Source organism: Sardina pilchardus, chromosome 8 (genome assembly GCF_963854185.1).
Source record: "Sardina pilchardus chromosome 8, fSarPil1.1, whole genome shotgun sequence".
In the NCBI taxonomy this organism is placed as follows: Eukaryota; Metazoa; Chordata; class Actinopteri; order Clupeiformes; family Clupeidae; genus Sardina; species Sardina pilchardus.
The window spans coordinates 16020805-16164983 of record NC_085001.1 but is presented as its reverse complement, the minus strand read 5'-3'; the positions used below and the strand labels follow the sequence as shown (position 1 = coordinate 16164983).

The window sequence follows — 144179 nt, the reverse complement described above, 5'->3', positions numbered from 1 at the left end:
AAATGGAACAGAACTCCTTCTCAGATGATCTTGGCTACAGGTGATCTTATTTAAGTTTTGGACAAACCAATAGTGGGACTACTAACACTAACCCCAGCCTTAATCCAAACCCTATGACAAACCCAACTCCCATTCTCCCCTATAATGTTCCCATCATATTTACCTCCGCCAAGGAGGTTATGTTTTCATTGGGGCTTGTTTGTTTGTCTGTCTGTCTCTGTCTGTCTGTCTGTCTGTCTGTTTGTATGTTTGTTTGTTTGTCCACAAGATAACTCAAAAAGTTATGGATCGATTTCGATGAGATTCTCAGGGAAGGTCTGAAATGACCCAGAAAGAAACGATTACATTTTGGGAGTGATCCGTATCGCCATCTGGATCCAGGAGGCAGTTATGTTTTCACTTGGATGAGGCTTGCGAGTGCTTTTCTAGTTTCAATTATGTAAAACATAAAGTATAATTTATGCATGCTCATGATTTAATTGTATTTAAAATGGGGGTGAATACTGAATGGATCTCAAGATGATGTAAAAATTACTCTAAAGCTTTTTCACAGAATTATGGTCGCTCATTTAGCTAAACTGCTCTCCGCTTCAGTTAAGCAAGTCAAGCTCCTCTTGCCTGATGATTCAGCTACTTAATTACATATGGATGATCTATAAATTACATACAGATAATCGGATAATAAACAAATAATTTGTTGAAACTCTGTTAACGACCGTTTATTGTTAGGGGTTGTGTTTGCTGAAGGAGATGTTCGATTGAACGACCGAACTTGAATTTCAACAAAACCTCTATGAAGTCTCTGTGAGTGGACCAATGAGGTGGACAATCCAAATCCAAGTGTTGCCATGTTTTCCCTATCAGGCCATCACATGCACTTATTCTCTGTGTATGACCCCAATGAACTACATATGTTTGCCTCCACCTTGATCTGAGGCGCACAGCCCATACAATTCCTCCGAGATCAATAATAGAATTGTCAATGACCAATACCAACTATTACTTGAGATCAAGCTAGCAGGCATCGGTCAGATAAATAAATAAAGCATAATGCAGGAATGAGAATTAAAATGCCATCGCTTTGTTGTAAGATGAAAGACACAAAATGAAAGAGAGGCTTTGGCAACCTATTGGGTTATGGCAACCTTAATCGCATCACTAAAGACTTGGCTCCTCTCTGCAAATTTGATCCCGGGCAATAACCGTCGATTAAGAGCTCAGCTCGGTGGGCAAGACCGAAATTCAAAAGTCCTCGGCGACTGTGTGGATGTACTGGGATTGGATTAGAGCGTGTGCAAGTACGGGGAACACCGCTGGGGCTGCATACTGATTGGGGGCCAGAGCTGGGCGCCGAGCAATTCAACATCACAGCCTCCCTTCCTGGATTAAAGTGGATTAAGCCACAAGGCTGTGAAGGTAAGGCTGGACACGGCCAAGCTGATGGAGTGCAAATGCAGTTTGTAGACGGTTTTTGCTCCAATACAATATTTGAAATACTGGAGCATTGGTAAGAACATTGTGTTTTTGTTTCAGTGTATTTCATTGGGGTGTTGATTTTGCTGTCCACAATATTTGGTGTTAACTATAGAAGAACTAATGCCTTTCAATGTCTACTTGAAGTCAAAAGCAAAGTATTCACTTAAAAGCTATCTCCATTCATTCATTCATTCATTCATTCATTCGTTCATTCATTCATTCTGTTTGTTGCTTGTTTCAGTTTGTTAAATAATTCCCCTCAGAAAATTACTTGGACGATTTACAGCGTTACTTGAACATGACAAGTATTCTACCTTGGGTGGCATGGGGGGGGGGGATTAAATCAGCCACTAATTCTCCTCGTTTCACTCTAAGTGGTTCCCCGTGCCTGTGAGGAGGAATGGGAATGCTTCTGTGGAGAGGAACCGGAGAGCAGAGGGTCGAGCCCCCAAAAGAACTCCGCTGGGCAAAAGCCCTCAGGTTCTCCCTGCAAACGTCCCTCAGGTTTCCACCCAGGAACACACAGGGAACCCTAATGGCCACGGCCATCTCTGATTTCTCCTGACAAATTGTCTTATCAGACTGCGGCCGATTGGGCGAATAAAAACATGACCCTTACCTAGATTCCCCCACATTGACACAGACATCTTGGGTACACCGATGAGGAGATAAGGGGGGATCACTGCGGCCGCTGGAGTGGCTAACAAGGACCATTAGAGTTTCTTTCATGCATGGTGCTTGATGCTGAGGAATGGGAGGGGTGGATGGAGTGGGGATAGAGGTATGGAGGGGGTGGGGGTGAGGGTTGCTGTGGTAGTGGGGGGGGGGGGGCAGAATGGAGAGTTGGGGGTCGGTGGGTTTGCACAGGGCCCAGTAGTCTCTCAGATCGGCATCATTGTCCAACATTAAGAGCCATAGCCATTGTGCTGTGGGCAGGGGTGGGTGGAGGGGGAAGGGGGGGAGGTGGGGGGGGAGGTGGAGGAGGGGGAGGAGGACGGTGACCGGGGAGATAAGTGACTCCTCCCTCCCCGATTCACGCTCTGCTACTCCTGAAGGAGCCAAGGACAGGGCCGGGGACACAGTGGGGGCTTTGTGGCAGGTTAGCTGCAGGGACGGCAGGGCAGAGGGAGGAGTGCGAAAAAAGAAATAGGCAGCGGAGTGGGGGTGGAGGTGGGGGGAGAGAAAGCACAGCACAGCGAGCGGATGGATGGATGGACAGAGTGGAAGGGGGGGTGCAGAGAGAGAGAGAGAGAGAGAGAGACCTTTGAGTTGAGGTGGACATGCAATGTCAGGACAGAGGCAGAATAGTCCTGGGTCACATTCCTAAATTGAGTGCACAGTCATGGGAGAAAAAGAGAGGGAGGGAGGAGATAGAGAGAAAAAGAGAGGAAGGAGGGAGAGCAAGAGAGAGGGAGAGAGAAAGGAGGGTGGGAGAGAGGAGAGGAGGAGAGCGAGCATAAAGAAAGGGAGAGTGAGAAGGTCAGCCTCAGAGACTTCATGTCTACGGGGGGTGTTGACTCCGAGGCTTCAGTTACACAAGAGCAGTCCTGTCATGTCCATCAAGCCTGGACGAGTCTGAGAGCAGTGTGCAGAATGGAGGGGAAAGCGTCTGAGGAACTTCCTGTCTGTGGTCCGACAACAGGAGTCCCATGCACAACAATCGCCGCGCCAACCCTCGCGTGATGCCACCACACAAGTTCACACCGAACACTGGGAAATGCTCCCACCTACCAGACCTTTTGTCACAATGTTATGATACGAAGATATGGGTGAGGTCTGCCTGAAATAGTGTGCTTTTTTTTTTCTTTTTTTTTTTTTTTTTTTTAAGAAAGTCTTTCAGAAATGTGTCATTCAACGAGTTGTTTTCATGTGACAGTAATTGGTGATTAGAGCAATTTAGGAGTCACGAAGGTGAATAGGGTTAAGTTTATGATTCTTTTAGTTGCATTGTGCCACAGTGCGGTGGTGACATGAGTCGTAGGCATCAAAGGCTTGACATGGGACAAACATTCAAAGGATTGCTGCGTTAAAAGGCAGCCTTTAACGTTCTCAGTTGACACACTTGGGTCTCTTATGACAGATACTTCAATTTCTCAGTGACAAGGACATAAAGAGACACTGTGACACGAGTGGACTTGTTGCAGCAGTTATGTCAAAAAAAGACGTGACGAGACCGGACGGCTGTTTTCAGCCTAGTTCTAGTTTTACTTGACTCTTTGTATTCTGAAGAGAGAATGCTGAAGTTAACAAGCCATCAGCACACATAATGTGTGTTTGTGTTTCCCCAAGGTTTAAATAAACAGCTGATGATGATGAATTACGAGCTAAATCTAAAAAAAAGCAACATTTCTTATTTGGTCATCATCAAATTGTGTTTCATTTGTTCTATTGCAAACTGGGCTTAATTTTCCATCTCTAGCATAATTTCCATTCAAAGCTGAAGCTGCACAGGCCATGGATTTTTAGTTCGCAATTATGGCAAAATAAATCACTTCCCTTGTCAAACAATGACACAGTCTAAAGAGCTCTTAATAGTCTCCTAGTTAATCATTATGGGAATCTATTAGTGCAAATGGACGACAAGATTTATGAAGCAACACAAGAGGAACTACTCATAACTCATAACGAACACTTCACCCAGACAAGTCTCGCAAGTCTAAAATTGGTACTTGATGAATTCAGAGGGATGGTGGAAATAAAATACATAATTCACTGATTCAGAACCTTGCACATCCATATCCAAGAGCCTATACATATAACTTTAGCATAATTCCCTCTGTACTGTCTTGGATGTGTTTACATAGCGTTACTTTTGTTGTTATTCCAACAGGTTTAGTGTATAAGTCTCCAACTGACTGACTGGCGGAATGTCGACTGCGGGGAAACCATGGCAACCGCCCCAGCCTCGCTGTGGCGATGGGCTCCTTACTTCCCTGCCGGGCCCACGCTGGGCGGGGTCATGTCAGACATCGGCCCCCATAGCGTCGCTCCATCTCCTGCCTCTCCTCCTCCAGAGCTGTCACCACCCCCCTGCTGGCTTGTCCCAACACAGACTCAACCCCACCAGTCCCCGGCCGCAGGGGGCCTGCTCCCGCCATTATGCTTCCCAGCCTCGGGCCATCTCAGCGACTCTGCCATCCATAAACGCCCAGGGGAAAGAGAGAGGGAGAAAGAGAGAGGGAGAGAGAGAGAGAGAGAGAGAGAGAGAGAGAGGGAGGGAGGGAAAAGAGGGGAGCCGGTGAGAGTCCATCTCTCATCCGCCTCGTCCCTGTCGGAGAGGCCCTAACCCCGCAGCCCCCGCGTGCGTCTGTCTGTCGGTCCGTCTCGGCTGCCGCTTTCTCTAGCTCACTGTGTGGGACGATTAAAAAGAGGGCACCCTGTGAGCCCAATGACTTCCTCTCCTTGCGCTCTCTTTGTGGCCGTGATGGAAAGGGGACGTGTCGGTAATTTGTTTCTGACAAAGAAGGCTTAGCTGTTTTTATTTTTCTGTAGATATTTTCAAGCGAGGTCACTCACAGAGACAACACCTCTAGGTTTTCGAAGTTTATGAATCGGACATTTTGTCTCAACCAACGTTAAACCACTGAGCTGCACCGAAGTGTCATCTGTATTGGTCACACCACCTCAAGGCAATGGACTCTTTTCGGCTCAATAAAGGAGCACTGGCCAGTATTTAAGCATAAATGCTTCTTTAGTGTGAGGGAAAATGCACTTGCACCAAATACCTTGGAGAGCAGGGAACTGCAAGTTGGCAATAAATTATAATTGAGGGACACTTTGAGTAGGGGCTTTTAAGTAAATAAGTCAAATTAATTGTCAGGAAATCAATACAACTCAGCTAACTTTTGTATTGACGTCCCCTTTCTTATTAAGCTCCAAGCCATTTCCAAGCAATCTCACAGTCCCGTCACAAGATTTTCCAGCATAACTGAATGCATGGGCAGTGGCGTCATGCCCATTGAAGTAAAGGGGGCACGTGCCCCCTCTGTTTTTTCGTCCCTGATATTTTTTTTAATCATAACTTTCCGATTATGCTCCATAATAATCCATTCAAGAGCCTTTAATGACTCAAATATATTCTTCTGGATGTGTAATAAAACTATAAAGACCGGCCATCAGCCCTTTTCCTAAAATTGGTGTCTGTAGCATAGGCCTACATAGGCTATGTTCCCGTAGAAACGCACACGCACGTTGAGTGCGCATTGTTGTGTTTATGTTGAACTGTGACAGTTAACGTTAGGCTACAATTTGAACAGTTGAACTGCAGTTTGGACAGCTACAGTCAATGGTGTTGAAGTGGCAAGTAGGCTGGCTATGCAATAAATCAACATTACATTCGGATGATATTAAAAAGTAACGGAATTATTTGTGGACCTGGAAATGTTGGTGATGATCACAAAGTTCACCAAACGCTCCAAAATCGCGTTTCCAGGGAATATGGGATATTTATAGCAATATAGCACCCAATATTTGTCAAATAATTGACAAAATTATTGCAACGTCGCTGATTGTGCCCCCTAAGAATTTTGGCTTGCATGACGCCTCTGTGCATGGGCGACAAATTCTAAGAGTGCATCTTCGTGACAGGATGGTAATTGAACCCCAACCAGTGGTCCAGTTTACTCCATGTGAGACAATTGTAGGCAACTGTTTTTAAACAACAAGCTCTGCTTTCAGTCAGTGTAGCCATATATTATGATCTGGTGTTAGTTCAAGGATAGGTTGACAAGGCTCATGTAACAAACAGCCCCACCCAAACTAATTGAGCTCTCTGAATTGCCCTGGTCTCACATAAACAGTGGGTAATTAGTGATTATATGACACCCAATAGCATTTCCAAACTGATACTTTATAGCGGCGATAATGACCAGAGATGGGGCCTGGTAACCACCATGAAGGCATTACACGGGTGATAACAGCAGCATAATTACCCGTGGCTGGAGCCTTAAACAACATCTACCAGCACGGCGCTATTAAACCGCGGTGCTCCGATAGGCCTGCGGCAATATGACAACTCATATTAGAGTGAACCTCGTGCGGCTGCCTCTCACCTCCGTGTCCCCCTGGGAATTCCCACAGGACGTGGGGAGCGCACGGCCTGACAACAAAGACGAGACAGAGGCAGGAGCTTCACATTCTCTTCCCACACTGGCTCTACCCTGGAGATGGTCGGATCCCAACCCCCCCCCCCCCCCCCCCCTCCCCCCAACCCCCAACCCCAACACACACCCCTGCTGCCGCCATTACCACCAGTGCCCTCACCACCCCCACGCCCACCTCCTCCTCCTCCATACCTTCCTCATTGTGGTGGGATTTAATTAAAGTCCCCGCCACCTCCACCACCCTGGGCCTCGGCTCGCCAGGGTACGGCTCCTCGCTGGGGCGCAGGGAGACGGTGTGTCATCCACAGCAGACCCTCCCCCTTACACACACACACAACACACACAAACACACACACACACACACACACACACACACACACACACACACAACACACACACACACACACACACACACACACACACACCACGCTGGGAACAAGCAGAGAGTGATGTACTCATGATGGCCACTGTTGTGCCGACCTGTCGACGTCTCTTCAACACACACAAAAACTCTCGTCCTTACATTAGACACTCATTACGGACTCCTCAACCCCCCGACACATCAGATATGGAGATTTATTTGACAGATATGCAGATTTATTTTACCATGCACTACAACCCTGCAGAACAAACTTCTTTACCAAATATATATGAAGGATATCAAATAGTCCTAAATGCAATTGTAAAATATTCTTATGATGAAAATAACGTCTCTTGGATTGTATCTCTGTCCTCAGGCAAAAATGTAACAAACGTTTTAAACTGAGTAAATACATAACATAATTCAGGAGGAAATCTACCAAATCAAAATTATCATTCAATCTATCTAGATGATGGCATCTAAATGAGACAATGGCAATTAATTTTGTCATGCTCTTGCCTGCTGAAAGGGTGAGATAGGGAGGGGCTAATGTGCATTTATGGAATGGGGGTGGGTCAAATCCCAGACGTGTTGCCACGGTGATAAGGTACTCCCTGCCGCCGTCGGGTCTCGCACATGTGGGGAGTCATGGCGACTGGATTGTGACAGACACAGTGACAAGTCCGCCGAGATATCTGGTCAACCTTGAGCCGCGATTCTCGAAACTTTCCTGTGCTCGGCACTGTCGACTAAAGAACCGTGTTCTCCTCAGAGACCTAACGCAGAAAGGGCTCATCCTGGCTTCTATGGCAGCCTTTTACTCAAACCTCAAAGCAAAGGTTCTTAACATTTTCACCCGTCTTGTCCATGTCCTGAAGATATACCCTAGACACACAATCACACTAGCTCACACTAGACTCAACTCCACTCTCCAGTTTATGAGGCTTCTTGGCTGACTGCATAGTATTTCAAGTTAACAACAACAACAAAAAAAAAGCCAGTGGGCTCACTTTGGGAAGAACATAAATGTCAGATCGCCCTAATTTACAGGAGCATCTACTACCGCACAGGGCGCTCAGCAATCAATTTATATATGGAGTAAAACTGCAGGAAAACTTGAGCAGGAGCCTTGGCGTGGCATCCCGCAGCCTGGGGGTCAGGACTCTGATCAAGCTCAATGTCAGTGCGGCCCATTGTCCCCCAGACCCCCCTCACCCCCACCCCGCCACGGCACTAGTGTAACTTATAGAGGTCGCCATAGTGATGGCCACTGGGAGACAGAGTGGCGACACAGAGAGAGCGAGCGAGACGGCTGACACGAGCCGAGACTGTACATTACTGTATCTGAGTCCACCTCTGCGCCTCGTCACCCACTGCGATGAGGGACACAGACATTTATATGTCTGGAGCGGAGGGGGGAGGGGTGGCACACAATTGGTGCATGGTATACTTCACTACAAGACTTCAGAAGAAGGAGTGAGTTAGAGATTTGAGCAGTAGAGATTTGGTTGGAGATGTATACAACACCAATGTCAAAACCCCAAAGTGATTATTGTCTACCTTTGGCATCCTCTTGTGATATAAAACATGTCAAGATAATTATTATATAATGTTATGTGCAATGAAGAAACTGCAATCAAAGCTTCTACGCTAATCAAACCTGTTGAGGCAATATTCCTTATGAATATTAGCTATTGATTAAATTTAATTTGTTAATAATTCACTAAACAGTCCCCACTTTGACACACACTCTCTCCCTCTCCCTCTCTCTCTCTCACACACGTAAGGGTGATTCGTCAATAAAATACACATTGCTTCTTTTCAAGAGCAAACCATCCAAATATTACAATATGAAATGTGTGAAATGATATGTCTGTTTTGATCTGTGACTGCAGTTGAATAGGGAGTCTGCTGGAGAATCTGGAACAATAAACAGGGAGGACGGTTCTGAATTTGTGCAATGAATCCTATCTATTTGGAAAATCGTCTCTTTCGGGGAAGTCTACTACAGAAACACCGCCCCCTGCAGGACGCTACACTTGGAGTAGGCTGGCTCAACTAACTGCTGGCTTTGTGGCCCAAGCCTGTCACCTTGTGGCTACTCTAGTCTAATAAGTGTCTCTGGTCTAATGCTACAGTTTACTGTAGCCTATGTCACAGGTGATCTCATCAATTAGCTGCTCTATCTGTCTAGAGTTGTGCTAATTAGAGTCAGCTGCATGGTTTCAAGTGAGTGGTTGGCACATGTCATGTGGTAGGACTTCTACTTTCTGAAAATTGACTTTTGCACCTCTGAATTGTGATAATGTAACTGTAGTCTATAATTGACAAACACGTCATGTTTTTAAAAGCCTACCTTACTTACACTGAGAGACTTTGACAAGATTTGGGAAATATTCTTGAAAGACTTTTGAGTAAAACTTTAATGAGGGGCGTTAAGACTGCAATCTTTCAGGAATCTTTCCCAAATCTTGTCAATGTCTGTCAGTGTTAGCCTACCTTACACTGACAAGATTTGGGAAAGATTCTTGAAAGAGTGTAGTCTTTTGAGTAAAGTCTGAATGAGGGGCATTAGTTAAAAGACGCCTGACAAATGAATCGCAGACAAACTAGCTGTAGGCTAGGCCTGTAATTAAGTGTAGCTCTATGCCACACAGTTCTGTTTTGGCTGAATTAATGTTAACGTTTAAATATAACATCATTAGCCTGTTGACATCGGGCTGCCATCCAGCGTTTAGTTGTCTCCGTATGCATTTGATCTTAATTGATTTAATTTAGGACTATGGATGTAGTTGGCCAAAGTTACCTTAGAAGAATCGTTTCTTGTTTCATTTTGGCATGCTGTTCTAGCAGATGTGGGAAGAAAATCACAATGGAAACTTGAAGTTGAATTCATATGACTTTTCATTAGCCCACTTACCAGCCTCCTACTGACCATCGGTATGTTCACGCCCCGTTTTCATCTAGCGTGTAGCCTGCATTTCTATTGGTTTGTAAATCTGAGGATGCTGCACCGACAGGACGCTCTCATCATGTGGCGGGAAAGACCGTCAACCTTACTTGCTGCTCTGGTGACCTGCGCTCTCTCTGTAGTGTACTGTTATGAAATTGTGATGTTTGTCGGTATTTGATCAACACGCATCGCATCGCTATATAGGCTACCCTGGCTAAATGTACTGAAAGCAAGCTGATTTCGCTTGCGTGGTATTGCGCGCAACATTTGTGATTCCTTTTACGCTTCAGATTGAAACAAAGTGGCATTTCTCAAGGGAACAAAAGGAGCTAGCTAGCTAACGTTAGCCGGCTTGATATAGCTGAACAACCGGCTAGTTGACCCAGCTGCACAAGAATGAGTTTATTTAACTTGGACAGGTTCCGTTTCCAACGGGATGAAGGAACAAATTCTTCCCCGAAGTTAAAGAAATCAGGGGTATCAAGTGACTCGGCGAGCCCCAGTTCGGATAAAGAGAACAAACCAAGTAAGAATACCTGCACTGCTATTACCTAACCAAGAGCATTAACGTTAGCACTGCACTGAACTGTGGAAGCTACTCTCTTTTCCAGCTGAAATTGTATAGGCTGCTGTTTGTATTAGCTTGCTAGTAGTATCTGTTCTAAGTTAGCTTGCTATGAGAAGTGGATTTGTCTGTTCTCAATTTGTCTAAAATGTCTATCGTTTACTTGCATACATTGACAAGTTGACCAGTTATTATCATACCGCTCCTTGGGTTGTGCGTAGCCATAGCTTTGAAGGTGTTGTGTGTAAGCGTAGATAGCTGCCTCGGCCTCAGCTAACATTACTGCTACTTTGTAGCCAGCTAACTTCATCAGGAGTGTGTAACAGTGTGTGACGTTAATTGCTCCGTGAAGTGACACATGCTGTGGAGTCAGTGTTATGTGCTGTGAATGACTGTTTACGATCAGAAACATGAACATAGATAGCTATTCTGTCAGTAGCTTTCAGTGTGCTCAATCACTTACATTTTAGGGACTGCTAACAGATAGCTTCTTGTAGCTGGCCAAACATGATGTTAAAGATTGTTCGTTTCCTCAAGACCATTAAACGGGTGATATAATATGAAGTCTCAAAGCCTCGAGTAGTGTGCCATATTAAGTGCGTCTTCTGTAACCTCTCTGCCTTCATTCTGTCATGCAGAAACAACCAAACAAGATCACAAACCTGCCTCTAAGAAACTACTGAAGAATAAAGTCGAAGGTGGCGATTCTGATGAGGACATTTTCCAGAATGGACTGTAAGGCAGCAATTTTCTGTGCAGTCTTGATATTATGTTTGTTTACAGCTGCCATCCTGTAACTGTAAATGCATGGAAGAAGAAGCAGAGTGTTGAGTGATGTGCACTTCAAAGGCTCTCTTCCAATGTGATCAATGTTGATGCTTATTGACAGATTACATCAGGGAAAAACAAAGCCTTACAAGCAAGAAATGACAGAGCATTCTGATGACGACAGTGACGAAGACAAAGTCAGTGATGAGGACCAGAATATCGAGACACTGCAAGAGATGTTTCCTCAGAGGCACCGGACTCAGCTGCGAGAGGTAGTTCACTTGTTGGCCTTTATGTTTAAAACTGTACATAAACTCTTGAGGAACATCACGTTTCCCCCTGCACCCGTTTAACACCTGTCTAACACCTGTCTTTGCTCTCTCACAGTTAATTAGATGCACAGGCACTTTAGACGGAGCAGTGGCACTTTGTCTGATGCAGTATGGAGACAGAGGTATGGTGTCAGTCAAAGGGTTCTTATTGCTTCCTGAAAGTTAAACTTAATGTGTTAAACTTAATGCATTACACCTCGTTGTATAATGTTTATTCTTTGTGACCAGCTGCACCAAGGCAAAGAAAGAGGGATGTCCTCAGTGAGGATGATGATGATGATGATGATGAGAAGAAGGATGAGGAGCATTTGTCAAACCCGGCAAAGAAGAGGCGTGCTGAAGTGGTAAGACACTGCAACTGGATCATCAGAAGCTCTGTATTAGTGTATTTAGCTTCTGGTAGCTCAGTATTTAACTCCTGGTGAACACAGTTGACTGAATGCGTGCCATGTGTTTTATTATTTTACCTGAATCAATTGATTGGGCTGTATGCTTTTCTAAACATGTGGAAAAGTTATTGGAACTACAGGAATGAATGAAGAATGAGTATGCAATATTTAGCCCCAGACAGGGCTGTACGCTGCGAGCAGGTCGTCGCAAATGCGCGTAAATAAATATTAGTGCGAGTTGAACATTTTGTATTGTCGCACACGTGCGAATACTGATTTCATCCCTTTCATTCGCATTTTGCTCCTAAAATGAATCAACACCAAGTGGATCAAAGTGTAGTACAATTTTCGCGCATCTGTATACACATTTCAGAGTTCACAGCTCTGGAGTTGACAACTCTTGCACCTGGCCGGACACTGGCTTTCAGCATCAATCTCGCGCTCTCAAACACACGCAAGAAATCACTCCAAATCCATTCTTCTTTTTCTTAAATCTGTTCCATATCAGTTGGTGACTATATGTAGCGATTACCGGTGAAACGGTGAACTATGATACACATGTTGACTATATTACCGTGTTCATTTAAAATATTATTATTATCACGGTCGGTTGATAAACACGGTGTGGAAACCGTAGGCTATGTAAATTCCTCCCAACTTCACCCGAGCCTGCATTTGACATAGGCCTGGTAGACTTGAAGCAAAAATGGTATCCTACTGATTCTGTCGTCTAAATTATGGATTTAACCACGATTCGGTGCTACCTGCTTCAAAAAGGCGGAACATTTTCATCGCAAATGCGCTGTATCATATAGCCACTCTGCGTCTTTGTAGGCTACGTTCACATTAGATCCATTCCACTAAAGTTATCAGGAGAATACCGTAACGTTTTTTTTTTAGCACTGGTTGTCACTCATTGGATATAACAGATAGCCTATACCAAACTCCAAGACAAGTCATGGTAAGTTAAGTAAGAGTAGGTTAAGCACCCAGCAACATGACCAAGGAAAAAGTGAACGGAACAACTCACAATGCCATGCCACGGTAGGCTACCTAAATCATAGAAGTTAACATTACTGGACACTCATCTTTTCTATTACACCCGAAATATTTGTCTTTACCTTTATTCGTTTTTTTAACATTCATGTTATTTAATGAAAACATGTATCCTTGAACTATGCGTGACTAGTATTTTCCTAAAACCGAATGAAATCTAATTATGTTCAGTACGGTAGGCTACTTAAAGTGACAGACATTCAATTAGACCTACACCACCACTGTAATATCATTAAAGACAAGTGTAATCAATATGAAGTATTCAAGATATTGCAAATGCTATAAATGGTTAGCAAAATGTATACAAATTCGGAAATCAAAATATGAAATAGAAACAAGACAAGCCATTTTCTGTGTGTGTGGAGGGTTTGAGCAGAGACTAGGATTGCCACTGCTGTGAATGATCTGTATCCTGCTTAAGGTTTTCAAGGAAATTTCTTAGTGCTCCTAAATTTTTCTCTGTGCTCCTAAATTTTTTCATTTAGGAGCACCTGTGCTCCTAATGAAAAAGCTAAGCGTACAGCCCTGGCCCCAGATACCTTTTCAAATCATGGACTGCTATAGCTAGGCAAAATATAGGTTGTCCCAGTTTGCACACAGTAGTGCATTTTCTTTCCAGTTGCATTTGGTCATTCATTGCATCATTACCTCTGCCAAGGAGGTTATGTTTCCATCGGGGTTTGTTGGTTTGTCTGTCTGTCTGTCTGTCTGTCTGTCTGTCTGTCTGTCTGTTTGTTTGTCTGTCTGTCTGTCTGTTTATTCGCAAGATGACTCAAAAAGTTACTGATGGATTTCGATGAAATGTTCAGGGAAGGTCTAAAATGACCCGAGGAAGAAACGATTAACAATTTTGGGACTGATCTGTATCACCGTCTGTATGCAGGCGGCGGTTATGTGTTCGCTTGGCGGAGGTTTTGCGCTCTCGGAGTGCTTTTCTAGTTCCTTTTGAGTCAGTTTAACGTTCTCTCCTCATGCAGCCTGAGGATTCCCAAGAATCGGATGAGTCGGAATCGGAGGACGTTGATTCAGAGGATGAGTCCTTTGAGCCAAACCGGGCGAAGCAGGAGCGTCTGGTGGAGAGGTTGTGGAAGAAGCTCCCAGACCTGGACAAGGAGGTAAGACCTAGAGACCCAATATATTCAGTACCCATGTCATCAATATCATGAGCAAACTTATGTCCCTCTCGAAATGGTCAATGGTTCAGTTGGCTTTGCTTTCACGCCTTTGTCAGCACTGGTACTGCATGATAACAGATAACAATCCAGTTGAGCTGAAGTTCATGGGAGAATGTTGTGCGGCTTAACTATGCTGAAGGCAATTTCCGAATGGTGGGAGGTAAATGATGTCTGTTGCTTTGCAGGTGCTCAGGGATGTTTTGGAGGAGCATGACTGGCACTATGACGATGCTCTGGGAGCACTGCGCATGTTCGCTGATTCAGGTGAGGGAACTTACCTGCCTCTGCCTTATAGACAGATAGAGCTGTCTTATAGATAGATAGATACTTTATTGATCCCCATGGGGAAATTCAAGTTCCCAGCAGCTTAAGACACCACACACAACATACACTACAATGTAAACAGGGTGATAAAAAAGCAAATCAACCAATGAACATGACTAAAAAGAACAGTAGAATATACTAAAGATATATAGGGCCAGGAACAGGTCTGATTTAACCTCATGCTGTTACTGGGCAGTGCTGAATGTCTGTGGGCTTGCGCTTGTGCTCTGCCATGGCTATAGCACCCCTTTTTTTCAAATGTATAAATACATTTGACTGGAGTGACCAAATTGTCTTCAGTCTATTGAGAAGTTAACGTTCTGCTTTGTCCAAAGTTTAAATAAGCCATGTCACTGTTGCCATGGAAACTCTAACCAAAGAGAATCGTTGTCCTCATATTTTGTTTTGGTCTGGGTCACTAATGAGTCCTGGATTCCATTTTAGACAAGCTGTCTGCATGGCCACTGATATCACACAAAAATAATTGCGGTCTCAGTGTTCACAGATGGTTGTTTATGTCTTTCATGTCAATAGAACACTCCAACTCTTCCAAAAAGAAATCAAGCCAACCAAAGGCCAAGAAAAGCAGCAGTGAACTGAAAAACTCTCGCCCCAGCAGCACATCCTCCCTCACTGGTTGGGTGTGGAAAGTCCCCAGTGCCTCGGTGGCCTCCAAGGCCAAACAGGGCGAGAGCAGCAACACCAAAAACAGCAAGCCTGTGGAGAAGAAGAAGGAGGAGAAGAAGATCTCCTCGGCACGGAGGAAAGTAGAAGATTCCGAGGACGAGGAGGAGGAAGAGGACAAGCGTGCGCTCAGCAGCGGGGGCGAGGAGGACGGCGACCTCACGGACGACGAATACCGCTCGGACGACGAGGTGCCGGTCGACTCGGCGCAGCAGCAGCCGATCCTGACGTTCTTCGAGGAGGCGGCGCAGCACGAGCTCATGCTCATCTCCGGCTGCTCGGCCAAGAGGGCCAATAAGATCATCTCGCTCAGGCCCTTCAACAACTGGAAAAAACTGGTGGGTTCAGTGTGAGAATGTCAACTTCAAGCCACGTGATACAATTACATTAAGATTGAATAAGAATGTGAACTTCAGCCAACCTGATATCAACATTAAGACTGCTGGTTTTAATGTGCCCTTTTTGAGGACTTTTCCTATTGTGAGGACCTTTCCCTTTTGTCCGTTTGTCTTGTTTGGTCTGTTGGAGGGTGATCTCATGCAAATGTGCAAATTCCTCCCCATCCGCTGTGTTGACCTATAGCCTATATCAAAGCGGTTGATTATGTATATATATATATATTTATGTATATATATATATATATATATATATATATATATATGTACATAATTTATGTTATATAATAATATAGATATATTTGGGATGTGTGCCACATGTAGTCACATGCTGCTTTTGATGCACAGCTCAGCTCAGCTCATTATGTTGTCCTGTAACTTAAAGTGTGTGCTTAGTCAGTTTGCCTCTCTCTCACATCTCTCAGATATTCATCCAACATTCAGTTAAAGAGGGAGAATATCATAGAGGTCCATACATGGGCGTGTGATGTGTTTTTGGTTGTGTTATTATAGAGGGCTTTCTGAGGAATATGGGCCGCCATGGACATTGTTTTGAAATATTTTCATTTGGGTAGCGTTTTGAGTCTTTGCGGGATGCTCTGCTGGGTGGCTTTGATAAGGGAAGGGGAAAAAGCCTTCTGCCTTTGTTCTCGGATTTCAATGTGCTGCCAAACAGATTGCGCTGTGATGCTGGCTTCCCCCGACAGAAAGCTTCTTCATCTGCTCTCTGCGTTTGGAGTGATCTACATCTTTTGCCCTGCCCCCACCTGACAGTCCCTAAAGGATTTACCTGAAGAGGGAGAGAAAAGGTGTGTTAGGCGGAGTGCCGCTGGTCAGAGAGCCGTCAGGCAGCTGTCGGGAGAGAGACGGGGAGCTGTTTGCGTTTCCCTCGTACCTCTCTAGGCAAACAGCCATTTCTTTTTCTGCTCCTCTACAGCAGGGCGGCACAGGTGTGCCATTGTGGGGCGTCGGCATGATCTGACTGCTGCTGTCGCCTTCTCATCAGTATGGTGTACTTCACCTGTGTGCGTGTGTGTGCACCCACATATGGCTGTGCTTGTGTGTATGTGTGCAGCTGTATGTGTATTTGTCACAAAGCAAACCCCAAGGCCTAACTTTGGAGCAAGAGGAATGCCGCTCATTGCAACAAGCAGGGCTCTTCTCTACGTCTCGCATTTCTAAAGGAGCTTGTGTAAATTGGACAGATTTCAACCTTTTTGACGTGTATTTGCCACAGGGGTGGAATTACATGAAGAGAGAAGAATAAGATGGTGATTATATGATTTTTAGCCTGCGTTTATCACTATTATCTCTCTGACACCATCTTGATGTGTTGGTGAGATGAAATGCCTTTATTGTGGGCCAATATTTATTCACACAATTTAGTGCAGTGTAGATTGAGGATGAGAAAATGGAAGACGTCAGGTTCTTCTATCTGAAGTGTGCCATTCCACTGATGGGTGGGGACGAAGAGTAAGATGCTCATGCTAACAGTGTGGCTTCACTGAGGGGGCATGTTAAGAGGTGGGTGTGTGGCGGTGTCTGTGAGAGATTGATAAAGATTTGTGTGTAACAGAACGCAAGGGCTCATTTGATTGTGCTGGGTGTAGGTTTGTGTTGCGTTTTAATTAAGTTAAGTTCAGTCAAATGTGTTTTTGCCAGGCCTTTACTTTTGTTGAAACACACTGGTCTGTAGGCGTGAACTAGACTAACTAATAGTGGTATCAATTTGCTCTCAAAGCTGAAAGTCAGCAGGTTGCAAGGTTGTGAAGGGTTTGAGAGGGCTTTTTGTCAGGTTTTGCTCAAAGAGGAAGCCTTTGATAAGGTCATGCAATAGGTCTGTATGCGGAAATCCCAGGCAGCCTATTTTAGTTTGGATGTGTCAATATATTTCTTATCTTAATGTATGTTTTTATATCCCTGAGTTTCCCATGAGTGTGTGTGTGTGTGTGTGTGTGTGTGTGTGTGTGTGCATATCGGAGTGCATCTGTGTCCGCTCTTAATGAGGCCCTGTGTGTGCATGTGTGTTGCTTTCATTAGGTGTTCTCGCTTTTAATGTCTTGTTATAGTCTGCCACTTGAGCTTTGCCTTGGTGTGTGCTGTTTGTTAACTGTGTGTGTGTGCGTGTGTGTGTGTCCGTCCTCCAGGAGGCCGCGTTTGACCGGGACAACGGCCTGTCCGCGGATCTGCTGGTGGGCTGCCGCGTGGTGCTGAAGGAGAGGCAGGTGGTGCAGCAGCTCATGGGCAAGTGCGAGGGCATCGCCCGCAAGATGCTCAATGACGTGACCGCCCTCATCGAGCGGGGCACCGGCTCCACCAAGCAGCCCGCCATCCTGAACAGCAGGTGAGGCCCCGCAGCCCCCCCTCTCCTTCACGCCACCTGAGCACAGAAGGGCTGGGGGCTTAGGGCTAGAGAGAGAGAGAGATGGGGGGGGGGGAAGGAGAGGCAAGTAGAGAGAGAGAGAGAGAAATATAGGTGGGTATGAGAGAGAGAGAGAAGGTGGGTGAGGGAGGGAGGGAGAGAAGGTGGGAGAGAGGGAGAGAGAGAGATGGTATGAGAGAGAGAAATAGAGAGGTGGGTATGAGCGAGAGAGAAGGTGGGTGGGTGAGGAAGGGAGAGAGAGAGAGAGAGGGAGAGAGCGCTGATCTGCTTCAACAGGCAGGGAAACCAAAGAGCATGTGGTGGCCTTTTTAAATGAGACTTTGAGGAATTGGAAAAATGGGGGACCTTGGCAGGCCTGGAGAAGAATGATAAGTTGATCCTGAAAAGTACAGATTCCCAGCACATATACTGGAAAAATACAGGGTATTGACAATACTATAGATGTCGCTATCAATGATCAAAACCTTCAATAAACAATGCATCTACTCAAACATATACTGTACAAATGTGTATGCCTAAATGACTATTTGGTAATACACTCTAATCATTGTATTTTAAACCAGTTCATAACAAATGGCCTTTACAAAGTGACATGTACAGTATGTGAAAAGGTGGAAGAGGCTCCATTCTTAGCCCCTACCTTTACAGTACTTCTGGGAGTCCGTTTTGTTATCTGATTGTGCTGTTCCTGCTTTTTTGTCCTTTTTTATGTGTGTGGCTGTTCCATTGGGTCCCATCAGTTTGAGGTTGCAGTCCTACCAGCTCATCGGAGTGAAGTGGCTCACGTTACTGCAGGAACACAAGCTGAGTGGCATCCTTGCCGATGAGATGGTGAGTGGCAAAGAAAAGATATTCATTTCATTCATTCATCCCTCCAATCAATTTCAGCGGGTGTCATGACACAAACATTGTATCCATGATGGTACAGTAGTCCTTGAACCTTACTGTACATAAAGTGGTTGATATAACAGGCTTATCTCTCTCACACGCTCTCTCTCTCTCTCTCTCTCTCTCTCTCTCTCTCTCTCTCTCTCTCTCTCTCTCTCTCTCTCTCTCTCTCTCTCTCTAGGGCCTAGGGAAGACTGTCCAGGCTATAGCTCTGCTGGCCCACCTCTACCAGAAGGGCATAACGGGCCCCCATCTCATCACCGTGCCCTCCTCCACGCTAGGTACGCCACCTCACGCCCACAGCCCGAGAACAAGGGAGCACTTTGACATTTACCTTTTATTAAATTGGCAGACGCGTGCGCGTGTCCAGACTGACTGACTGACTGTCGCATAAATGTAAAATTTGTGCGCGGTAAAAGGCTTCACAGCAGCTGCCGGGGCTCTTGTATGAATAACTTACACGAGAGCGATCTGGCAGCGCTTCAGGTAGCGCACTCTCAGTACGTGAGGTCAGAGCAGCATGAGGAGTTGTTATTACTCTGGATATTGAGTTGCTGGGAGGCTAGGCTACTGCTAAGGGCTTATATAAGTGCAGCTATTTGGGACAGCTTGAGCATCCCTCAGCATTCCTCAGCACGCCCCCCCTCCATATGCACAATAGGCAAAGGACCTGACCGCATTCTTTACAATAGTAATCATATGTTTGTGACAAATAAACATCCTTGTATCCTTGTATCCTTGATGCTGATGTTGATGTTAATGTTGACGAGGATGTTTCTATCAGATAACTGGCTCCGTGAGCTGAAAGTATGGTGCCCTACTCTGAAGGTGGTGGCCTATTGTGGTGAGTTCAGTACACTGTTTTGAGCACAATTTTTAAAAAATAAAATCTCACAACTAAGTTTTTGGCAGTGTGTTGTCCTCTGCAGTAAGGTCACATCATTTTGTGTGTGTGTGTGTTTGTTTCAGGCCCTGTGGAGGACCGCAAATACCTGCGCCGTAACATTCTCGACAAGCAGGTGGACTTCAATGTCATTGTATGCACGTGAGTAATAATCACCCTTCGGGCTTTCTATAGCTCCCCCACTGCGCACACACACACACACACACACTCACAATCATACACACACACGTTGCACCTGCCTCCCACCTTCCATTGCTCTATTTCTGCTCTCTCTTTCTCTCTCCTCTCTCTCTCCTCCCCTCTCCTCTTTTTCCTTCTCTCCTTCACCATTGCTTTTGCTGTTGCATCCACTCCTCCATCCCATTTGCTGAAGTGCCACAGTGCCCTCCGGTGACCAGAAACAGAACTGCAGGCTCGTTGTTGCCCTGCCCACCCTCAGTGGGGCTCCCTAGTCCCAATGGCAGCTTGTGCACCTGGAAAGTGCTTGACAAATGCGCTGCTTAATCATCTCCTAATGATAATTGATTGCTGTATGCTGTCAATCACCGAGTAATCAGAGCCTGGCATCTGTCACTGTTCATCATTCCCATACGTGATTGGCCCATGGGACGATATCCCACTGAATAGCTGTTCCTCTGGCATCCAAGCTCTGCTGTTGTTCCCTTGACTACAACAAATACAGTTTGAACACATATATGAACATTTGGAGTATTTTTCATAGCCTTGTTCATATTCTTACACACATTTGCATTGCACTAGGTTTTCTGTGTGTGTATGCGTGCGTGCGTGCATGCGTGTTCCCATGTGTGCACACATGTCTGATGGTACATGTGCTCCTGCACTCTCACTCAGGTATCGCTCAACACTGGGGGCCGACTTTGACCGCAGCCTGTTCCGCAAGCTGAGGCTGAAGTACGCCATCTTTGATGAGGGTCACATGCTGAAGAACATGAGCTCTCAACGCTACCGCTATCTCATGTCCATCAATGTGAGTGCTGCGATGATGATGATGGTGGTGGTGGTGGTGGTGATGGTGATGATGATAATAAGGATTATAATAAAAGCAAGTTGAAAATCTGATCCCATGTCTGTGCCACCATAGCCACACACAGCTGTGGACCTTCCAGAAATGAACAGGGCTGCTGGATGTCTCAATTTACACACAGTACACTTTGTTAGCAAGATAACTCCAAAACGAATGGATGGATTTCAATGAAAATTTCAGGGAAGGTCTGAAATGACCCGAGGAAGAAATGTCTAAGTCTCCTGTGCTTTTCCCCTCCTTTCCAGGCCGAGCACAGGCTGCTGCTGACGGGCACCCCAGTGCAGAACAACCTGCTGGAGCTCATGTCTCTGCTCAACTTCATCATGCCCTCCATGTTCTCCAGCAGCACCAACCAGATCGCCAGGATGTTCTCCACTGTGAGTGTGTGCTGTAGATGGAGATGTTCTCCACTGTGAGGGTGTGCTGTAGATGGAGATGCAGATGTTCTCCACTGTGAGTGTGTGCTGTAGGTGGAGATGCAGATGTTTTCCACCGTGCGGGTGTGCTGTAGATGGAGATGCAGATGTTTTCCACCGTGAGGGTGTGCTATGGGGGGGAGGGGGGAGGAGATGTTCTCCACTGTGAGTGTGTGCTGTAGGGAGAGGTGGAGATGTTCTTCACTGTGAGGGTGTGCTGTAGGTGGAGGTGGAGATGTTCTCCACCGTGAGGGTGTGCTATGGGGGGGAGGGGGGAGGAGATGTTCTCCACTGTGAGTGTGTGCTGTAGATGGAGATGGAGATGTTCTCCACTGTGAGTGTGTGCTATGGGGGGGAGGTGGAGATGTTCTCCACTGTGAGTGTGTTCTGTAGGTGGAGGTGGAGATTGAGATGTTCTCCACTGTGAGGATGCACTGTAGGAAGAGATGGAGATAGAATGTTCTGGAGATGTGGGTGAAAAACGGTGTCTCAGAATTGAGGACAAAGAGCAAGTCTGGCCCTACTCAAGGAGCAGTTGGACCGGAAACTGAAGTGGAGATGTCTCTGTCAGGAAAAAGTCTCAGACTTACAGTAATTGCCATATTCCATGTATTGGAAAACAGGCCTCTGGGGAGCTCGATTTACCGAGAAAGCAGTAAGTAGTAAACCTTTTGAAGGAAGAGGCCATTGATGTTTGTTCTGCTAAGAAAATTAATTCATACTGTAATTTCCCAACCATTAGCTGCAGAATTTCTTCAGCTAGCCTATGAGGTTAATAGAATACACAGGGGCAGTTAATATGGTATTAATATAGCTTTGTTTTTTTTAAAAGAAACTTGCACTAATACACAGGAAATTACTGTAGTGCTCTTCTATTAGGGGTTATACCACTCTCTGGAGTAGTCATTAAATCATGTACCTGGGATAACCCCCAGGTCACTACTTTTTGTCTGTCTGTCCTTTTGACCCTCTTTGTGTCTTTATTTCTCTCTTTCTCCCATTCTTCCTCTTCCCCCTTGTCGCTCAGTGCAAGTAATAACCTGGAGAGCAAAGCTCAAACAAACTGAGCCTTCCCAGAATCATGTTTGCTAATTTCCTGTCTGGGCATTCCATTCACACACACTACCTTTATCTGTTTGGTTTTTTTCCTATTATTATTTGATCATAGTTATTGTTATTTCGTTTCTGTTTTTTTTTTAGCATTCCTTTTGATTTCTTTTTTCTGCCTCACTCAGAAATCAGACGTGGTGAGCAGCTTCCATAAGGACAGGATCGATCAGGCCAAACGCATAATGAAGCCTTTCATCCTGAGGAGGGTCAAAACCGAGGTGAGTAGTGACCCCTCCGGCAGCACTGACATGTCAATCATGCCACTGCAGGAAACCACTAGCCTGACGAGCCAGACCCACATCAAGATATAGGGTCTGGGAACTCGCGGTATACAGGGCTCAATCAGAGGGGTGGGATAAACAGTTGTCTTTCAAATTCCATCTCCGCAATAGGATAATGCTAAATGAATCATCTTCTTGTTTTCAAGTAGCAGGCTGCGTAACCTTCCCTCTCCACGCAATAGGATAATGCTAAACGAATCATCTTCTTGTTTTCAAATAGCAGGATGCATTACCGTCGCAACTTCTGGTCGTATGTCAGTCACCATTATGTTAAGCCCGCCCACCGACTTTATACACACTGTGATTGGATCGCTTGATTTTCAAGCTCTCAGCTCCTAAGCTCTATGGATCGTGCCTAGACTGCTCCGCCAGCCAAATTACATTTGCTGCCGCTAGGGGCGTCTAGATTTCTAGGCTTGGAAACCACAGTATCACTATGCTGCAACAGCTACAGTGGGTAGGGTTGAGAATGCACCTTCTCCCGCGGGACTCCCGAAGAGATCCCGCAGGCCGTCAAGCCGATTTTTTTCGAGGCTAAGGCAATGTACCCAAACAACCACCAGGTGGCAGAAAGTTTCATCCCGCATTTCAAAATGATGAAGACCGCATGTCCGTCAATAGTCGACTCCTTAATCTCATTTAATCATTACAATGAAGTTGATGACTGGCGAAATTATTCAAACGACGTTTCAATGAACCATTGTTGAAATGAATGAAAATGGTTATAGAAAATCGCCTACAGCCTAACGCCGACACAGCTGATTCTTTGATTGATTCTAAGCTGTTTTGATGTAGGGGATGGGTAAACTGGCGCGCTACAAACATGTTACCAATCAAATGTAATATTAGTAGGACTAGCCTACTTAGACACTTTAGTCATAGGCAACGTTGCCATGTTAATTTGGGCTAGAAGTGCTTGCTTGTGGTGGCGCTCCTGTCCGCTGCTTCTCCCGAATTGTGTGGCAAATTTGTCAGCAATCAGCTTAAATGTCAAATCATATTTATTTCTCTTTGTCGCCATGGTATTGGGGAAAACGCGGAGAAACGAGACGGTCAGTCCTCGTATTTCTTCTTCGCGTTTCGTTATAAGAAATATATAGGTAATAGTTAGTCCTCTTCCGTATTGAACAGATAGGCTACGGGACGCTCTTTGTTCCGTATTTTAAGGAACTACTCAATGCACACACACTACAATGAAAAACACACAAAGAAATCGTTAAACATAGGCTATAGCCTACAACCAAATGACACTTTAATGCAGCGTTTCTCAAACTATGGGCCGCGAAACGTGGAGACTGCTGCTGGTCCGCGAGACATGGAGTGAAATTAGGTCCGGTGATCTGATAATTTGCTGCGCAATTGACCAAGCAACCGCGGACCGACAGAAAAAGAAAGCAAACGTTGCTGCTATCGGGAGGAAATGCTTGCTAATTTTATGTGTTTAAACATAGAGCCATACAATTAGGTGTGTCTGTTATTATGATAATTTTCGAGCATAACTGCTTGTCCATAGCTCAGTGACAGGTGTTAATAGCCTTGCCATAAGCACTGCTGTGGAATGCAGGTGCTTCTTTTATTATGCGGTTAGAGCATAAGCGCTTACTCATATAGACCAGGGGTCTTCAACCTTTTTCAGCCCAAGGACCCCTTGGCTGTGAGAGAGACTGAGCACGGACCCCCACACCTGGCACACCTCAAATCATGCCTAGGCCTATCATTTGAACAGTCAGTCATTAGTGCCTACATGCATGCACGTACGCGCACGCACACACACGAACGCACACATTCTAAACATAAGTTATTATTAACAGGGGGGTAACTGCTTTATACAACTCGTTTCTGATAATTCTTTGCATAGTGTTGCATAAACTCGCCCTATAATAGAATGAATGTCACAAGGGTCAACTAAGGTGGATATGTAAGGGATAATCAACGACGCACCGTGCGTTTCTAGGAAAATAATGCACGTTTTAAGTGTTAATAAGGTCCCGACGCCGCAGGCATTATTGCAGTGCATTATTTTCCTATAAACGCACGGCGCGGAGTTGATTATCCCGTTTATACCACTGCTACTATCATTTTCGTTTATATTGCCGCTGTCTTAGATACAACGTTGCTGTGTTTACCGTTACATTCACATTGGCGAATTAATATTCAAGTGTGAGAAGCTCCGCTTTAACCCTCTCTGGTGGTATAAATTCAGCTAAATTCAGGCAAAGCTTCATTTGCTCAACCTGATACAGACAGAGAGCCTCTGCATCTCGTGTAAATATAACTTGTCTTACACAAGGAAACACAAACACACAAGATTATCGTTATCGTTTCATTTTGATGGTAGGCTATGACATCGCGGAGAACGTTGGATTAATGAATTCACGCAGAACGCCTTGACCCCCGGTTGAAGACCCATGATATAGACTATAACTCAGGGACAGGTGCAAAACCACCAACTGGGATGGATCGAAGGGCAAGCAAGCACTGCCACACAACGTGAAGGCCTTTGTGTTGTCAACACTAAACAGAAAGTTTCCTACGATGGGGAGAAGTGGCCGCAAGGACTGCATCGATAAGATCAACGAATGCCTTCGCAAGCCCCGAAACCCCGGTGATACATTTTCTTTCCTTTAATTCAATAAAAAAATGTTTATCTGAAGAACTTTTCCGAGGTTGTCTTGTCTACCAAATCCTAAACTTAAATAGCGTAAACATTTTATCTTATGAAAAAACTCTTAGGGGGAACAGTTAGGCAGCCCTTCCTCCATATCGTAGTAGGCCTATAGGCAATTTATTAGAGGGGTCAAAAAAACTCATAAAGTAGGCTAGCCTGCTACTTTTTCCAGACTAAATGTGTCACTTTAGTGATTGGCTCTTTCAAATGCAAATGAGGTGGATGGGCTTTTGAATGGGCCTGCTGCAGGTTAGAGGACAAATCCTAAGAATTTGTTGTTTTTACAAAGTGCCATTATCATTGGCATATTCTCTTAAAACAATACATAAGTTTAGAGCGAACGTTTCAACTATGTTTGCCATGGTAGACAAAAACACTCAAATAAAACAATAGCCTAAAAAATAACTGTAGTGCGTAATGGACACGGCTCTATATCCTAAATAATTTTCGAGGTTCGCCATTTGGTAAAAAGCCAGGTCTATATATATATAGAGAGAGAGAGAGAGAAAGAGAGAGAGCGAGAGATTCATGCATTCTGCATTACCGTGACCCTATACCTTGGATGTTTTTTTTTCTCATTGGAATACAGCAGGACAGGATGCCTTTTATCTATCAAACGCAAAAGCTGACATTGTTGGAAGGACTAGGCTACTCAACAAACTTGTTTTTCGTTTCTGGGAGATCTCGTTATCGTTTTGGATTGTCGGATTTTTATACTTATTGTATATATAGGATGAACAAAGTCCATGGATTTGCTATATTAAATCCAGTAGCCTAATATAGGCTATGTGCCACGTCCGATTTCGCAAGTGGTGTAGTAGGCCTAGGCTACATTTAAAAATCGACAGCCGTATGTGAGATCCATTTCATGAAGAGCAATTGTCTTGTGCGATCATGCCCCCTCCCCCACACTCGTTTAACCAGTTCACTACATTATAGCCTACCTATATGTGGCACTGAGGACGACTGCCTCTCCCTCTTCTCTCTCGACAGACACCTGAGCCCGACACTATGTCAATGTAAAAATGTGCGTGAGTGTGCGCTGAACCACGAATTCACATAGGCTATTAACTTTTCTTTTCAGCAGACATCGCAAACATAAAAAAAATCGCAAAACAGAAAATCTTTCATTTTTTAATAAAACGACAACTTTTCTCTTGAGTTCCGGAGAGGTTCTTCGAGTGGGTTTCGAACCCCGATCGCTGGCGTACCTTAACCATGCTCCAACCAGTTGCGCCACAGCTCGATTCTTGACATCATTATGCTTTATTCGCGCCATGGACTTGAAACGCCGATCAAAAGTTCTGACATGTTAAACTGACGTTAGTTATTAATTCACCACATGATAAAATGCTGTCATATAGCTTGATGCCCAGCAGCCTATGGTAGTCTATGCCTATCTCTGAATCAACATGAACATGCATACGATACATACGTTGCTAGAGGCCTCCTAGTCGATGGTTACAATGAATCACCCTCACTGCCCTATCGCATATCTGACCATCCATTGTTACAATGTTACAAAATGCGCGATCTTCTCCATGCATGTAGCCTACGGTTATAAGTAAAGTGACAAGCATAGGCATGTATTAAAGAGATTTCTGTTAAATACATTTTATTTTCAGTCGTCAAAAGTGGTGAGGACAAAATCTGTGATAACAAGTGCTGGGTACATGTAGGCTACCCAGCGTCGCCGGTTAAAATGAACATGCCTCCGTTTTAAAATAGCCTATACACGGAAATGCGGTCTTGTAGGCTGACCGTAATGAATTCATGAATTAATCTAAGGTTGCCTTTCGAATATTTCAGGTTGAATTGAAGGCTATTTCCTTCTGATAGGCCTATAGGCGATTTTCTAAAACCATTTTCTTTCATTTCAACAATGGTTTATTGAAACGTCGTTTGATTAATTTCGCCAGTCATCACTTTCATTTTAATGATTAAATGAGACGGATATGCGGAGCATTTCTCTCCCCCTCCATTGACCAAAACGTTGCTCTGGCATCTCTGCTGGACTGACTGAGTTATAGGCTACGTCGAGTGAGAGAGCTGTGAGGTAGGCTGTAAACATTCGAAAACTCTGCAACTGCAATCTAACATGCCGAGCGTCATGTCTCTTTTCTCCGCTTGTCACCAGCGCGGTGTCCTCGGGTTTTTCCATGAGCCGAACCTTCATATTATTAGGGCGGTCTATGTTGCCCCCTTGCGGTTGCAGTTTTCCCGATGCTTCGGGAGTCCTGATGTGCGGGAAAGAAAGGAGCATTCTCAACCCGTACCATCTGTATGGTGCTGATGGACAAACTGAACTATTAGCATTTCTTTTAGCGTACTACATGCTTTAAAACAATAACGTTTCAAACCGAAGTCATCGAATAGGAACCAGCATGATCCATAGTGGTACACAATAAGATTAATGGTTGGGAAGTTTTTGGTAATGTAATTTTCTTACATGGTTTCTTAACATTATTAGGACATTCAGTGGTCTAGTACGACATGCACTGTGGAAGCATTGTGAATATCGGAGCTGATTTCAAGTGCCGGTCTGAAGGAGGCGTAAGGCAGGGATCACACTGGAAATAATGAAGTGACAGCGTTAAAGGGTAGCACAACGCTCTGGCCATAATAATTCAGAGGACGTTCTATCTCATTCCTGAGTTACACAAAGGGTCTGATAGAATGTGACGTTGTTTGACACCAGCAGAAGGCTAGCAAGACAATCTGCCACTGGTCAGTGTGATCCTCCCCACCTAACTCACACTCTTGCCCAGCCCTCTCCCTCGGCACGGAATCGCTCCCAGTGAGCGGAACAAAGAGGGGAAAAATCAACGTGCAATGCAGCATACGCTCTCACTCGCTCACTTTCCTCGTCTTCCTCAGGTACTGAAAGAGCTGCCCCCAAAGGTGGAGCAGGTGGAGAGGTGCCCCATGTCCGCCAAGCAGAAGGACCTCTACACCGCCATGTTCAACAAGCTCAAACGCACCGTCCCTGGAGAACGTAGGTCCCCTGTCTGGTCCAGCAGTCACTGAGTTCCATAGGGCAGCATTCCCCAGATGCGTGTGTGTGTGTGTGTGTGTGTGTGTGTGTGTGTGTGTGTGTGTGTGTGTGTGTGTGTGTGTGTGTGTGTGTTCTCTTAACCGTGTGATGACCCGGTGTTTATGTGTTTGTCTTCTCCCCAGGGAGAGAGCTGTGTAACGTGATGATGCAGCTGCGCAAGATGGCCAACCACCCGCTGCTGCACCGCCAGTACTACACCGCCGAGAAGCTGGCCGTCATGAGCCGCGCCATGCTCAAGGTCAGCGCGCCACCGGCCAATCCGAGTGTGACATGAGATTTTGATTCGCTCGTCCAGTTCTATCTGGTCAGAGAGCGCCGTCTGTACAGTGATTTCCTATGTATTAGCCGCATTGTGTATTCATGGGTTTCATCAAGTCCCTTTCCACAGGTGGGTTAATCAAGCACCATGCAGTACCCATTCATAATCAAAGTGTTTGATTTTATACACCTGTGAAAAGGGACCTGATGAAACCCATGAATAGGCAGCAGCGTGTTTTATGCAAGATGAAAGACACTAAACTATATTAGTTCCATATTAACTGCCCCCATGTATTAGCCTCATAGCTGAGGATATTTTGGTAAATCAATGTATAAGCCACGGCTAACAGTTGGAAAATTACGGTAAACTGAAATGCTTAACGGATACAGACCGTGCTGCTATGACCAAATGGAACTGAATGTGCAGTTGAAGAATGATGGTGTAAAAGTCTTTGTGTTAGAATCCAATGGGCCACATGCGAACATCCCGGGTCCAAAAAGTAAAAGTGTTTGATGCAATCGTATAGTAAACCAGCTCACTTAATTAGCAGCCAGGTATATCAGATAATTAGTGATATCACCTGTGTGAAGTGCACAGGTAGAAAGAATTTATGGCCTTTACTTTCTGGAACCGGCATGTCCGCCTCTGCACATACTGATGTTTCCTCGTGCACCCCAATACCCTGTAGGCTGCAGTACTCTGTTTGGCACGGCACTATTTCATTCTCTAATCTCATCACAAGTCACACCCTGCTGTGGCATGCCACAGACTACACAGAGTGGGGTGAGATGGGGGGGGGGGGGGGGGTAGACGAACTCCCTCACACGTGGGTGGAAGCTGTTAGTGTTGCAAATTTGCTTCCTCGTGTTGTTCAGTCAAAAGATGAACGTCCTCTGTCATTCAGGAGCCAACGCACTTTGATGCCGACCCAGTCCTGATTCAGGAGGACATGGAGGTGATGTCGGACTTTGAGCTGCACAACCTTTGTCTCCAGTACCCATCCATCCACAGCCACAAGCTCAAGACCGACGTGCTGCTAGACTCGGGGAAATTCGATCGGCTCACACAGCTACTGGCGTCCCTCAAAGAAAAGGTACCACGAGCGCATACACCCCACTGACCCACAGTTGTTCTTTCCCTATCTATCTAGTGCACATACACACACACACACACACATGATTATGCTGTTACGCCACATGTTTGGTTGAATTTTCTATTCTGTTGTGGCCTTTTTACAACATTAATTAACTTTAGACATTTGCACACCTACTGTATGAAGTGAATTCCACTTCTGTGTCAATTCGCCAAAGTTGGTATGAAGTTTAAATGGACTGTCACGTTACGACACAGAGTTACAGATTAGCTAGCTGATAAGAGTTCAGAGGAGAGCAATATTGCAACAGCAATTTGTCAGAGATAGTTTTGCTGCCAAAATTCAGTCTGCCCACACAACTACTGACCTCCCTCAAAGAGACGTTACCATTAGTGTGCACAACCCACTCAACTGTTATCTCTCTCTGACATGGACACTATTGCGTTGTTAATGTCTATAGCAGTATTTGTATGTCTGAATCCAAATTTGTGTTGAATATCTCCCCCCTCCCCCTCCTTCTCAAGCATTTGTTTTCTATTCTCTGGACCTTTTCGTTTTTGGCCCTCATTTTCCGCATCCTCTTTTGTGCGTTTAAAACTGGACATCTTTGTCCACAGGGAGACAGGGTGGTGCTCTTCAGCCAGTTCGTCATGGTGCTGGACATCGTAGAACTTCTGCTGAAGCACCTGGACCATCGTTACATCCGACTGGATGGTTCCACACCCCTTGGAGAGAGGTAAAGGGTGCTGAGTTAATCATTAATACACACACACACACACACACACACACACACACACACACACACACACACACACACACACACACACACAGTCAGCAATCCTGAAAATTCACCTTTGGTTGTCCTACTCCAGGATTGGGCTCATCGATAACTTCAACAACGACCCTGAAATCATCGTGTTCCTGCTGTCCACCCGTGCTGGGGGACAGGGCATCAACCTCGCCACCGCCAACGTGGTCATCATCCACGACATCGACTGCAACCCCTACAACGACAAGCAGGCAGAAGACCGCTGCCATCGCATGGGCCAGACCAGGTACCGTAGATGTGTGAGGCCCAGCCAATCAGGGCCAGAGACAGAATAGCTCCGCCTCTGGCAGCCACGAGGCTGTGCACTTATGCCAAACCTTTGGTCCTCTGCCAGTTTCAGAGTGGTTTGTGGTATGAAGTCGTCATCAGTTAAAGTGAGGGGTGAACTGAGGGTGTGTTTTTAATTTTCTGGTCCTCTTGTGACCCACAGGCCTGTGACGGTCATTAAGCTGGTCAGCAAAGATTCCATTGAAGATACCATGCAGCGAGTCGGCCAGGATAAATTGAAACTTGAAGAGTGCATGACCTCTTCGGACATGGGTGAGCACAGTTTGAGGATTGCATATTTTTCCACACTGTTCCAAGCCAGGATAATGGTGGAAGCTGTATAGTCGTGTAAAATAGCAAAGATTGAACCCAGAATGAATTACCACGTATGTTTTGTAAGTCATCGAGTCTGGTGCGTGTGTAACTTTATTTTCAGTTGACTGAACTCTGACCCTTTCTCTCCTATAGGGGAGGAGAGCTCCATGCCTGAAGACATGGCTTTGCTTTTGAAGGTCTCCATGGGCCTTTGAAAGCAGTGATGGTACTGTAACGTCTCCAGGGCTGTTCTTTTTGTTTGTTTGTTCGCTTTTTTTTCCTTTTGATTTTTTTTTTTACTGTTTTTAGCTGTTGTCAGTATTTGTCTTGTACATCTCTATGAAATAAATATAACTTAAACTCATTGGCAAGTTACAGTATTCCTTATTACTTTGTGTACTACATATTCCTGTCCCACATCAGAACCATTTCTTCCTAATGGGGCATGTGTATGAATATTGAGCAATCACTTTTGGCTTCATGATCATCTTCATGATGTTTTCATGTAATATTCTACCCATCTCTGGTTGTTTCTATGGAGACGCTTTTCCTTTCAGTCGTTAAAGTACCAAAATACTGTCAGACAGTCACTCAGTGCAGGTTTTTCACTAGCATGCATTATGCTCACCAAATGACTCATAACGTAGCGCTCCATGCCACACTACGGTAAATGCCTGTAATGCTGAGGGAGACTGACTCACATTAAACTGATTAATGCAGATGGGGACAACTAAAGTTCACATGATTAACCCCATCACCGAAATTGTGACAACATAATACTCTTGCCCATTATAAGATGCTGAATAGACCTGTTCAGTGTAAAACACATATACCAACATGTATTCCCCTAAGGCAGAAAATCAGGCAGGTCTTTCACTGATGCATCTGACCTCCTCACTTGGTGGACTTGTGATTGTGTACTGTGATTTGTAATCAACCCATTAAACGACACAGCCAGGGTTGGTATCTGATTTGCACTGTAGATTCAGGCCTTTAACGCAGGAGCTGATTTTCTGGGATCGTGTGTGAGGTATGGAGTATGCAGCTCTCTGCAAACTAGTTTTGCTTACATAAGCATCTCTCAAAATAGTCACAGTGGTAGTTACTGAGTTATATTCCCCCACACTCTTCTTCCAGGCACATGACTGGGACTGTTCATGGTGGCAGAGTTTTTTTTTCTGTCTTAACCCATAATGTTTGCCTTCGGTGATCGCAAATAAGAAACTGAATAGTGGTGACTTTTGAAAAAGTACAGAATCATTTATTTGAACATCTTATTTAAAATTTAAGACCCAGGAAATTAAACCAACCCAAACATTTACTTGTTCTGTACAAATATCACAAAAATTCTGCTGCAGAAACATGGTGCTTTTGTGTGAGTCCATATATCACAAACCCCCCCCCCCCCCCCAAAAAAAACGTACCATTTTAAAATACTATGAAAAACAAAATGAGAAATTGTTCTACACTGTGGCCTAGTCACAGTTACAGCAGTTACTAAGACTTCATAAAGTCACTGACAGTTGGCTGAGAGGTTATTTGGGAGAATACCTCTCACACCTGTAACCTGTCAGGTGAGCATCGCAGAGGACGGCATAAGAGAAGTATAGCACCCCTTTGTTCAGCTTGCAGCCCGTCGTGTGTACCCCTCGTTCGGGAATCAGGACACAGCGCCCGGGCATGTCATTGTACAGCACATCGCTGTCCCACACCTCCACAATCAGCTGGTGGCCCACCTCGATGGAGCCGAAGTTGTAGGTGACGTTCCAGGACGGGTTGTTATTATCCATCACGACATCGGTCTCGCGATACTTGTCGTTGTACCAGATCTTGACGAAAGCGTCCGTCTTGGTGAACGTGTCGGCCTTTAGCCCAGCCGCTCTCTGGATCTCCACCAGGAGTTTGCCCCTGGCGGCCCTCAAGGGGCAGCAGTTGTGGTCCAGATTTTCGGAGGGGGAGCACTGGCCATTATTCTTCTGGTCCGCGGGAGCCATGTTCTCCTCTATGTACTCCGAAACGGCACTCTTGAGATTGCCCCTGATGTTGGCGTCTTCGATCAGGTGGTGCAAGGGGTAGATGGCGTAGGAGACCACGTCCGGGTTCTCCTGCAAACTGCTCATCCAGCTGCTGTAGGCCTGGCCGGGGCTCTCCTGGAACAGGACGTCCGGGAAGTACTTCTCCCCGCCCAGCACCTCGATCTTGTGGGTCATGAAGCCCTGGTAGAAGCCCATGCTCATGTTGTCCTTCAGGATGTCCACGCACTTGTTGGAGAGCGAGGCGTTGGCGGGGAGGAAGCCGAGCGCCAGCTTGAGCTCCACGTTCAGGCAGTTCTTGATCTCGGTCTCGGAGAAGCCCTTCAGCGTCGCCAGGCACGTCCGGAAGGCCGTGACCCTTCGCACGCGGCCCCCCAGGTGCACGTGGCGGATGTAGTGGGTGCCGTACGTGTCGATGGTCCTGCGGTACACGGCTTTGGTCTGGTCGTCGTACGTCTTCGGCAGCCGCTTAAGGTGCTTGCTGAACTCACTGCTGAGCTCTGGGTGATCAGTCACCCTGTAACTGCAAAAGAGGATGAAGAGGACTTATGAATGATAACCATAGATCAGTTCATTCCCCTAGACCAGATAAACATGGCTCTAATACAATGGTGTTATGTGTTGTTTTGATGCTATTTATCCTCGTAGCCCAAACACAGTGGGATGACTATTGAACAATACAACAGTTGTAAACTCTTTCTGGTCACAGCTTATCAGTGTTTTTCAGACACAGTGTGAGAGGGTGTGAGGTTCTTTTGGAGGCCTGCTATTGTGAACTGCAATCCCACTCAACCAGGACACTTACAGCCCTATGTTCAGAGTGAGATAAGAACCTCTTTGAATATGGTAAGTAATAAAAGCATTGTTACTATTACCTATGCCAGATAAGCTGAATATTTGAAAAAGAAATCTGGAATATTGTATGCTCTGTGATGTCTTGTGTTGTGATACCCTACATGTTTCATAATATTGTAGTAAGCTGCAGTTGTTTGTTTGTTTTGTTTTCTTTGTATGTGGTGTATTTTTATTTAATGTAGGCCTATGAATAGGAGTCTAATTCTAGATCTACAGGCACAAGTCAAGCCAAATACTCCACTCAGTACACAGCCTTTAGCTTCTGAGTTAAGGAGAGTGGAGCACACTAGTTGTTTTAGCACATCCAGCTGTTAGTTACTAGGCCCTTGTAAACTCACTCTATGTGTAGCATCTTACCTGTAGTATGTGCATGAGATTTCATGTAGCGCAAAGGTAGCTTTGTCCACGTTGTGCTGAGTTCTTGCGAACTTCGCGATGTCTGAACGGCTCCCTCCCAGAAGCACCTTGCCATATGTGTCTAGGTTCAGGTCAATGCCCCAGTTGTTGTTGATGAGCGCGGTGGAGCTCTTGACGAGAGAGTCGACCGTGTGATGGAGCGCGCTGGACAGCTGCTTGCTGCACCGGCTGAAGGGTCGCCAGTCCAGGACCATGGCGGGTAGCTTCTGCACCTGCCCACCCTGGAATCGGTTCTCACACAGCGTGCAGGTGCCATTGTCAGTCAAGTGCGTTTTAACGTTGATCAGATAGGCGCCTTTGCGACGCATTTTAACCACATCGAAGCCCTCTCCGGCAAGGTTGTAACCGGGCACAAACGGCACCTTCTCACACTCTGCTTTGGTACCGCTCCGGCAGGCAGCGGTGCTTCCAAGAAGTGAAAGAATTGGGAATATCACATACAACTTCAGTCCGGCCATTTTTCTTCCAAGCACGTGGCACAACTAAAACATGAGAAAGATGACAAAAAGAGATGATATTAGCTCATCAAATGGTACACTTGTCCCGTTTAGCAGTTTTGGAGTCTCCTTTCGTAGTTCCTTTCGTAGTTCCTTAGGCAAAATGTTCACATCATGTTGCCTAGGCTACCTATTCAGTTTTGGTTGTATAGGAAACGGCACTATGGGTCGTTTTTAGAACTAGGTCAGAGTATATTTAACCCAACATTTTGCTGGGGAAAAATGCAAACTAAAAACATAATAGGCCTACTAGAAAGCAAAAAAGTACACTTGTGGAATATCTTACCTTAGAACCAGCCGCTTCTGAGTTCCTCAGATTTCTAGTGTAGGACCAGTTTTGTGTCTCCCACAAAGCAACTGCCCCAAGGCCAAGCTTCCAAGTAGACAATTATAGCTTTTGATTGGTCCAACATTTATTTCTTTCCTTCTCGAAATGCCAAATTCTCTGTGTCTTGCTCATGAGTGCCTTGCCTTTCCGAAAAAGCTCCTCTTTGAGCTGCAGTGTCTCTGTTTGAGGCAGGGCAGGGAGTTTCCCTCTGCCCGGCCCCCTGTCCCTGCGGTCAGACTGTGTTCATCAGGCAAACTGTTTTGTTTTGATGAGAGCCAGAGTGGGACGGCTGCCTCAGCCCCAGCTGTGCAGTGGGGGAGGTTCTCACGAGACCACGAGTGTGTGTGTGTGTGTGTGTGTGTGTGTGTGTGTGTGTGTGTGCACGTGCGGCTGTGTATTTGACCGAATATGACTAAGCCGAGAGAGAGGAGAAAAAAAACATCATCATTGTCTATATCCTTAATCCCATCTGTTTGAAAATGAGTGGAGGATCATAGGCGGATTTGTGGAAGAGGGTTCAAACAGACAGTAGATATTGCATTTTCACGCTTTGAAAATGCATCTCATTCCTCAATATTTCAGTGCCAGTGTATTAGCGTTGGTCCAACACTAGTCACATATTTAAGTCAAAGTATTTTTACCCAAAGACAATGATTGCATTGATATTCTATTTTACAAATTGTTTGTGTAGTTACAGATACAAACCATGCTAAAACAGTTCCCTGGAAAAGTGCAGCCACTGCAGCTTAATATAAATATGCAGTAACCATAATGATGTTTTCCTCCCAGGTCATATAAGGCAATTTAAAATGAGCAACCCCACCTTCCCACCTTCCCACCACCCATCCCTGCCCCAAACTCAACCTCTGTTTAAATGGCATTACAGGAAGCACTTTGAATGTCTACAGCATTTGAAGATATGTTCATCATTCATATAACAACATTATGTTACATGCAAAATCTAATCATGACAAATGGGGGGCTTACAATATAGGTCAACCGTGTTATTTTTGAGTATACTGTGCAGCAATTCATGCAGCCTCAGTGGGAGGAGAGGACATCTGATTTGAGCATGCAAGCAGAACTATGGAAAAACAAAAACAGCTGAGATTTAGCACAGGAAGCACATGTCTGCAAACAAAACTACTCACAATCCCCTGGCACACGCTACCAGCTCTGTTAACAATGTGTGCGTCTCTAAATACCCTGATTGGCTGCTTCCGCTCTCTCTCTCTCTCTCTCTCCTTCTCCTCAGTCTCCTCTCCTTCTCCTCAGTCTCACTGAGAAGAACTCTGTGTCATCTTCCCCACCAACACTAATCTGACCATTGTTCACACTCTCTGCTCTCTGGTCATTAAGGCGTCCTTCATCGTTTGCTGATTTTCCTCACCAGCAGCACCATTCCTATACGAATAAGTATATATTATCTTTTGATCCGGTGAGTGAAATTCTGTCTCTGCATTTATCCCAATCATTAGAATCACAAGAATTAGTGAACACACACAGCGCACACTGATCTGGAGCAGTGAGTTGTCTGCTCAACAGCAGCATTCAGGGAGCAGTGAGGGGCACTTCAGCCATGGACTGGTCGGGGATTGAACCAACAACCCTCTGGTTACAAGATCGAAGCCCTAACCAGTAAGCCACATCAAGACGACCATCCCTCGTGGAATACACACACAATTTTGGTGGTGCTAGGGTACCTCCGAGTCCTCTGTCCCACAGACATTTTGAATACATGTTACATGTCCAGTCCACTTTTAGAATCAGCATATCAAATGTTGCTTTGATGAATGTACTAATTATTGGGGAACATGTATTGTAGTCTTTCATTTGTAGGCTTTGATTATGAGTTGGATATACTCTATTCACGTCACATTTTCATCTGTGATTAATTGTAAGATGCATCTTATGTGCTGTTAGGTCACTGTGGAGCCTGCAAAGTCCTGTTTTGGGAAACACTAACATCAGAAGTTGCAGCAGAGTTGGATCCCATAGCTGGCTGTGGTCATTTGCTGAGGAGCTGAGCTTTTGCAGCTGCTTTTTGCATCTATGATTTGTGCAGTAAGGGTCAGTGACCGAGCAGAAGTAGGTCGCTTGGGTGAGGCTGTGTGTGCACTGACTGTTGATGTCCAGCAGGGCTTCAGGGTTTTTTTCTCCCTACTGAAAAAACATATCTGAATACTCTGGTTATACCATAATGAGCCACTAGGTGGCATAATCTAGCAGTCAGAGAAACAAACTGGGAACATTGAGAAGGGTGCCTTGTGCTTTGTTTTCTGTTTTGAAAAGTTAGATTCTAAATAAAAACAGCATTTATTTGACTGTGACTGGGATCAGCAAGGATCCGCTTGGTCTTTCTCCTGCAACCCTGTCTGTAAGGGTCCTGAGTAGTTAGTATATCAGTCCGTGTGTCTGCAGAGGCGCTTTGACTGTCTGTCAAAGGCCCAAATTCTCCAGTAGCGCCCCTGCAGACACATAATGCAAGAAAGCATTGAGTGCCCAACTTTGTGACACTGCAAAAGGGGCAGATGAATGCTAATTGAGATCATGGGGCTTGGGACACCAGAAAAGCGGTGTGGCTGCTCTCTTGTAGATGGCCAAACGGTGGCTGACACGGTTGATGTGTGGGACCAGGTTGTCTCTGCAGGGCGGGAGTCGGGACAGATCCACCTTGGATCTTATGGTAAGCGTCTCATCAGCATGATGCTGCACACATTGGTAAGAATGGAGAGGTAAAGATACAATATTTTCACACATTTTTTTAGTTAGATTTTAAATAAAACAGCATTTGAATGGTGACCACCTGCATTTGTCTCTCTGTGTGTTGAAAAACTGTCATTGCCATGTGGGTCATTCCGTGTCAAATCAGACAAAATCCAGGAAAATGGTTGCAGCACCGACTCGGATTTTCTTCAAAGTTTGTCTACACAATGTTTAGATTCCATAACTAAAATCTGTAAAATATTTTTGTTCAATTCTATTGTTTTCATTGTCTTTTTGCCCTTGCGTTTTTACACTCTCTAAATGACCTTAACATGGCCTCCAAGATAAGGTACTCATATCTTAAAAAGTATCATTCCTAGCCTGACTAAACTTTATAGAATGGAAGACAAGCATGTTCTCAGTAAGATTCAATTGATTAAATGTTTGTACCACAGTCTCATTGGTTGTACAGAAGTCCCTAGTTTCTGAAAAAACATGCAAAAAAAGTGATATTGGTCTCAAAACTTTTTTATTGGGACACACCTGCCATCAATGAGTCTTTTCTATAGATATATAATCCTTAATTAATGTTGTCCCAAAATGTGAAGTCTCCCAATCAAATGAATTTGACAATAATAAGGATAAAACAAGGCATGTTTGTATTTTTGTGTCATTTTCATGCAGCTGAAAAGCTATGTGGGGTAGGTAGTAGGATCATGAAAATCTATGTGGAAATAGAAAAGTATATGGACATGCAGTGTGTAATTAAGCATTATCGCACGAGTGGGAGTGGTGTTGTTGGCCAATATCGCCACGGCTGTGGTTCGCCGCAGGCACGAAGCCGAAGGCTGATTTGACATGGAACTACACTCTCATCTGGCATAATAATCAAGGCAACTTGCAAACGTACCATAGGCGCAGTGATATCGTACGCAGCATCTGAAAATAGTCCCCATAGACAACAAGCAGTAGTAGTGCCAGTAGTTTGTAAATTGCCTTGATTATTACGCCAGATGAGAGTGTAGTTCCATGTCAAATCAGCCTAGAAAAACGGCAGGTTTCATTTTCAGTTGGTCTTATTGCACTTTCTAACTTGAGAGGAGACACGTTTTAAATGGGAAAATTACCAGAAATCTTAGTCACTTTTAAACATGAAGCTAGCAGGCGAGAAGCTAATGGTCTAATCCGATTCAATGATCTATGCTAGGCTGAAGCTAAAAGTTGTATCGCCAGACTCATAGAATGGATGGATGAACGGGAACAAGGTAAATATCGATTGTTTTGCTTGAGAGGAGGTGGAAAATGAGCGATTTCCAAAAAATGGCGGAATATCCCTTTAATGCACGTTTTTCCAAAATGGAGGGCCCTTTCGAGAGTCAAGAGACATTTAGTACAGACTTTAAATTGTTTACACATGCTTATTACGAGTTGATCTTCCACCCTAGAAAATGTGGGGAGGCTAGGGAACATATTTGTCAAGATATTAATGCCCAGACATGGCATGTGTTTTTCAAGCTGTAAAAATGAAAGAATTTCAAGGTCTAAAAAAGATGTGAAGACAGATGATTTCCACAGAAATATTTCACAGGCCTTGGTTTTAGGACCCATTGATGATATACACAAAGTTTGAACAAAATCTGAGACGGTGCAGCAACAATCTTATCTGATTTGACACGGAATGACCCATGTGTCTCATGCTTTGCAGCAGAGTTTGACATTTGATGCAAATTAAACACTTGAATAATCATTAACTCCATGTATCTGTAAATAATCAGGAACTGAGCAGGATGAGCAGGGTTTGACCCTGTGCCTTGTCCGATGTTGCTGTCCTATGACTATACTGTCAGCTAATTTTTTCCCACCAGAAAGTTTTAGGTACATTTCCGTATTGATTCTGGACTTTCCCACAAAGTAATGACCTTCCTTTTTCTTTAACTCAAAGACGTAGCGCACAGGTATGTGGCTAGAATGAGGAAATTAAGTGAAGTGATAAACCTCTATCACTTCCTTCATCAGAATGTTTATTCAGTCAATAGCTCAAGGCCAGCGCGATCCAAACACTCATCCATGGCTAACTGATATCCTCCAATCACAGCACACCAAACTCTCAACCTCTGGCCCCAGGTTACCGTCTTGTCTCGCTCCTGGGCCCCTCTCTCTTTGCTATCTACACCACCTCCTTGGGACAGATCATCAGTTGGCAAAGCTTCTCATACCACTGCTATGCAGACGACACACAGCTCTATCTGTCCTTTCCATCTGATGACCCCTTGGTCTCAACATGGATCTCAGATTGCCTCTAAGACATGTCAACATACAGTATTGTACTTGATATAATATTATTAAAATGATGTAGTCCTCTATCAAGCACATGTTTTAAACCCATTATAACACATTTTCTCATTTAAAATGTTTTAATAATGCCATTACACCTCCAAAAAGCTGCCAGTAGCGTATTGTAGATAATGATCAATAGTATTGCACTGTATTGCAATGGTCTTTCATTGATTTCACACACCTGTTCTAAAAAACAAGGCATAACTTGAAAGGTCTTGTCATAGTTGTCATGTTTGTAGTCCACAATGTCTCAAGGCTGTGAATGATCATTATGAGCTATATGGAGGAGGCAAGGGGACAGCAGAGATGTTTCATAATTACAGGAGTAACATCTCTTAAACACTGTCGTGTTTTCTACAGGGGCCCATCTTATGTTGTGCTACATGGCTTATTCTACTTCAAACCATATGCAGTGTTCTCATAGTTACATATCTAGGTTTCAGAATTCAGGACTATTTAGTTAACATGGTTGTGAGCAGTCATCACGGGGCAGGGTGCTTCCAACAGTCCTTGACGGACCAAAGCAGATCCAGTGCACAGGGTGAGTGAATGTAATCGCTGGCTTGCTGCAAAACAGCCATAGTAGGCTACTGACCAAATGCTAGGGACAGAGCTCATGGTGCTGGGGTGAGAGCCGTCCGGGGATCACGCATCCAGAACCATTTGTAAAGAGTGCCCCATGTTGTTTATTCTAGGCTTTTCATACTGGATGAGAAAAAATTACAAAATCTGCTCTGAGGAATGTGCAGTTTGGCGCTTAATCCAGTCGGTCTGGCTCATCATCGCGCCTGCTTCGTCCGTTATTCTAACCTGCTGCGGTATCAACACAAACCAACCATAATATCTGATCCTAGCAAGACACACAAATAGCAATAGCTTACTTCTTACTTACTCTACCAATTACAAGTTGCACACTGCTCACCATAAAACCGGATCTCATATCAACCGGAAATGCCATAATATCTTGACCCCAAATGCGGAAATAGTGCATGCACAGAGAATTAGCCCTTTTCACGTGATGTCATACGAAGCGTTGCTGGGTGTCCTCCGGCATGTCCAGCCGCCCAATACTACAGAAGAAGAAGAAGTATTCATGGGTTTCATCAGGTCCCTTTCCACAGGTGTATACAATCAAGCACCTTGATTATCAATGCAGACTGCATGGTGCTTGATTGTATACACCTGTGGAAAGGGACCTGATGAAACCCATGAATACTTCTTCTTCTTCTGTAGTATTGGGCGGCTGGACATGCCGGAGGACACCCAGCAACGATTCGTCTGACATCACCATGAAAAGGGCTAATAGACAGTAAAAGACCAAGTATTTACTAGGCTATAACCAAGCTCTTTCCCAGTTTTTCTCAGTCGCTTTGGTACATTTCTCGAATCATCCTTTGCAAAATATTAAAAGGAGTCCTAGAATTCAAAACCACATTCACCTTGTTCCTGTTGAATTTAGGTTGCGAGCAGTGTCCAAAGGACAACACCAAAGACTTTACCGCGTCCCCAGCCTGCTTTCGTATGCAAATTGGGAAATAGAAACAGCCGTGTTGAAATGCTCCAATCTGAACAGAGCTCGGATAACACGTAATAGGCGCCCATCCCCCTTGATACACCCCTCTCATTTGCATACCTTCGATTAATAATTCTTGTTAAACTGCTCTATGGAAGCATATGAGTTCCATAATTCAAATGAGAATGCATTCTGCAATATGCAATTCTAAAAGACATTACATTAGGCAATTGCTAATTCATTATGCAATTTAATATTACAATTTGCAATACTTTCTTTCAAACTGCATTTTAATATACAAAGTGACAATGCAATCATCAAATCAATTTGATTTATTTTGGTTAAAAATTTGAATAAACATGGATTGAATTGCATTCCATTTTGCCATGGTACTTTAGTCTCAAAATTCAAATGGCAATTCATTTTGCATTTCAATTTTCAATATTCAGTTTCATCTTTTAATTGTCAATTACTTTTGCAATGTAATGTTCAAAATTCAATGTAGAATTGAATTATTTTTTAATTTTTTAATTTATTTGATTTTTTTTTAAAAATGTTTTTTAAAAAAATATTGAAAACATTTTGAATATTTTTTGGCAAAAAGTTTTGCCCGGTTTGCAGAAATAGCGCCCCCGTTATTGCATAGCACTTTGTCACGCTCTTTGTGTCTCAAAATTCAAATGGCAATGGCAAACGCGATTCCAAAACACTTTGCAATCTGTCAGTCTCCCATCACCCATGGCGGGAACTACGTCACGTCCGTGTTTATCTCGCATTGGTCAGTCTTCTCTTTAAGGCGGGTCTTGGGCAGGGCGGCTGACGGCCTCCAGGTAGAGAAGATAACGTAAAAGAGAAATTGTCGCTGACACAGTAGCCTACTGTTGGAGGTGATGGGCAAGAACAGTCGCTCAGCTACTGAGGGAGGCAGGCGTGTGTGTGTGTGTGTGCGCGTGCGGAGACCTTGATCCGACCGTACGCCACCCCCTCCAGGAGCGTGTATCAGGGTGAAGCGTGTAAAATAGCACACAGGTAGCCAGGGGAGCTGATCGAGGGAGCTGGCAGCCCAGGGCCCTGGAGCTCATATCTGGGTGCAGCGTTTGCTCTCAGCCCGGAGGACTGCTCCAGATTAACGACCATAGACAGTAAGATAGGCTACTGACAGGGCTAACACAGGGCTACTAACAGGGCAGGGCTGTTAATGACAGGGCAACATCGTTTCATTCACACTCAGGCACTCCTGGTCTGACCACGACCGTCCAGCTGCAGCCTGCACTGTCAGAAAGGAAGCGTAGCCACGTCCTGAGATATCGATGGCTTTGCCCCAAACGAGGAACGTACATCGTTCTTTTCACAAATACACCATATTTGTAAGCAAATAAAGTGGTTTACTTAAGATTACTCAGCGTTTTATCAACGTTTGGTCAGAACCGGAAAGCAAGCGTAGTCACTTGCTGAGATATCGATGGCTTTGCCCCAAACGAGGAAGTAGTTTTTCACTGATCGTTGATAAGAATGTAGCACAAATTAGCAAGTGCATCTTTTAATAGGTGTCTACGTTTTATTTTTATAGCGTAGCACAAATGTATTACATTCGTCAATGTTGACGTTTTTCACTTATAGTTTTGGATGTTGAATGTTTGTACAAACAACAATCCAGTGGGATGATCACGTCTCACCGAGTCTCGCAACCGATTCCCTACCACCGCCGTCATGTCATCCGGCACAAGCTTCCTTGGTACACTGCTGTCATAAGGATTACGGTTCCCCATTGACTCCCATTGATTCTGACTGTCAGAATCAATGGGAGTCAATGGGGAACCGTAATACTTATGACAGCAGTGTACCAAGGAAGCTTGTGCCGGATGACATGACGGCGGGTTCCCTACCGGTGCAGCGAGAATATTTTCGCGGACCAAACGTTGATAAAACGCTGAGTAATCTTAAGTAAACCACTTTATTTGCTTACAAATATGGTGTATTTGTGAAAAGAACGATGCACGTTCCTCGTTTGGGGCAAAGCCATCGATATCTCAGGACGTGACTACGCTTCCTTTCTGACAGTGCAGGCTGCAGCTGGACGGTCGTGGTCAGACCAGGAGTGCCTGAGTGTGAATGAAACGATGTTGCCCTGTCATTAACAGCCCTGCCCTGTTAGTAGCCCTGTGTTAGCCCTGTCAGTAGCCTATCTTACTGTCTATGGTCGTTAATCTGGAGCAGTCCTCCGGGCTGAGAGGAGCAAACGCTGCACCCAGATATGAGCTCCAGGGCCCTGGGCTGCCAGCTCCCTCGATCAGCTCCCCTGGCTACCTGTGTGCTATTTTTCACGCTTCACCCTGATACACGCTCCTGGAGGGGGTGGCGTACGGTCGGATCAAGGTCTCCGCACGCGCACACACACACACACACGCCTGCCTCCCTCAGTAGCTGAGCGACTGTTCTTGCCCATCACCTCCAACAGTAGGCTACTGTGTCAGCGACAATTTCTCTTTTACGTTATCTTCTCTACCTGGAGGCCGTCAGCCGCCCTGCCCAAGACCCGCCTTAAAGAGAAGACTGACCAATGCGAGATAAACACGGACGTGACGTAGTTCCCGCCATGGGTGATGGGAGACTGACAGATTGCAAAGTGTTTTGGAATCGCGTTTGCCATTGCCATTTGAATTTTGAGACACAAAGAGCGTGACAAAGTGCTATGCAATAACGGGGGCGCTATTTCTGCAAGTCTATGCTGCAAACCGGGCAAAACTTTTTGCCAAAAAATATTCAAAATGTTTTCAATATTTTTTTAAAAAACATTTTAAAAAAAAAATCAAATAAATTAAAAAATTAAAAAATAATTCAATTCTACATTGAATTTTGAACATTACATTGCAAAAGTAATTGACAATTAAAAGATGAAACTGAATATTGAAAATTGAAATGCAAAATGAATTGCCATTTGAATTTTGAGACTAAAGTACCATGGCAAAATGGAATGCAATTCAATCCATGTTTATTCAAATTTTTAACCAAAATAAATCAAATTGATTTGATGATTGCATTGTCACTTTGTATATTAAAATGCAGTTTGAAAGAAAGTATTGCAAATTGTAATATTAAATTGCATAATGAATTAGCAATTGCCTAATGTAATGTCTTTTAGAATTGCATATTGCAGAATGCATTCTCATTTGAATTATGGAACTCATATGCTTCCATACTGCTCTTAAGATGCTAGTATCTAGATATGTGGTCTATGGCAGAGACGTTGTAATGCTAGCGTTATTACAGCTAACTTTGGAGAGTTAATACTAAGAAATGTACTGATAAAACTTACCAATCTAACACATTCATTCTGTTGGGGAATCTGCTGCACTTCATCTTCGTCAGAACCTTCTTCTGACTCGGTTTATACATGTACGGCTGTATTCCTTATTTAAATCCATTGTTGATAGCTTTATCAAAGACTTTGGCTTTATTTACCAGCAGTAAACGTAGTTTCACTTTGCTCTAGCTTCAGACCGGTGGATTGAGCCAATCAACTTTCAGGACATATCGGCCAATAGACCAATCAGCGCGCATCTCATTTGAATATTCATGAACTTGCTGAGTGGGCGGGAAAAACAAACTGTTTCATTGCAAGGCTTATTTATGACCTTGTATTAGGCGATCTAGCAGTGCTCCTGGGGCGTTTTCAGCCCCACAAATTTACATATGACATTATTTAGGCTCAAAGATCAATTTGTAATGGTCAAAAAATGCGTTCTATGACTCCTTTAAGTGCATTTTGTACAAATAGAAAAAAACATGGATTACCTGTAAAAGCCAGTTTCTTCCTCAAAGTCCTTAGTTCATCTCTCAAAACTAACTATCTATGTCAATGAACATGTCAGTGCATCAGAAGGACAAGTCCTTGTGTCATTGTGTACATATAAGACAGTCAAATGGCTTAGTCATGACAGTATACAGTGATGACCATTTTTGTAAATTGTTGGTTACACCTAAGTGTGTGTGGGATTGTGATTGCAAGAGACTGGAGGATTCACATTTATTACTGTTTTTTTTTACTGTAATTTGTTGACAGACCATGTCATTATGATACAGAAAGGAAAAAATAGCACGGCATTGTTCAAAGAAAAAAGTAGAAATATGATCATGACAATCTCCTTAGGGAAAACTGTACATGCAGTACTGTAGGAAATATAGTGCAATCTTCCTACACCTCCTGACGTTCCTGTCTTTTGGGCCACAAATTATCTTATTCATTGTTTAACCATTTTGCATGTAAAGACTTACAGTATGCCATGAACTAATGCCTAAATGTTGTGGGGGTGAGACTATTCAACAAAAAATTGTACACAATAATTTGCATGGATGTACCAAATCATTTGCAACTTGTTCAAAGAAATGAGAAACTGCTTGATGTGCACAAATGACACAATGATATTAAGACTGAACAGGTAGTTTTGAGAATTTCAGTTCTGATCTGAGAAATGTACCAAAGCAGCTGAAAAAAACTAATATCATAAATTAAAGATCCCCAATAGAATTTCCCTCAAGAAGTTCTTTTTTTCTAGATTGAAAGATCTGACTAATATGTTTATTGTCACATTTTCTGTCATTCCCATTCAAAAGTAATTTATGTTGTCCAAACCAAAAGACAGGTGACTTTTCATGAGCTGGACTAACCCCTTAAGGTAACTTTAATCAGTGTGTTACAGTTTTTCTCAGTCGGTCTTTGGTGCTTTTCTCAGATCATCAAATTCTCATAACTATTAGTTCAATTTCCACAACATTTAGTCATTTGTGCACATCATAGTTGCAATTTCTCCTTCCTCGGAACAAATTGCAAATGCTTTTGTCATGTCACTCAAAATTAATTATACTTATGGATGCTCAATAGTCGTTCCCAATAAAACTAATAGTCTTAATTGCATTGCTTGAGTCATTACAAAATTGTTGAACCAGTTATCAAATTCTGTCACAATGCTGTATAGTATAGTAAAAAAATGCATGGTAAAAATCTGAAACATACATATTCTTGTAGTCATACTCCCGTAACTTGACTGAAGTTTTCAAATGGCTATACAAGTAGTGTATAGTCCTGTCTTTAGCAGGTATTGTCACCGAGTTCTGATCTTTGTTTTGCATTGGAAAACACTGAGAGGATAAACTGTCTGTCATAATGAAAACATGACAAAGCCATTTGACTATCTTGTTCATAATGATGTGAAGACTTCTCATTTTGATGACACTGGCAGTTTAATTGACATGAATACTTGCCTCTGAGGAATGGACTATCCATTTAGAGTAAGTGACATGATTTTGAAGGTTATCCACTAGGTTTTTCAGTTTGCACTAATTGTTTAGAGAAATGCACTAACCACTGTGAAAATGTTAATAGTGATGTAGAAAAGCACCAAAGCAACTGAGAAAAACTGTACAGTAAATAATTTTACAGTAAATGGGGCTAGGAAGCCATGATGTGACGAAAAATTGGCATTGGTTAAACAGTGCCAGAACTATCACTATGGATGCCATATTCAAACCAACTGGTGAAAAACATGCAGGGATTTGTTTCTGTGATGTCAGCATTGTTCCAAATGTGTTTTATAAGGCGAGAAGTTGTGAATGACACTGTTGGTGAAATTTAGATAACTTGACAGGTAGATTGGAGGGAACATAGTCACATTTTAAAATTAAAATGTTTTTGAAAAAAAAAAAAATAATTAAAATAAAAGTAAATTTCAAACTTGGAATAAAAAAGACATCTCCTCATCCAGACAATTCTAAAGGAGTTACAGTGTCTGTGAAGTGCAAAAAGTCTAGTCTAATCCACCCTGTGCTTTACAGAAAGGAACTTCCTTTTTAAGTTTATTAGGTTTATTTATCCAGGTGAAGTCAAGAAAAAAAAACTATGTGTCTTTTTAAGCGTTTTATTATTGATAAATAATGAGAGAGGGGTTAAACAAAATGGGAGACCCCGTCTGCCTTGACCATAACAGTTCTACCAAACATGATTAGCTAATAAGTTTTTTGAACCAAGGGCTAAGACTGTTTTGGCCATTTTAGATGTCAAGTTCAGCTGTTGTCTATCGCTAACTTGGTTAAGTGGTTTCCTAAATATTTAACAGTGTGCTTTAGTGGAATATTATTCAGAACACTGACATCAAACGATTTTTTTTTTTTTTTTAACTGCAACTGGTGTCCTTAAAGCGGAGGCGACTGATGTTACGCGCATATAAGCCTACCTATTTCATGATGTGAAGCTAAAAATAAGCCATGGGGCGTACAATGTCTTGTGACGTGGGAGAAGCGCGGACATATTTATACTGGCCCAACAGGGTTGTGGTTACAGAACACCATGGCTCTCCAACTACAGCTGTGTCTTATCATATCTCTCAGTAGCTTTATTAGCTCTCATCCACTGTCCCGTCAAAGCAATGGGTTGCGCGACTGTCGTAAAACTACAACAGTCCCTGCTCTAGAGGTGTTGCCCGGTGGCGGCTGGGATAACCTCCGTAATTTGGACATGGGAAGAGTGATGAACTTCAGTTATTCCCAATGCCAAACCACAGAGGATGCAATCTATCTCATCCCCGATGAAGTGTTTGTTATCCCGCAGAAGGTGAGTGGAGTGGAGACCAATTCGGATATAATCTCTTCGTGGCTCGATCATCAGAGTACCACCTCTCACTCAATCAACGCAGATGCTTCTTTCTTCTCCGTGCTCAACGCAAAGTTCTCCAAAGAAAATCAAAGGATGAAGACTAATCAGGTCGGAACGACTGCTGTTACTGCCCGTGTACAGGTAGGTGTGCTGCTATCGTACAACTAAATGGAAATGCATACACACACGCGCGCGCGCGCATTTCCATTATGTTTTCGTTACCTGGGATGCCCATATTCTATAGGCTGGGTGAACCCTGCCTGAACTTATTCTACCCTCATGTGATGTCTTAAAACGAACGACAATTAAAAAGAACAATGTGCCCATTTCTGATAATTGGATTTATTGTGTGTGTGTGTGTGTGTGTGTGTGTCAGTCCAAAGATGAGGGTCCGAATCAGAAATGGGCACAATGAGAGAATATGTTAAAAAAAAAACATGACAATGCGTTTGTTCATCTTTCCTTTGTGGCAGCACAAATATACACATCTCACAACAATATTGGATAACACTCCATAATAAGGGTCCTTAATAAATGACAAACTAGTCATTAACTAGTCCTTATAATATTTGTTAATTGCTACTAAAATATCTATTTGCCACAAGTTAATGTTTTTTTTTTCATCATTAATATTAGTAATATATAACTATCAGTATGGGTCTCTCACACTTGAAATGAATGATCACAAGGTTCACAAAGGTCCTTGATGAAACAAAACAGACAAAGCTGAAAGATGTAGCAAATTTATGCAAAAACTACACTAAAGGTGAGGCTCAGGTTCAGACAAAAATAGATGACTAATTAATTAACTAATGATGAAAAACCATTAACTTGTGGCAAATAGATATTAAAGTAACAATTAACAAATATTAACAAAGGGCTAGTTAATAGTTTGCTATTTATTAAGGACCCTTATTATGGAGTTTTACCCAATAGGGTCTAAATCAAGCCACGAATTGAACATCCTTATAATCCTATCAACTTCTTCTAGGTGCGGAACCATATGTACACGGTGAAGACGTATCCAGACTTCACTCTCGATTCCCGATTCGCCCATCAAGCTGAGGAGATTGCCGATGCTATCGAAAACAATCAAACTAGGCATGCAGCTTACCTGTCAGAGAGGCTAGTGCTTGACTACGGCACTCATGTGATAACCACCCTTGAAGCCGGTGCCTCTTTGGTTCAAGAGGACTATCTCAGGGCATCTTATGTTACCGACAGCCAAGGGCGTAACTTTGGGTCTACCATTGGGGGGGTTAAACTTGCGGCATATTTATCAATTTATTTATTTATTGAATAATTTTCTTGTGCAAAAGGTAACATGCTAATTTGCCGTTCCTTTATTAGAAATACATCATGATGATTTAGGCTAGGCTATACGTAAATGCAGCTGTTCACTTGACTGTTTGTGCCATAATGCCACAGTAGTTGAATTCAGTGTGCTCACATGGACCGTCTTGTGTGTAGGCCTATGTATAAAGTGCGCGCCTGCACTAGCCCTATGAGCCCTATAGGCTGTTTTAAAGGCATTTATCCTGGTCATTGTAAGTGCCTAGGGTTTTTTTCAGCACAGTCTAGGTTACCCAGATCTACCACATGTATTAATACTTGCATTGATTTGATTTAGATTTTTTAATAATACAAATTTAAAAAGCATACTATACAAATTCTTACATTTTGACATGTATCTCACCACAGCAAGCTGACAGCTCGACATGACTTGCATGGTTGTGTAGGCCTGACTGTCCTGAAAATTGCAATATAAGAACCATGGTGGAGGTATACTTTGGGGCTGAGCAATTTACAGAAATATGTGGTGTGTGCCTTCCAGAAATAAATGGCAATTTTTATTTAGTGATGAGAAATTACTTTTTGACACTTTTTGTGCTCCATATTTGTGACACTAGCTGATCTGACCTGACTTGTTTGCCTGGTAGCACACATGACGTGCACAGATGATGATTCTCTATAATATTTTTTACTGCATTGCAATGAACAAAGTAAAGGCAGAAAAGTGTTTATTTGTCAAACAATGAGTCTTGAATTGGATACCATCCATACAGGAGTTTGCTAGGATCTCAAAACCGTATTATGAACGTGACTTGCCATAGAGAAACGGAAACACATGATAACGTTGGATTATGAACATAGGCTATAATGCCTGAGCTAAATTAAGTTATTAGGCTATTTTGCTGTCACGTCGTCTGTTTTATGGCCTAGAAGGTTGTATTTGGTATCTGTGGATAGCTCTAGCTCTCCTCTTTCATCTGACATGCGTGCCATATCTTTCCGATGGCGGGTTCGCGTGTAATTCAAATGAATGCAGAGCAATATTATATAGACTGTAAATATGATATACTTTGATTTAACTTCATGCTTTTATTTTAGTTTCATACTTGATCGTACAGACAAGTGTCGAGTCTCGTTGGAAAGCCCCGGTTCTGCTCTTTCGTGCAATATAGGTCTCATCTCGCTGTGACTAATTATCCAGGAGCAATGTAACAGAGAAGAATGGGTGTGTTTTAGACGCACTTTGCGTCCGTCGGGCTCATAGGGCTAGCCAGCCAACTCCAGTCAACAAATCATCAGCTAATTTAACAGCTAACTTAGCAATATGGGTATACCTCCATTTGGTCAGAATTTTTCCTATTTTTGGTTGGTGTCAACCAACAATGAAAATGCTGTCTGGCTGCCTTTCAATGTCTTTTTCATCTTCCCACCTGAGTTGGGCTTTCTGCAACCATTCATCCCAGCGACTGCGCAAAATAGTAAACAAACTTTCGGTAGAGAACGCAGGTTGGGTAATACCAAGTAGTCGGTGGGCAGGGGGGTACATTTCAGAATATTTAAAACATGATACTATCTTGCTGGAAAATGAAATGAATAAAGAAAACGAACAAAAAATATTCATCCAGAATATTTCATATTCACTGTAATCTGAATTATGTGATGATATTGAGGGGGGTTATATTAGCTGGATATGATTTTTGAGGGGGTCATGACCCCTGTAACCCCCCCGCAAATTACGCCTATGCCGACAGCGACTCTTCCAAATCTACAGTGACGGCTTCAGCCGGGTTTAACTTTTTCAATAAAGTTAGCTTTAACATTGGCAGCAAGGACTCTTATCAAACATCAGACACTCGCAGTTATGAGGGAAACGTGACATACTCTCTGACTCAGAGTCATGGTGGTACTATGTTCTACCCTGGCATAACTTTGCAAAAATGGCAGGAAAGCACTATCAACAACCTGGTAGCTATAGATCGTGCAGGAATGCCGCTGCATTACTTTCTATCCAAGGCTGCGTTTCCCGACCTTCCCGAACCAACCGTGCGTAAACTGTCCACATCCGTGCGTAAAGCTATAGAGCGCTACTATACCGTCAACACGCGGCCAGGATGTATTCAACAGGACTCTCAGCATTTCAATTTTCAGGCAAATGTAGATGATAGAAGCTGTGAGGGTTCAGCAATTAAGACAAGCTTTGGTGGTGTCTACCAGCAGTGCACCCAGCTCACTAAAGATGCAGGTCCAATTTGTGATGCACAGGTTCAGAAAAACCCAAATACTGGTGATTGCACCTGCCGTGAGCCCTTCACATCTACCCTTTTACAATCTCAGGAGGTGGAGGAGGGATACAATCGCTATGAATGCCATCAGCACTGCCATAGCTGTCGGCTGTTTTTCACATGCTGCAAAAAGGTGTGTGGTCATGCGTACTATGTCAGACGTGCCAAAGTTGATACTTACTGGTGCTCTGCAAACACAGTGCAAACACAGGGCTCTATGGCCCAGCGCTACTGAACCCTTTAACCAAATCTAGAGGCTGCCCTCCCAGCTTCATCCCTCTAAAACTGCTTGCCGACGGACTGATGGTGTGCCTGAGCGATGACTATGAGGCAGGCGCTCGCTTCTCAGTGCCTTTCGGGGGATTCTTCAGCTGCAAGTCTGGCAACCCGCTCGTGAATGGCCACTCTCGCTGTCCGCCAAAATTCAGCCAGCACCTGGCCGCCATAAGCGACGGGTGTCAAGTGCTCTACTGCGTCCAGTCAGGTGTTTTCACCGGTGGGCAGTTGCTGCCCATTCACCTCCCTCCTTTCACCCTCACCCCAGTTACCTACATGGTGGCCACCAACACTGTGGCTGTTATGACTGAGGGGGACAAGGCCTGGATACGCGTCGGAGACACAAAGATGTGGAAACTGGCCAAAGCAGATGAGATCAAAAAGGCATCAAATGAGATGAACTACTCAGTGATGTCCGGAGGGGAGAAGTTTGGCGTTGTTGTTGGTGTTCTCGCGCTGGTTGCCCTTCTAGTTGTAGGTGTGGTTGTTGTGATGAGGAGGAGGAGGAGAATAACTAAGCCTCTGATTGGCAGCGGGTATGAGGAGATCAGGGACGGGGGGCAAAGAGAGGCCGGGTCAGAGACTCTGGCTGAATCACCATCAGAGGGAGAGAATGACAACCCTACACAGGCCCTGCTCCCATAACTCTCCAGGATACTGGTCTCCACGTCAGGGTTCATGGCATGCTAGATAGAACCAGGGAAAGTCGACGGAGAAAGGTGCCATGATATCTTTTCTTTTTACCATACACATAGTCTTGTACTTTAGTAGCCAAAGCTGCCATACAGGGTCTGCCTGCATTAGGATTAAGCTTGACTAAGTCTGTTTAACAGCTGGGAGAGCCTGTAAGATGTAATAACTTGTAGCATTAAAACAAGAGGCACACACCTTTCACATGAATAGAGAATTTTCTCTATCTGAATATTATGATTGTCAGAGGAATGTAGGCGAGCATATGCCACAATCTGTGAAAAGCTAACAAAAGATAAGTAATCTACTACCGTGTGGCTGTTCTTAATATTCTTTCTCAAATATAATGCAACTGCTTTGTTTTGTAAGTGTTCCTGTTATTGATCTTTGTACCAACAAGCACTGAAATAAACTTTTTATTTACCAGAATGTTTGAGATTCAATTAAATTCACTTTGAAAAAACATTATTTTTCCCCAAGGGGCAATTTCTCCATACAAGCATATTGACATATACAGTAAGACATAACATAACATATAAGACATACAATACAGGACAAAAGGAGAAGCACTGTCCTAGCAAGAGGCAGAGCAGATACCTGCCAGAGGGCAGCCAATCAAAAACTCTAGAATAAGGGTAGAGTCTTTTAAGATGCTGTTGGCGTTCTTGCCTTATCATGCGTTGATGTCAGTGACTGAGGGTGGCCAATGATCTTAGAACGTGTAGGCTACACTACTCTGGAGGTGTTTCTCATTTATGATTGAGAGGGAGTGAAACCAGCATATAGATCAGGGGTGTCAAACTCATTTTCACCGAGGGCCACATCAGCCCAATGGCTGCCCTCAAAGGGCCAGATGTAACTTCTAAGATTTGTAACACCAGCCACAAAATCTTTAGCATCGGTAAAACTTCTAAAATCGAGAAGAGCAAAAGGTATCAGCATGACATGTTCTTTTTTATTATTATGTTTTGTAAAAACAAAACACCACTGTCAGTTCCATACAGTTTGACTTTTCAATGAGGGTCACTGGTCAGTCAGGAAGAGATCATGCCATGGATTCTTTTTTTTTCATATTTCTGAGTTTTTAGATTCGAGTATATTCAACTTTACTGTCATTGCACGAGTGAAATACCAGTAACGAAATGCAGTTTTACATCTAGCAAGTGATGCAAACGAGTAGGCTAACTGTCATGTCAAAAAGTGCATCCATATGAAATGCGTCACTAGCCTACACTGTTCCATACACATACAGTAGAAGCGAACGGTCCCGGTGGACTTTTTCTTTGAAGTTTTAAAGTTGAAAGGTGTTGTGTGGATTATGTTGTTCGTTTTTAACTGAAATGAAAATGCAAAGCAACAGGGCGATTACTACAAACTTCTAGCATACCTCTGCTTGCCTGATATGAATGCACCTCTTCTCGGTCAGAATAGGCTTATTTTCGCTTTTGGCCAAACAATCACTTGCTCGATTAGCAAGGATTTGGAGCTGGATTTTTTGGATAATAGGACTACACACAATTATACATGCCTTTTAAACGTAGACGTAAACGTATCACGTAGTTTACAACTTACATCGATTCCCCTCTCAAAGAAGCACACGCACTTCAAACAATCATGCGTTTCACAGGCAGGCTAAACCGAGCGCGTAATTTAGGCGCTCCGTTCGCTAAAATAGTTTAGAATACTGGTCTAATTTGTTTTCACACGTACACGTTGCTATCACATCTGATGTAGCCAGTTGCACTGATCATAGAGGAAGGTGGTTGATGTTGCCTCCACACTGCAATACAATGCACGCATGCGTGCATTGTATTGCAGTGTATTGCCTATACGCAAAAACTGTATCGGACCTTTTAAACTCTCGCGGGCCACATACTGTATCAGACCCTTAAAGCTCTCGCGGGCCATATGAAATGACGTGGCGGGCCGCATCTGGCCCGCGGGCCTTGAGTTTGACACCTGTGATATAGATGAAAAGGTTAGTATACTTTCAATAAAGGAGGTGTAAAGAAAGGAGTATAGCTTCCTCAAGAAATACTGCCGCTATTTTTTAAGAATCACCTGTGTTGGAGTCAACGCAGTTCTGTCAGGAACACTTAACTCAAAAATACACAAGACAGAAATATTTTTAGAACCAACTTTATTTGTATTTGGCGGTATGGCTCTGTTCAGAGGAAATTCCCTGTTTTTCCATGAGCTCCATGGAAAGCCAAGACAGGAAACAGCAGCATCCTTAGGGGGCTACCGTCCCAGTTTAAAATTGGTAGAGTAACTCTATTCCCCCTAGAACAGAGCAAGCAACAATGACAACAGTATGACATTATTTCAAGTTAAACCATTTTGAGGTGGAGCTGGGGAGGAGGTGGGTTGCAAAGCAGCGAGCAGTGAAAGCAACGATAGTAAACAGACTGATGCAGCTTAAATAAGGCGCTCTAATGAGAGAGACCACTTGCGAGTGAAGGGACGATCAGCTGAGCGAACAGCTGATGTGGGCTGGGTTTGGAATAGCTAATAAGACGCTGACAGCAGCTGACAGCAGGTTTGACTGCGTGGCCAGCCAGAACTAACGCAGAATGCTTGATTTTTTCATCAATAACAGTGCAGTGTACTCATGTACAACTTCAACTGGTTCCATGTATTGTAGTTGCAATCCTGCATCCTCCATGCTTGTTGAAGTCAGTGAACATCTCCTTGGTCTTTGTAACATTTAGCTCCAAAAGTACTGTATCCACTCTCAGAAAAAAAGGTACACATGGGGTACAAGTATTAAACCTCCAGGTACCAAATTGATCCTTTCAGTTTGTTGTACCTTGAAAGATACAGTACTGAACCTCTGTGATACAATGTTGTACCTCTCAAAGTACAAGATTTGTAAAAGTAGGCTACAAGTTTGTACCACGAAGTTTTGTACCCATGAACTAGGCCAATAGCCATACGTCAGCCAATCAGATCGCCTATCCTGCTAGAGCTCTCGACCTTGGCAAAAATAAAAAAAACATGGCGGATGATTGTGAAAACTGGTAGGGGATTATACATTTATTTTAAAAGTTAGCCTATTTTATGATTTGTCTTTGAAAACGAGATGAGAAATATGGGTTGAATAGAAAAACAATCCTGTTTTCATAACAAACAAATTCGTCAGGAGTGAGGTTGACGATGTGTGTACCAGCTAATAAGTTAGCAAGCTAGCTGCTAGCATCAGTGGACAACGGCCAGTGCTGCGTAGGCTACGACTACGTAACGTCGGCTCGGGCTTGCCGAGTGTTCCATCTGGATTTTAACGGTCGACATGACAGTCGACGCCGACAGTGGGTCGGTCTGGCTGGGAGAGATAAATGCTGCACCGCTGACAACCGAAAACCCTCTGCATGGACTTTCTAAAGGTGACTGGACGTAACCAAAGATGAACGGGGTAAAAAGGTGAGCAAAGTTGTTTGTATCATTGCCAATAGTGTTAAACTTTTAACAGGACTTCGTGTGGTATAATAGCTAAATGCTAGCTTGAACCTAGCTGCCAGGACGAGTTGCTAAGGTTTCTTAGCCCCCTGTCAACCAGTTTCATGCATGCAAGGTAGGGATCTAACATTACTCAGTGCTTTGGTGACATTTAAGCGGAGTTGGGATCACGTCAAGTGTTAATTTATTTTAAACCAATGTTAGAGCTAGCTAGTTGTCTAGTCGTGTGGGGGTAAAAAAACGTTACAGCTAGTTTTGGAAGCTAGCGCTATATTGGCTAGCTGCTAGCTAGCTGACGCCACATGTTCACTGGCTTTAGGCAGAGCCATATATGGCTCTGGCTTTAGGTAACGTTAGCACGGATGTTACATGGCCTGTTTGGTTCTGAAAAAGATGAGTGAATTGATGGTATTTTTTCACAGGTTAGTGTAGGTGGTGTTCGTGCAAGGGATGTGCGTGTATTATAACCATTGTAGTGTCTAACTAGTTGTATGAAATTATGTTTTGTTTTGTTTTTTTCCCCCTATAGAACATGAAATTAATGGGGAAACTGTCAGTGGTGGCCTGACAGACTGCAGGATTTCCAGACAGAAGACAGAAATTTACCAACCATCTTCAGAGAAAACTCGAGCACTACATTTCACTGAATGATGTAAGTTTTACCATTCATCTTATTTTCAGAACTTAGGTTTTTACAATCACTTTGCTACTATTTCCAGAACCTTCATTTTTCACAACTCTAAACGCAAAACTCACAAGCAATGATCAAAATGCACATTTTTCAAAACTCTAACCCTTTTCTCAATTGCTTGGATACACATACAACTTAGACCATTTGTTTATTCAACAGAAATCACCTGTTCAATGATACAACTTAACATCAAAGTACTACTATTTCTAAAGACAATTCACACATTACATTCCAAATGAGTGTCTTCATTTCCTTACAATGATCTAACTATCAATTGATACAACTGCTCAAAATAAGTAACTGTTGCATTACTCTTAATGCATAGTTGTATGGAAACAGACACACAATCTTCCATGTTTACTGCAAATCATGAAAGTTTCAAGATACTGTAACAAGATTCACTGTCAACAATTAGCGTGGCGCATGAACCAGTTAGACTATATCCATGGATGTAGCCTAATATTTTACAATGTTTCATCAGGCTGTCTTTTCTTTTCTATTTCATAGCCAATTATTTTTATTTTAATTCAGATAAACCTATGTAGTGATTGTACTGTAGTGTTTTGCATCAATACATTACAAACTTTGTTGAATGATTCCACTGTGTCGGTAGTATTCTCTCTACTACTGCAGTCTTTCACAGAGATGTATTTACTGTACTGTACATGTTGTACCATAATGAAACCTGTATCACCTATTTTGTTCTACAATATTCAATGATTGTATGAACAATGACACAATGAAACTATCGGTTGCTTGTGTGCGGGTGATCTATAGGTATGTTTCTGTGGTATTTCACTGTAAATCAATGATTGTGCAAGTGCAAGATTTCTTTGAAGATGTGAATGCACAATCCAATGTTTTGAGCATTAGACAGCCTGTGTTACAAGTGATAACAGTTTTGAGTTTTGAAAAATGACATCAAGGTTCTGAAAATAGTAGCAAAGTGATTGTAAAAACTGTAATATGACATTCCAAAAACAGAATCTTATGTGAAGTAAATTGATTTCATGAATCAGATTTCTTTACTCATTTAGTGGTTATTTTTTGTCTATTTAGGAAGATCCAGCTACACCCTATCCGACTGTGCAGATGCCTGGCACATCAAACTGGAGACAAGCCTTCAGCGATTGGTGACTCCCTGCAACTACGTATCAAGGTGGATGACTCCAGCCACAACAAGAACATTCTTATTTTTATGCTAAGTAAATTGATTTCATGAATCAGATTTCTTTACTAATTTAGTGGTTATTTTTTGTCTATTTAGGAAGATCCAGCTACACCCTATCCGACTGTGCAGATGCCTGGCACATCAAACTGGAGACAAGCCTTCAGCGATTGGTGACTCCCTGCAACTACTGTCAAGGTGGAGGACTCCAGCCACAACAAGAACATTCTTATTTTTATGCAAAGTAAATTGATTTCATGAATCAGATTTCTTTACTAATTTAGTGGTTATTTTTTGTCTATTTAGGAAGATCCAGCTACACCCTATCCGACTGTGCAGATGCCTGGCACATCAAACTGGAGACAAGCCTTCAGCGATTGGTGACTCCCTTCAACTACGTATCAAGGTGGATGACTCCAGCCACAACAAGAACATTCTTATTTTTATGCAAAGGACTGACCCTGGTGACAAACTCATGCACACTAAACATGTTTAAATGTAACACATATTCATTTTCTCTCTCTCTCTCTCTCTCTCTCTCTCTCTCTCTCTCTCTCTCTCTCTCTCTCTCTCTCTCTCTCTCTCTCTCTCTCTCTCTCTCTCTCTCTCTCTCCACACTAGCCCTACTGATATTACTTGATTACTCAATATTTTTGTCTCTCTCTCTGTCTGTACCATGTGATGAAATCAGTGTTTACTGTTTTGTATTTGTATACAATAAATCTGTTTTTTTAAAGATACTGTGTTTTCATTGATGTCCAGTAAGGGAACTTATAAGTACCTTTAAAGGTACAAACTGACTTGTCTAAGGGAACTTATAGGTACCTTTAAAGGTACAAATTGACTTGTCTCTGTGGTGGTACCTTAATGGTACAAATATTGTACCCTTGATGATGATACAAACTTGTACCATAGAGGAAAGGTACAAAATAGTTCCTGAAGGTACAGATGGGACCATTAAAGGTACAAAATCTGAGGGTACAAATATGTACCCCTTTTGTAAGGTACTGCTCTGTACCCTCTAAAGGTACTGCCACAGAGACAAGCGTTTGTACCTTTTAAGGTACAGAGCGGTACCATTTTTTCCGAGAGTGCTATCACACCATTCCACAAACTGGCTGGCATTCAATATGTAGATTTTGGCATCATCCACCTCTCTTTTCGCACAATATGCAAACTGAAGAGGATCCATCTTTGAAGCTGTGGCGTTGATAATATGAGCTTCCACAATCCTCTCAAAGGTCTTCATGAAAAGGGAGATGAGGGCAATGGGTCTTAGATCATTCAGGACAAGGCTGCTCTTCTTGGGAATGGGAATAATTGTGGAGTATTTCCATGACTGTGGGGCAGTGTCAGGAGACAGTAGAGTAGAGACTTCTGGAGTATCTGCTGGAAAACTCCTCCAAGCTGCTCAGCTAGTTTAGTATATAATTCATGCACAAAATGTTGATTTCTGACAAATGTACTTTTAAATTAGGGGCCATTGAGTTAAACTTAAATTCTGCTTAACTTAAATTCTGCTGAAGCAATAGGCTATTTTGAGTTGGATGTATTCATGTCACATTTTTATCTATCATGTTGTAAGTCGCTTTGGTTAAAAAGCGTTAGCCAAATGTAAATCTAAAATTAGCCATTATGTAATGTAATGTAATGTAATGTAATGCTGTTGGAGTCGGACAGATCACTGGAGCCTGTATGGAATCAAAATAAAATATTTTGCACGTTTGAATCAGGTTTTGAATCTGTAGAAATGATTTGTAACTGTAAACACAATGTGTACAAGTAATAGTCAATTATCTGAACTACAGTTCAACAGATGACATAAGCCCATGTAAAGTGAACAAGATGCGTCTCCAACATTGCGTTCAATGCAAGTGTCTGTGAGCACTGTGTTACTGAGTGCGGCAGATTAAGTCCATATTCCAGGACAATCGTTCACTTTGTGGTACAAGCACCAAAATTGGCATGAATAATCCATGGAACCTACTTTTTGAGAAAAGCACATTAGCCACCTGAAAATCCAACATGGCGGCCATTTTTCAAGATGGCCGCCACATCAAATGTAAGAAAAACATTTTTGCTATTAAACTTTGATGGATGGGTGTATTTAAATGATCTAGGCATCAATTTGTATGTTATTTTGACATGGTAAATCAAATGGTTAAAAAAAAAAAAAAAAAGACTATTTCCAAGATGGCGGCCATAAACAGTTGGATTGCACTCAAATAGCCTATTGTTTATTGAAGCTTACTCTCGAATAGCGTTTATCCTCTTACCACTCTCTCAAATATAATTTATTTTATATCTCTGTCTAGAATAGCCTATAGTTTAAAAAATATAGCCCACTATTTCTATTACAACTCTACCGGCTACCGCCGTTCATTCCGACATACCAGCACTCCGACATTGACGTCCAATTGTCGTAGTGGAGGCATGTCTCTTTATGGGAAAAAGTCCCACCAGTCCGACATTTTTTTTTTTGTCATGGTCGCAGTGGCGGTATTTAACTTTTTTTTCAAACAACGTGCCATTCCGACATGAGGTCATTAATAGGCTATTAATGTCATAACTATATCCAATTGTGTAAAATAATAAAGATTCACATTTAAAATGTAATTGTGAAGACTTCTTGATATGGTTATGTGTCTGTTGCGTGCACGACTCGGGGAAGTGAAAGCAGTTCTATAGACATGGCAAGTTTTCTTCTCATTATTCACGGACTAAGTGGGGCTAAATTAAGTTATTATTTTGCTGTCACTTCGTCTGTTTTATGGCCTAGAAGGTTGTATTTGGTATCTGTGGATAGCTCTAGCTCTCATCTTTTATCTGACATGCAAGCCGTATCTTTTTAACCACGGTTTCACGAGTAGCCTAAATCAAACGAAAGTAGCGGTAGCCGAAGCTATATGATTCTTATTTGTTTGTCACTTCGTCTGTTTCTATAACACAAAAGGATCAATGTGTTTGGTATCAATGGAAAGCTCTGTTTCTCCTCTTTCATTTGATATGCGTGTTATGTCTGTGCGATGCCTGGTCCCGGAGTAATTCAAGCGAGAGCAGTGGCTGCATGGGTGAACGCAGAGCAATATAGACTGTAAATATGATACTTTTATTTAAAATCATGATTTTATTTTTATTTTCATACTTGATCGTACAGACATGTCTAGTCTCGTTGGAAAGCCCCGGTTCTGAGCTCTTTCATGCAATATAGGTCTCATCTCGCTGTGACTAGGCTAATAATCGTGGAGCAATGTAACAGAGAAGAATGGGTGTGTTTTTTGACGCACTTTGCGTCCGTCGTCGGGCTAGGGTCCGTTAAATTGACGTGGAAAAAAATAGGATTTGTAAACTGTCAGAATGGGGGTACTAAAATGTGTCGGATTGGCAGCATGTCGGAATAACACCATGTCTGAATAGCGGCATGTCGGACGAAAGGGATGTCGGACTGGCAGGATGTCGGACTGCCGACATGTAACCAACTCTACCTCTTTAATTCAGCTGGCTGGTTGGAGCATGGAAATATTGTAAACAAAGTAGCATAGTTGGCTAGTTTATCATAGTCTTCTGGTTGGACTGCTTAGTTTCCCCACGTGTGTTCAAGTTTCCAAGTAATAATTTTTCTCCTGGGGACAGGCCCTTTTGAGTCTTGGAAAACATTGGTATTGAGATGATCAGTCAACTTGAATGCAAGAGTTTCAAACAAATGTGTGCAGCATGCTAATGATGCTAACCAAATTTAATAGCAAAACAGTGGGTTGGCAGGTGCTCTTGTGGAGGATGGTGTGGGTTCTTCTGGAATAGCAGAATCATTTATTTTATAGGTGTGACAAGAACACAGCAAATTCACTGGGTCACAGCATGCTGCCTCTGCATGCTCCAGAAGGAAGCTTATGAATACTACTCTAGAGAAGAAAACAATCAAGACCATACTTCTTGAAGTTGGGAAGACTGGTGTGAGAAGAGGCAGATGAAGAGTCCACAGTTTCAATTCTGGGAGCTTGTGATGTCAATGCAATTGGTGATGTTCTTGTTGACCAAGTCTTTCAGAGAAGCAAAGTTCACATTGTATTGTCAATCATTGACCATGCCCATGAACAGGCCAATGCAATTGTCAAAGAAGATGGTGGTTCCAGCCCTAAGGCGATGGATGGTAATCTGGACCAGAGATTAGTAATTTGGTTTCTCAGTATGAGTCTGCATCTCAGGCCAAAGTAGCCAGTGAAGATATATCCAACACCATGAACAGACTAGCCAGTCTCAGAAATCCTTCATAGACCAGGTCCAGAAGTTGTTTGATGTGATGAAGGACCTGGCCAACCCTTTTCAGGAGGAGTCCAGAGATCTTCTCGTGTTATACTCAAAAGCCATTGCACACCCTAGTGCCACTGAGCTTGTTGGCTCTTATCTTAAGAAATGTTAGGTTTCTTTCAAAGAGTTTTTCAATGGTTTGGGTAATGAAGCTTCCTGCTACAAACCAATTAAAAAGAAGACCAAGAGTCAGACTTAGGTACAAGTAACTGCCGCCTCTTCTCACAGCTCTTCATATCTTGTCAACCATGGGAATGTCGAAGCCTCTAGAGGGACCTGTGCTCACTGCCCAACACCATGGAGCTCAATTGGAATTTACCATAGCATACAAAATTGGCAGGTCCGCCTCTAGTGCTTTTCACAGATGAAAGCAGGTTCACCCTGAGCACATATGACAGACATGAAAGGGATGTCGTGGAGAACGTAATGCTGCCTGCAACATCATTCAGCATGACTGGTTTGGTGGTGGGTCAGTAATGGTATTGGTAGGCATACCCTTGGAGGGATGCACAGAACAGGGCAGTGAGAACAGGTCCCGCTAGAGGCCATCGGTTCCTCAGGTCACCCTCATAAAGTCTGTTTCTGACAGTGTGGTCTGAGATATTCACACCAGCGGCATGCTGGAGGTCTTTCTGTAAGACTCCAGCTGGGCTCCTACTGTTCCTCCTTGCACAAAGGAGCAGACTGGTCCTGCTACTGGGTTAAGGACCTTTTACCATCCACCCTGCCCTGCTCTCCTAGAGCAACTGCCTGTCTCCTAGAATCTCTTCCATGCTCTTGAGACTGCAGTGGGAGACACAGCAATCTTTCTGGCACTGGAAAGTATATGTGTGTCATTCTGGAGGAGTTGCACTACCCGTGCAACCTCTGTAGGCTCCACCAGAGCGGTAGATAAAACAGAGTGGTGACACTCCCATAGACCTCCATAGGAAAAAATGGCAGCGCTTTTCCAGGCTATATCCGCGTTATGGGATTTTTGGAACTATTAACAACCAATCTCTTGGTCAGTAGTCAATGAGCTAATTGATTACACCCTCCAGCATCCAGAAGTACATCCCACCCTCCTACGATTCAGCCATTCAGCGCAGGTCGCAACTCTCTTTCTATGGCTCTGGGCTCCACATACTGGTTTATGCTACCAGTAGTAACACTGACCCAAACCAAATGCAAAGATAGTGAAAAATCTGTCAAGAAGGATAAAGATGGAAAAAATACCAGTTGCCACTAGCTGTAAAGCCATTCCTGTTGTGATGGTCGTCTCATAGTTGGCGCTGTGGTAAATTCTGTTGACATCAAAGCAGGTGAACCTGATTCACAAACACCTGTTACATAACTATCCAGATCAATATCCCGCAGGTGTGACTGACCTTACCACATTTGTTTTTTTAACAAAAAAATAAAAAAGAAAAAGAAAAACTAAAATTAGCACTAAAATGAGCTATTTTCGCCATTAATTATGTTTATCTTCACAATTTAACACATTTCTTTACACTTCATTGTATAATTAGAAAGTCCAGACCCTTTAACCTATACTCAGATGTCAAGATCATCAAAATGTGATTATCCAAACCCAATCCAGGTCAAAAACAAGTATAATGGCTTTCAATGGCGGCCATCTTGGAAAATGGCAGCCATATTGGATTTTTTGTGTGGCTAATGTGCTTTTTGGATAAAGTGGGTCCCAAAGAATATGTGTGCAAAATTTGATGCTTGTACCACAAAGTGAACGATCGTTTCACTAATCTGCCGCACTACAACAGGTCTTTGGGTTTTTTTCTCCTTAAAAAAAAGTTATACCACTCCAGTAATACCATCCATGAGCCACTAGGTGGCGTGATGTATCCGTCAGAAGAATAGAGAGATAATAGTCTGAGCGAATTAGGGTTGAAGGTGGAAGTAAATATAGCGAAAGGATATTTGGTATCAATCGAACCGTAATTTTATGTAGATTAAGAATTTCAGGTGCCTACAGCACAGATTTGTACCAAAAAAAAGATATACAGCTTTGAATGGACCATGTTATAATGACTATTTGGCCAAAATCGTATATTGTCACATATAGATATTAGCTGATATCTCCCATACTGGTTAAAGGATCTTTACCAAACTTGGTGTACTCACTCACCATGTGTTCTTGATGAAATTAGTAGGTGTTCAGTGTCTTGGGGTCAAAGGTCAAGGTCACGTGATGTCATACTTGACATCCAATGTTTGTTTTATACCTCTCAAGCAGATAGAAGGATCCTCATTAAACCCAACACAGTTAATTAAGTCTAAATTGGCATTAAATGTCATGATAAGGCATTAAAGATCATGGGGTCACAGGTAGAGGTTAAAGGTCATGAGGCTATAGCTGGCTGAGGCATAGAATCAACAATCTGAATTGACATTACAAAAGATTAAAGAGACCCTATGCAACTTTTTCATAGTCATAAAATAGCTTAGAAATCGTTGTTTTGCTTGACTGACCAGTTTTATCGAAAACAGTAATATTTCCTCCCGCCCCCAGTGTCCCTATCCGCTATTGCAACCTTGCAGTTTGTTCAGGAGACGATCGTTCCCTGTTTACATCTGGAAGGCTGAGACGCATAAAGAACAAGAAGAACCACGCTTGCAATTTATATATTTATATATAGCCTGTATATTTAAGCAATATAGCACGAGTGGGAGTGGGTTGTTGCTGGATATTCCCACGGGTGTTGTTCGGCCGTAGCCTCGAGGCCGGAGGCCGAGTGGCGCAGGCAACAACACCCGTGGGAATATCCAGCAACAACCCACGACCACGAGTGCTATATTGCTTTTATACAACAATTCTACCACTTGTTTTTAGCGCTAATTTCCCATTATACAACAATTGGGTTCTATGAAGCTGTTTCTTGGTTTCTGATTGGCCGAGAGACGTTCCATGAGTTGAAATATCCCACGATAATCCACTCGGACTTTTCACAGCTAATAATAAATCACTCCGCGATACAATGTCAAGTTGTGAAGTGTAAAACGAACTGTCAGGTTGCATCCAAGCTGAAATACAGACGCTCAGAACATAGAATATGACGGAGGTGGATATTAGCTAGTTGGATGGCATATAGGCTAAGTAAAATAGTGATGTTTCAAAGCTAAAAGCATGTCCTAACCAGACGCAATGCGAGCTAACGTTTATTAGGCTACATTGCTTGACAACGGGGGAGATAGAACTAACGACTGGCTTTTGGCCATAGCAACGTGCTTTTAGAACTAACGACTGGCCTTTGGCCATAGCAACCATCCATTTAGAACTAGTAACGGCAGTTTGTCCTGCAAGTAATAGAAATTTGTGGCGGAGAGAAGTAGTTCTACAAACAAGACAGTTTTAGCGATTTAAACGTTTACATTATAATGGGAAATTAGCGCAAAAAACAAGTGGTAGAATTGTTGTATAAAAGCAATATAGCACTCGCGGTCGTGGGTTGTTGCTGGATATTCCCACGGGTGTTGTTGCCTGCGCCACTCGGCCTCCGGCCTCGAGGCTACGGCCGAACAACACCCGTGGGAATATCCAGCAACAACCCACTCCCACTCGTGCTATATTGCTTAATTATAATGTAAACGTTTAAATCGCTAAAACTGTCTCGTTTGTAGAACTACTTCTCTCCGCCACAAATTTCTACTTTCAGGACAAACTGCCGTTACTAGTTCTAAATGGATGGTTGCTATGGCCGAAGGCCAGTCGTTAGTTCTAAAAGCACGTTGCTATGGCCAAAAGCCAGTCGTTAGTTCTATCTCTCCCGTTGTCAAGCAATAAACGTTAGCTCGCATTGCGTCTTGTTAGGACATGCTTTTAGCTTTGAAACATCACTAGTTTGCTTAGCCTACATGCCATCCAACTAGCTAATATCCACCTCCGTCATATTCTACGTTCTGAGCGTCTGTATTTCAGCTTGGATGCAACGTGACAGTACACTTCACAACTTGACATTGTATCGCGGAGTGATTTATTATTAGCTGTGAAAAGTCCGAGTGGATTATCGTGGGATATTTCAACTCATGGAACGTCTCTCGGCCAATCAGAAACAAAGAAACAGCTTCTTAGAACCCAATTGTTGTATAATTATACATATACAGGCTATATATAAATATATAAATTGCAAGCGTGGTTCTTCTTGTTCTTTATGCGTCTCAGCCTTCCAGATGTAAACAGGGAACGATCGTCTCCTGAACAAACTGCAAGGTTGCAATAGCGGATAGGGACACTGGGGGCGGGAGGAAATATTAGGCTACTGTATAATAAATCACTCCGCGATACAATGTCAAGTTGTGAAGTGTACTGTCACGTTGCATCCAAGCTGAAATACAGACGCTCAGAACGTAGAATATGACGGAGGTGGATATTAGCTAGACAACGGGAGAGATAGAACTAACGACTGGCTTTTGGCCATAGCAACGTGCTTTTAGAACTAACGACTGGCCTTCGGCCATAGCAACCATCCATTTAGAACTAGTAACGGCAGTTTGTCCTGAAAGTAGAAATTTGTGGCGGAGAGAAGTAGTTCTACAAACGAGACAGTTTTAGCGATTTAAACGTTTACATTATAATGGGAAATTAGCGCTAAAAACAAGTGGTAGAATTGTTGTATAAAAGCAATATAGCACTCGTGGTCGTGGGTTGTTGCTGGATATTCCCACGGGTGTTGTTGCCTGCGCCACTCGGCCTCCGGCCTCGAGGCTACGGCCGAACAACACCCGTGGGAATATCCAGCAACAACCCACTCCCACTCGTGCTATATTGCTTAATTATACCACTGCTTGGTCAAATTTCCTATTGTGATGCGCTATTTGGAACGTGCATTATTTTTCTATATACCGCACGGCTATGAAGTATTTCCTTTTTTTGGGCTTATTACACTTGAATATCAATTCGCCAATGTTAATATAACGGTAAAAACAACAACGTTGTATCTAAGACAGCTGCAATAAACGAAAATGATAGTAGCAGTGGTATAAGCGGGATAATCAACTCCGCGCCCTGTGCGTTTATAGGTAAATAATGCACTTATCGAAGTGTAAAGTCCCCTCCGCCTGCGGCGTCGGGTCCTTATTACCACTTCGAACGTGCATTATTTTCCTATAAACGCACGGCGCGTCGTTGATTATCCCTTACATATTCCCACGGGTGTTGTTACCTGCGCCACTCGGCCTCCGGCCTCGAGGCTACGGCCGAACAACACCCGTGGAAATATCCAGCAACAACCCACTCCCACTCGTGCTATATTGCTTAAATATACACACTATATAAGCTGTCGGGGAAGCTCTGCAGAGAAATATGCAAGCATAAAACGAGCGAACATGAAAAACGAAACCGAAACTTAAGATGAAATCGCCAATCCTGCATAGTTTCTCTTTAAGACATTATTTTCAACTTTATTTTCTGTATAAAAACAGTTGTATCAAACTCCACATCTTATTTTAGTATTTCATTATAATTACCTGTTTGAAACCAGGGGAAATTGAAATAATTTGCTGTTTAAAAAATGCTAACATCTGTGTGAATACCTGTTTTAAAAGAACTGTTTCAGTTCATAAATGATATTGGAGTAAAAAACACAAAGTACTATTACAAATATTCAGTACATCAATAACAACATTGTAATTCATTTAGACAAGCTGAGTAGCAGAAGTTATAGATTACAATTAAATCCCATTTACACATTCATACTAAATTATATTATTGATATCTACCGTCAAAATCTTCCAAACTATTTAGATATTATTTTTTGCCCATACCTAACTTCAACTGAACAGATAACACAGGAGGTCTGTTCCCAAAATGCAACAGCCCCAGTCAACATATTCTCAAAGATATCACATATAAAGCCTTACTGAAATGTAATCTTGAAATAAAATACAACTAAATGACAGTGGCACTAAAGGCTATACTGTTGTGGTCATGTTGCCATATATTGTTTATTGGTGCCATAAACCATCAAATAGATAACTATCAACAACACATTAATCCTATGCATAGAGTCTAACCCTTTGCCGAAAGCATGCTCTAATTTCAGCATTCCAACTAATGGCATACAGTCTGCAAAAGGAAGTATTATTTTTGTTGGAGGCAGGAGCAAATGTGTACAATCCGGGATAATGTATAGAACGCTGGTCATTATCGGGAAAATAAGTACCGACAGGGCGAACAAGGCCCTGACGCGAAGCGGAGGTCCTCTATCAAGAAATGACCGGTAGAACTTTCGGAAATCCCATTCAAGTCAATGGAGCATTCTACTTGCATTGTGAAGAGCTGTATGTACGGGATAATGGACGACACGCCGTGCGGTTATTCAAAGTTAATGCACGTTCTAGACGGTGATACGGCCCGACGCGAAGCGGAGGGACGTTCTGTCTAGAAAAGTGCATTAACTTTGAATAACCGCACGGCGTGAAGTCCATTATCCCGCTTATTCCACTGTTGCCACTCCGTTGTGTTCGTTTCCGGTGCTAATTTAAATGTTTTAATCGCTAGAACTGTTTTGTTTGTAGAACTACTTTTCCCAGACACATTTCAACTAATTTCTCAAACTGCGGTTACTAGTTCTAAATGGATGGTTGCTACGGCCAAAAGCCAGTCGTTAGTTCTAATCTCCCGTTGTCAAGCTGGCATATCCCAAGATTCTGATCAACGTTAACTTTGAAAGATTGCTATTTTTCTTAGCCTACTGCCACCTAACTAGCTAAATGACACCTCTGTCATAATGCTAAACGTTACTATGATCTGAACGTCTGTATTTTACAGCTTGTATGTAACGTGACAGTGCATTTAAACTTCACACCAAGTTTGGCGAATTAATATTCAAGTGTGATACGGTCAAAAACAATGGAACTACTTCATAGCCGTGCGTATATCTAAAGTTAATGCACACCCTTATAGAACGCAGGACAATGGGGAACTCAACCGAGCAGTGGAATAAAATAATATAATATAATCTTCTGTTTTACATCTATCAGTCCAGTTGCTACAGCATCAGCATGTTCTAATTGTCCAGCACTGACATTGGGCCCCAGAGAGCCCCCGCCCCAATAATACTTTATATTATTAGGGGGCCCAGAATTACTGTCAGTCATAGGGCCCGCAAAAGGGGCAGATCAATGCTAATTGAGAAAGTAGTCAATTTTGCACCCAAGAAGAAGCATGTCTACTCTCTAAAATGTCCATATATTTTAAGAACGGTCTTCTCCTCAGTGGTAGTCCTTCCAATACTCTGAAAATCCCTTACACAGTTATTTTGCTCATCAGTTTTTCCATGACATACACATCCCTACTAAATTGACTGCAAAATGGATTATGAGTTGCACCGAATATCTCATGTAACCTGCGTTGAGTGGAACCACTGTGGTCCAAAAGGTAATTTATTGGGAGAATGTTCTTTTGGGAACTATCTAGCCTTCTGAAGAACTATTCAAGAACCCTTTTTTTCTCAGTGTACTAAGTTCTGGAAAGTCACAACCTCACAGAAAGCTATCATTTATCAAGTATACTTGGCCAATAACCCTGATTTGATTGATTTGATTTGATTTACAGCTGAAAGTAGCACTGCTTGTACTGTGGAAAGGACCGCATGGGCAATACTGAAAGAGATATTGGTCACGTCATGACTATGCTAGTGGAAGTATTTCACTGTTATGTAACTGCTGAGTACATTTGCCTACAGTAATTACAATCAGATCGTTTATTCTTACAGTGATGGTCAAAAGTGTTGGCACCTATGCTAAAAAGAGGAATATAAAATCATCTTTTGGAAATTGATCTTAATGCCTTATGTAATATATATAAGTATATACCCAGGTCGAAAAGAAGTATACTTAAATATACTAAAAACGTGTTTGGAATTCAAAGTAGTGTAATTGAAATACATTTGTATTTCCTTAGTACATACCTATACTGTACTTAAGTATGGAATTCTGAAGTACACTATCAGTAGAGTGAAATTTAAATATATTTTATACTGCCTTTAAAAAATATGCTAAATTGTAAGCATACTTAAAGTTACATTTTAGCATATTTATATAAACATATTTATTCAACACTTACTTATAGTTGCATTTAATTTCATTTTTCAAAAGTATACTTTTCTTTAAACTAAAAAGTATACTTTTAAAAAATACAATTAAGTTCAACTTTTAGTAAGTGATGAATAAATATGTTTTAAAAAATATGATAAAATGTTGCTGTAAGTGTGCTAAAATGTTAGCATATTTTTAAAGGCAGTATAAAATATACTTTTTTTCCAGTACATTTTTGTTATATTCTACTGACAGTGTACTTTCTAGTTAGTACAGTAGATTTTGCAAATTTTCTAAAACCTTTTTAGTACATTTAAGAGCACTTCTATTCAACCTGGGATTTTATAGGCATACGTTTTAGGCATACTTTATTATTATTGTGTATTTATTATTATTTAGTAACATTTGTTCAGCACTTTATGTAGCATAACAGGTGAAGAACATAGTTCTTTGTTCAGATATTGTATTTACATGTCAATTCAGTATCAGAATCTCAGGACTTGGCAGTAGCCTACTCACTCTCAAAAAAAATTAATCTCACTATTGCTCATCTCACTGAATCATTTTTCGTAGGATTTACATAATAAAAGTAGGTTTTTAGGTGAAATGGAGTCAGTTGTGCGAAACGCATTCGATTAGGTGTTTGGAGGAAATGTGTCCGTCAATGGTCGCCGTAGGAGCATTATTTCAAAACACTCTCTGGCTGCGGCAGGTCTGCCTCTGTTCCTCACTCGTGGATTGTCAGGTATGTATTTGCTATTCACACAGTGTTCTTATTTTGAGTTTGGGGTAATTTTAGGGAGTTTAGCATAACACCAACTTAAATAATCATTCAGCAGATCTCGTGTGTAAGTGTAAAGGCCCATTCATGCTCAACGTAAAATACGTGTACGGATACGTGTGGAGTGTTTCACACGTTCTTTCCGTTGATTTCGTCCGTACTTTGACATGAAATTGAGGAGCTTATGATTACGGATGAAACGGATGAAACGTTGCAATACCGAACACTACCACAGGAATATCACACGAAAAAGTGGGGGCGCTATGCATTCACACGTAAAATACGGACGGAGGTATGAATACACCACCGGATAGAACGTGCGTACAAAATACGGACGTAAATTGCCATACGTTGACCATGAATGGGCCTTAAATAATGTTAACTCGAGCAGGTAAAAAGTCATGGCGGCTAAGTTATCATCTCAGGCTAACGTTAGAATTTTATCATGTTTCCCAGGTCAGTTCTACTCATGGTTTCACTCCCTGCCGAAGATAGGGATGGTTATGCCTTGATGGGATTGTTTCATAAAAGATGAATGTTCATGGAAGTGACCAGGTCAGGATGACTTCACGTGTTTACTGTTTTATGCTAGCAGTTAACGGTCGGCTAACATAAGGTAGCCACTAGCCCCGCACAAACGCAGCCTAGGTTTATGGCTTAAAGTGCGTGCGTTAACTTAAAACTTTTATTATTATTTATTGGATAATGGTTAGATAGCTCAGTGAAGATATAATTACCATTAAAAGTATTACTTTATACAACAATTGGGTTCTAAGAAGCTGTTTCTTTGTTTCTGATTGGCCGAGAGACGTTCCATGAGTTGAAATATCCCACGATAATCCACTCGGACTTTTCACAGCTAATAATAAATCACTCCGCGATACAATGTCAAGTTGTGAAGTGTAAAACGAACTGTAACGTTGCATCCAAGCTGAAATACAGACGCTCAGAACGTAGAATATGACGGAGGTGGATATTAGCTAGTTGGATGGCATGTAGGCTAAGTAAAATAGTGATGTTTCAAAGCTAAAAGCATGTCCTAACCAAGGGGGCAGGCATATTCCCGGAAGTAGAAACACGAAATGAGCTGGTGATCAACGCTCTGCTAACTCCCTTGGACGGCCATAGATTTCAGATTTTTTTGCGATCCCATAACTTCATGTAACATGTGCCCTTTGTCTCCCTTATAGCTTCTGTGTATTCTATATAGGGTATAGAAGGCAAAATTAATTCACTTCTTCCCCGTATATTACGTTGGTTTCCCGTAAAGAAGTATTTTAGCATGTCTGTTGTAGGGAAGCTAACGTTTGCCCGTAATGTTTGGATAAGAAGCTGAGTGAGCCTGCACGAAAACCATGACTGAGAGTCATTCGCAAGATCAGTGAAAATGCGTGTAACCTACGGTAGCCTACTGTTTGACATGGTAAAGCATTACCTAGAGGCAAGTACACATAATAATAATATTAAAAAACGAACGTTAACAATTTCAGAGGTTTTCGATCTATCAGACGAGTTACAGCAGGCTAACGTCACGAACTGAGTACGAGTCTGCGCAGTACGACGGAAAGTAAACGGAATTTTGTTTCAGCCCCCTTCCATTGAGAACAACGGAGTCTGTTTGTCCATTTCTTTTAGGTCTATGGTCCTAACCAGACGCAATACGAGCTAACGTTTATTGCTTGACAACGGGAGAGATAGAACCAAAGATTCTAGAACAGAGCTCTGTTCTAGAATCTTTGGATAGAACTAACGACTGGCTTTTGGCCATAGCAACGTGCTTTTAGAACTAACGACTGGCCTTTGGCCATAGCAACCATCCATTTAGAACTAGTAACGGCAGTTTGTCCTGCAAGTAATAGAAATGTGTGGCGGAGAGAAGTAGTTCTACAAACAAGACAGTTTTAGCGATTTAAACGTTTACATTATAATGGGAAATCAGCGCAAAAAACAAGTGGTAGAATTGTTGTATAAAAGCAATATAGCACTCGTGGTCGTGGGTTGTTGCTGGATATTCCCACGGGTGTTGTTGCCTGCGCCACTCGGCCTCCGGCCTCGAGGCTACGGCCGAACAACACCCGTGGGAATATCCAGCAACAACCCACTCCCACTCGTGCTATATTGCTTAAATAATTGCAATACAGTAACATTTATAGCCATTTCTGTCAAAATCACATTTTAAAATCACAGCTGAGTTATGACGTCAGAAGAGTGAGTCCTGCCACGAAAGTTCTATTTAAGTATTATACAATATGGAGAGTTTTGAGTCTGAGGAGATCCAAAATCTCTCTCAAACCTCTATAATGGCACCCAGCCATACAATTTTGAGCATCCCAGACATGAGAGGGATGAGGGACTAAACACAAATATTAAATAATTCCCATTAAGGAATATAAATATCTGGTGTGAAGAAAACCATGTGTTGGTGGAGTCAGTTGTCTTGGTAAGTAGCCTATAACTTGGCCAAAGAACGATAGCAGCTACTTTTTTCAAATTCTCACTCTCATCAATTTTTAATAAAGCCAACTCAAAAGTTCAGACACTTTAAATAGCAAACATGAAGATTAATTTGGAGGCATAACTTGCAAAACAGGCCTATCCAATGTAGAAAAATGCGCCTTCACTAAAACACCTTGAAAGTAGCCTACAGCTAATTTAGCCAATCGTCCTCCCTCTTAACATTCACCTGACCTTCCTTATGCTTCATTTAAATCTGTCTGAAATACATCATATGACCTCTAGTGTTCAACGTAACTCTTTCCACTACGCTTTGTGTGCATTTATGACAACTCCCAACTCCGACAGGCGCTCGGTGTCCAGGGACGCACCTCCAGTGTATGCTGCTTGAATGTGCTACCGTTGTGTTTAGCATTTCTGAATGACACGTTTGTGCTGTTTCTGCAAGCTAAAATGCTGCTACCAGCCACCCACTATCCAATGTTTAATCGAGGAATCCCAGGTGGTGCATACAGGACTAGCCTATTTCAAAACGGAGAGGTGAAATGAAATAAACAACATAAATATGTCCGGTTTTTGGTTTTGTTTTTGGCTCAGCGATTTTGGTTGACTTCGGTATGTGAAATATTGTGCGCTGAGATAGCACATAACAATCGTTGTACATGACAGTGAATTATCCGTTGTCTTTTCAACTGCACTTGCATGGTAGCGCAACTCAACGGGTAGCACAATTCGACACAACACCGGGTTATATATCAATTCATTGAAAAGCGCATAATTGTCAGACTGGTGCGAGACGTTGTAATGAGCAAATCATGGTGCTACCATGAGTGATGACCGATTGTTGGAGAGGGAGAGAAAGGAGTTATCATAGCCTACTTTATCGTTATGATTGATAATGTTTATGTAGGCATTGCCAGCCCATGGTCTCAGCTGTAGAGAACTTGTGCAGAGAAGCGTGGGTTCTGGGCCCTATTGACCATTACCCTCTGCCAGACAAACATGCCCTGACTTTGAGGCATGGTATGAACCCCCTTTGTTCTCAAGATTGCCTACCAAACTTCAGGCAGGAATGATCCTAAAGACTAGTAGTCATCAGTATGCTTACATATTCACATTATTTTTTTGGTATTCATTTCATTATCATCAGAGCAGTACTCTAGTGAACAAATCAAATTAATTCTGCAACAGCATATAATAAAAAATAATCCAGCTGTCCATATCTAGTTTAACTGTTACATCCCTATCCGTGGCAATACGACTACACAGCATACAGACACGTTGGGCCTATGGCATTCTGGGGAGGCACATCCGGAGGCCCTCATTCTTGCTTCAGCCATCAGAAGACATTTTCAAGCAGTTTCAAGAAGGTGGAATGTACAAATGTTTTAATTGGCCAAGATCAATAATAGCAATAATAATAATAATAAATAATTCTCATCACAAGCTGTCATATTGTGTGAAAGTAGCAAGGGGGCTATTTACTGACTACTTGTCCTAACTTAAACAGAAAATAAGCTATACTGGCTGGCAGTCAGGAAACAAAATGTGTACAGAAGTTCAAACACAATACACAGAAAACATAAATTCTATTTAAAGAAAAATTGTTTATTGACTGAAGATTGCAATATGAAGAGCAACATTAAGAGCATTTATTTTACAATACATGTGGGGTTGAAGCTCCTATGAAGGAAGGTTGATGCAAATGCACTCACATGATATACCCAAACTTGACTAGGTCATGGATCATTACTATAAATGTAAAGGTCAATTTAAAGAATTAAAAAAAATGGTATGCATACTAGATGCATCCTAGAGCTGGTGGAAATGGGGAGATTATCAGAAGGCTGAATTAACTAAGACAGTAACTGTAAATACAAATGTTTATGAAATCATACTTTATACAATATATTACAGTTGTGTTACACATAACACCACATTCACACCAGATACGTGATGTACGTTCCGGCACAGCTGATATGTGTAGGCCTACATGTGTCCATCTGTCCATCTAAACCTAGCAGATGATGGGGTGTAAATGACGTTTATGTCTGTAAAATAGATTATTGACCACTAAGGGGAAATTCAAGAAAGAAGGATAGGTGAGATTACTCTGCACATTCAGGACATCCTTGTCTTTCTCTTTATTCAGAGGCTTCCCATCTTCCATATTCATGCCATCATCATAGTCCATGGGGTCATATGGTTGCCAATGTCCTGCAGTTGGCTGCTTCCACCAGTTGTGCCATCTAAAATAACAGAAGCAAAAAAACAAGCATGGTAGTGAATAGGTTGTTTAGTTTTATTATGTCACTTACACATAATCTTAAACACCATCACACTTTTCACTAAAATTGTTATCAGTGGCTGCTTTATTAGCATTCTGGATTGAATGCAGTAACAGGTTTGCTGATCTGATTTGTTTTTTCCCTAAAGGGGGAAAAAAGAAGCCTTTAGAAGGCTACTTCTACCATGTTTGTAGGCTTGCCTACATCTCTGCTTCTGCACTAGTTGGTCGCAGCATACAGCGTTGCTCTTTCTCCTCTGACATTTTCATTATCGCAGCGTTTCTCTTTCTCCTCCGACATATTTTCATTATTTTAGCTACTCAGCTGCGCTGCTGATTGAAACCAGCTGGATAGCTAATACGTTAATCATGCTGGTAGGAGAGTTTAGATTCCCCACGTGTTTTCTAAGTTTGCAACCTATATGTAAACAATGTTGGGAAATACGTTTTATAATCCATTGGGACTGAATGAGCAAACAATCAGCATAATGATCCTAACTATGCAAACGTGCACTAGACGTAGCTTGCTTCTGTTGCTATTAGTATTAGCGAGCTGTACGTGCCCATTTCAACAGCCAGGCGTGTTATGACATTAGATGAGGGATCTTACCATAACTTAAGTGATTAGTTTGCTCACCTCGATTAACAGTGAGAGAGTTGCAATTTCGTTGTTGTGGTCTCTGATGCCACCAATGCTACCAAGTGAACCGACATGCACGAGCAAAACACACACCCACAAAACTGCTAGCTAGGTTAGCTCACAAGCAAGATGCTACAGCAGCCTACAAACAATTAGCCTGCTATTGAAATTGTGCTACATATTTCGACGGAATAACAGGTTTATTTGACAATAAAATACCGATTAGCTGTTCGACAAAAAGGATGCACGGGAGTTCATTTTATGGAGACAACGCAACGCAAGCAACATCTTAGCTAGTTTCTGTATAGCCTAAATGACAAGCAACATCGTTCAAAATAGACAAAATATTTTAAGTGTCGGTCGATCTTGTTCTTGGCTGACATAATATAGTAATCCCACAAGAATGACTGGAAATCATGCATGTAGCCTACATAAGTGTCTCTGATTTAGCCTACTAAAGATTAGTGTGCCAAAATATCATGAATTTGAACACCACCAGTCTGAACCACGAGGCATAGCACACACGGTGCTACCGGCAAAAATAACTTAGCTTGAAATAACTTAAAAATAATACGTTTCAAAAATCACTATGAAGTAATAACATGGATAACAACTAATAACCTCATAAAATACTTACCCAATCTCTGTTGATCCCGCATTTTCTCCTTCAGACGACGTGAAGGTGATGTGATGCGCTATTGTGCTTCTTGCTGCTTTTCCTTCAGCTGAAGAAGACCTCAACTCTCGATTCACACAAATCCCTTAACCAATCATACCACTGGAAAGCTAATGATTTGACTTTTATGAGGAAGTTTTCAATGATAAAATTAGTTGGGTCATGGCGGAGTTATTTGACTGACAGGTAGGCCTAACACCTGTAAACCTGAGCAACCCGCCATTTCTCTCAGGGACCTGCAGGAGTCACTCTTATGACGTCAATCCGTTCGTTTGGGGGGTAGGGGGAGTTTGAAGTAGGTACTGAAAATAACCAACTTTATCATCTTATATTGTGCCTTTATGTGTCGAAAAACATACAAAACAATACATCGACTTGTCAAACATGTATTTCCCCTATATATTTTGTGTCAATCATAATTATACATTTAACTTGGCGCACGGGCTTTAAGGCACGTTTAGACTTGCTGTAGACAACGCGTTCGTGTACGCATCATGGCTGCCTCGCGTATTTTGCGGTCATTTGGTGCGTCGGTCGTGCACGTCGTCGCAAGCGAACACGACGCGTCCGCGAGATGCAATACTGACAAGAAAGTAGGGGGCGATCATTACCAAAACAAAGTGACTGCAAGATGCATTATCGACATCAAAGCTGGGGGCAATCATGAGAGTAAACAATGGCACATGGCCACACCCACATCTGATATTAGGCTACTAGTCTCCCCCTGGTGAAGACCTCCAGTAAGGTGCGTAATGCTGCAGCGAGTCTGTACACAGGACACAGCAGGTCGCACACGGGCGCATACGCTTACGTTTGGTCTAACGGCAAGTATAATCCCAGCCTTACGGGGCAGTCACACGCTTGCGTCCGCCAACGTTCGTCCGTTGTTTTCCCATTCACTTTACATTGGCTGGACTTCATTTCATGCCGCACTGAATTGTGGGTCCGATGCGTTGCCTGAGATACGTTGCCTCCGCTAAAAAGTTGAGAAATGTTCAACTTTTGACGGATCGCGCAAGCGCCAGCCAATGAAATTCCGTGTATGCAAATTTTCGAACACTGACAAACCAATCAGTTCGCGTTTATGGAAATGTGACAAAATGAGGCATACGTTGGCGGACGCAAGCGTGTGACTGCCCCGTTAGAATAATAGTAGTTTGATTATTATCTGAAAAGTGTAATGTTTAAACGTAGGTACGGCCAGTCTGTTTGACCAAATTGTCCTTGTGTGTCATGAACAATTTGCATTGGTACAGACACTAAAGTTCGTCCAGAAACATTTGAATTATTTTAATGTTCGTGTAGCAAACTACACCATCTTGCCTAGTCTCTGTAACTTACACAACCATTAGACTTCTCATTATTTTTGTATGAGGTGCTCAGCATTATTGTAGGCTATTGGCTCTCATTCGACTTACATATCAGTTAAACGAGTAAAGCAAATTGCAGTTTGCCATTGAAAAGATTTGTTTACAACCAAATTGTGGGTAATTAAGTAATTATACGTTTTTCATGATCATGGTAGAGGCTGCCTACTCTAAATGTTTGAGTGATTTGTTAATTAATAAGGCCTCAATGTAATTAAATGTTTTCTTCATAGTTCTAAAATGATTCAGTAATCTAATACTATTATAGTTTTACATGGTGTAAATTTGTTGAGTTTGATATGCTTTCTTTCTCCACAGATGTGGCAGTGCAGAGTGCAAGACATCAGTGTCATTGAGGTCTCTCTTACAGAAGCATCAGGTTAGCTCATGGTTACTTTGGTTGTAGACACCCATACCTATGTGCATATTCTCATTAAAAGCATGGAATGCTCTTCATAGTCACTTAAGCAGATATCATGTCAACAAAACAGTCCAAAAACCTGTCTGACTACATTAAACTGTCGTTTGAGTCACAAAAATGTACATTGCATGTTTAAGGGCTGTTTTTAAAGGAATGTTATTTGTATTCACAATTTGTTTGAATTTGAGAACACACTTAACTATTGTATTCAAGACATACCATGACACAGATCAATATTTTCTGTATGCTAGTTGTTATTCTTTCTAGGTTGTTTTGTACATTCTTTCTGTCTCCTCTACCCTCGTATGATTCAAGATATGTGCAGAATTTCACAGGCGTTGTCAAGTTCTGGCATAAACTTGGACTTCAGTCGCACATCATCTGCTCCAGGCTGTCTGCTGAGTGCCATAGGAAGGGAGGAAAAACAGGACATAAGATCAAGGAGATCATGGCTGCCATTGATTGGGTTAGTGAGAAGTTGTTTTGTGCCTCCCACTTTGAAAACCAATATTAGGCCATGAGCTACAGGCCGTACCATGCACCTGCCAACTAAAAATGAATGTGTTCCAAAAAATCCAATCCAAATTAACGTTGGAGGGTTTCACAGAAAGGCATTGTAAACATTAAGATGCTAAATTTGTAAGTGTAAGTAAAGTAGTGTTCAGTTATATTTCCCTGTTTTGCAGAATCCTATCATTGGCTCGTTGAGAGTTTGCCACCTGAAAGCACTTGTTGTGTACTTGAAGACCCCGATAAACTCATAAAGGAATACCTGGTAAGTGCAAATGAATATCCAAAAAACAGTCTAAGTTCGGCAAAAATTTACCTCAGACTTTTTTTCTGCATGAAAACACATAAAATAAGCTGTGGAGACGGACAGTATTTTTCACTGATGAAGCACTACGGAGCTTGCATCGGTGTGTACTATATTGCCCAAAGTATAGTGATGTCAATAGACATCCCATTCTTAATTCATAGGGTTTAATATGATGTTGGTCCACCCTTTGCAGCTATAGCAACTTCAAGTCTTCTGAGAAGGCTTTCTACAAGGTTTAGGAGTGTGTTTATGGGCATTTTTGACCATTCTTCCAGAAGCGCATTGGTGAGGTTGCGCATTGGTGAGGTTACACATTGATGTTGGACGAGGAGACGGGCCCTCAGTCTCTGCTCTAATTCATCCCAAAGGTGTTTTATTGGGTTGAGGTCAGGACTGTGCAGGCCAGTCAACACTAAACTCTGTCATCCATGTCTTTGCGGATATTGCTTTGTGCAATCCCCAAAACTGTTCTCACAAAGTTGGGAGCATGGAATTGTCCATCTCTTTCTTTTCCAACATGACTGTGCATCAGTGTGCAAAATAAGGTCCATAAAGACATGGATGATAGAATTTGGTGTGGATTAACTTAACCGGCCTGCACAGAGTCCAGACCTCAACCATGACGTACGAAATTAAAATAGCCCCTCATCATCACATACCAGGGATGGAAATTAACTTTTTTGTCCACCTGCCACTGTGGCAGGTAGATTTTAAAGGGATATTCCGCCATTTTTGGAAATACGCTCATTTTCCACCTCCCCTCGAGCAAAACAATCGATATTTACCTTGTTCCCATTCATCCAGCCATTCTGTGAGTCTGGCGATACAACTTTTAGCTTCAGCCTAGCATAGATCATTGAATCGGATTAGACCATTAGCTTCTCGCCTGCTAGCTTCATGTTTAAAAGTGACTAAGACTTCTGGTAATTTTCCCATTTAAAACGTGTCTCCTCTCAAGTTAGAAAGTGCAATAAGACCAACTGAAAATGAAACCTGGCGTTTTTCTAGGCTGATTTGACATGGAACTACACTCTCATCTGGCGTAATAATCAAGGCAACTTGCAGCTACTGGCACTACTACTGCTTGTTGTCTATGGGGACTATTTTCAGATGCTGCGTAAGATATCACTGCGCCTATGGTACGTTTGCAAGTTGCCTTGATTATTACGCCAGATGAGAGTGTAGTTCCATGTCAAATCAGCCTAGAAAAACGCCAGGTTTCATTTTCAGTTGGTCTTATTGCACTTTCTAACTTGAGAGGAGACACGTTTTAAATGGGAAAATTACCAGAATTCTTAGTCACTTTTAAACATGAAGCTAGCAGGCAAGAAGCTAATGGTCTAATCCGATTCAATAATCTATGCTAGGCTGAAGCTAAAAGTTGTATCGCCAGACTCACAGAATGGCTGGATGAATGGGAACAAGGTAAATATCGATTGTTTTGCTCGAGGGGAGGTGGAAAATGAGCGTATTTCCAAAAATGGCGGAATATCCCTTTAAAATCTACCAGCCACTCAACATTTTTACCAGCCAATATATATTCAACCGTTCCATACATTATACTGCCAAGTAGAGATCTAACGGTATGAAAATTTAACCCCACGGTTATAGTGAGCAAAATTATCACGGTTTTTGGTATTATCGCGGTATTGTGTTCAATAAGAAAGCACTGATAGGCCTACACAAGCTGAAATAGTTTTTAAAAAGTGTGACTGTGTCTATTACATTACAAAAATATAGGCAAAACCCAGGCGCGAATCATCATAGGCTAGATATGGCTGCAGCCTAGGGGCCCTATGTGTGCCAGCCTGGCCATAACAAAACAAGACTTTCTTAAAATCGACATAAGAGAATGAACATTAAACTCCATTGGTCCAAAATAGATATTCAAAGTAGTAGTAAGACGCTGATTGGGTAAATATGGCGGAATTCATAAGGTGCATTTTTTTTCAAAATATACGCCATTCAAGTTACAGTTCAATATGAAAATGTCGTAAAGAAAGTATGAGACCGGGGCTCAAAAACAAAAGGCTAATAGCTAAAGAAAGCTATCAAATTCTCCTGCAAACAAAAATCCCTAAATTGACAGAATTTTAAGCCTTCAAGACACAATGGACGTTATTGATGATACTGATAGCGCCACTAATTTTATGCTTGCCTTGTCTAGCTGTTAATCAAATGAATGGAAGTAAAGTTGTGCGTCATGTTATTGAAGGAGAGTAACGTTTCCTGAAGATGAGACAGTTTTATCGCTCGAAGAAAGCCTATGGCCACATATTGCATTCTGAGAGACAGTCAACGTTAAATGACTGGAAGCTTTGTGATTGTGGATTTAAAGATTGTCATAATGTGCTGTCTCTGTTATTGCTGCTTTTGATCAGTCAGATTTTAAATCTCCAGTGGTAGGTTCGACATACTGTAGGCTGTTGTAGTGTCATTGACATCTCCGCCCATCTCACACAAGAGCCGACACGTTGACCGCTTGGATTTACACTGCAACGGAGGCGACAATAAGTGTAGGCTATCTCTACAGGAGGGATATTGGGGTAAAATCGACCCCCCAATATCTCGCACCCAGAACGCTACGAAACTCCGAACCGAGCAGCGAGAAAGACGAGCAAATTAGCAGAGTGCTGTCCCGTGTGAAAGCCCCTGATGTTAGAAGATCCGTCGATGTGGTGGGTGCTCATCCAACTTATGGGGGTAGCTGTGATGTGGATCAAATGGCATGGGGTGTGTTTGGTCTGGACATGTCCCTTTATGGATTGAAGACAAATAAAGAAATGCATTAGCCAAACCACAGGGTGTTTTTGGTTCAATGACCAACACATTATTTCCACAATGAAGAAATGGCAGTCCAGACTTGTCAGGGTGTCAGCTATACAATAATAAACATATAGCCTATAAATTACAATAACATCCTGCCTCAAAACGGAGTTAAACACTGTGTAGTTCCACATAACAGAGGAACATTCAATATGAATGACAAGTAATATGTGACTAGAATGAGAGAAGACACAGCACATAAAGGCATATTTTCACAATGTGCTTTGCAGTTTGAAATGTCTGTTTTCTGACTGAAGATTTGAGTAGCCTTGATAGCCTAGGGCCCCCTGGCCACATTAATCTGCCCCTGGCAAAACCTTATTGCCTTAAACTGGATACAGATCATTCAGAGCAGTGGCAATCCGAATCTCTGCTCAACCCTGCTCAGAAAATGGCTGGTCTTGTTTCTATTTCATATTTGAATTCATACACTTTATATATTTTGTTAACAATGTATAGCATATGCATAATTACTCAAAATATTCAGTAATTTGAATACTTCATTTTGATTACACTTGTCTTTAATGATATTACAGGGTTGGTGTGTAGGTCTAATTGAGTGCCTGTCACTTTAAGAAGTACGTTCATTCGGTTTTAGGAAAATCACGCAAAGTTCAAGGATAGCCTACACGTTTTCATTAAATAACGTGAATGTTCAAAAAAACAAAGAAGGTAAGGGAAATATTTCTGACGTCATAAAAACGATAAGCATAGACATATATACAAGATAAGTGTCTTGCAATGTTAACTTCTATGATTTAGGTAGGTTACCGTGGTAGCCTATGGCATTGTGAGTTGTCCCATTCACTTTTTCCTTGGTCATGTTTAATTGGCTGGGTGCTTAACTTAGGTACCATGACTCGGAGTTTGGTATATCTGTTATACATATATATCCAATGTATTTCCTACCTAAACGTATTAACCAGTAGCCTTGTTGTAAATGTATACAGTCAATGGTTGTAGGCTATCTAGCGGCCACGTTAACTGGAAGAGTAGGCTACATAGACATATATCTATGGTAGGCTAGGCTCTGACGCAATGATGAGATCCAACATTCTAAGGCGCTCCGTTCTTGTTTGTTGTGATCGTCATGTCCATCGATGTTGAGGATTATTGATACAAGGCGTGTGTTCTTATCTCTGCGGCGACTGCTAATATTCTGATGAAATAAACAACTTGAAGTAGAAGTAGTTGCTTACCCGCCACAGTGGCGGGTGTGTTGACATATTTCACCCGCCAGCGCGCAAAACTACACGCATTTGGCGGGTGGCGGGTGGCTAATTTCCATCCCTGTCACATACCCTTCGCCATACCTAGAGATTGGCATGGTGTTTTTTTTTTTTTTTTTTCAGTTATTAGCTGGTTTGATGCTCATTGAGCTCAATGCAAATCAAACCAGCTAATAGGCTAACTGAAAAAAACATCATACCCGCCTCTAGGTATGGTGAAGGGTATGTGATTTGGGGCTATTTTAATTCCAAAGGCTGAGGAGACTTTATCAGGATGCTTAGTATCCTGGATCCATGAAATAAGTGGCTTTTAAAAATATAAATCTTCCTGCCTCTATGGGAATTTAACATAGGTGCAAATACTTACTCCTGTATTTTAAGGAAGAACATTTATTTATTTACGATACATTACATTCACAAAGACAATTGGTGTCCTTTTTTTACTAAAGGCATTAAGATCAATTAAAAAAAATATTCTTTAGTCAACTTTAGCATGGGTTCAAATACTTATTATCCTCGCTGTATATGTTCTATTTTCTGACACAATGTGATACTTCTTCAAATGAAGAACTCTGCTGTTCGTCTGCTGTTTCAGGTGCTTCTCAGTAGGACTTTCAGGAGAATCAATTAGGGAGGAGACTGGAGCACACTGATCTTACTTGCAGTCTTTATTGGTGCAAACAATAAACTTTGACACTACTGTGTCTGAAGATACAGTAGTGTCGAAACGTCAGTTTATTGTTTGCACCAATAAAGACTGCAAGTAAGATCAGTGTGCTCCAGTCTCCTCCCACAATGTGATACTTATTCTTTGTGTCATAATGTGATACTGACCCTTTTTATATTGCATCCTTGTTTTAGAGCTGCCAGATGGTGTCATCACTGAAAGCAGTCATAAACAACATGGCAGATTCATCTATTTCCTCCAGCCAAAGCGACTCACCACGCACTACCAGTGACACTGGCAGTGAAGACATGGTATTATGACTGAAGGACCTTAAACCGATCCCTCATTAGCATTGGTATTAGATTAACAAGAAATGTTATTTATTTGAGCTTTTGTTTATACTTCATTTTACCTCATGTGGCTGAATTGTTAGCCAGCTGGAAACCAGTATTTTCGATAATGTATTTGTTTGCCCTTTTTTTCCCATTTAAGGCACCTAATTTTAAAGAATATTGTGAATGCACTCATTAATATATAATAAATACTGGATTAAGATATGATCATAAATACTGGATTAAGAATATTTTTGGTATGTTTTAAGTGTGCTTCAAGTGTTAATAAAAACATGTTGAAAAAGAACAAGGTTGTGTTGTAGCAGTATTTTGAGACAACAGAAATACAGTAATGTTTATGCTAATTTGCAGATTTAATGACATTTTAAATGTACTTCAACTGAAATATGATTTAAGTATAATAAATATACTTTTAGTTGTTCCATTTTAACACAAAATAGTGCATTCAATTTATAATTAAGCTGTATTTAAGAATATCTTTAAGTATGCTAATTTGCAGATTTAATGACATTTTAAATGTACTTCAACTGAAATATGATTTAAGTATGATAAATATATTTTTAGTTGTTCCATTTTAACACAAAATAGTGCATTTAATTTATAATTAAGCTGTATTTAAGAATATCTTGAAGTGCACTTAATACACTAATAGTTGTTCCAAAATAACACAATTAAGTATGCTCTTCTATAGCATGTTAAAAGTACAATAAGTATATGGTAAGAAAATACTACTTAAGTATACTTTTTTTTTACCTGGGTATGCTTGCATATTTCTCTGCAGAGCTTCCCCGACAGCTTTAGCGTGTATATTTATACATATATAGGCTATATATAAATATATAAATTGCAAGCGTGGTTCTTCTTGTTCCTTACGCGTCTCTGACTTCCAGATGTAAACAGCAGACGATCGTTCATCAGAAAGTTGCAAGGTTGTAATAGCGGATAGGGACACTAGGGGCGGGAGGAAATGTGACTGTTTTCAATAAAACTGGTCAGTCAAGCAAAACAACGATTTCTAAGCGATTTTATGACTATGAAAAAGTTGCATAGGGTCTCTTTAAAATACAGGGGTCATAAGTATTAGCTGGTTTGATTTGCATTGAGCTCAATGAGATTCAAACCAGCTAATAGGCTGACCGAAATAACACCATGCCGACCTCTAGGTATGGTGAAGGATATTTGATGATGTGGGGCTATTTTATTTTCAAAGGCCAAGGGAACTTGACCAGGATGCATAGTATTCTGGATCCAAGAAATAACTTGCTTTTAAAAATAAAAATCTGCCTGACTGTATGGGAATTTAACATAGGGGTGCCATTATTTATGACCACTGTATTTTAAGAATGAACGTTTATTTACAGTATGTATTATACATTATTCTTTCACAATCATTCTTTAATGATTGGTATCATTAAAGTTGGGTTATTTCCAAAAAAAAATCAAATTTCCAAAAGATGATTTTATATTCCTCTTTTTCAAATTTTTGATCATCACTGTATATACAGAGGGGTATTAAACTTATTGTGCTGCAGACAGGGACTACCCAGGTCAAAAACAACCAAGTCTATGTCGTGCAACATAAAAAAAAAATTTCACTTTGCATTTTACAGTATGCGTATTCAGTAATTTAATTGAACATGGCATGTTGATTAGCATTTCTCCACCGTCTGTAACCTTGTATGTCAGGGGATGAAACTGACCTTAACCCTTTACCCTATGGCCCTGAGTCCCTAAGTTCATCTAACTTGTACATAGACAATAAATGTACTGAGTTAATGAAGATCCATCAGTCTGCTTCGGAGATATGAACCAAATACTGCATGTGAGTTATTTGTGTGACCCCTTGTAACCTTGACCTTTGACCTCAATACCTAAATTGTGTTTCCAGCTCTTTGACAACTTATAGTGGGTAAGCACACCAAGTTTGAAGAATATCTTTCAATTGGCTTAGGAGATATCAGCTATTTTCAAGATGTGGTACCATACGTTTTTGGCCCAAAAGTCATAGTACCATGCTCCATTCAAAGCCCTATAGTTTTTTTTCGGTACAAATCTGCGCTGTAGGCACCAAAAATTCTTAATCTACAGAAAATTACCATTAAAATGATACCAAATATGCTTTCGCTATATTTACTTCCACCTTTGACCCTTTTCTAGGCTAATTCGCTCAGACTATAAAGAGATACAGTATTTTCACACATTTTTTGTTTTCTATGTTTTTTCAATTTAGATTTGAAATAAAACAGCATTTGAATGGTGGCCACCAGCATTTGTCTCTGTCTGTTGAAAAACTGTCGTTGCCATGTCTTTCACGCTTTGCAGCTGAGTTTGAAATTTGAGACAAATTAAAACATGTATCTGTACATAATCAGCAATGGAGCAGGATGAGCAGGTTTTGGCCCCGTGCCTTGTCCTATGTTGCTGTCTTATGACCTTCAGCTCATTTATTCTCACTGGAAAGCTTTAGGTACATTTCTGTTTTGATTCGGGACTTTCCCACACAGTAATGAAAGTATGTTCTTATTAACTAAAAGACACAGCACACAAATGAAGCAGTGAAGCGATACACCTCTATCACACTTCCTTTAACAGAAAGTTTATTTAGTGAATGGGGAACAGATACTAGCCCACTCATATCTTATATCAGCTGTCAACAAACACAGCTTCATGATTCCATGTCTGTACATGAAAGACATGACTTCCTTTCTTCTCTACATAACTTTTGTATTGGAGCCATTCTAAGCATTTGCATGGTGACCGCAATACTTTTATTAATTATTAGACAAGGCTGTCTTAATATAGATAATAATAAATTATAGATCATACTGTACATAATGAATAAAGATGTTGCCAACTCTAATGTACTCAGCATCCACAGCATTTCTTTGGTATCAGGCGCTTTCACTGCATCCTCTTCTTAGTTCCCCGTTCGCATACAGTATGTGTTCGCTATGATTTGATGTTTTTATCCAATGACTGGCATTGATTTTATCCATCCCATTTTCAACTATCTGCGTGTGTAGATCCTGTGTCATTGAGTCCATTTGAGGCGTTTCTTTTTCATTTACCCCCTGTATGATTTTTCTTGGAAACTCTTACTGGGGCAGCTCAGCTCAACTCAACTCTCTTCTAAGGTCTTCTCCTCTAAAGTTATCTTTGTTATACATTTACCAATATCACGTGCCAAAAACATTGTACACATTATCACACACTCTGGGGAATAAACTGTTTATTTCAGTGCTTGTTAGTACAACGATCAATAAAAGGAATGCGTACAAAACAAAACCTAGAAAAAAATGTGCAACAGTTGCAGAATTATATTTGAGAAAGAATATGAAACAGCCACATGGTAGATCATTTCTTATCTTTTGTTAGCTTTTCACAGATTGTGGCCTATAATCTCCTACAGTACATTCCTCTGACAATCATAACATTCAGAAAAGAAAAAAAATTACATTCTTTATTCTCTATTCATGTGAAACATGTGTGCCTCTTGTTTTAATGCTACAAGTTATTACAGTACATCTTACATTCCCAGCTGTTAAACAGACAAACTTAGTCAAGCTTAAGCTTAATCTTAATGCAGGCACACCCTGAATGGCAGCTTTGACTACAAAAGTACAAGACTATAAAAAGAAAAGATATCATGACACCTTTCTCCGTTGACTTTCCCTGGTTCTATCTAGCATGCCATGAACCCTGACGTGGAGACCAGTATCCTGGAGAGTTATGGGAGCAGGGCCTGTGTAGGGTTGTCATTCTCTCCCTCTGATGGTGATTCAGCCAGAGTCTCTGCCTCGGCCTCTCTTTGCCCCCCGTCCCTGATCTCCTCATACCTGCTGCCAATCAGAGGCTTAGTTATTCTCCTCCTCCTCCTCATCACAACAACCACACCTACCACTAGCAGGGCAACCAGCGCGAGAACACCAACAACAACGCCAAACTTCTCCCCTCCGGACATCGCTGAGAAGTTCATCTCGTCTGATACCTTTTTGATCTCATCTGCGCTGGCCAGTTTCCACATCTTTGTGTCTCCGACGCGTATCCAGGCCTTGTCCCCCTCAGTCATAACAGCCACAGTGTTGGTGGCCACCATGTAGGTAACTGGGGTGAGGGTGAAAGGAGGGAGGTGAATGGGCAGCAACTGCCCACCGGTGAAAACACCTGACTGGACGCAGTAGAGCACTTGACACCCGTCGCTTATGGCGGCCAGGTGCTGGCTAAATTTTGGCGGACAGCGAGAGTGGCCATTCACGAGCGGGTTGCCAGACTTGCAGCTGAAGAATCCCCCGAAAGGCACTGAGAAGCGAGCGCCTGCCTCATAGTCGTTGCTCAGGCACACCATCAGTCCGTCGGCAAGCAGTTTTAGAGGGATGAAGCTGGCGGGGCAGCTTCTAGATTTGGTTAAAGGGTTCAGTAGCGCTGGGCCATAGAGCCCCCCGAAAAGATACCCAGAATACTGTTGTGCTACTGTGTTTGCAGAGCACCAGTAAGTATCAACTTTGGCACGTCTGACATAGTACGCGTCACCACACACCTTTTTGCAGCATGTGAAAAACAGCCAACAGCTATGGCAGTGCTGATGGCATTCGTAGCGATTATATCCCTCCTCCACCTCCTGAGATTGTAAAAAGGTAGCTGTGAAGGGCTCATGGCAGGTGTAATCACCAGTATTTGGGTTTTTCTGAGCTTGTGCCTCACAAATCGGACCTACATCTTGTGTGAGCTGTGTGCACTGCTGGTAGACGCCACCGAAGCTCAAGTTAGTTGCTGGACCATCACAGCTACCATCATCTACGTTTGCCTGATAATTGAAATTCTGAGAAATTTGCTGAACACATCCTGGCCGCGTGTTGACGGTATAGTAGCGCTCTATAGCTTTACGCACGGATGTGGACAGTTTACGCACGGTTGGTTCGGGAAGGTCGGGAAACGCAGCCTTGGATAGAAAGTAATGCAGCGGCATTCCTGCACTATCTATAGCTACCAGGTTTTTGATAGTGCTTTCCTGCCATTTTTGCAAAGTTATGCCAGGGTAGAACATAGTACCACCATGGCTCTGAGTCAGAGAGTACGTCACGTTTCCCTCATAACTGCGAGTTTCTGACGTTTGATAAGAGTCCTTGCTGCCAATGTTAAAGCTAACTTTATTGAAAAAGTTAAACCCGGCTGAAGCCGTCACTGTAGATTTGGAAGAGTCGCTGTCGGCAACATAAGATGCCCTGAGATAGTCCTCTTGCACCAAAGAGGCACCGGCTTCAAGGGTGGTTATCACATGAGTGCCGTAGTCAAGAACTAGCCTCTCTGACAGGTAAGCTGCATGCCTAGTTTGATTGTTTTCGATAGCATCGGCAATCTCCTCAGCTTGATGGGCGAATCGGGAATCGAGAGTGAAGTCTGGATACGTCTTCACCGTGTACATATGGTTCCGCACCTAGAAGAAGTTGATAGGAATATAAGGATGTTCAATGTGTTGCTTGGTTAAGGCAATCTTGCTGTGAGATGCGCGTATATGTGCTGCAACATATGGGAACGCATTATCATGATGTTTTTTTTTTTTTCACCTTGGGTTGCCCATATTCTACCATTATGTGATGTGACACACACACACACACACACACGCACAGAGAGAGAGAGAGAGAGAGAGAGAGAGAGAGAGAGAGAGAGTAGCAGTACACCTAGCTCACGCAAGATGCGGGTCCGATTTGTGAGGCACCACAGACTACAAAATCCAGATATCAGAAATTGGCACATCGTGTTTTTTTTTTAATCATCGTTCGGTTTAAAACAGCAGATGATGGTAGAATATGGGCAACCCAAGGTGAAAAACAAACATCATGATAACACACACACACACACACACACACACACCTACCTGTACACGGGCAGTAACTGCAGTCTCTCGGACCTGATGAGTCTTCATTCTTTGATTTTCTGATGAGTACTTTGCGTTGAGGACGGAGAAGAAATAAGCATCTGCGTTGATTGAGTGAGAGGTGGTACTCTGTTGCTCGAGCCACGAAGAGATTAATTCCGAATTGGTCTCCACTCCACTCACCTTCTGTGGGATAACGAACACTTCATCGGGGATGAGATAGATTCCATCCTCTGTGGTTTGACATTGGGAATAACTGAAGTTCATCACTCTACCCATGTCCACATTACGGAGGTTATCCCAGCCGCCACCGGGCAACACCTCGAGAGCAGGGATTTTCATGGTTTTACGACAATCGCGCAACCCATTGCTTTGACGGGAGAGTGGATGAGAATTAATAAAGTTACTGAGAGACAATATAAGACACAGTTGTAGTTGGAGAGCCATGGTGTGCTGTAACCACAACCCTCTTAGTTGGGGCAAGGTATAAATATGTCCGCGCTTCCTCTACGTCACAAGACAATGGTAGGGGAGACCGGGGCTGGTTGGCACAGGGGCAGGTTGGCACACGCCTATTTTCCAGGCCCCTATAGGGTGCAGCTACAAAATTCAAACACTGGCATGATGCCCATTTTGAGTATAGTTAGTCCACCTAAGTAAGAAGTTTCAAAGTCATTAACTCTTAAGGTGAGAGAAACTTTTTGATTTTGTGACGTCAAAACTAAGAATATGCACCTCCCACTAAATTCATTCTAGAAAGGTGATAGTTAGGGACAGAAAAAATATAAATATTGCAATTGATAGATAGGGGACCTAGCTATAATTTGATATTAAGTTTGAAATCCTGTGGTGTTTGATGCTAACAGGCTAACATGATTTGTGTCAAAAGTTCTGTGCTAATGTGGGCGGGGCAGGTTGGCACACTTATTTCGGGGTTGGTTGGCACATGTATTGAGGCTTATTATTATTATATTATTAATAATCTGATATAATTAAGACATATTTTACATATAATACTAACTAATAATAACAATAATACTAATAGAAACAATATTATTATTATTACTACTACTATTTGGTAGTAGCCTAGGCTAGCAGGTAGTAGGCCTATAGTAGTTATTATGCAGCCTATTAGAATTACCACAAAAGTTGTTGATACAGGCTTATTTTATATCAGGCTTAGCATATGTGTCATTATATGATCAATATATAGATCAATAATAGAAAATAGATTGTATTTCATTTTCTTACTTGTTAAATGTGTGTTATGTAGCCTATATGAATAGACATATAATAATAAATATAACAATATGATACGATTTACTCCCTTTTGACTATAAAATTAGAATTTTCCCTTATCCTACAGTAAATTATATTTTAAAGATTCAGTGTTCAGTTAATATTGAATAGCTTATGTGTTTTTTGATACTATTTCCCACAGAACACAGCAGTTTAAATGTGTGCCAACCAACCCCACCTACATGTGCCAACCAACCCCGTGCTGGGGCAGGTTGGCACAACTGCGCAACGGCCTTTTAATCATATATAAATGAAAACAAGGGATAATTAACCAACAGTGCAAGTGCCTGATTTTTAACTGAGATCTAAACCTTTCATTGTATCATAGTTTCGGAGTTTTAAAGCAATGTATGACAGAGAAATATAACTGAGAGTAAAAAGTGTGCCAACCAGCCCCGGTCTCCCCTATATAAAATCATTGTCCGCCTTGTGACTTTTTTTTTTAGTTTCACATCATGAAATATGCCTATGGGTCTCAAATTAATCGGTTCTGCTTTAAGGACACCATTTGCACTTACAACACTTCTCGTTTTCAAGTTGTTCTTTATTGTGGCATTACTTTTTCTGGCACACATCTAAAATGCTCAAAATACTGGGTTCACTGAAGTCCTAGGCTACTTTAAAACGTTTAGAAATGTGTTCACATTATGTTAACACGTCAAGGCTGTTACACTGGGATAACGGAGTTGAGAGATTCCACCCTCTGGTTTGGCTTTGGGAATAACTGAAGTTCATTATTCTTCCCATATGTCCAAATTAAGGAGGTTATCCCTGCCGCCACCGGGCAACACCTTTAGAACAGGGATTGTTGTGGTTTTACGACAATCGCGCAACCCATTGCTTTGGCGGGAGAGTGGGTGGGAATTAATAAAGTTACTGAGAGACAATATAAGACACAGTTGTAGTTGGAGAGCCATGATGTGCTGTAACCACAATCCTCTAATTGGGCCAAGGTATACGTTCGCGCTTCCCCCATGTCACAAGACAATGGGTTTACATGACATTGTCCGCCTTGTGGCTTATTTTTTAGTTTCACATCATGAAATATGCCTCTGCGTCTAAAACATAGGCGTAATTTGCGGGGGGGTTACAGGGGTCATGACCCCCTCAAAAATCATATCCAGCTAATATAACCCCCCTCAATATCATCACATAATTCAGATTACAGTGAATATGAAATATTCTGGATGAATATTTTTTGTTCGTTTTCTTTATTCATTTCATTTTCCAGCAAGATAGTATCATGTTTTAAATATTCTGAAATGTACCCCCCTGCCCACCGACTACTTGGTATTACCCAACCTGCGTTCTCTACCGAAAGTTTGTTTACTATTTTGCGCAGTCGCTGGGATGAATGGTTGCAGAAAGCCCAACTCAGGTGGGAAGATGAAAAAGACATTGAAAGGCAGCCAGACAGCATTTTCATTGTTGGTTGACACCAACCAAAAATAGGAAAAATTCTGACCAAATGGAGGTATACCCATATTGCTAAGTTAGCTGTTAAATTAGCTGATGATTTGTTGACTGGAGTTGGCTGGCTAGCCCTATGAGCCCGACGGACGCAAAGTGCGTCTAAAACACACCCATTCTTCTCTGTTACATTGCTCCTGGATAATTAGTCACAGCGAGATGAGACCTATATTGCACGAAAGAGCAGAACCGGGGCTTTCCAACGAGACTCGACACTTGTCTGTACGATCAAGTATGAAACTAAAATAAAAGCATGAAGTTAAATCAAAGTATATCATATTTACAGTCTATATAATATTGCTCTGCATTCATTTGAATTACACGCGAACCCGCCATCGGAAAGATATGGCACGCATGTCAGATGAAAGAGGAGAGCTAGAGCTATCCACAGATACCAAATACAACCTTCTAGGCCATAAAACAGACGACGTGACAGCAAAATAGCCTAATAACTTAATTTAGCTCAGGCATTATAGCCTATGTTCATAATCCAACGTTATCATGTGTTTCCGTTTCTCTATGGCAAGTCACGTTCATAATACGGTTTTGAGATCCTAGCAAACTCCTGTATGGATGGTATCCAATTCAAGACTCATTGTTTGACAAATAAACACTTTTCTGCCTTTACTTTGTTCATTGCAATGCAGTAAAAAATATTATAGAGAATCATCATCTGTGCACGTCATGTGTGCTACCAGGCAAACAAGTCAGGTCAGATCAGCTAGTGTCACAAATATGGAGCACAAAAAGTGTCAAAAAGTAATTTCTCATCACTAAATAAAAATTGCCATTTATTTCTGGAAGGCACACACCACATATTTCTGTAAATTGCTCAGCCCCAAAGTATACCTCCACCATGGTTCTTATATTGCAATTTTCAGGACAGTCAGGCCTACACAACCATGCAAGTCATGTCGAGCTGTCAGCTTGCTGTGGTGAGATACATGTCAAAATGTAAGAATTTGTATAGTATGCTTTTTAAATTTGTATTATTAAAAAATCTAAATCAAATCAATGCAAGTATTAATACATGTGGTAGATCTGGGTAACCTAGACTGTGCTGAAAAAAACCCTAGGCACTTACAATGACCAGGATAAATGCCTTTAAAACAGCCTATAGGGCTCATAGGGCTAGTGCAGGCGCGCACTTTATACATAGGCCTACACACAAGACGGTCCATGTGAGCACACTGAATTCAACTACTGTGGCATTATGGCACAAACAGTCAAGTGAACAGCTGCATTTACGTATAGCCTAGCCTAAATCATCATGATGTATTTCTAATAAAGGAACGGCAAATTAGCATGTTACCTTTTGCACAAGAAAATTATTCAATAAATAAATAAATTGATAAATATGCCGCAAGTTTAACCCCCCCAATGGTAGACCCAAAGTTACGCCCTTGGTCTAAAATCAATCGCTTCCGCTTTAAGGACACCATTTGCAGCTATACAAACACTTCTCTTTTCCTAGTTGTTCTTTATTGTGCCATAACGTTTTTGCGTTGTGCATTTACGTTTTACATTTCTGGCACACTTCTAAAATGTTCAAAAGACTGGGTCCACTGAAGTCCTTTAAAAATCTAGAAATGTGTTCACGTCAAGGCAGTAACACTTGGAGGGGGACCCCCCGCCTCATGCTCAATTGTTCAATGCCCAAGCCAAGTCATGTTACATTGCAATGACACTTGAAGTCATCTTTCTCCCTCGTGGTTTAGAGAGGGTTTAGTTTCCAAACATGAGATAGGTCTAATCAACGGCTTCTGTTAAGGGTCATTTGCAGTTCCATCTTCTAATTGTTCTTCATTGTGCTTTATTCTCTGTATGTGTGTGTGTGTGTGTGTGTGTGTGTGTGTGTGTGTGTGTGTGTGTGTGTGTGTGTGTGTGTGTGTGTGTGTGCGCGCGCGCGTGCGTGTGTGCGTGCGTGCGTGTGTGTGTGTGTGTGTGTGTGTGTGTGTTTGTGTGTGTGTGTGTGTGTGTTTGCCACCATTCCAATGGTCACATCACATCATAGCAGCTGGTTGCAAGTCAGGACGACGAATTCCATTCGCATTAGTGAAATACACAATGCGAATATCCACAATGTTATTCATCCTACCAACAATTGCCATTTCAGTTATCCACTTTAAGCATAGTGGGAGTTGAAGGGAGGTTAGGAAGTTACCTCTTGGGGAAGTAAAAGTTTTTGTCACTCATGGGACTACATGTCATACCGGGGACGTAGCCAAAAATGCAGATGGCAGTGTGCTGTGAAATGTTAGGTAGCCTGTTCCCAGTGAAAGTGAGGTGCGCAGAGACATGATAGGTGGGACGCAATTCTCTGTGCAACTTTTGGTAATAGTAACGAGTGTCCAAAGCAAGCTCTTCATGATTGAGTGTAAGCTATTAATGTTTGGCTGGCTAGGATTGGATATTCTGGTTGGTTTGTGTTGAGACCAGTGTTAGAATGACAAGGACAGACGAAGTAACGAAGTAACAGGCGTGAAAGTCGAACATATTTTAGATGTGCCAGACCGACTGGATGTCCCAGGCACGTGGTTATGCCACTGTGTCACTTTAGACAACAGGTGGCAGCATTTCCTGGATTAAGCGCCAAGCTGCACATTCATCAGAACAGGTTTTGTGGATTTTCTCATCCAGACTGAAGCGCCTATGATAAATAACAGGACGACACAGAAGAGTGTAGGACGAAATTGGCACTGATGTCTGAGACCGCTAAGTCAGCAAAGTCTTGATAGCGAAAGCATCAAGAGGTAGAGTTCAGTTCAGCTGCAGACGTCAGGTTAAAAATGTGCTTCAAATGCATTATTCTCATACCAGTTACTGGTAGAATTAATAAAAACAAAAAACAGTGCAGACCAACTATTGCTGGGCAAGTGTCTGAAATGTCAAATCTTCGGGAAACAATAGCCTATTGTAATTGACTCATGCATGAATAAAATAAAGTGTGTGTGTGTGTGTGTGTGTGTGTGTGTGTGTGTGTGTGTGTGTGTGTGTGTGTGTGTGTGTGTGTGTGAGATAAAAGAATAGGCCTAAAGTGACTATTATTTTGTATAACATTTTACGCATCTTCAGCCAGAGTTGTTTTGTCCGCTGTTTGAATTGGTGTTTGCAAGTTCGCGTCACTCTAAATGGCGCTGTCCAAGGTGCTTTACCGTCCGTCAGTGTTGGGGCTGCACATTCTCAATCGTGTTTATGCTGACAGATGCTTTAGTATGCCTGGGATAACATCATCATATTCAAAATGATGATACACATGTAAAGGGAAGATAACAAAAATCACACGTCATGCCAACAGGCAGTCCAAACTCACTTTAACCTATAGGCTCATTGCCCTGCCTCAGAACCTCAGCGCTTTGACATACGACATATACGCCACCAATTGCAAAGTTTTTACCAGCGCTGGCTAAATGGTTGTTGATGTCTGTAATCCAACCCAAACCTAATCCAATCCATGGTCGTTTGCTGGGAAACTCCATAAACCAGGTTCTCTCCAAGGATTAGGGGAGATAGGCCTACGTGTTTGCACGTATGCTTCCCATACAACCCGTTAATGCTTGCGTCTATGTTGTTGAAAAGCTTCTACAAATATGAACAATATACACTTTACTAAGTCACATTTGTTAAAGGTTTGTTTTAGCTGCATCAGTAATCGGTGGCTTTTGATGACTTGCAAGTTATAAATGTCATGCCGTCGAGGGAAACTGAAAAGGCGCGTCTGGGTCCATCTGTGTTGTTGTTGTTTTGGGCGTAAAGTTGCTGATAGGCATACCACGTTAAACCATAGTCCTGAATGCCCTGTATCGCACTTACACAGGTTTTGACGTGACATGATTAATTTGAGCGGGACAAAATAGGAGGGAAATTAACAGCGCGAAAAAACAATGCGAATATTAGGCTAGATAGTCTTCTCTGCTACCACTGTAACCAAAAGAGCGATATAGGGGCTGTCCTGTATCGCCACAGTATTATTCTATTATGAATAGAAACGTTGGGATAGCCTAAACATTGGGGATCTAAGGTTGTCTCAGAAATTAATTTCAGTTTGTATAGCCTATAATGTGGAATCACACACGCAGATTTATCTGGGCAAAGACTAATATCTGAATCTATTTGATGAAAGCCGCTATTTTATAAACAGATATTACGCCCAGCAGGATGAAAATGCTGCTGTTGATCTTATGAGGTTGTACATAGGCTAAACGATGTAGGCCTAATGCATTAATATCTAAAGAGTTAATAGTCTGTCGCCCAAAAATAAACAAACCAACGAATCAGGAACTTGTGAAATTAATAGTTTTATTTTACAAGCAATCTTCAACAAATTAATTTGCACGTGGACTTTACAAATATAGTAAAATGCATATATTTAAAATGTATAAAAGCAAGCAACAAGTCCAAACATTGTACATTTGAAGCAAGGTCTGCAAAAATGCATTTGCACCTTTGGAAAAAAAAAAATTAAATGACCCTCTGCGTCAGTAAAGAGAGTCCATGTATGCATTTACTTCTTCTTGGCTGCAGCCCTTTTGGACTTCCCTTTGGACACTCTGCGCTTAGCCTTTCGGGGACTTTTCGGCTTTTTGGCTGCCGCTGGTCTCTTCGCCTTCTTTGGGCTCTTTGACCTCCTCTTCCTCCGCTTCTTTGGCGTGCCTGCTGCTTTAGTTGCTGTCGTCCGTTTAGCCTTCTTGGCCCTTTTGGCCTTCTTGGCCTTAGGCTTCTTGGCTTTCTTTACAGTCTTTTTCTTAGTCACTGGTTTCTTGCCAATCTTGAAAGACCCGGAGGCTCCAGTGCCCTTTTTCTGAAGCAGACTTCCGTTGGTCACCAAGCGTCTCACTGCAAGCCTGATGCGCGCGTTGTTCTTCACCACATCATAGCCACCGGTTGCAAGACCCTTCTTCAGGGCGACGAGAGAGACACCACCGCGTTCTTTAGATGCAGCCACCACCTTAAGAATACGGTCGGACACAGTGGGTCCAGTTTTCTTGGCCTTTGTGGACCTTCTCTTTGCTGGTTTGGCTGCTGGAGCAGCGGCTGGAGCCGGAGGCACTCCTGACATGGTTGGTCAAGTGGCAAGTTCTCGAGGACACAGAATGAGTGGGTGGGAGCGCAACCTCCCCAAAAAATAACGATGGTGAGAACCTTGGAGACTCAAGTGTCCTGCTGCAGCGCGCCTCTTTTGATATAAAATGTAAGCTGTGTTTTTTTTACTCAATTAAACATGTTCTTGTTGTGTGTAGGAAGCTCAAATATGACCATTAATTGGATTGACTGTATGCGTAAAGAATGCACCATGCTGTCGATGTATTTGAAATAATGAAAACAACATTGTTTGTTTATAAACTGCAAAAATGTGACAAAAACTTTGATCTTGCATAGTCCACTTGCAGCCGATTTGGTTCTTTTGAGTTCATTTTTACAATATAATATAAGGAGAAAAGGCAGCTGTGTTATCCGTTCAAGTCTCTTAAACACAGTTAATAGTATCTGTAAAGAAAAAAAAGCTGTTTGAAAATAATAATAACAAGTATTATTTGTCTTTAAACCCCCTAAGAAACACACTCTTTGATTATGCTCTAACAAAACATAGACAATCCTATATTTTAATGTGTTATAAACTAGCATTTTGTTAACGCACCTGTTCAACATTTTCAAAGGCTATTCAACATTTTCGATTTTTTGGTTTTGTTGGTAACATAGGCGCTCTGTTCCTCAATACTAACTTGGTACAAAGCGGGAATCTCCATGGGTGGATGCCAAAATAGACATCAAATTTACCGCGCCTTAAAATACCTGTAGTAGTATAATAGTGAGGCTACTGAACATGCCACAGCCTAATAAAAGTATTTACATGTCATGGCATTTCTTCATTGAACAACGACTTATTGCCAGCGTAGCGAATTAATGTCGGTTATGTTTAGAGTCCCATTCTTTTTCCACGACTTGGGATTACATTGTGTTGCTTATATTTTAGTGTTTTAGTGTATTTTCTTTATTTTTTTTAAAAAAAATAACGAGTATGCCTTCCTAATCACTTGCTTTGAGGGAAGTAGGGGGAATACGTCATTTAAATATGTAACTATATTGGGGTCGACAGGATTCTCTCTGTGTGATGATCAAATTGCGGGCTCGTGCAACCTCCAGCGGCAAGTGACACGATGACCGTCTTATCTTTTGCACCAGATAGGCTTTTCTTAAACGTCCCAAAATGACCTTATAATGCATATTTGAGTCGAAGAGAATATTCCCTTTAACTTGGTGGTTTTATTATCTCCAATGTGTCCCTGTTTAAAACAAGACTTTCACATCTTTCATATTCAAATGTGCTAATAAAGGTATCTGTGAGTGGCTGCGTAATTGATCGCGGTATATTTTTGTTATAGTGCCCTCTTCTGATGTTGATATCCTTGCTCAATGTGACACTGGGATGGGGCGTCTGGTCATTTCAATGACTTCAGTAGTTGAAAAAAAGTAAATGATTCAAAGAAAATTAAAAATTTCCTGTGAAACTAAATAGCATTCCCATAGGCCTATAGGCCTACTGTGCTTTAATGTGTATTCCCATTTTAAAGTTAGCTACTTTACCATATGTTGGCAGAAATGGCTATAGGTGGACTAGTAAGATGTCCATAAAGGTATCTGTTTAGAGGTGTTACAATGTAGGCACGATTCAATTCTACATGGTTTCACTGTTATTGCATAAGAAATGTCCCCCACCACATGATGTTACCACTGCCATTTCACAGCTGGGATGGTGTTTCTTGAGGTATAGTCAGTGTAACTTTAAACGGCATGTAATGATTTGAGAGCTTGCCATAAAGCTTGATCGTTGTCACATACTGTATGACCAAGAAATAACCCATATCATAAACAATCTACACAAATATGTATTTCAATACTAGTGCTATGGAAATCTCTTACTTTTGCAGACACCTCAACTCTAAGAGAAGGAGGTAGCTTATTGCACAGTGCACTTTAGTCTAATAGCACTTTGGCCAGCTTGGTCTAGGCACGGTACAGTTTGTTATTTTATGCATCTTATCATCGTGTTGTTTTTGGCTGTCATCTGTGATCTGTCCCTTTATGTGAGTGGTTTGTGTTGTATGTTGTGTGATGCTCTTCACTCCTGCAAATGAATTGCCCCATTGGGGGACAAAAGAAAGTTGAAGTTGAAGTTGAAGTTGCACCCCAATTCCAGCCTCTGAAGTTAGGTGGTGACTGGACTGTGTTGGTACTCCAACCAGGTAATATTTTCCTCCAAAGCATCTGGGTGGTGTGATCCAAAGCATCTGGGTGGTGTGATCCAACATGCTCATGGGTTCATCTGGTCTCTTGCCACATGTGTATAAAATCAAGAGTCGGGGGCGGAGCCATGGGTGTGAGGGAATAGACGTGTTTGGCGAGAGCTCGAGAAACTTCCATCTAAATCCTCTTTTTTTGGCACTTAATGTTTATTTATCAAACTCACTGACTGAAGAGTAGCTTGGACGTAGCTTTACGTAGAGCAGTCCTAACTCCCAAGTTGAATCATTTCCCCAGTTTCTCCCAGTTTATCATTGGCATCACACACAACAACAATAAAATAGTAAACATTATGTTCAAAAACATATATTCTCTCATTGGTTATTCAGAGAAAAGTTTATGTTTAACGTAATGATGTGCCTATTTAGGAGTCCGAAACTACATGCCATTTCGTTCCATTGGCAAATCTCTTTATGATTCATCTTGGTAACTGGGCCATCTTTGTTACGAACATAGACTGCATGGTGCTTGATTCATGCATCTGTGGCAAGGGACCTGATGAAACCCGTCAATACTTTCTTCTGGTGTGCTCACTCAGATATGTCCTTGAATTCTTGAATCTGGAGTCGCCACTAAATAATTTGGATCACGTTGTCTCTTTTGTCATATTCTCTTCTGCCATTTCCCAACCATGCTTGATAACCCTTAGACGGGAGGATTTTCAGTGCAAGAAGGAAATCTTTACTTTAATCACTACCTAACCGCTTAATTACAATCAGTTACGGTCAACTAAATGGCACCTCTGTATCATTAGTGAAATTCCTGGATTAAGATGTTGTTGTCTGTTTCCAACCCATACACAGTAAGAAAGTTGATATGAAGGATTAACAATTCTGACAGTAACTCTTCTCTTGTGGTCAGAAAGTTCAGAGGGGTCAGAAAGAGTGGCCAAAATCTTTCAACCAACAAGCTTAGTCAGGTGAGCCCATGTGGTTGCACAAGATAGATCAAAGCTGAGCTTTTTACGTTTTAAATAATGATACCATTATGCTCCAAATAAGTTTGTGAACATTTGAGGTGGTGCAATTTCCCTCTAAGGCAGAACCTCACAACGTCTGCCAGAACAGGACACTTATACTGAACACATGATCAACATCTTGAATCTTGCACCATTTGATTTGGCCTTTTTCACAAACATTAACAACAACAAAAAAAAGCATTATGCAGAATAAGTGCTTGCATAAATACCACCATTGCATACATTCCATAAAAAAAATAATAAATAAATAAAAGAACACACCACATCACCATTTTTATGAGATTAGGCTATCTCTCTACACCTAGATCCAAATGCCTAGGTAACTACGCCTCGCCGATCTGCATCACCATTTTGTACTCGTTGTGAACACACAGACCAAAAGAAGTAGTTTGCTCACTTTTACTCATCATGCTATCCAGATGACATTGGATTTCATTCACTATGCTAAGCTAACCTTGCAGTGGGGCTGCCAGACTATAAGATAATGCATGCACATGGACAAAAATGCTTTTGCCCACTTATCTAACTCTGGGTGAGACAATGAATAACCAAATTTGATTAAAAAAATAATAATAATTAAAAGAAAAATATAGGCAATCACTTATTTTGCAATATATATTTTCAGTTAATTAACATTACTTTGTAGAAATCTTTTTTGGTGAATTATTGTAAAAAAATAAATTAATTAAATGTACTAAGATTACATTTATTAAAAAGGTAAAAGGGGGAAATATCCAAGGGGGATAAATACTTTTTATAGGCATTGTAAACAGTTCAGATGAAGTAATCAAGGTAAGTGAATAACATGAATTTAAGTCAAGCTCTGTACGCTTTCAGTATGCTCAAAACTCTTTACCCTCTCATTTTGACCGTAGGAGATTGTACGAGTTTAATATGAGTGATGTACTCCATACCAGAAGAACTAAGACCTGATATATGGTAGCGGTTTAATAAGATGAGACTTGCCAGTTTCACCCTTGGTTATCTCTATCCAGTTTTACCCTCTTAAATCATAGTGGGTAAATCAAGCAATGCTAAGGCCACAGGCTTAAATCCTGAGCAGTGTGTGTCAGAAGATTTGATTTTGTTTTGGCCCTTGGTTAAAGATGCACCGATGCAAAAGGAGCTAAATATCGGCAGTACAGTTGAAGTGATATAGCCTGAGCTTATGCACCTCTAAGCCAGATGATGAGAGTGCCGGGGTGGCTATTGAACTGGTGTTGATCTGCGTCTGGGTACCGTGTGATTAGCATAGCAGTGTATCAGAGTGCCTTGTGATATGGCCAAGCAGGATGATGTAGATAATGGACACCAGGGAGGCCAACAGTGACACCTGGGGGCTAGCAGGGGGAACAGGGCACATACCCCTCTAAAGATAAGACAGGAGAGGACTAACATGTTTTCCTCAGTTAAAGGGGCAGACGATTCTGGCCCAAAGTTGTTGATAGTCAGTCAATCAAATTACTCTTCCCCTCCTTGACCATTAAAGTCACTTGGATTTGCTCGGTCTGAGTCACTTTGTTGTTGTTGTTGTTTTTTGCCCAATTACAGGACTGTGTGCACTAAAGATTTTTGTTGTTGTTGTTGTTGTTGTTGTTGTTGTTTTGGTATACACACAGTTAGAGAACTGTGAGGAGTTATTCACTGAACTGGACAGAAATTAGAATGGCAGACTACTTTGAAGAACTTCAAAGTACTTTTAACAGCTAAAACTGTAACTTGTAGTTCTTTTGAGAAATATTTCAACAGTACTGTTGCTTTTGTAGAAAAGACTGTAAAACAAAGATAAAACAAGCTAGAACCTGTTGTTTGATATATTAGTGTTGCATGTAGTTGCTCAAGGACAGCCTTGCTGGTTAAGCCCATGCAAAGTCACAGCTGAATTATTTATAGCCTAGTTATTTTTCATACGGAAATAGTAGGTCAAGAAGGGAGGAAGTGAAGATAAAGTGTAACATGGCACTGTCTCTGTTTACAGAAAAGAAAAGAGTGAAACTGGTCATACAAGTCCCTCAGTACAGCCTGCAATTTTGAAAATATAATGATGTTTATGACTGGTCAGAGCATGACTTCGGAATATTCCACTGCCCTTATTGGAATCTGATTGAATATATATACATGTATGTATGTATGTGTATGTATGTATGTTTGTGTATATATTGTGTGTGTGTGTGTGTGTGTGTGTGTGTGTGTGTGTGTGTGTGTGTGTGTGTGTGTGTGTGTGTGTGTGTGTGTGTAAAAGCAATAGCCAATATAAAATCAGTTTTTTAATTAGATTCTGATGAGATTTAGCCTAGGTGTTGGCACGTGACATATCTACAAAGTGTCATGAACTCAAATATAATTTGATTAACATAACGAAAACTAATAATTAACATAACGTTAGGGCAGTTCCACACTGTGGCCTGATATTGGAGTTAGGCAATTTATTGTGACACCAAATAAAAAATTATGTGGTCGGGCCTACCATGGAGGGTCATCTAATCAAGTGAAAACAACATAGGCCTACAAAGTTCAACATTTCCACATTGCGTAAAAGTTTCACCATTTCACACAGTTATGCTGGTTACACTAAATACTGTACTCTCTACAGTATTTTTAGTTTTATATGTGTTGTTTTTGCACAATAGCCTATGTGAAACGTCATTGTCATGAAAATGAGCGTAAGTAAAGTTACTTTAGGTGATTATACGAGTTTGCGGCTTGTGATTTACGCAACCTCACTTGAGCATGTGACTTGACATTTCCAGTCAGGCTACACCACCGAGTGCAGAGAGCGTATGCATAGCGGTTCAGTTGAGAGAGAGAGAAAGAGAGGACGCGTTGTTCTTCAAACTGTAAACGTCTTTCACCAGATCAAAGATGGATTGTGGAATCTTCACATCTAAAACTGTGCTGCTGCTCATCAGCCTTATATTTTGGGTAAGCCTAAATATATAAATTGAAGTTGTGTGTGTAAGTGTTAAAAGGCAGGCGAATTCGCTCAGCTGAATAATGAAAACGCACTGACCATGTTGTAGTGGCCAAGTCAGCAACAAGCGACTCCGTGGAAGCTTGTGTGATAGTTTGAACAATTTGATTGCCTTTAGTTCAGAAGTAATGTTTAACGGTCCGGTCAGTGGGTAGCCTTGCCTGAACTTCCATCGTGGTTGTTGAAGACCCTTATTAGGAAGAAACACATTGAACATTGTTGTGGTTTGGCTGGCCCAGTGTTAGTTCCGGAAAGTTACCTTCGTAGCCTAAAGACGTTTTTAAGTTGGTGATTTCAAGTGTTGTAGGTCTAATGAATTCACATTGATTATATTACCATCGTTTCATTTGTTCTTGTCTTTGCCATTTTATGTCTGTTGTGTCTATTCACAGAGATTTGTGATTCCACTTTTGGTTTTGTGTCAACTATGGTTTAATTTTACGTGACATTACTTTTTTCCGCGGTAGGCTATTGTGATGTAATTTTTTTTTCTTTAGGCTGTTCTTTAACAGGTTTGTTCAAAACATAGGGAAACTGCAGCAAAGGATTTAGCCTACCCCTAATTTCAACTAGGCACTTAGGCCTAGCGTTAATTTGATCTGATCCTCGCCTCCTATGAAAACATGATTACAGTTCTTTCGAGAAAATCTCCCTTCCTCACTCTCCGTCTTGTTTCTTCGCATGACTGAGTTTCTTTGTTTTTCGTATATTTTAATTAGAATAACCACCTTTTGAACCTTCAGTATGTCATGAATCCTGGCTGAAGTATGACAGGCCAACATATTTTGTTTACTCCTTAAGGTGTAATCTTTTGAACCTCCGAGGCTGGTAAATGGAAATCCTTTTTAAACCTTTTCCACAGTGAATGTGCAGTACGCAGTGATCACTGATCAGTGGGCTGTTCATATATTCATACCATTCCTGTTGTATGTTTACATCATTGCTTCTCAGGCATCTTGATGGTCCCTCCCAGAGAGTTACTAATCGTGTTAGATCCCCATTAGTGAGTGCACTGAAGTCCATTTCCTCTCTGATTTTTTTTCTTCTCAGTTTTCTTGGGGAAAGTTTTATGTTGGACATTTCTAAATGTGATAATGAAACAGGCTAAGAAGAAAGGTGCACATTGACTTTCTAAAAGTTTGTCTCCATTCCTCTCTTATTGAGGTGAGAAATGATGAACAAAATCCCCCCACTGGTTAATTACTTCTGCTGTCGGACTTTTTCTTTAACATCAGAGTTACGGGATCGTTAAGTTCTTGGAAGGATTAAGGGGATAGTATCCTGAGGTCCCATGACGGCAGTCTTATTGTGAGAAGCTGGTCATGTGCTGTGGAGGGGTGAGTGAGCGGGTGACTCATGTGATCAGGAACGACCCTCAAACCTCAGAAACGGCCCTCCTTTTTTTGAGTAGCACTTCCTCTGTTGCTTTGTCTGTGTCTCATGAGAGCATATTTCCTGGTAACATGTGAGTCACCTTCTGGCTTTTTACACACTGGCTGCGCATGTGATCAGGGTGAGAGTTAATCATACAGTTACACCAGTGTGAGAGGCATTTTGAACTTCTGATTAAGGTTGATATTACGCCACCTCATGCTGTATACTTTGTCAGCAGTTGGGGGGGATCAGGCGAAATGGATCTTCAGTTCCCCAAGAACTCTTCAGACACCAGATAACAAAATCAAGATAAAAAAAACTAGAAAGCAAGCATTTCCTAATTTGTTCTGTTGACCCCTCTCACCATTCTCAGATAAGGAAGAGTCTTTACTGAATTATGAAGTCTCTGCTCTACATGTTTATTATGTGGAAGTGCTTTTCACTCCGCTGGAGGAGGAGTCACATTTGGTGATGGCAATGATGGCCATGTTTTACAGGTTTTCCTTCCTCAGGTTAAGGCTAAGCATGCACGGTTTGACCTGTTTAGAATAACAGGATGAGCATGTAACACTTCAGCGTGAAGCAAAAGGTTACCTGACTACCCAAAACTATTGTTTAAACAGGAAAATAAAACTAATAGAACCTGAGAAGGCAATATGAAATGAAAGCATACAATACATTTAGTGAGGCGTTTGCTTAGTTTGTTCTTGTGGTTCAACAGGTTATGATGTTTATTTAGCTTCTGCTTCAGTTACCGGTCACTCAGACGTAGGAGTTCAAATATAGATCCTGTTTTAAGTTGCCAGCTGATCATGGCTAAAAGTCAAAGAAGCATGGATTTAGCATCTAAAAATTGTTTGTATTTATTATTTTTCTTTCTTTCAGGCTGCAGGAGCAGCATTGGCCTTTGTGGGAGCATCGGTCATCAAAAGTGTTGATAACTTTGAGAACTTCCTGGCTGACAAGTACACCCTCATTCCTGCGGCTATCATCATCTGTGTGGCTGTTGTGATGTTTATCATTGGGATTGTGGGATGTTGTTCCACTTTAAGGGAGTCAAAGGTTGGGTTAAGCTTTGTAAGTAAGGATTTTGTTTTTGGTTCAAATTATATTTACCCCAAATGTGTTTTCCCCTTATCATGGGTTGTCTGTAGACACTAACCATTGTGGCTTTTCTGACCCCAGTTCCTGATCTTCATACTGATCATCTTCGCAGCAGAAGTGGCCGCTTTAGTGTGTGGGTTCGTCTACATGGGAAAGGTGAGTGAGCAAAGTGTTGCTTTTGCAGTAGCTTTTCACACCTCTTGCTAGAACAACGCATGAAAACAGAAGAATGTAGGAACACATTACTTTTTATAGTCAGCCGCCAGAGAATTTACAGATGGTGATTGGTGATGGTGATGCAGATTGAAATTCATGTTCAGTCTTAACCAAACCATAACCCAACCCTTAACCCTAACTTTCACCATAAATTGTTGTTAACATAAAGTGTGAACAGATAGTCGCCTCAAAATATAAGCACCTCAACACTCACAGTTAAAGTCCCCCCATGGTAGGATTAGCTTTATTTCCCTCTCTGCTGGAGAAAGTGTGCATGCCATTTCTTATTAACTGTGGAAAAAAGTAACAATAAAGCACATTCATTTGTTTACAAGCTAGCGAAACGGTTAGCATAAGTTCAGCAGAATAATGTGGATGTTACATAAGAAACACGATTTAGAAAACAAGTTTCCTGTTTCTCACTTCTCTTATCGGGATGGTAAAGTCACAATGTTGCAAGGTTGGTTGGGGAAGCTAGGGGGAGCAGGGAAAGTCACCATTTTCACTGGTACAGATCATTTAATCATCCAAATGATTTCTAAAGAGGATTGTTAAATTGAAAAAGTTGCCAAGTTTTCCTTTAAGAGTAACACCGAACTTAGTTCAGTCTACCTGTTGAGAGTTGTGTGATTTTTCTCATTTTGTTGGTGGCATTTGACAGCTAAATGGCAGCCTAGAGAAATCAATGACCGCTGTGTTCGAGAAATATGATGGACAGACTCCAGAGACTCGGACCGTTGACCTTCTGCAGACTCAGGTGAGACATTATGGATCTGTTGACTTGTATTATGTTATGTCAGTACTTCATCTGTTGGTGATTTTGCACTGTAATATATATGGTAGTAGTTTAAACATGAAGTGCATCAGAAGGGTCCTGAAATATTCCTTTTCATGTAAAGACATGATCATGTAACATAACAAAAGCTGTCTGCAGTTTCTGCATCGTACATTTACTGAACAAGTAGACACATCAACGAACAACTGACACATTAATTAATAACTCTCCAAAATGGTCCACACTTTGCCCCCCAGCTTCAGTGCTGTGGTGTCAGAAACTACACCGACTGGACCAGCATGCCCTGGTACGCCTCTCACAACAACACCGTGCCCCTGTCCTGCTGCAAGAACACCACCAGCACCTGTACCGGGCGCCCGGACCAGCCTGATCTGCTCAATACTCAGGTAGAAATGGCTCCCAAGAGGTTTCCAAGAGTGCTTGGTCATGTTTGTTAAATCTTATCCAGTTTGAGTTGTGGCCAGTCAGAGCTCAGAGTGTGAGGAGGAATCAGACACTTGCCATAGTATAGGCTTTCCAGAAGTATAACTGTATGTTATTTTGGCTCTGTTGTTACTCGTTGTAATTTTGATTCATTTTCATATTGTTGGCATAAGAGAGTAAAAGGTCAAAGCTTGTTTTAATGAGCTCTTTTATGAGCCTAAGAGAAGGACTCCTGATGTTGATCCTTAACCACACTGGCACTGAAACCTTAGATGCAATTTTTACAACATTTTATACACAAAGCTGAGAGATTGGCCTCACCCTTTCCTTTTGGTCACTGAACTGCAATCAATTCTTGCGGAATCACTATTCATCACGTCCTGCTAACTAGTCATGGATGATGTTTGTCTGTGCAGGGATGTGAAACCCAACTGGAGAAGTTCCTCCAGGGCGTGTCCGGTTATGCCCTGCTGGTCATCTTGGGTTTTGCCATCGTCAAGGTACCTCTTTCTGGGCCTCTTGGCTCTCCTTTTGTGCCCTTTGAAATGTGATATGTATTTGGTCAGTATACAAGTTCTGTTTGTGGTTCACGCTTAATATGGTGGCTTGTCTGCACTCGTTCACAGTTCTTTGGGATTATCAGTGTCTGTGTGATCACGTGCCGGAGCCGCAGAAATGACTATGAGCAGTTCTACGCATGATCTCAACATAGAAGCTTCTGAAGATCCCAACCACGGAGGAGGAAAGACTCTCCTATTAACACATATACACACACACACACGCACACACACACATCACTTTACTGAAGAAACCTTTGGCCTTTGGGACGGTTTGTTGTTTTATTGCACTGGGTTTTAATATCTTATTAGCCTATCATATGATTTGAAATGTTACTCAATTGGAGGGAAATATATACATCAACTGACAACTCCATAACGCTCCATAGGTCTGATAGCTACATAGCATTTTCATGTTCCAATGTTCACAGTTGGATTCCGAAAAATACTCTGCTACTTACACTGAGTTCCTGTAAATAACTGATGGACTTATTATTTACCTTATTTATCTATCTGTCTGACCTTAGAAGGAAGTTGACTAGTTTTGTGCCATGTATCCATGAACTTTAGATTAGTGTTTGAGTTGTAGTTCACAAAATGAGGACTGGTGTTGGTCACACACGTGTGTATTTTGCCCATGACTTGGTTTGGCGTATCAGGACATTTTTGGCCTTTAATTGCTTCTCAGTTGGAAATAGGGCCAAATTATGGGCCAAATACACATCCTTTACTTTAACCATTTGGTTAGGAAACTTGGATGACATCGGGAAAATGTTTGGTGTGGAGAGGGTCACGGGTTTAAACAGACTTTTTGTAATGCCAGTCCTGCATATTTCAAATATGTTCAATATCTAACATTACAGACACAGATATGGTTTCGTAGGCTTATCACGTTGTACTTCCTTGTAGCCAGCCACCAGTTCTCAGAAAATGTATGCTGCAGTTTCAGATAACTCCCGCAGTCAACGACTGGGACAGTTTTTGGATACTTCCCAAAAAAAGTTGTGAAATAGCATGTTTCCCATCCATAGTGTCTTGTCCAGAAAGGTCCTTGAAATCAAAATGCAAAAAAATATATTTTCATATTAAAGAGCTCCACACATGACAGGTTGTGATTAATGTGTGTGGATATTTGATTCTTCTTGCAATAATGATTTTAAAATGTACTTTAATGTTAGATTTTAATACTGTCAGTCTGAACGTCACTGAATTTATTTTCTAAATAAAATCAACATGTTTTATGACCTTATGATCTGCTTCATGTTTCACCTCAACTTCTTTATGTCTTTGTTTGAGTGCTGTAGAAAACCATCCATAAGACACCAAACCTCTAACAGGGTTGGAAGTTACAGTACATGTACCAGCTCTGTTCACAAGGGGGCAGCACAAACATGTTTTTGCCATTAAGATTATTATTTTGTCATCGATAAAGTGAATTTGGTTTTGCCTACTGTTATAGTCAAATAACACAATTCTTAAGGCTATACATGCAAAACATACATTTTATTTATTTCCAAATAAATTGTCAAATAGCCTACTGTATACCCAAATTGTAAGTGTATCAAAAAAAAAGTGTATAAAAAATACAGTAGCCACGCCATGTATCAAAATAAAATACTGCATTTTTGTATTTTGAAAATGCAAAAAAAAATATGTCTGTCTATTCCTTCAGCACACAGACTCTGTTGATTAAATGGGCAGTGTTTGAGAGCACACTGGCACACTGGCATAACATAATGAAGTCTCTGACACTGTCAATGCATGCGCTGAATGATATAGCTCTGTGTAAAGCTGTTGATCATGTAGGATTATAACTTTTAGTTGGATATTAACTAACTGGGTACCTTGTAAGCCCTAAATGGGGTTATATTCACACTAAGGGGCATCGGTATGGGTGATGCATGAAGGCAACTTTTTGACCAACATTGCAGAGGAACCACATAATGGGTTCCATGTCTGTCATTGATGAAAGTTCTGAAGAAACTGATGGCTGAAGTTCTCAGCTTTAGGTTCAGGGTTTTGACGGGTCATGGAATTTCTGGAATGTCATGGAATTTTAGAGAGTCTATTCTAGACATGAAAAGTCAGTGAATTTACTTGCCAAAATAAATGAATACAGATATGTTTCCATGCAGAGTTGGTGTATATCGGGTTATTAGAGGGGATGCATCCCCTCTATTGAAATCCGGTCGCTTCTTATTATTATTACAGTGCATGGAAATGCACTGTATTGTTATTCCTAGGCTTTTTCTTTTTACAGTGCATGGAAATGCACTGTATTGATATTCCTTCGTTTTTTCTTTTTATTACAGTGCATGGAAATGCACTGTATTGATATTCCTTCGTTTTTTATTACAGTGCATGGAAATGCACTGTATTGTTATTCCTAGGCTTTTTCTTTTTATTACAGTGCATGGAAATGCACTGTATTGTTATTCCTAGGCTTTTTCTTTTTATTATTTTTACAGTGCATGGAAATGCACTGTATTGTTATTCCTAGGCTTTTTCTTTTTATTATTTTTATTATTATTATTCTTCCAGGCCCTAATTTGACTCTAACCGCTTATCGTAGGAACTTGGTTCAAACTTTGTCACATAGCTCTTGCATCAAATTTTCAGTCTATTTCTTTTCATATTTCTATGACTTTTACTTTTTGAGATATGAAATAAAAACTAAACTTAATTTTGCCATAGACTTAACATTGGCTTTGTGACATCATAATTAGCTTTCAAAGAAATAGAATGGAATCAACTTTGCCAGTGTTCTCTCACTGACTTCAGCAACTTCAATGGAACTTCTTCTCTGTGTGTCTCTCCATTGAACTGGATAGCTCACTTGTCATCCCCACTTTCTTTAACTTCTTTTTCTTCACTTCCTCTCACTTTCTCTATCACTCTCTCTACTTCTCCCAATTTCAATAACTTTTTAAAACTATATTTAAAATAACACTTTTTATGGCAAAGCAACCACTATAATTACTTAGTAACAACCTAGCAACCACTTCCATAATGACACCCTGGCAACCACCTTAGCAACCGACGTGGTTTCCCTAGCAACCAACGTGATTTCCCTAGCAACCAACCAAGTAACCACTTTTTATAGAATACTAAACACTTTATTTAGCCAAGCAACACCTTAGTAATCACTTTAAGTACCCTAGCATAATCCTTGCAATGACTTTCCATGCACTGGTATTTCCTTCAGGAAATGCTTTTCTAGTTACAGTGCATGGAAATGCACTGTATTGTTATTCCTAGGCTTTTTCTTTTTATTATTTTTATTATTATTATTCTTCCAGGCCCTAATTTGACTCTAACCGCTTATCGTAGGAACTTGGTTCAAACTTTGTCACATAGCTCTTGCATCAAATTTTCAGTCTATTTCTTTTCATATTTCTATGACTTTTACTTTTTGAGATATGAAATAAAAACTAAACTTAATTTTGCCATAGACTTAACATTGGCTTTGTGACATCATAATTAGCTTTCAAAGAAATAGAATGGAATCAACTTTGCCAGTGTTCTCTCACTGACTTCAGCAACTTCAATGGAACTTCTTCTCTGTGTGTCTCTCCGTTGAACTGGATAGCTCACTTGTCATCCCCACTTTCTTTCACTTCTTTTTCTTCACTTCCTCTCACTTTCTCTATCACTCTCTCTACTTCTCCCAATTTCAATAACTTTTTAAAACTATATTTAAAATAACACTTTTTATAACAAAGGAACCACTATAATTACTTAGTAACAACCTAGCAACCACTTCCATAATGACACCCTGGCAACCACCTTAGCAACCAATGTGATTTCCATAGCAACCAACGTGATTTCCCTAGCAACCAACCTAGTAACCACTTTTTATAGAATAGTAACCACTTTATTTAGCCTAGCAACACCTTAGTAATCACTTTAAGTACCCTAGCATAATCCTTGCAATGACTTTCCATGCACTGGTATTTCCTTCAGGAAATGCTTTTCTAGTTATTATTATTATTCTTCCAGGCCCTAATTTGCCTCGAACCGCTTATCGTAGGAACTTGGTTCAAACTTTGTCACATAGCTCTTGCATCAAATTTTCAGTCTATTACTTTTCATATTTCTACGACTTTTACTTTTTGAGATATTGAATAAAAACTAAACTTAATTTTGCCATAGACTTAACATTGGCTTTGTGACATCATAATTAGCTTTTAAAGAAATAGAATGGAATCCACTTTGCCGGTGTTCTCTCACTGACTTCAGCAACTTCAATGGAACTTCTTCTCTGTGTGTCTCTCCATTGAACTGTAGCCTATAGCTCACTTGTCATCCCCACTTTCTTTCACTTCTTTTTCTTCACTTCCTCTCACTTTCTCTATCGCTCTCTCTACTAGGCCTACTCCAAATTCCAATAATCTTTTAAACTATATTTAAATGAAACTTCAATGGAATTTCTTCTCTGTGTGTCTCTCCATTGAACTGGATAGCTCACTTGTCATCCCCAATTTCTTTCACTTCTTTTTCTTCTCTTCCTCTCACTTTCTCTATCGCTCTCTCTACTAGGCCTACTCCAAATTCCAATAATCTTTTAAACTATATTTAAATGAAACTTCAATGGAATTTCTTCTCTGTGTGTCTCTCCATTGAACTGGATAGCTCACTTGTCATCCCCTTTCTTTCACTTCTTTTTCTTCACTTCCTCTCACTTTCGCTATCTCTCTCTCTTTTAATTTCAATAATCTTTTAAACTATATTATATTTATATTAACACTACTAGCAACCACTATAATTGCCCTATTAAACTAGGCTATATCTGGTAACAATGTTGCGACTACGCCACAGCTGTTCAGGTGTGCGTGCGTTTTGGGTACACCACACTCATACTCACACGCCTCGCCGATTTTCTTCACTCAGAGCTCTACGTGACACTCTCACCTCCAGCTCGCACTTAAGGTAAGTTTCGCCATTGAATGTTAGCGTTCATAATACAGTTCCGTAAAATTGTTTTCTTAAATTTCATAAAATGTTCCTTATATACGTTTAGAAATTGTCTGTAGCTGGGTGTTAGCGATCTTATTTTAAAGTAACATGAGCTAGTAGTTTTACTAGCTAGCTTTGGACTTCCTGAGCTAGCAGCAGAAACATTTCTAGCGTCGTCTCTGACTTAATTTGTCTTAAAATGACTAGCAGGTACGGTTTCGCTGACTAGCTTGTAAGTACATTACCTGGATACCAATGATTGTAACGTTAACAATTTACTTGCTCGGGAAGTGAATTCTCAGCTTCGTGGTTAGCGTTAGCGTGATGGGTAGCAGCTAGGCTGATATCTTCATGAAATGTAGGCTTGTCCTAGCTGACGTTAACGTTCCGACTTCAATGTGCAATGATTGTAACGTCAACAATTTACATGATCGGGAAGTGGATTCTCAGCTTCGTTTTTACCATCAAGTCATGATTAGCGTACCTGCTCTATCTTCACGAAAGGTAGGCTTGTCCTAGCTACAGCTGGGTGTTCAACCATGCTACAGTAAAAGCTTACGTTAACGTTTCGACCTCACTGTGCAGTCGAGTAATGCCTCACTAGCCACACGGGCAATGAATACCTTGGATATGTTACAAGACTAACGTTACAGATGATCTGTTCACTTGTTGGCGTTAATTGAATTAGGCCAGTTATTATATTAGATTATACTGCCACGTATTTCATTCGTTTCATCTACAACAAATAGGCTACTTTTAAAAATGGTTTTAACTAATACTTATTCTTCACGAGAATAGGATTTATTGCTGGCACTACAGCTCAGTGTTCCTAATAAACGGGAAGTTTCACACTGACGGGCAAAGTGTCAAGTTCATACACTTAACATTATTTGCATTGCTGGGTACATGTAGCAGTGCTTGTTTGTAACTCTTTCTTTTATCTTGTCTTATCTTTTATCTTTTTCCAGACCAGTTGGTGCAGATTTGATTCGCCAGGTAAGACATCTAAAGGCTTTATGAGTTGTCTGTCTGACTCTGAAAGACAGGTCCAAAGGTTTTATGAGTTGTCTGTCTGACTCTGAAAGACAGGTCCAAAGGTTTTATGAGTTGTCTGTCTGACTCTGAAAGACAGGTCCAAAGGTTTTATGAGTTGTCTGTCTGACTCTGAAAGACAGGTCTAAAGGTTTTATGAGTTGTCTGTCTGACTCTGAAAGACAGGTCTAAAAGGTTCTGTTATTGAGCTACACCCCGCTGAGAAAGGGAACTTTTCTGAACAACAAAGTTTTATGAGTTGTCTGTCTGACTCTGAAAGACAGGTCTAAAAGTTTCTTTCTGAAGTGTCTATGAGTTGTCTTTCTGAAGTGCCTGAAGAATCTTTTTGAATTATTTGAGTTGACCCTCTGAGTAACAGCTTTTACATCATGGGACGCAAGGGGAAGCGCTCTGAGGCTCAGAAAAGACGCTGGCAGAAGTTGGACCTGTCCGAAGTAGGAACACAAGGTCAGCCATCATTTGCCCAGAATGAGTGGAGTGAGACACAAATGCAGGTAAATGATCTATCTTCTGCAACTGTCATAGAAATGGAACGTAGCCAAAATGGCATTAGCTGTCTGAGAGCATCGCATAGTCAAAATGATGCAAGGTATGGTATAAACAGCAACAAACAGTGTACTTGTAACTCTCTGGCATTTCTTGCTGCCCTTCATGATCAAATTGTGCTGAACAGTAATGATCTTGACTACATCTTGCAAAAAGGTAACTTGATGTATAGTAATACACAGGAAAGATTGAGCAGTGGAGGCAGGATTGCACCAGCTCATTTGGCATTAGATGAGTTACCAGATAGTGTTGATATCCATGGGCAGATGTATCATGTTGAGAAGTTCCCGTCACGGTATGGTTATCTGAGACAAGAGGGTCCTGACGGTGGAGATATGGTAAAACTCTCTGAAAGGTTACACTGTTTGTCAAGTGATGTAAATCTTGCATTGTTAACTGTAGGCAGCCTAACAATTGCTTTGTTTAAAGACAATGCAGAAAGATATGGATTTTTCGATCCACATTCTCGTACGGCTAATGGCGTCCCAACCGAGCATGGTACTGCTGTGATGATCACCTTTACCAGTTTGAGCAATATGATTGATCGACTGCTTGTTTTCTGGTCTCTGCTTGAATCAGCTGATGGGTGGGTTTATGAGCTTATGCCAGTGTCATTCACATCTAAAAGCCATAACGAACAGCCAAACTCCCTTGTTGACAGTGTGCAGCCAGTTCAGACAGGAGTGTCTCTAGCACCAGCTGCTTTGTGTAGCCCAATGATCTCACAATCTAAATGTACCATAAGTCATGTAAATGCTCAAAAGAAAGAAAAGCAAAGAGTATATCAGCGAATGTATTACAAAAGCAAAAGGGACAAAAAATTGGACTATGAGAGAAAGAAGTATGCAAACTGTAGTCAATACAAAGTCTATAAGCAAACACAAGTAAGAGATCGTTACAGAAAAGATCCTAAATTTAAATCTAGTCAAAAATCCTATGTCACTAGCCATTATTCCAATGATGCAGCATTTCAATTGAAGCAAAAAGAATACATAAAGAAACGATATTCCAGTGATGCCGCATTTCAATTGAAGCATAAACAATACATAAAGAAGCGCTATTCCAGTGATGCCGCATTTCAATTGAAGCAAAAACAATACATGAACAAACGTTATTCCAGTGATGCCGCATTTCAATTGAAGCGAAAACAATACATAAAGAAACGTTATTCCAGTGATGCCGCATTTCAATTGAAGCAAAAACAATACATAAAGTACCGTTATTACCATGATGCAGCATTCAGATTAAAGCACAAGCAGTATTTAAACTATTGTTACTCGAATAATGCAGAATTTAAATCTAAGCGAAAGCAATACATGAACCAGCGTTATTGCCATGATGCGGAATTTCGGTCCATGAAGAAGTCAGCTATGAGATCTCGTTATGCATCCAACCCCTTGTACAGTAAAAAAACAAGACAAGCTTTTAATGAGAAATATCGAAATGACCCATGTTTCAGACACTATCGGTTTCTACAGAAAACTAAGCTTCATAAAATGCGGTGTGCTTTGCGAATACAGCACAAGTATCGTCATGCCAGGTTCCTACAATCATTGTCAGAGATTGAACAACTGCCAACACCTCCTGAAGATACCCTTTTGCAGGAAGCCATTGAATCCTTTCGAATGGCGATACAGAATGGGCCTACTTATGTCTGCACAGTCTGTCACAGAGCTTTGTTTTTCAAGCAAGTAAAAAAGTGCAATCGCGAAAGGTATAAAAAGAACCTTGCCATGGTAGGCCGATGTTTAACTGGTACATATGTACACACATGCGGGGATGCATGTGATGTGCTTGGACAATGTTGTGCCCCTGAAGAGACAACAGAGTGGATTTGTCATAGCTGTCATGAAAATGTAATGATTGGAAAAATGCCGCCCATTGCTGTGACTAACATGCTAGAACTTTCGCCAATTCCCCCAGAGCTCAGTGATCTGAATATACTTGAAAGGCACATTATAGCACGATGCATACCGTTTGCAAAGATAATCAGTCTTCCCAAAGGCCAGCAGAAATTAATACATGGTGGAGTTGTATGTGTACCTTCAGAGGTTGAAGCAACGGTCAATGCTTTGCCTAGGCCCAGCAGTCAGTCTCAGCTTTTGAAAGTAAAGTTGAAAAGAAGAATAAACTATACAGGCCACTACCAGTTCCAAACTGTTGATATGAACAACGTACGAAGAGCTTTATCAAAACTTAAAGAGATTCATCCAGAGTATAGGGACATAACTATAATGGATGATGTTGCAGCTATTGAGGATGAAATTGACAGCTTGGGAAATGAGAGTGAAGTCAATGATGACCTCAGTGCTGATATTGAACAAGCGGTTGACCTAATGGAGACTGATATGTGGGATGGGTGTGAATTGTCTGAAACTGTAGAAGGACATTCACAGACAAATGTTTCTCACAGTGAGACAAACCATGAGGCAAACCAGGCACAGGATTCCGTTGACTCTGAACAGGAAACTAGACCGCAAAGTGGTGGATGTTCAATAGATTCTTGCTTACAGCCATGCGATATTGCGCAGGAAATGTTAACTTTTGGTGAGGGTGTATTCACTGTGGCTCCAGCTGAAGGAAACAAACCAGTAAGTTTCTTCAAAGTTCCCAAATTAGAGGCCATGGCTTTTCCTGTGCAGCTCTCTACGGGAACAAACACTTTTGATGAACAGAGGCTCAGGAAATTATCGCCAAGCAGATATTTCAATGCACGTCTCTTCTCTGTTGACAATCGTTTTGCTCTTGATTCTACTTACATTTTCTTTGCACAGTTTGTCACAGAAATGTATTTAGCAAGGTCTAGTATGTCCATTCAATTGCGTAAAGGGAAGCCTCTGACTAGAGATGGTCGTAGAATCACAGCGAGAATGCTACAGGACAAACGAGAAGTAGAGAAACTGATAAACAACAAAGATGCCACACGATTCATGCAACCTTTGCGAGGAACCCCTGCCTATTGGGAAAAAACCCTTAGAGACCTATTTGCAATGCTTCGGCAGCTGGGCACTCCAACTTTTTTCTGCACATTTAGTGCTGCAGAAATGAGATGGCCAGAGGTCATACAAGCAATAAAGACACAACAAGGCGAGCACGTTGACTTCTCTGAATTGGACTGGGCTTCAAAATGTGAGATTTTGCGTAGTAACCCCGTCACCACCATGCGCATGTTTGACAAGCGCGTCGATGCACTGCTAAGACACTTAATCCTGTCACCAGCACAGCCCATTGGTGAGGTAATAGACTACTTCTATCGAGTGGAGTATCAAGCTAGAGGTTCGCCACATATACATATGTTGGTTTGGTGTAAGAATGCACCTGTATTTGAGGAGGACCCAGATGAGAAAGTGTGCGAGTTTGTGGATAAGTACATAACATGCCAGCTACCAGACCCAAACACAGATCCTGAGCTATTCAAGATTGTTAATGAGGTGCAAACCCACAGTAAAGGCCACTCTAAGTCCTGTAAGAAGGGGGGTAAGCACTGTCGATTCGGATTTCCTAAACAGCCTGTAGAGGAAACCTTTATAACGCGACCAATGCCAGCAGAGGTTGTGGATGAGTCTGAAGATGAATCAGATGATGATCGTTCCTGCATGAGTCCTGAAGAGGCCAAAAACAAATTGAAGCCTTTATGGGAATTGCTCAATAATCCAACAGCATCATTTGAAAGCATCCCCCGGCTACTTGAGCAATGCAAATTAAGCTATGAGGAATATCTCGACTGTGTCAGTTTCTTAACCACATCCAGTGTCTTGGTTATGAAACGGCAACCAAAGGACTGCTGGATAAATGGCTATAATGAACATTTGTTAAGGGCCTGGAATGCAAACATGGACATTCAGTTCATCTTGAATCCTTATTCCTGTATAATGTACATCTTGTCATATATTTCCAAAGCCGAACACGAGATGAGTGACTATCTGAAAAGCGTTGTGAAGGACACTTCTCAATCCATTACGTCAGATTGTGAGGAAATGAAACAAATCATGCAGGCCTATTCCAAAAATAGAGAGGTCAGTGTTCAAGAGGCAGTTGCTAGAGTTTGTAGCTTGAAACTGAGGTCTTGTTCACGAAATGTGATCTTCATACCCACTGACGATAACGCTTTGAAGATGAGCCTCCCTTTACGGTACTTGAATGACCGTATTCCTGACTCAGAGAATGTTTGGATGTCTGGAATGGCAGACAAATACAAACACAGACCTGATACACCTGACTTTGAGACCATGTCCATGGCAGAGTTTGCTTCCACCTACAGAATGGTGTATGGGAGACAGAAAGAAAGCAGCAAAGTTTTACCACTTCAAAATGAAATGGGCTTCATTCAGAAGCGAACTAAGGGAAAGCCTGCCGTTATCAGGTATGCCAGGTTCTCAGAGAAAACGGCTCCAGAGAAATTCTATGGCACATTACTCAAACTTTACCTCCCTTATCGTTCAGATTCACAATTGAAACCCACAGGCTACCCAACCTATGAGTCATTTTATTCATCTGGTTCTGTACAGCTTCCTGGAAGAGACCATCTTCAGAGAGTGTTTTCTGTTGTCAAAGAGAACAGGTCGCAGTTTGAAAAGAATAATGATGCTATAGAGAAAGCTATTGAGAGCTTGGAAGAAAATGGTCCAATGGAAGATGCTTGGACAACACTAGCGCCTGAGACAGAGCTTCTTAGGCTGGAGTGCAATTTGGAGCGTGAGGAAATAAGTCCAGATCAAATCAATGAACAAGATGATGTCCCAGATTTTTGTCGGAGTCCCACAAGGGGAGGAAGTACTATGCCAATGTTTGAGGCTCCTAAAATAGACCCCAATGTTGTGCGACAAATGTATCAGAATTTAAATCAAAAGCAGGCTTCAGTGTTCTACGCGGTGCGCAAGTGGTGCTTAAGACGTGTGTGGGGACAGAGTGCTGATCAGTTTTTTTACTTTGTCACTGGTGGAGCTGGCACAGGCAAGTCACACCTCATCAAATGCATCTACGCAGAGGCATCAAAGATACTTCGGAAGTTACCCCGTATTACAGAGGAAAGAGACATGTCTATGCCCACTGTGCTTCTCACAGCATTTACTGGCACAGCAGCCTTTAATATAGCAGGCAAGACACTGCACTCTGTACTGAAACTGCCAAGAAGCCTTAAACCACCTTACCAGTGTTTTGGGAACCGTCTGGATGAAGTGAGGGCAACCTTGTCCAATGCTGAGATTTTGATTATTGACGAAGTGTCCATGATATCCAAACAACTTTTTGCCTATGTCAATTGGAGGTTGCAAGAAATCAAAGGCAGTAAGAAACCTTTTGGGGGCCTCTCTCTGCTAGTCCTAGGCGATTACTACCAATTACCACCACCGGGTAAAGCCAAACCTCTCTGTGTGTTTGAGAGTCACGTTTTGGATTTCTGGAAGGACCAGTTCCAAGTAGTTACACTGACAGAAATTATGCGCCAAAAAGATGATCTACCATTTGCTGAGCTGCTGAACAGGGTCAGAGTGAAACGCAAAGGAGAGGCATTATCTGATGCGGACAAAGCTCTACTTGCCCAAGCCTTAACTCAAGCTCAGGACTGTCCTAAAGACATCCTACATGTTTTTGCCACAAATAAAGAGGTAAACCAGCACAATGCTGACACCATATCTGCTCTGTACTCTGAACTGGTGAATGTAGATGCTCATGACTATAAAAAAGATCTTCAAACTGGTCGGATGGAAAGGCAGAGTGCACCTTTTGAAGGTTGTAAAGGTGATCTACCAGATAGATTACAACTTGCTGAAGGTGCTCGTGTGATGCTAATCCGAAACATTGATGTAGAAGATGGACTGGTGAATGGCTCTTTTGGAAAGATCGCTAAAATTGTCTATGATGGCCAAGCTGGCAAAACATTTGTAAAGCTACTCGGTATTGAGCTAGACAATCCCAGTGCAGGGCAGAGACATCGCAACCAGCCTCCAGGAGTGTCGGATAACTTGACATATATTGACAGAATCGAGGAACCTCTGAGTAAAAAAGGAGTGGTTCGCCACATGTTCCCGATGACACTTTGTTATGGGGTTACCATACATAAATGCCAAGGGATGTCAACAGTGTCTATAGTGGTTTCATTGAAGCGGATTTTTGAACCAGGCATGGCATATGTTGGTCTCAGTAGAACTACCTCACTGCGTGGACTGCACATACTTGATTTTGATGAAGGCAAAATATATGCTGATCCTGAAGTAGCAACTGCGTTGGAAAGTATGCCAAAAGCACAAGTGGAAAATTCTATGCCCCTCCTTCACCATCTCAACTCACTTGGTTCATCATCACGGCTAACACTGATTCACCACAACACAGAGGGACTGTCAGCCCATATGGAAGATATCAAGAAACATCATGAAATGTGTCTTGCAGATATTTTGTGTTTCACTGAAACACACCTATTTGGCAACTTTGTCCCAGACACTCTGCAGTTGGAGAATTATCACATGTATAACCGCAACAGGCATGTTTCATACTCTACGCTTTCTCATCTAGCCCAGAAGAATGGTGGGGGAGTTGCTGTGTTTCTTAAAAACCATGTTCAGGCTCATCAAGTGCCATACATTCAGGGTGTTACTGACCTCGAATTCCTGGTAGTGAAGGTTGTGGCTCCAGTTCATGTTCTGATTGCAGTGATTTACAGATCACCTGATTACAACATAAATCTATTTTTGACCAATCTCCGTCACCTGTTGGAGTCTTTACAGGTCATTGCAGACGGCCCAGTTATTGTTTGTGGGGATTTTAATGAGGACCTATTGGCCACAGGAAGGAAACCAATCTTTGAGCTGTTTCAGTCAAGAGCTTTCACAAATCTCATTACTACTTCTACCACAGAGAAGAATACGCTGTTGGATAATATTTTCATCTCTGATCATCGGCACTGTGCCCATTCAGGCGTTCTACAGACGTATTATAGTTATCACGATCCAGTGTTTTGTATTTTAACTTAATTTACATATGATTTTACAATAGTATATGATGTGACTGTTTAATCTATCAATTGATGGCAAAGATGTAGAATCGTATGGCCTTGAAATACTAACATAATGTGAACAAAATAACTGTTTGGACAGATTGTCAAAAACACTTATGCTTTGTATTCCCCAGATATCAATTAACGTTATCCAAACCAACACAGGGATTAGTCACCCTGGAGCAACTATGGGAGTGCCTTTAATGCTTAACTGAGTTTAATTAGGTGTTATGGTTTGTACAAGTTTTGCATGCTGACAAAGTTCCTTAGACTACACTGCCACTGAAACTTGGGAGGTATCGTTTCTTTGGAAATTAATAAACGACCTTTAGAAGAAAAATGGGTTCATAAGAATTTGGTAAGTATTTTCAAGTTCAAGTAGTCTATTGTTTATTGTCACTAGTATTATAGCGAAGGAAAATACATTAATAGTAGTAATTACCATGGTGTGTGAATTATATCTGATATAAGAATCTGTCTGTCTAGCTATCTATTCATCTATTTGTTCTATATGTTCATCTGTTTATCTCCAAGAGCAATTTGATGGATACTCCTGGCACCAAATTTCAACAAGGACTCCCTGAAACACATGACTATTTTAACATGGGATGATGCTGAAACCCCCGAAGAGTAAGCCTGGTCTTAAAGTATTAATAGTTGGAAAATTGCTTAAGATGCCTTATGTTGACTTCAACAATTTCCCCATGACCTTTTAAGTGAAAATAGTAATTGATATTAGTATCTGTGTCTCTCCCTAACTGTCTGTCTGTCTGTCTTGTCTATCTGTCTATTTCTCCATGTTATCTGAAACAGCAATGAGATTACCACTCCTGGCACCAAATTTCAACAAGGACTCCCTGAAACACATGACTATTTTAACATGGGATGATGCTGAGACCCCCAAAGAGTAAGCCTGGTCTTAAAGTACTAATATTAGGAAAATTGCTTAAGATGCCTTATGTTGACTTCAACAATTTCCCCATGACCTTTTAAGTGAATATAGTAATTGTTATTAGTATCTGTGTCTCTCCCTAACTGTCTGTCTGTCTGTCTTGTCTATCTGTCTATTTCTCCATCTTTCTCCGTCTTTACCTGTTCAGTTAGACGTCACTAAAGTGTCTTAATGTTTTCTGCTGCTTTAGTGTGGTGAAATGAACACTTCAAAATAGCCTCCTAGAAGGCCTTGTCTACTGAGGACCTAAAGTCTTCTTTCTTGGGAGTCTTGGTAAGTTAACATCTACATGCGCTCCCTAGTGCAATAGATACCACTTTAACAAAACATGGACCCTTCGTGCATAGAAAGGAAAACTTTAATTCAGATCAACAATGCTGACAAGCATGGTTGTCTTTTATAAAATGGTTTATCTGATCCTAAACAAGGAGCTAGTATACTCCTTGAGCACATTGTTGGTAATGAAAAGTGGTGTTTATGTTCATTCTGTTGCCATAGAGGAAGCGGCAATGGACATCACAAGCACCGTTATGTGGATTTACAATAACTGCAGACATGAGAATCCCATAGACTGTTGATGTGGGGACTGTGATCGAGGCCATGAAACTTTGCCAATGTCATCTCGTCCATCATGCTCTACTTACGGATGCTCTTCATCAACTACAGGTCCGTTTTTTAACACCATAGTTTTTAATCATGAAACCAAGAGACCTGAACATCAGTTCCTCCCTGTGCAGTTGGGACTCTAACACTAAGCACTGATGCCTTTCAGGAATGTGTGTTAACCCCTCTTGGTACCAGGACAACAGCCTAGGTCAAACCAAGGACCTAATGGTGGACTACAGGAGACTGGAGCAAGAGGAGCACACACCCGTCTACCCCTCTCACTACAAAGGACTTTACTCTACTGTAACTGACCCTTGGCAGATGGGTTGGGCCCTTGAGTCGTGGATCTGTCTGAGGTTTCTTCCTATATGAATCTCCAATTCTAGGGAGTTTTTCCTTGCCCCTGTTGCTCATGGGCTCTCTTTGAAGGTTTAACACGCTGCCATGAGACATGTGTAATATTTTGGCGCTCTATAAATAAAATTGAATTGAATTGAATTGAATTGAACTTCTTCTCTGTGTGTCTCTCCATTGAACTGGATAGCTCCCTTGTCATTCCCACTTTCTTTCACTTATTTTTCTTCAATTCCTCTCACTTTCTCTATCACTCTCTCTATTTCTCCCAATTTCAATAACTTTTTAAAACTACATTTAAATAACACTTTTTATAGCAAAGCAACCACTATAATTACTTAGTAACAACCTAGTAACCACTTCCACCGTCCTAGCATAATCTTAGCAATGACTTTCCATGCACTGGTATTTCCTTCAGGAAATGCTTTTCTAGTTATTATTATTACAGTGCATGGAAATGCACTGTATTGTTATTCCTAGGCTTTTTCTTTTTATTACAGTGCATGGAAATGCACTGTATTGTTATTCCTAGGCTTTTTCTTTTTATTATTTTTATTATTATTATTCTTCCAGGCCCTAATTTGACTCTAACCGCTTATCGTAGGAACTTGGTTCAAACTTTGTCACATAGCTCTTGCATCAAATTTTCAGTCTATTTCTTTTCATATTTCTATGACTTTTACTTTTTGAGATATGAAATAAAAACTAAACTTAATTTTGCCATAGACTTAACATTGGCTTTGTGACATCATAATTAGCTTTCAAAGAAATAGAATGGAATCAACTTTGCCAGTGTTCTCTCACTGACTTCAGCAACTTCAATGGAACTTCTTCTCTGTGTGTCTCTCCATTGAACTGGATAGCTCACTTGTCATCCCCACTTTCTTTAACTTCTTTTTCTTCACTTCCTCTCACTTTCTCTATCACTCTCTCTACTTCTCCCAATTTCAATAACTTTTTAAAACTATATTTAAAATAACACTTTTTATGGCAAAGCAACCACTATAATTACTTAGTAACAACCTAGCAACCACTTCCATAATGACACCCTGGCAACCACCTTAGCAACCGACGTGGTTTCCCTAGCAACCAACGTGATTTCCCTAGCAACCAACCAAGTAACCACTTTTTATAGAATACTAAACACTTTATTTAGCCAAGCAACACCTTAGTAATCACTTTAAGTACCCTAGCATAATCCTTGCAATGACTTTCCATGCACTGGTATTTCCTTCAGGAAATGCTTTTCTAGTTACAGTGCATGGAAATGCACTGTATTGTTATTCCTAGGCTTTTTCTTTTTATTATTTTTATTATTATTATTCTTCCAGGCCCTAATTTGACTCTAACCGCTTATCGTAGGAACTTGGTTCAAACTTTGTCACATAGCTCTTGCATCAAATTTTCAGTCTATTTCTTTTCATATTTCTATGACTTTTACTTTTTGAGATATGAAATAAAAACTAAACTTAATTTTGCCATAGACTTAACATTGGCTTTGTGACATCATAATTAGCTTTCAAAGAAATAGAATGGAATCAACTTTGCCAGTGTTCTCTCACTGACTTCAGCAACTTCAATGGAACTTCTTCTCTGTGTGTCTCTCCGTTGAACTGGATAGCTCACTTGTCATCCCCACTTTCTTTCACTTCTTTTTCTTCACTTCCTCTCACTTTCTCTATCACTCTCTCTACTTCTCCCAATTTCAATAACTTTTTAAAACTATATTTAAAATAACACTTTTTATAACAAAGGAACCACTATAATTACTTAGTAACAACCTAGCAACCACTTCCATAATGACACCCTGGCAACCACCTTAGCAACCAATGTGATTTCCATAGCAACCAACGTGATTTCCCTAGCAACCAACCTAGTAACCACTTTTTATAGAATAGTAACCACTTTATTTAGCCTAGCAACACCTTAGTAATCACTTTAAGTACCCTAGCATAATCCTTGCAATGACTTTCCATGCACTGGTATTTCCTTCAGGAAATGCTTTTCTAGTTATTTTTATTATTATTATTCTTCCAGGCCCTAATTTGACTTGAACCGCTTATCGTAGGAACTTGGTTCAAACTTTGTCACGTAGCTCTTGCATCAAATTTTCAGTCTATTACTTTTCATATTTCTATGACTTTTACTTTTTGAGATATTAAATAAAAACTAAACTTAATTTTGCCATAGACTTTACATTGGCTTTGTGACATCATAATTAGCTTTTAAAGAAATAGAATGGAATCAACTTTGCCAGTGTTCTCTCACTGACTTCAGCAACTTCAATGGAACTTCTTCTCTGTGTGTCTCTCCATTGAACTGGATAGCTCACTAGTCATCCCCACTTTCTTTCACTTCTTTTTCTTCACTTCCTCTCACTTTCTCTATCACTCTCTCTATTTCTCCCAATTTTGATAACTTTTCAAAACTATATTTAAAATAACACTTTTTATAGCAAAGCAACCACTAAAATTACTTAGTAACAACCTAGCAACCACTTCCATAATGACACCCTGGCAACCACCTTAGCAACCAATGTGATTTCCATAGCAACCAACGTAATTTCCCTAGCAACCAACCTAGTAACCACTTTTTATAGAATAGTAACCACTTTATTTAGCCTAGCAACACCTTAGTAATCACTTTAAGTACCCTAGCATAATCCTTGCAATGACTTTCCATGCACTGGTATTTCCTTCAGGAAATGCTTTTCTAGTTATTATTATTATTCTTCCAGGCCCTAATTTGACTTGAACCACTTATCGTAGGAACTTGGTTCAAACTTTGTCACGTAGCTCTTGCATCAAAGTTTTGGCCTATTACTTTTCATATTTCTATAACTTTTACTTTTTGAGATATTAGATAAAAACTAAACTTAATTTTGCCATAGACTTAACATGGCTTTGTGACATCATAATTAGCTTTTAAAGAAATAGAATGGAATCAACTTTGCCAGTGTTCTCTCACTGACTTCAGCAACTTCTATTGGAACTTCTTCTCTGTGTGTCTCTCCATTGAACTGGATAGCTCACTTGTCATCCCCACTTTCTTTCACTTCTTTTTCTTCACTTCCTCTCACTTTCTCTATCACTCTCTCTATTTCTCCCAATTTCAATAACTTTATAAAACTATTTAAAATAACACTTTTTAGAGCAAAGCAACCACTATAATTACTTAGTAACAACCTAGCAACCACTTCCATAATTACACCCTGGCAACCGCCTTAGCAACCGACTTGATTTCCCTAGCAACCAACGTGATTTCCCTAGCAACCATCCTAGTAACCACTTTTTATTGAATATTAACCACTTTATTTAGCCTAGCAACACCTTAGTAATCACTTTAAGTACCCTAGCATAATCCTTGCAATGACTTTCCATGCACTGGTATTTCCTTCAGGAAATGCTTTTCTAGTTTGTATTTTTATTTTTATTATTATTCTTCCAGGCCCTAATTTGACTCTAACCGCTTATCGTAGGAACTTGGTTCAAACTTTGTCACATAGGTCTTGCATCAAATTTTCAGTCTATTACTTTTCATACTTTTACGACTTTTACTTTTTGAGATACTAAATAAAAACTAAACTTAATTTTGCCATAGACTTAACATTGGCTTTGTGACATCATAATTAGCTTTGAAAGAAATAGAATGGAATCAACTTTGCCAGTGTTCTCTCACTGACTTCAGCAACTTCAATGGAACTTCTTCTCTGTGTGTCTCTCCATTGAACTGGATAGCTCACTTGTCATCCCCACTTTCTTTCACTTCTTTTTCTTCACTTCCTCTGACTTTCTCTATCACTCTCTCTATTTCTCCCAATTTCAATAACTTTTCAAAACTATATTTAAAATAACACTTTTTATAGCAAAGCAACCGCTATAATTACTTAGTAACAACCTAGCAACCACTTCCATAATGACACCCTGGCAACCACCTTAGCAACCAATGTGATTTCCCTAGCAACCAACATGATTTCCCTAGCAACCAACCTAGTAACCACTTTTTATAGAATAGTAACCATTTTAATTAGCCTAGCAACACCTTAGTAATCACTTTCAGTACCCTAGCATAATCCTTGCAATGACTTTCCATGCACTGGTATTTCCTTCAGGAAATGCTTTTCTAGTTATTATTTTTATTTTTATTATTCTTCCAGGCCCTAATTTGACTTGAACCACTTATCGTAGGAACTTGGTTCAAACTTTGTCACGTAGCTCTTGCATCAAATCTTCAGTCTATTACTTTTCATATTTCTACAACTTTTACTTTTTGAGATATTAAATAAAAACTAAGCTTAATTTTGCCATAGACTTAACATTGGCTTTGTGACATCATAATTAGCTTTTAAAGAAATAGAATGGAATCAACTTTGCCAGTGTTCTCTCACTGACTTCAGCAACTTCAATGGAACTTCTTCTCTGTGTGTCTCTCCATTGAACTGGATAGCTCACTTGTCATCCCCACTTTCTTTCACTTCTTTTTCTTCACTTCCTCTCACTTTCTCTATCACTCTCTCTATTTCTCCCAATTTGATAACTTTTCAAAACTATATTTAAAATAACACTTTTTATAGCAAAGCAACCACTATAATTACTTAGCAACAACCTAGCAACCACTTCCATAATGACACCCTGGCAACCACCTTAGCAACCAATGTGATTTCTCTAGCAACCAACGTGATTTCCCTAGCAACCAACCTAGTTACCACTTTTTATAGAATAGTAACCACTTTAATTAGCCTACTAACACCTTAGTAATCACTGTAAGTACCCTAGCATAATCCTTCCAATGACTTTCCATGCACTGGTATTTCCTTCAGGAAATGCTTTTCTAGTTACAGTGCATGGAAATGCACTGTATTGATATTCCTTTGTTTTTTCTTTTTCTTTTTCTTTTTATTATTATTCTTCCAGGCCCTAATTTGACTCTAACCGCTTATCGTAGGAACTTGGTTCAAACTTTGTCACGTAGCTCTTGCATCAAATTTTCAGTCTATTACTTTTCATATTTCTATGACTTTTACTTTTTGAGATATGAAATAAAAACTAAACTTAATTTTGCCATAGACTTAACATTGGCTTTATGACATCATAATTAGCTTTTAAATAAATAGAATGGAATCAACTTTGCCAGTGTTCTCTCACTGACTTCAGCAACTTCAATGGAACTTCTTCTCTGTGTGTCTCTCCATTGAACTGATTAGCTCACTTGTCATCCACTTTCTTTCACTTCTTTTTCTTCACTTCCTCTCACTTTCTCTATCACTCTCTCTATTTCTTCCAATCTCAATAACTTTTTAAAACTATATTAAAATAACCATTTTTATAGCAAAGCAACCACTATAATTACTTAGTAACAACCTAGCAACCACTTCCATAATGACACCCTGGCAAACACCTTAGCAACCAATTTGATTTCCCTTGCAACCAACGTGATTTCCCTAGCAACCAACCTAGTAACCACTTTTTATAGAATAGTAACCACTTTATTTAGCCTAGCAACACCTTAGTAATCACTTTAAGTACCCTTGCATAATCCTTGCAATGACTTTCCATGCACTGGTATTTCCTTCAGGAAATGCTTTTCTAGTTATTATTATTCTTCCAGGCCCTAATTTGACTTGAACCACTTATCGTAGGAACTTGGTTCAAACTTTGTCACGTAGCTCTTGCATCAAATTTTCGGCCTATTACTTTTCATATTTCTACGACTTTTACTTTTTGAGATATTAGATAAAAACTAAACTTAATTTTGCCATAGACTTAACATTGGCTTTGTGACATCATAATTAGCTTTCAAAGAAATAGAATGGAATCAACTTTGCCAGTGTTCTCTCACTGACTTCAGCAACTTCAATGGAACTTCTGTGTCTCTCCATTGAACTGGATAGCTCACTTGTCATCCCCACTTTCTTTCACTTCTTTTTCTTCACTTCCTCTCACTTTCTCTATCACTCTCTCTATTTCTCCCAATTTCAATAACTTTTTCAAGCTATATTTAAAATAACACTTTTTATAGCAAAGCAACCACAATAATTACTTAGTAACAACCTAGCAACCACTTCCATAATGACACCCTGGCAACCACCATAGCAACCCACGTGATTTCCCTAGCAACCAACTTGATTTCCCTAGCAACCAACCTAGTAACCACTTTTTATAGAATAGTAACCACTTTATTTAGCCTAGCAACATCTTAGTAATCACTTTAAGTACCCTAGCATAATCCTAGCAATAACTTTCCATGCACTGGTATTTCCTTCAGGAAATGCTTTTCTAGTTATTACAGTGCATGGAAATGCACTGTATTGATATTCCTTCGTTTTTTCTTTTTATTACAGTGCATGGAAATGCACTGTATTGTTATTCCAAAGTTTTTTCTTTTTATTATTACAGTGCATGGAAATGCACTGTATTGATATTCCTTCGTTTTTTCTTTTTATTATTATTATTATTCTTCCAGGCCCTAATTTGACTCTAACCGCTTATCGTAGGAACTTGGTTCAAACTTTGTCACGTAGCTCTTGCATCAAAGTTTCGGCCTATTACTTTTCATATTTCTACAACTTTTACTTTTTGAGATATTAGATAAAAACTAAACTTAATTTTGCCATAGACTTAACATTGGCTTTGTGACATCATAATTAGCTTTTAAAGAAATAGAATTGAATCAACTTTGCCAGTGTTCTCTCACTGACTTCAGCAACTTCAATGGAACTTCTTCTCTGTGTGTCTCTCCATTGAACTGGATAGCTCACTTGTCATCCCCACTTTCTTTCACTTCTTTTTCTTTACTTCCTCTCACTTTCTCTATCACTCTCTCTATTTCTCCCAATTTCAATAGCTTTATCAAACTATATTTAAAATAACACTTTTTAGAGCAAAGCAACCACTATAATTACTTAGTAACAACCTAGCAACCACTTCTATAATTACACCCTGGCAACCGCCTTAGCAACCGACTTGATTTCCCTAGCAACCAACGTGATTTCCCTAGCAACCATCCTAGTAACCACTTTTTATTGAATATTAACCACTTTATTTAGCCTAGCAACACTTTAGTAATCACTTTAAGTACCCTAGCATAATCCTTGCAATGACTTTCCATGCACTGGTATTTCCTTCAGGAAATGCTTTTCTAGTTACAGTGCATGAAAATGCACTGTACTGTTATCCCTAGGCTTCTTCTTCTTCTTCTTCTTCTACTACTTCTTATTATTCTTCTTCTAACGCACGCAATTCAGCTTGAACCGTTTAACGTAGAAACTTCATTCAAACTGTGTTACGAAGGTCTTGCTTAGGACATCAGCGCAATGTATTTTTTAAATATACTTTTTAAACTATAAATTAAAAACTATTAACAATTTCCCCATAGACTTAACATTGCTCATTATGACATCACGGCAGCAATTAGAATGTTACCCCAGCTGGTCAGCCACCTGGGCACCAACTGTCAGTTTCTCTCAGGCTCCTCTCTGAAGACTACATATTCTGTTCCCCTGTATCCTCTGCGCACAACAGTATCAAAATAAGTCCTCCTAATTCCATCCAACTTTATATCCATTCATCTTCTTCAAACCATTCACTCATCCACCCATTCTAAACAGTCTGCCTATCAACAACATCAATTAGACGCTCTACATTGAACTTTTAAACAATCTACTCTGTCTCAGGCTGGCTCTCTTAAGACTAGCCAGTTAAATTGATTACACCTGTCTCTGTATCCACTACTCTCAGTAGAGAGCTGTGTCTCTCCATTCTACAAGAATATAAGGCACATTCCATCTAACATTCTATCCATTCATCTTCTTCAGACCATTCACTCATCCACCCATTAAACTGTCTATCAACATCTATTAAACAATCTGTCTATCAACATCCATTAAACTCTCTGTCTATCAACATTAATTAGACTATCTACATTCAACTTTTAAATGATTTACTCTGTCTCAGGCTTTAAGAGTACTCTGGCTCTCTTAAGACTAGCCAGTTAAATTGATTACACCTGTGTCAACTACTCTCAGAGAGCTGTATCAGTGTCTCTCTTAACAAGAATATAAGGCACATTCCATCCAACCTTCTATCCATTCATCTTCTTCAGACCATTCACTCATCCACCCATTAAACTGTCAATCAATATCTATTAAACAATCTGCCTATCAACATCCATTAAACATTCTGTCTATCAACATTAATTAGACTATCTACATACAACTTTTAAAGTATTTACTGTGGGTCCCTCTCAAGCAGCGTTTATATGTCCTCCCTCGCTCCTCGATCCTCAATGATCTACATAAAGAAAGATAGAAGAAGGGCTAGACTATCCCATTGTTGCCGCTCCATCATTCTTTATGTAGATCAGTGAGGAGCGAGAGAGGACGCGTAAACGCTATGAGAGGCACCTTCTGTCTCAGGCTTTAAGCATACAAGCTCATTAAGACTACAGATCCTGTTTCACTACTTCCTCTGTCCACAACTGTTTCAAAATAAAGGTCCTCACTGCAATAATACACTATTAAATCATTTAACCATTGAAACTACTCAACTATTGAACTGTTCAACCATTCCAACTGTCAGTTATCACCCACTATGCCTCCAGTCAACTACATGAAACCTCCATGTACCTAGCAACCAACATAGCAACCATTAAAATTAAGTGTTTATGACTGTTTCCATAGCAACCAACATGATTATACTGCAGTAACTTCTTGTTTCCTGATAGTGGCCACCATGGATACCCTAGCAACAAATGTTTCAAAATAAAAGTCCTCACTAGCAAGTTAGCTAGTTAGCATGGTTGGCATAGTTAGCATTGTTAGCATTTTTAGCATAACTGCAAAAAATCATCAACTAAGTTAGCTAATCAACCTGGTTAGCATTGTTAGCAAATTTAGCATTGTTGGCATAGTTAGCATTTTTAGCATTACTGCTAGAAATCATCGGTTAAGTTAGCTAATCAACCTGGTTAGCATTGTTAGTAAAGTTAGCATTGCTAGCATAATTAGCATTTTTAGCGTAACTGCTAGAAATCATTAGCTAAGTTAGCTAATCAACATTTTAACATGAATAGAAATCATTAGTTAAGTTAGAACTGGAATGTTTCATCTTTAAACTGTCTACCTTCACACTATCAACTCTCTGTAAACTATGCAACCACCATGTTTACCCTAGCTACACCTTAGTAACCATATCTACATTATCTATCTATTTTTGCATTTTCATGCACTGGTAATTCCTTGGAATTGCATTTCTAGTTACAGTGCATGGAAATGTTGCGTTTTGTATCCTTCTGATGATTACAGGGCTCCTATAATCACAGCTGAGATCGCTACTCAGGGTGTGTGCATATATCCTTTTAGACTGTGAGGCTCTCACTTTGCTAAGAGGGGGGTGTGGGTGCCACCGTCTTTAGACCAGGCGAGGCTCTCACCTTGCTAAAGACTTACTTCCCCTTTTCGACTCTGCGAGGCTCTCGCTTGCGAACAAAGAGGAAGTATTTATCAGTGTCGTGTCTTTTGCAAAGGCCCCTTTTCAATGGGTTTAGGATGCACGAAAGGACTGATACATGAATCAAAATCCTTAATCAGAAGTTCAGGGTCAACAAGTAAATATTATACAGGAGGCTCTCCATATATCCATTTCATGTTAACCCTATTACCTGCAATCGTGCTTGTAATTATGTGATTCTCTTGTTATAGTGGGACTGGGCTATTTACTGCATAAACTAATCTGTGACAATGATTTCTAAAAGTCTTCCTCCTGTTACAAAGGCTGTCGCCTGTCAATGGAGTGACAAAGGGGACCTATTCCTCATGGTCACAGAAAGATTCATATATAACTAATTTGGGATTGGGAATTCAGATAATATTTTCCTCCTTGTGACGAGGGTGAATAGTTGGGGTTAAGGGGGTCCTAGGTTCCTAATTGTAAGTTGTGTAACACGGCTGGGGGAAACAGTTTCTCTTATCCCACCGGAAACATGCAACAAACTTAATCTAATTCTATTGACAGGGCCTAGTGATTCAATATGGGCTTTTCTAGGACAAATCTGTATAGCACTCATGGTATATAACAGATCTAAGTGATAATTTGTACTCCATTTTTACATACATTAGTTACTAAAAACAGATTTCCGTATCTTTGCTTGTGTGATGTGCATTTGGACCTTGTAAAGGCCCCCGAACCTTATTCTTTACAGAAGCACGCCCGCTAAATAAAGTCCGGTTGGTTTTGTGACCGCATCGGTGCATAGGACCTTCCTTCCTAAATACACAGCTGAGTTCGCTACTCCAGTGTATGTCAGTGCATTGCGCAGTAAGTGTTTGCCCATTAACAGTGTCTTAGAAAGTAAGCCCTCAAACGGACAATCTTACCAGCTTCCTGCCTGGTCTCCTCTGTAGGCGTGCGCCTCTTGCAAGAAGTTCAGCATTCTCGTTGACACAGGGGAGGCAAAGAAAACTCAAAAAGGACTCTGCTGCCTTTTAACAGAATCCCTAACCAAGGGTTAGGGTTCTGACTTTAATAAAGATAAAATAATAAAAATAAAAACTTATTGCTCTCAGTCGGCGAAGTCCAGAAGAGGTGATGGAGAGTGTGCCTCTGACCTCGCCCCGGTCCCGGGACACTTTTTATATTTGCCCAGCTGAACCTGAATCTATCACTGGTATTACAGTCAGCTGATTGGCTATTTGTTGTTCCTCTTTCTGGTAGCTACCCTCAACTCTTCATACTTAAAATACTGACACAGCACACTGATGTTGCCCATACATGGCTCTACGCTGAAACTATTAAACTTAAAACTCTAACACAGCATTCGGATGTAACCCATATATGGGCCTAAGCAGGAACCACCAAACTTACAACTCTAACACAGCATTACTCTATAGGCCTGACTAAAACACTGTAAGGGCTAAACAATTGTGCTCTAAAGGATTAAGCCAAAACACATTCTAAAGCTAAACAAAACCACACTTTAAGCTTTTTAGTAAAAACACACTTCTAGTCTAAGTAACTATTCTTTTCACACAAGTTATCTATCATTGCCGCATTTGCACATTTTTATTTGGTTTAGAGCAAGCTGGAATTAAGCATTAATATTAGACTTCTATCTAGTGAACTATCTCATATCTTTTGACTTTTCCACGGTTCACATTTTCTGCCACTTTCTACAGTACCCTAGCATAATCCTTGCAATGACTTTCCATGCACTGGTATTTCCTTCAGGAAATGCTTTTCTAGTTACAGTGCATGGAAATGCACTGTATTGATATTCCTTCGTTTTTTCTTTTTATTACAGTGCATGGAAATGCACTGTATTGTTATTCCTAGGCTTTTTCTTTTTATTATTTTTATTTTTATTATTATTCTTCCAGGCCCTAATTTGACTCTAACCGCTTATCGTAGGAACTTGGTTCAAACTTTGTCACGTAGCTCTTGCATCAAAGTTTCGGCCTATTACTTTTCATATTTCTACGACTTTCACTTTTTGAAATATTAAATAAAAACTAAACTTAATTTTGCCATAGACTTAACATTGGCTTTGTGACATCATAATTAGCTTTTAAAGAAATAGAATGGAATCAACTTTGCCAGTGTTCTCTCACTGACTTCAGCAACTTCAATGGAACTTCTTCTCTGTGTGTCTCTCCATTGAACTGGATAGCTCACTAGTCATCCCCACTTTCTTTCACTTCTTTTTCTTCACTTCCTCTCACTTTCTCTATCACTCTCTCTATTTCTCCCAATTTTGATAACTTTTCAAAACTATATTTAAAATAACACTTTTTATAGCAAAGCAACCACTAAAATTACTTAGTAACAACCTAGCACCCACTTCCATAATGACACCCTGGCAACCACCTTAGCAACCAATGTGATTTCCCTAGCAACCAACGTGATTTCCCTAGCAACCAACCTAGTAACCACTTTTTATAGAATAGTAACCACTTTAATTAGCCTAGCAACACCTTAGTAATCACTTTAAGTACCCTAGCATAATCCTTGCAATGACTTTCCATGCACTGGTATTTCCTTCAGGAAATGCTTTTCTAGTTACAGTGCATGGAAATGCACTGTATTGTTATTCCTAGGCTTTTTCTTTTTATTATTTTTATTATTATTATTCTTCCAGGCCCTAATTTGACTCTAACCGCTTATCGTAGGAACTTGGTTCAAACTTTGTCACATAGCTCTTGCATCAAATTTTCAGTCTATTTCTTTTCATATTTCTATGACTTTTACTTTTTGAGATATGAAATAAAAACTAAACTTAATTTTGCCATAGACTTAACATTGGCTTTGTGACATCATAATTAGCTTTCAAAGAAATAGAATGGAATCAACTTTGCCAGTGTTCTCTCACTGACTTCAGCAACTTCAATGGAACTTCTTCTCTGTGTGTCTCTCCGTTGAACTGGATAGCTCACTTGTCATCCCCACTTTCTTTCACTTCTTTTTCTTCACTTCCTCTCACTTTCTCTATCACTCTCTCTACTTCTCCCAATTTCAATAACTTTTTAAAACTATATTTAAAATAACACTTTTTATAACAAAGGAACCACTATAATTACTTAGTAACAACCTAGCAACCACTTCCATAATGACACCCTGGCAACCACCTTAGCAACCAATGTGATTTCCATAGCAACCAACGTGATTTCCCTAGCAACCAACTTAGTAACCACTTTTTATAGAATAGTAACCACTTTATTTAGCCTAGCAACACCTTAGTAATCACTTTAAGTACCCTAGCATAATCCTTGCAATGACTTTCCATGCACTGGTATTTCCTTCAGGAAATGCTTTTCTAGTTATTATTATTATTCTTCCAGGCCTTAATTTGACTTGAACCGCTTATCGTAGGAACTTCGTTCAAGCTTTGATACGTAGCTATTGCATCAAATTTTCATTCTATTATTTTTCATTTTTCTATGACTTTTACTTTTTGAGATATTAGATAAAAACTAAAGTTTTTTTCACATTGGCTTTGTGACATCATAATTGGCTTTTAAAGAAATAGAATGGAATCAATAGAATGGAATCAACTTGGCCAGTGTTCTCTCACTTACTTCAGCAACTTCAATGGAGCTTCTTCTCTCTGTGTCTCTCCATTGAACTGGATAGCTCACTTGTCATCCCCACTTTCTTTCACTTCTTTTTCTTCACTTCCTCTCACTTTCTCTATCACTCTCTCTATTTCTCCCAATTTCAATAACTTTTCAAAACTACATTTAAAATAACACTTTTTATAGCAAAGCAACCACTATAATTACTTAGTAACAACCTAGCAACCACTTCCATAATGACACCCTGGCAACCACCTTAGCAACCAATGTGATTTCCCTAGCAACCAACGTGATTTCCCTAGCAACCACCCTTGTAACCACTTATTATAGAATAGTAACCAGCCTAGCACCACCTTAGTAATCACTTTAAGTACCCTAGCATAATCCTTGCAATGACTTTCCATGCACTGGTATTTCCTTCAGGAAATGCTTTTCTAGTTATTACAGTGCATGGAAATGCACTGTATTGATATTCCTTCGTTTTTTCTTTTTATTATTATTATTCTTCCAGGCCCTAATTTGACTCTAACCGCTTATCGTAGGAACTTGGTTCAAACTTTGTCACGTAGCTCTTGCATCAAATTTTCAGTCTATTACTTTTCATACTTTTACGACTTTTACTTTTTGAGATATTAAATAAAAGCTAAACTTAATTTTGCCATAGACTTAACATTGGCTTTGTGACATCATAATTAGCTTTTAAAGAAATAGAATGGAATCAACTTTGCCGGTGTTCTCTCACTGACTTCAGCAACTTCAATGGAACTTCTTCTCTGTGTGTCTCTCCATTGAACTGGATAGCTCACTCGTCATCCCCACTTTCTTTCACTTCTTTTTCTTCACTTCCTCTCACTTTCTCTATCACTCTCTCTATTTCTCCCAATTTTGATAACTTTTCAAAACTATATTTAAAATAACACTTTTTATAGCAAAGCAATCACTATAATTACTTAGTAACAACCTAGCAACCACTTCCATAATGACACCCTGGCAACCACCTTAGCAACCAATGTGATTTCCCTAGCAACCAACGTGATTTCCCTAGCAACCAACCTAGTAACCACTTTATTTAGCCTAGCAACACCTTAGAAATCACTTTAAGTATTCTACCATAATCCTTGCAATGGCTTTCCATGCACTGGTATTTCCTTCAGGAAATGCTTTTCTAGTTATTATTATTCTTCCAGGCCCTAATTTGACTTGAACCGCTTATCGTAGGAACTTCGTTCAAGCTTTGATACGTAGCTCTTGCATCAAATTTTCATTCTATTATTTTTCATATTTCTATGACTTTTACTTTTGAAGATATTAGATAAAAACTAGTGGTGGGCCGTTATCGGCGTTAACGTGCTGCGTTATCGTGCAACTCTTATCGGGCGATAAAAAAAATATCGGCGTTAATCTATTCTCAAAATTAGGCTGGGAGCTGGGTCTATACCACGCAAGCTATGATCACTTTCACCTTGATATCTTAGCGCGAACGCCAATGTTCAAGAGTGCGCCTGAAAAAAGTCTAGGTCGCACTGGTGCACCTGACCCTGCTCGGCTGCTTTCTTTCACAAGTTGTCATTGTACTATGCGTGCAACTTTACCAAACAGTAACCAATGATACATCCTCCCAACATGGACGATAAGCTCAGACCCCTCCCGAATCGGCACCTGATCGCTCATTCCTAATAGAAGTAGCCTAACCCCCCTCTCCTTGGCCCGCTTTCTCTTGCTCTCCCTCTCCCTCTCCCTCACTCTCCCGTGCGCGCTCAATGGACACTCGCGAGTCGCGACCCGCCCCTCGACATGCACATTTAATCCAAATAAAACATTCACTATCGTGAAAGCAATGATGCATATAGAAGACGTTAGCTAAATTAATATAAATTCCGGTTAGCATCATTGCTGCAGAAAGTTGATTAAAACTCTTACATTCAAGTCACTCTTGCATGAGTTGGATGATAATCTCAATACCAATGTTTTCCAACTCCAAAACTCGAAAGGAGAAAAAGTATTAGCCCACATTGAAACTTACAGTAAACACACGTGGGGAAACTGAGCAGTCCAACTAGTAAACTATGATAAACTAGCCAACTATGCTACTTTGTTTACATTTTGAGGTTTCAAGCAGACAGCTGAATTAAAGAGGCAGAGTTGTAATATGAATAGTAGGCTGCAATCTGCAAAAAGTGTGCTGTCATGAATATCAGACATTTCAGTATGTAGAATAGGCTTATATAAATAATTTTGTAAAGAAAAAAATCTTTTATTGTGTTTCAAGCTTTTTCTAGACTTTTTGTTGTTAAAAAATCATTATATGAAAGGACAGCAATAAAAAGGTGACCTTTTAGCGTTAAAGGCGATGCAATGAAAAATGTGGGTGCACCTAAATTTTGCGCTGGTGCACCTAAAATTAATCTAGATTAATCTAGATTAATTTCAAGATTACAGTGAGATTAATCTAGATTAACAAAATTAATCTATGCCCACCTCTAATAAAAACTAAACTTTTTTTCACATTGGCTTTGTGACATCATAATTGGCTTTTAAAGAAATAGAATGGAATCAATAGAATGGAATCAACTATGCCTGTGTTCTATCACTGACTGCAGCAACTTCAATGGAACTTCTTCTCTGTGTGTCTCTCCATTGAACTGGATAGCTCACTTGTCATCCCCACTTTCTTTCACTTCTTTTTCTTCACTTCCTCTCACTTTCTATCACTCCCTCTATTTCTCCCAATTTCAATAACTTTTTAAAACTATATTTAAAATAACACTTTTTATAGCAACCACTATAATTACTAAGTAACAACCTAGCAACCACTTCCATAATTACACCCTGGCAACCGCCTTAGCAACCCACTTGATTTCCCTAGCAACCAATGTCATTTCCCTAGCAACCAATGTCATATAACTTTCCATGCACTGGTATTTCCTTCAGGAAATGCTTTTCTAGTAATTATTATTATTCTTTTTACCTTTTTGTGCGCGCTATTCAGCCCGAACCGCTTAACGTACAAACTTGGTTGAAACACCGTTCTGTAGATCTTCCAAATATCTACTAGACAATCTATTTGACATTTTTGAGAAGTTTATACTTTTTGAGATATTTGTAATTAAAAGTGTATTTTTCCCCCATAGACTTTAATGGAGAATGTGATGTCATAATGGGCCAGAACTCTCAGTTCCCAGTCTAGTTAGAACACTGCCCTGTGAATCCAACTGTCACTTTTAATCAAAGATTCTAGAACAGAGCTCCACTATAGAATCTTTTGCCTCTGGCTCTCCCTGAACTACACATAGTATAGAAGTGTTTCCTGTGTGTCAAAATAAAAGTCTACCCAGCAGATTGCATCCCCTCGTGTAATTCCTCGGGAATTGCATTTCTAGTTAGCTTTACTGCTTGTTTGAGTAGTGGTGGTTAGCCCAACTTTGTTTGAGAGAGGGAGTGTATTGTGTGTGGGAGCGACCTTCACATTACTTATCTTGCTGTGGATCGAGGTCCCACAGGTCATGGAAAAGTCACCATGTCAGAGGCTACATTCATTCTTTTGTACTTTTGTGATGTCATCACATCACCAAAAGTACTAGTTTTACCAAAAATATTTGCCGATATTTTTAAACTACAAAAACACACTCCTAGGGTGCGCTGTGGCACAGCAGGCAATAGCTCATGCCATGCCGAGTGCCCATGGGGACCCAGGTTCGAGTCCGACCTGCTGTCATTTCCCGATCCAACCTCATCTCTCTCTCCCACTTGTTTCCTGTCTCACTCTTCACTGACCTATTAAAAAGGCAAAAAAAAGCATACACTCCTATACAGTATTTTGATACAAAATGCAAAGCCATTTTCTTCAACCAATTGAAATACAAGTCAATTGACAAAAAATTCTGCATTTGAAATGTGTATTTTAAATACCTGTATCATAAATACTGCCTCACCCCTCACTGCTACACAATGACAGTACCAGATTGCAGCTCTCTAACAGTTTATTCGTTCAAAAATCACACTGCGTTATCCACATTCACAATATGTGCACTCATCAACACTCTAGAAACCATAGCAACATTAGACAATAACCTTCACCATCATCAAACACGTTTTGAATGCCTTTTTCAAAAATCTGATACCGCATGACACAGTACACCTCACTGAGATCACAGAATTCATAGTTTACTCACCTCTTGTTTTACCACTACATCCCTGTTCATGTCGTCATATGCAATGAGTGCACAGAACAATGTACTAATAATAATAATAATAATAATAATAATAATAATAATACATTTTATTTGTATTGCACTTTATATTTTGGACAATCTCAAAGTGCTAATAGTGTATCTCACCCCAATGACTGAGAATAAAAACCAAACCGCTTTCAAGAGTAGCAAGGCACTCAGTGAACCAATGGAAGGTTGTAGGTACATGGAGCATTCTTAACCCCCCTTTTCTGTTTTCCGGGGTCAAATTGGACAGATTGACAATTTCTGAATACAAAATAAGTCTTGATCATTTTCAACATTTTGGGGTTTGACTTGGAACACTTGTGGTGTTCCAATTCAAAACAACTGGCCATTAATGATGAATGGGTGAGACAATGGTAAGTGTATATAAAATTGAGCTCAGGACATATTGATTGATCATTAGGACATTGTGTGTCCTTTTACATTCACACGCACACACACACAAACACCCGCCACCACCACCACCACCACCACCACCCCACTCCCCCTCTTTGTTCCTATGAGACACAGAGTTGTATGAGCTTATGTCAGAGAGGCTGACAGGTCATAAATAGCAAAAGGAACTTCTAAACTTATTATTATTATTATTTTAAATTACATTGTGTTTCAAAATGACATCTTGGATATGTGTTATTATATGGACTCATAGGACTCTGATGACGATGTTACTACATCGAAATGTTAGTCAGTGATGTTTTGCACCAAAGTAAATAAAAATAAAAGAAGAAGACATCTGAGTGTCCCTCTCCCTCTCTCTCATTATCTGTCCTGGCCTGGTTGCAGGAGATCGTTGCTAAACTGCAGAAGCACAGAGAACCTTCCTTTGTATGCATTATTATACAGTACGTCATCATTGTCTTCAAGGGAGTGCCAATTGAGGTGATGCATACTATATTATTTAACAACTTTTGCCATTCATAGCCAAGTTTCAGGTAGCCGGTACTATGGAAAATCTGTTTTATGGCAGGCAAAACATTATGAACAATAAATATTGATTTGTTGCTAGGAAATGTGTCTGGCTTTATCAGTTGACACATATGTTTGCACACCACTTAGTTCTCCTCAAACTGTGGGTCAGTGGAGTGTCAATGATCACGCTTTGGTGGCAAACTACAGTCCCTATGTGCTTAATGACGGGGAGTCATTTCTGCTGCTAATTTAGCATGAGGAGTGAGCTGTCCAAACACTATGCACTTCCACTGAGATTATGAGTGTGTTTGTGAAGAACTGACCAGAGCAAGGCTGTAGCCATGGAGTCAACATTGGGGGGTGATCATGTAATGCATTCAGAGAAGCCTAAAGTGTGTGTGTGTGTGTGTGTGTGGGGGGGGGGGGGGGGGGGGGTGCCATGGGGTGAATAAATGAGCAAAAACTGACTTATCTAGTTTTAACAAAATAATGTCATAACTTAGTCTGGTGTGCAATTATTCTGGCTTGAATGTTGTTTACATGATCACATACGATAGAAAATTATTCACATTGAAAGCAGTGGCTCAAGAGGGGATCATTATGCAAATTGAGTCACTGTTTTCCCTGCAATTCCTTGTGACCAGGTTTCTTCCCGTAACTCAGTCTGCAATCCTTTTCTCTGTCAGTTTTTTAACCATTTGTCACATCATTTTCCAGTGTGGAACAGGTGACTATTTTGGTGAATGACACTATACTGTAGCATAACAATTTATAGGCCCTGTTTTAATGGTCTGAAATGCATGGTCTAATCGCATGGTTTAAACACATTTAAGGTGCATCCAGCCCATTTCTGCTATCTCAGTGGCATAATAAATGGTCAGACTCCAGATGCATTGAATGGTTGTGCTTATGATTCTTAATTAGTCATGGGTGTATTTTGGGCGTGACATCCATTAAACCAATGACAGTGACATCTACCATTCCCTTTAAGAGCAAGGAGCGCA

The 144179-nt window shown here is 41.0% G+C and overlaps 6 protein-coding genes, 1 long non-coding RNA gene and 1 pseudogene across 11 annotated transcripts; 5 read left to right on the top strand and 3 right to left on the bottom strand.

Annotated features, from left to right (window-relative positions):
- Nucleotides 1-9986: 9986 nt before the first annotated feature.
- Nucleotides 9987-31447, top strand: smarcad1a (SWI/SNF-related, matrix-associated actin-dependent regulator of chromatin, subfamily a, containing DEAD/H box 1 a). Its single transcript, XM_062542970.1, has 23 exons — nucleotides 9987-10418; nucleotides 11096-11192; nucleotides 11347-11497; nucleotides 11613-11679; nucleotides 11786-11901; nucleotides 13980-14117; nucleotides 14363-14441; nucleotides 15036-15523; nucleotides 17728-17924; nucleotides 18704-18794; nucleotides 19033-19132; nucleotides 19636-19695; nucleotides 19821-19896; nucleotides 20608-20743; nucleotides 21046-21177; nucleotides 22452-22544; nucleotides 28153-28270; nucleotides 28453-28568; nucleotides 29494-29682; nucleotides 30300-30418; nucleotides 30555-30737; nucleotides 30942-31051; nucleotides 31247-31447. The coding sequence occupies exons 1-23, from the start codon at nucleotides 10289-10291 to the stop codon at nucleotides 31306-31308; spliced, it is 3048 nt and encodes a 1015-aa protein (XP_062398954.1). The 5' UTR covers nucleotides 9987-10288; the 3' UTR covers nucleotides 31309-31447.
- Nucleotides 31448-32510: 1063 nt separating this feature from the next.
- On the bottom strand, nucleotides 32511-35438 carry prf1.5 (perforin 1.5). Its single transcript, XM_062544020.1, has 3 exons — nucleotides 35182-35438; nucleotides 34339-34880; nucleotides 32511-33649 (listed from the first exon to the last, which is right to left on the bottom strand). The coding sequence occupies exons 2-3, from the start codon at nucleotides 34854-34856 to the stop codon at nucleotides 32629-32631; spliced, it is 1539 nt and encodes a 512-aa protein (XP_062400004.1). The 5' UTR covers nucleotides 34857-34880; nucleotides 35182-35438; the 3' UTR covers nucleotides 32511-32628.
- Nucleotides 35439-48122: 12684 nt separating this feature from the next.
- Nucleotides 48123-53075, top strand: LOC134089447 (macrophage-expressed gene 1 protein-like; annotated as a pseudogene).
- An 18002-nt stretch (nucleotides 53076-71077) lies between these two features.
- Nucleotides 71078-85358, top strand: LOC134089566 (uncharacterized). 2 transcript variants are annotated; one of them, XR_009940080.1, is made up of 6 exons: nucleotides 71078-71371; nucleotides 71864-71962; nucleotides 79150-79210; nucleotides 79588-79718; nucleotides 79939-80027; nucleotides 84986-85358. It is a non-coding gene; the product is annotated as an uncharacterized LOC134089566 (long non-coding RNA). The 2 variants fall into 2 exon arrangements; XR_009940079.1 differs by having other exon boundaries at nucleotides 79568-79718.
- A 2998-nt stretch (nucleotides 85359-88356) lies between these two features.
- Nucleotides 88357-91500, bottom strand: mpeg1.1 (macrophage expressed 1, tandem duplicate 1). The gene is made up of 2 exons (XM_062542968.1): nucleotides 91020-91500; nucleotides 88357-90578 (listed from the first exon to the last, which is right to left on the bottom strand). Exons 1-2 carry the CDS (start codon nucleotides 91464-91466, stop codon nucleotides 88872-88874), a joined length of 2154 nt encoding a protein of 717 aa, XP_062398952.1. The 5' UTR covers nucleotides 91467-91500; the 3' UTR covers nucleotides 88357-88871.
- Nucleotides 91501-98070: 6570 nt separating this feature from the next.
- On the bottom strand, nucleotides 98071-98897 carry LOC134088824 (histone H1-like). Its single transcript, XM_062542967.1, has one exon. The coding sequence runs from the start codon at nucleotides 98845-98847 to the stop codon at nucleotides 98293-98295; it is 555 nt and encodes a 184-aa protein (XP_062398951.1). The 5' UTR covers nucleotides 98848-98897; the 3' UTR covers nucleotides 98071-98292.
- A 5936-nt stretch (nucleotides 98898-104833) lies between these two features.
- Nucleotides 104834-110759, top strand: tspan36 (tetraspanin 36). Its single transcript, XM_062542965.1, has 7 exons — nucleotides 104834-104991; nucleotides 107300-107491; nucleotides 107600-107674; nucleotides 108396-108491; nucleotides 108767-108916; nucleotides 109370-109453; nucleotides 109580-110759. The coding sequence occupies exons 1-7, from the start codon at nucleotides 104932-104934 to the stop codon at nucleotides 109652-109654; spliced, it is 732 nt and encodes a 243-aa protein (XP_062398949.1). The 5' UTR covers nucleotides 104834-104931; the 3' UTR covers nucleotides 109655-110759.
- A 5115-nt stretch (nucleotides 110760-115874) lies between these two features.
- Nucleotides 115875-125079, top strand: LOC134088822 (ATP-dependent DNA helicase PIF1-like). Of its 4 annotated transcripts, none has more exons than XR_009939996.1 (6): nucleotides 115875-116013; nucleotides 123191-123686; nucleotides 123870-123963; nucleotides 124199-124281; nucleotides 124507-124674; nucleotides 124781-125079. XR_009939996.1 is itself a non-coding variant. In XM_062542964.1 (6 exons), exon 1 carries the CDS (start codon nucleotides 120694-120696, stop codon nucleotides 123031-123033), a length of 2340 nt encoding a protein of 779 aa, XP_062398948.1. In that variant the 5' UTR covers nucleotides 120634-120693; the 3' UTR covers nucleotides 123034-123414; nucleotides 123591-123686; nucleotides 123870-123963; nucleotides 124199-124281; nucleotides 124507-124674; nucleotides 124781-125079. The 4 variants fall into 4 exon arrangements, 2 of the variants coding, with proteins under 2 accessions (XP_062398948.1, XP_062398947.1); XR_009939997.1 differs by having other exon boundaries at nucleotides 115881-116013; nucleotides 123591-123686; XM_062542964.1 differs by lacking the exon at nucleotides 115875-116013 and having other exon boundaries at nucleotides 120634-123414; nucleotides 123591-123686.
- The last annotated feature ends 19100 nt before the right edge of the window (nucleotides 125080-144179 follow it).

Coding starts and splice junctions, on each gene's coding strand:
- smarcad1a (XM_062542970.1), top strand. CDS start 10,289: ATGAGTTTATTTAACTTGGACAGGTTCCGTTTCCAACGGGATGAAGGA. Junction 11,498..11,612: donor ACCGGACTCAGCTGCGAGAG/GTAGTTCACTTG, acceptor GCTCTCTCACAG/TTAATTAGATGCACAGGCAC. Junction 20,744..21,045: donor GCTATCTCATGTCCATCAAT/GTGAGTGCTGCG, acceptor CCTCCTTTCCAG/GCCGAGCACAGGCTGCTGCT.
- prf1.5 (XM_062544020.1), bottom strand. CDS start 34,856: ATGGCCGGACTGAAGTTGTATGTGATATTCCCAATTCTTTCACTTCTT. Junction 33,650..34,338: donor ATCTCATGCACATACTACAG/GTAAGATGCTAC, acceptor CCTCTTTTGCAG/TTACAGGGTGACTGATCACC.
- mpeg1.1 (XM_062542968.1), bottom strand. CDS start 91,466: ATGGCTCTCCAACTACAACTGTGTCTTATATTGTCTCTCAGTAACTTT. Junction 90,579..91,019: donor CAGTTACTGCCCGTGTACAG/GTAGGTGTGTGT, acceptor AACTTCTTCTAG/GTGCGGAACCATATGTACAC.
- LOC134088824 (XM_062542967.1), bottom strand. CDS start 98,847: ATGTCAGGAGTGCCTCCGGCTCCAGCCGCTGCTCCAGCAGCCAAACCA.
- tspan36 (XM_062542965.1), top strand. CDS start 104,932: ATGGATTGTGGAATCTTCACATCTAAAACTGTGCTGCTGCTCATCAGC. Junction 107,492..107,599: donor CAAAGGTTGGGTTAAGCTTT/GTAAGTAAGGAT, acceptor TTCTGACCCCAG/TTCCTGATCTTCATACTGAT. Junction 108,492..108,766: donor TTGACCTTCTGCAGACTCAG/GTGAGACATTAT, acceptor TTTGCCCCCCAG/CTTCAGTGCTGTGGTGTCAG.
- LOC134088822 (XM_062542964.1), top strand. CDS start 120,694: ATGGAAGATGCTTGGACAACACTAGCGCCTGAGACAGAGCTTCTTAGG.